The sequence below is a fragment of the Bubalus bubalis genome, chromosome 7 (genome assembly GCF_019923935.1).
Source record: "Bubalus bubalis isolate 160015118507 breed Murrah chromosome 7, NDDB_SH_1, whole genome shotgun sequence".
Taxonomy (NCBI): Eukaryota; Metazoa; Chordata; class Mammalia; order Artiodactyla; family Bovidae; genus Bubalus; species Bubalus bubalis.
The window spans coordinates 84,114,260-84,258,438 of record NC_059163.1 but is presented as its reverse complement, the minus strand read 5'-3'; the positions used below and the strand labels follow the sequence as shown (position 1 = coordinate 84,258,438).

At 38.3% G+C, this 144,179-nt stretch overlaps 1 protein-coding gene and 1 long non-coding RNA gene across 2 annotated transcripts; both read left to right on the top strand.

Annotated features, from left to right (window-relative positions):
• The first annotated feature begins 61,950 nt into the window (after positions 1-61,950).
• LOC112586228 (elongin BC and Polycomb repressive complex 2-associated protein-like) lies at positions 61,951-97,301 on the top strand. Its single transcript, XM_045166238.1, has 5 exons — positions 61,951-62,106; positions 66,967-67,632; positions 70,430-70,531; positions 95,079-95,221; positions 96,128-97,301. Exons 1-3 carry the CDS (start codon positions 61,951-61,953, stop codon positions 70,460-70,462), a joined length of 855 nt encoding a protein of 284 aa, XP_045022173.1. The 3' UTR covers positions 70,463-70,531; positions 95,079-95,221; positions 96,128-97,301.
• A 4,234-nt stretch (positions 97,302-101,535) lies between these two features.
• Positions 101,536-133,426, top strand: LOC123465998. The gene is made up of 4 exons (XR_006641284.1): positions 101,536-101,592; positions 109,053-109,294; positions 110,511-110,559; positions 133,305-133,426. It is a non-coding gene; the product is annotated as an uncharacterized LOC123465998 (long non-coding RNA).
• Positions 133,427-144,179: the final 10,753 nt, after the last annotated feature.

The following is a 144,179-nucleotide window of genomic DNA, read 5'->3' as shown; positions in this document are numbered from 1 at the left end:
CAGGCTCCTCCAGTCCCTGGGATTCTCCAGGCAAGAACACTGGAGTGGGTTGCCATTTCCTTCTCCAGTGCATGAAAGTGAAAAATGAAAGTGAAGTCGCTCAGTCGTGTCCGACTTTTAACAACCCCATGGACTGCAGCCTACCAGGCTCCTTCATCCATTGGATTTTCCAATGGCAAGAGTACTGGAGTGGGTTGCCTTTGGGTCTAGTGGAGACCTAATAACAATAACCTCAATGTATAGAGGTCACCTGGAAAATGTATAGAGGTCACACTGAATAAATTTCTCAGGGCCAATTTTTTTTTAAGGCTATATGTCACAATGGAGATCTATAGAAAAATATACACATTTTAATTGTACACAAATCCTTTTAAGAAAATACTTCATGTAAAGCAAAAACAAGATGTATTTTACACAACACTGCATTGTAAGGTAGTAAATCTAAACTGAAATCATATTATCTGTACCTGAGAAGATTCAGTCTGTGGTAACCCCAAAAGGATTCATACATATAACCACTTTAGAAAGTTTTCAACACCTTGTAGAAGGGCTTTTGCTCCTGCTATCTGCTTTGTTTTTAAACTAGACAGAATTAAACTACATTTTTAGTTTCTAAAAGTAGTTTTCTCTGCTTTGAATTCAAATGTTTAAATTTATATAGGGTTAGTTTGAAAAAAAATCTGGTCCCTTTCAAGCAGAAAAAGGAAAAAAAATAAGTTACACTTTTATAGTAAGTTGACAGTGTCTTTGCATCATCATAAGTGAACAGAAAGGATTATATCAGGAACTGTTATTCTAAAATTTCAGAAAAAAAGAGCTTAAAAAAAAATCCTAAAAGTAGCAAAAGGGAAAGAAACTAGATTTCACATAATGGAATATAAATGAAATTGCTATTAGCTACTCAAGAGTATTACTGAGATACAGAATACAGTAGCTGTCAGAGGCTAGGAATTGATTACCAAACTATAACTCTCTATATAAAGTGTCCACAAACGTCAAGAAAACAATTAAGATGTTCTTCTCACATGTAAGTTCTTATAAAACTCTTACTTCCCAGGCAGACTTCCTCAAACGACTGTGGAGTTAAGTAGCCCACTAAAGGAAAAATAAGTCTTGGATGATAAAAACATAAGATTCAGGAAAGTGGGAACCGACCCTAGAGAGAAGTGCAGAGGGCTCTGAAAGGGAGGTTGTTGGTCTGTGGCTTGTGGCGCTAGTGGTAAGGAGCCCTTCTGCAAATGCAGGAGACATAAGAGACATGGGTTCGATCCCTGGGTCAGGAAGCTGCCCTGGAGAAGAAAATGGCAACCCACTCCAGTATTCTTGCCTGGGGAATTCCATGGACAGAGCAGCCTGGTGGGCTACAGTCCATGGGGTTGCGACGAGTCGGACACGACTGAAGCGACTGAGCACAGCAGAGAGGTCAAACAGGACAAACTGAAGCTGCTTCAAACTAAGGAGAGAAAACAAATTATTTGATTTCTTCAACTGTAATGAGAAAAGCTTTTGCAGTTTTTTTTCAATATATTGGGATAATGAAACAAGGTAGGGGAAGAATTGCACAACTGTATTTTCATAAGACAGTAGGAAATATACAGACATTTCATGAGACATAATAATAAAAATGTTGTTGTTCAGTTGCTAAGTCATGTCCAGTCCTTTGGAACCCCATGGACTGTAGCACACCAGGCTTCTCGTCCTTCACTGTCTCCCAAAGTTTGCCCAAAATCATGTCCATTGTATCAATGATGCCATTTAACCATTTCCTCCTCTGTCGCCCCCTTCTCCTCCTGCCCTCAATCTTTCCCAGCACCAGGGTCTTTTCAAATGAGTCGGCTCTTTGCATCAAGTAGCCAAAGTACTGGAGCTTCAGCTTCATCATCAGCCCTTCCAGTGAATATTGGAGATCACCTTTAGGACTGAATGGTTTGAACTCTTTGCAGTTCAAGGGACTCTCAAGAGTCTTCTCCAGCATCACATTTCGAAAGCATCAGTTCTTCAGTGCTCAGCCTTCTTTATGCTCCAACTCTTGCATTTGCACATGACTACTGGAAAAACCATAATTTTGACTACTTGCATCTTTGTTGGCAAGTGATGTCTCTGCTTTTTAATACACTGTCTAGGTTTGTTATAACTTTCTTTCCAGGGAGTAAATGTACTTTAATTTCATGGCTTTAGTTAGTATTTGCAGTGATTTGGGAGCCCAAGAAAATAAAGTCAGTCACTGTTTCCACTTTTTCCTCATTTGCCTCTTCAAGGAATGAGACCAGATGCTATTATCTTAGTTTTTTTGAATGTTGAGTTTTAAGCCAGCTTTGTCATTCTCCTCTTTCACCCTCATCAAGACGCTGTTTAGCTCCTCTCTCTTTGTGCCATTAGAGTGGTATCATCTGCATATCTGAGGTTGTTGATATTTCTTCCAGCAATCGTTATTTCAGCTTGTGCTTTATACAGCCTGACATTTTGGTGATGTATTCTGCATATAAGTTAAATAAGCAGGGTGACAATATACAGCCTCAAAGAATTCCTTTCCCAATTTGGAATCAGTCAGTCATTCCATATCAGGTTCTAATTGTTGCTTCTTGATCTGCATATAGGTTTCTCAGGAGACAGGTAAGGTGTCTTCCCATCTCTGAGAATTTTCTACAGTTTGTTGTGATCCACACAAAGGCTTTAGTGTAGTCAATGAAGCAAAAGGAAATGTCTTTCTGGAATTCTCTTGCTTTCTCTATGATCCAATGGATGTTGGCAATTTGGTCTCTGATTTCTCTGACTTTTCTAAATCCAGCATGTATATCTGGAAGTTCTGAAATACAGATTCTTTGATTTTTTGGTGGAGTAGGTAAAAATGCATTTGTATCTTGAAATTTAAACTTTCAGTGGATGAATAAGAATTACAGTCAATGATTTGAATAAAAGAAGACATAAATGATAGAACTAGTTTCTAAGGCAGAGGGAAGAAAATGGGCTCACATGTCATGTGTACAGGAGCTATACACTATAGTACCCAGCCTCCTGAAACTCCAGTACTTTGGCCACCTCATGCAAAGAGTTGACTCATTGGAAAAGACTCTGATGCTGGGAGGGATTGGGGGCAGGAGGAGAAGGGGTCGACAGAGGATGAGATGGCTGGATGGCATCACTGACTCGATGGACGTGAGTCTGAGTGAACTCCGGGAGTTGGTGATGGACAGGGAGGCCCGGCATGCTGCGATTCATGGGGTCGCAAAGAGTCAGACATGACTGAGCGACTGATCTGATCTGACCCAGCCTCCCTTAATGTTCTTTTTGTGTTAGTCATAAAAAATCTTATTTTATCAAGACAATGAACTTATGATGCAGGCATTTATGATTCTGGTTTTATAACATGGAACCTGAGTCTCAGAGGTTAAGTATTAGAACTAGGAACAGTCTCAATCCTAAACCTATGAGGCTGAGCTTTCTAAGCCTCAGTTTTGTAGGTTATCCATAGGAATAGTAGTACTTCCTTTCCTAAGGGCTTCCCAGGTGGCTCAGGGGCAAAGAATTCACCTACCAATGCAGGAGACACAGCCAGGAGACCAGTTCTATCCCTGAGCCAGGAAGATCCTTTGGAATAGGAAATGGCAACCCACTCCAGTATTCTTGCCTGGAGAATCCTCTGGACAGAGGAACCTGGTGGGCTACTGTTCATGGGGTCACAAAGAGTTGGACACTACCAAGCACATACAAAACAAATATCATTTTCAGGACAGGAAACTAGTTTAAAATCATATCAGAGATAAATTTAGTAAACTTTTATTCAGTAAAGACACAAAATGAAAAAAAGTACATGAAAACATTTCCAAGTAAGAAATTTTAAAAGATTTAAGCAATCGCAACTGATGTGAACACAAAATAGTGTATATAAAACCCATTAATAAGTGAGAAAATCAATTTCCAAAATATTGGCCAAAGTTATATTTAAAAATTAATATATGCATTTAGCATTAATACTTAAAATGTTGTGAGTATATGTGTGTGCATTTGAGTATAGAAAACCTATGTACAAAGGAGCCTGGCAGGCTACACACACTCCATGGGGTTGCAAAAGGGTCGGACATGACTTAGCTACTAAACAACAACAATATACAAATGTACAAAACCAGTGCAGTGATTTAGCATATCAGTATTACTGTGCTAATTGACCTTGAGTGGGTGACGCTCAAGCAAGGAGACAACACCAGGCTGCCATTTAGTGCGGAAACCAAACTTTTCATTTTTCATTATCAAGTTATTGACTTGTTTTTCAGTTTCCCATTCCTGAAAATTAGTTTCCAGAGAAAAAATAAACCTTAAATATTTGAGGCTTCTTTCATCTGAATCTCAAGTTATAGAAATGAAGGGCAACAGTAAAACTCACTTAAATGGAGAAATAAAAATGCAATGAAAACCCAGAAAAGCACATGACAGTTTAACTCTGCATCTGTGAGAGCAACTAGCTAATACACACATGCATTTGCATATATTTCAACCTCCTGGCATGGAGCTGGCACATCTACCTCAGTACCTCTGAAATCATGGCTCCTCTTTGTAATTCCATCATATGTGTTTAACTGCCCTTCACTTCTTAAATTTTTTCTTTTGTGTCAAAGTAATAAAAAACGAACCTACATGAAATACCAAGCAATAAAGCTCTGTAAAACATTGATACGTTACTAATAAGTCACATGACATGTACAGTGAGCACCTGCTTTGTCTCCAACTCATTTGTTATTTAAATTGCATTCATCTTCTACTGATGAATCAACAGTCTTTCAAAGAGTACAGGTAGAACATGCATTTGTGCACTGTCACTTCAGTTGTGTCCAACTCTGTGACCCCATGGACTGTAGCCCACCAGGCTCCTCTGTCTGTGGAACTTTGCAGGCAAGAATACTGGAGTGGGTTGCCATGCCCCTCTCCAGAGGATCTTCCTGACCTAGGAATCAAACCCTGGTCTCTTTTATCTCCTCCATTGGCAGGCAAGTTCTTTACCACTAGCACCACCTGGGAAGTCAGACATGCTAAATCACAACTACTTGGAAATAAATAAAGCTGGCAAGGGCAAAATTATTTTGTGAAGTAAAGTAAGTGTTCTTTAATTGCAAATAAAAATTATATTAATGTAACAGAGTATTTGTTGTTGACTTGTCAATCCATTTAAGTATTTAAAAGGATTCTTTACAAATTCTTTCTCTCTCGAAGACAATATGCAGCATTAGCTACTATATAAAAGAACATGCTATCAGCTTCACTTTTAATAGATAGTTTTAGTGTTTTGATATACATTACCTTGTATCAGTGTTACAAAATTTAATACCAGAGTCACATTTGGAATCCAAACCCTGGCATTTATCAGTCGATAACCCTTGGTTTAATATTTATAGCCTCAAAAGAAAATTGAAAACATATATAAATCATGTGGTCCAACAGTAGACATGCCTGGAAATATAGGAGTTGTTATGTTACCTGTGCAGGAAGAACCTGCTGTATTGAGTGAGGTCACCAGTCTATCTGGCAACATAAAATCAATAACCTCAGGGGAAATTAAAACCAACTCAGCCTCATGTTTCCTGTGGATAGGAAGCTGAACTGGAAGATCTGATGGTTCTGTGTCAGCTTCTCACTTTACTAAATTACACTTTATTTCTCTCCTCTCACACACTGAAGGAAGTAAGCACCACATGGAGTTGTCAGACATCTGGAACTTGGCCATTCATGAGGCAAGAAGTGCTATAGTACCCCAGTGATTTTGCTCACCTAAAAATGACCTGCAGCTTGTGGTCACCAAGGAGGGTGCCACCCATCCCTGTCCTAGACTGTTTAACATAAGGCCAGGTTTCATCACTATGACTATTGATTCCCGCTCTCAGGACTTTTCTCTCTGAATGTGGACCTCTGTTTGTATGTGTCTGTGTGTGTGTGTGTATATGTGTGTTAAGTTTTAGAAATGCTAAATTTTAGTTCAGATGTTCCAGCTTGAACTAAAAAAAAAAAAATTGGTTTTAGAGTACAGATAAGTGATCAGTTCTAAAAATGTAGACTTTGTATTTTATTTACCCTTCTGTTGACCCTACATGGGCTTCCCTGATAGCTCAGTTGGCAAAGAATCCACCTGCAATGCAGGAGACCCTGGTTCAATTCCTGGGTTGGGAAGATCCCCTGGAAAAGGGATAGGCTACCCACTCCAGTATTCTTGGACTTCTCTTGTGTCTCAGCTGGTAAAGAATCAGCCTACAATGCAGGAGACCTGGGTTGGGAAGATCCCCCAGAGAAGGGAAAGGCTACCCACTCCAGTATTCTGGCCTACAGAATTCCAGTATAGTCCCTGGGGTGGCAAAGAGTCAGACATGACTGAACAACTTTCACTTCACTCACACTTGACCCTATATGCCCTGTTTACTCTTAAAATAACTGGAATCTGTCAAGGAAAGATGTATAAATGTTTGTATTGAGCAGCAAAGACATGACAGGACATAAGATTTACTTCAGTTTTTGAAAATCAGATTAAAGTATTTTGGAAAAACTGCAAAGGGAAAGAACGCATGTCATCTTCCCATTAGAAATAAAAGAAGTTGAAAGAGGATTAAAAAGGGAAACATGATGAAGGAGAACGGATGTACATGAAGTATATGTTCTCTGCTTATCCAGGATAGGATGGGTCTTTTAATTTGAATCGTATGAATTCTCTTAGCATTAGAAATACATATATTTCATATGAACACATAGATATAAACTACTTTTAATTACTATGGGGGGGTTGATCACTCTTGCTATCTATTGCTATATATATAAACAGAAATTGATTATATTTTAAAGAAGAAAAATCAATCTTCATCATTTATATGTATATTAATATTTTAATAATTACGAAAGAATTATAAAAAATTATATATTTGTAATATATAATTTTATATATTATTCTAGACAGGACCCCAGAATTGAATCATAGGAAGAAGAAACTCATTACTTTTAGGTAAACTGTTGCTTGAGGAGATAGTACTGGAGTATTCATGAAGAGGTGAGGTCTGAAGATAAGATGTCTGTGTCCCAAAGGAAAGCTTTAAGGAAACTATAAGAAAAATGTGAAATATCAGAATGTTACACACATTATGTCAAGAAAATGAATACATTATCCAGGAAGTCAACTGTGACAAAGTTATAAGATCTATAAATAGATATTTAACCCTAAAAATCAGATGTGGTTGTATGGAAAAATGGTCAGAATTCAACCAGAATACCTTGGGATAATCAAGAAATAAGTCATAGTAATCAGGCTTGCCCTCATGGTTTATTAAGATCTCTGTAGTATAACAAGGACTATTTAAGTGTTTTTAAACCAAGAGTCAGACACGACTGAAGCGACTTAGCAGCAGCAGCAGCAGCAGTATATTTAAAGAGAGTATTATGTATGTTGCTTGCTATAATAATTAGTACTTCAAAGAAAGGAAAAGATACACTTTGGCTAGCTGGTTTAACAATCTAAGTTTAACAGAAAAAATGTAACTATGCTTTAAAAGACGTTTATGAATGAATATGAATAAGCAAATACGTTTTCAGTTTAATTGGTACATGCATGCTCAGTCACTCAATCATATCTGACTCTTTGTGACCCCCATGGACTGTGGCCCGCCAGAGTCTTTTGTCCATGGGATTCTCCAGACAAGAATAGTGGAGTGGATTGTCTTTTCCTTCTCCAGGGAAACTTCCCAACCCAGGGATTGAAGCTGAGTCTCCTGCATTGGCAGGTGGATTCTTTACTAATTCTTTTCTAATTTAACTGGGGACTACATTCTTTACTAATGTAGACCCCAATTAAATTAGAAATATAAGATAACTCAGGAAAGGAAATAATAGAAAAAATTTAAAATTTTGCTCCAATAAAACCCAAATAAGGGAAAATCAAATAATTTTTCATCTTATGACAGTTTTAAAATTAAAGTACCAGCAAAATCCATGTTTTTAATCAATTTATTTATTTTTAAATGAAGGATAATTGCTTTAGATAAGTTTGTTGTTCTCTGTCAAAGCTAAACATGAATCAGCCATAGCTATACATATATCTGGAGAGGGCAATGGCACCCCACTCCAGGGCTCTTGCCTGGAGGGTCCCATGGACGGAGGAGCCTGGTAGGCTGCAGTCCATGGGGTCGCTAGCGGTCGGATGCGACTGAGCGACTTCACTTTCACTTTTCACTTTCATGCATTGGAGAGGGAAATGGCAACCCACTCCAGTGTTCTTGCCTGGAGAATCCCAGGGACTGGGGGAGCCTGGTGGGCTGCCATCTGTGGGGTCGCGCAGAGTCGGACACGACTGGAGCGACTTAGCAGCATACATATATCCCCTGCCTTTTGAAGCTCCCTCCCATCTCCCTCCCCATCCCACCCCGCTAGGTTGATACAGAGCCCCTGTTTGAGTTTCCTGAGACATACAGCAGATTTCCTTTGATTATCTATTTTACATACAGCAATGTATGTTTCCATGTTACTCTCTCCATATATCTTACCTTCTCCTCCCCTCTCCCCATGTCCAAAAGTCTATTCTCTATGTCTGTTTCTCCATTGCTGCCCTGAAAATAAATTCTTCAGTACCATTTTGCTAGATTTCGTATACATGCATTGTGTGTGTGTGTGTATGTGTTAGTCACTCAATTGTGTCCGACTCTTTGCAACACTGTGGGGTGTGTAGCCTGCCAGGCTCCTGCATCCATGTAATTTTCCAGGCAAGAATATTGGAATGGGTTGCCATTTCCGTCTCTATATATGCATTAGTATATGATATTTATAATTCTCTTTCTGACTTACTTCACTCTGTATAATAGGCTCTAGGTTCATCCACTTTATTAGAACTGACTCAAATGCATTCCTTTTTATGGATGAGTAATGAGACAGATTCTTGCCTGGAGAATCCCAGGGACAGGGAAGCCTCGTGGGCTGCTGTCTATGGAGTCGCACAGACTGAAGTGACTTAGCAGCAGCGCAGTAATGAGATAGAGATCAAGATCATCTCCAAGAAAAAGAAATGCAAAAAAGCAAAATGGCTGTCTGAGGAGGCCTTACAAATAGCTGTGAAAAGAAGAGAAGTGAAAAAAAAAGGGGAAAAAGAAATATACCCATTTGAATGCAGAGTTCCAAAATATAGCAAGGAAAGAAAGAAAGCCTTCCTCAGTGCTCAGTGCAAAGAAATAGGGGGAAATAATAGAATGGGAAAGACTAGAGATCTCTTCAAGAAAATTAGAGATAGCAAGGGAACATTTCATACAAATATGGGCTAAATAAATGAAGGAATGATGCTAAAGCTGAAACTCCAGCACTTTGGCCACCTCATGTGAAGAGTTGACTCATTAGAAAAGACTCTGATGCTGGGAGGGATTGGGGGCAGGAGGAGAAGAGGACGACAGAGGATGAGATGGCTGGATGGCATCACTGACTCGATGGACGTGAGTTTGAGTGAACTCTGGGGGTTGGTGATGTACAGGGAGGCCTGGCGTGCTGTGATTCATGGGATCACAAACAGTCGGACAAGACTGAGAGACTGAACTGAACTGAACTGAAATGACAGAAATGGTATGGACCTAACAGAAGCAGAAGATATTAAGAAGAAGTGGCAAGAATACACAAAAGAACTGTACAAAAAAGATCTTCAGGACCCAGATAATCATGATGGTGTGATCACTCACTTAGAACCAGACATCCTAGAATGTGAAGTCAAGTGGGCCTTAGGAAGCATCACTATGAAGAAAGCTAGTGGAGGTGACAGAATTCCAGTTGAGCTATTTCAAATCCTCAAAGATTATGCTGTGAAAGTGCTGCACTTAATATACCACCATATTTGGAAAACTCATCAGTGGCCACAGCACTGCAAAAGGTCAGTTTTCATTCCAATCTCAAAGCAATGCGATGCCAAAGAATGTTCAAACTACTGCACAATTGCACTCATCTCATAAGCTAGTAAAGTAATGCTCAAAATTCTCCAAGCCAGGCTTCAGCAATACATGAACTATAAACTTCCAGATGTTCAATCTCGTTTTAGAAAAAGCAAAGGAACCAGAGATCAAATTACCGACAGCCACTGGATCATCAAGAAACCAAGAGAGTTCCAGAAGAACATCTATTTTTGCTTTATTGACTATGCCAAAGCCTTTGACTGTGTGGATCACAAGAAACAGTGGAAAATTCTGAAAGAGATGGGAATACCAGACCACCTGACCTGCCTCTGGAGAAACCTACATGCAGGTCAGGAAGCAACAGTTAGAACTGGACATGGAACGACAGACTGGTTCCAAATAGAGAAAAGAGTACATCAAGGCTGTATATTGTCACCCTGCTTATTTAACTTCTATGCAGAGTACATCATGAGAAATGCTGGGCTGGATGAAGCACAAGCTGGAATCAAGATTGCTGAGAGAAATAACAATAAATTCACATAGGCAGATAATATCACTCTTATGGCAGGAAGTGAAAAAGAACGAAAGAGCCTCTTGAGGAAAGTGAAAGAGGAGAGTGAAAAAGTTGGCTTAAAGCTCAACATTCAGAAAATGAAGATCATGGCATCTGGTCCCATCACTTCATGGCAAGTAGAAACAGTGTCAGACTTTATTTTGGGGGGCTCCAAAATCACTGCAGATAGTGATTGCAGCCATGAAATTAAAAGATGTTTATTTCTTGGAAGGAAAGTTATGACCAACCTAGACAGCATATTCAAAAGCAGAGACATTACTTCGCCAACAAGGTCCATCTAGTCAAGGCTATGGTTTTTCCAGTAGTCATGTATGGATGTGAGAGTTGGGCTATAAAGAAAGCTTAGTACCAAAGAATTGATGATTTTGAACTGTGGTGTTGGAGAAGACTTTTGAGAGTCCCTTCGACTGCAAGGAGATCCAACCAGTCCATCCTATAGGAGATCAGTCTTGAGTGTTCCTTGGAAGGTGTCATGTTGAATTTGAAACTCCAATACTTTGGCCACCTGATGCAAAGAACTGACTCATTTGAAAAGGCCCTGATGTCGAGAAAGATTGAAGGTGGGAGGAGAATTGGACAACAGAGGATGAGATGGTTGGATGGCATCACCGTATTAATGGACATGAATTTGGGGAAACTCTGGGAGTTGGTGATGGACAGGGAGGCCTGATGTTCTGCAGTCCGTGGGGTTGCAAAGAGTCAGACATGAACGAGTGATTGAACTTAACTGAATATTCCACTGTGTATACGTACCATAAGTTCTTTGTCCATTCATCTATAGATAGACATCTAGGTTGATTCCATGTTTTGCTGCTGCTGCTGCTAAGTCGCTTCAGTCGTGTCCGACTCTGTGGGATCCCATAGACGGCAGCCCACCAGGCTCCCCCGTTCCTGGGATTCTCCAGGCAAGAACACTGGAGTGGGTTGCCATTTCCTTCTCCAATGCATGAAAGTGAAAAGTGAAAGTGAAGTCGCTCAGTCGTGTCCAACTCTTGGCAACCCCATGAACTGCAGCCCACCAGGCTCCTCTGTCCATGGGATTTTTCCGGGCAAGAGTTCTGGTTCCATCTTCTAGCTATTGTAAATAGTGCTGCAATGAACAATGGGATACATGTGCCTCTTTTAATTTTGGTTTCCTCAGGGTATATGCCTAGGAGTGGGATTGCTGGGTCATATGGCGGTTTTGTTCCTAGTTTTTTAAGGAATCTCCATACCATCTTTCATAGTGGCTGTATTAATTTACTTTCCCACCAACAGTGCAAGAGCATTCCGTTTTCTCCACACCCTCTCCAGCATTTATTGTTTGTAGACTTTTTCATGATAGCCATTCTGACCAGTACCAGGTGATATCTCTTTGTGGTTTTGATTTGCATTTTTCTAATAATGAGCATTGTTGAGCATCTTTTCATGTGTTTGTTAGCCATCTGTGTCTTCTTTGGAGAAATGTCTGTTTAAATCTTTCCCCCACTTTTTGATTGGGTTGTTTGTTTTTCTGCTATTGAGTTGTATGAGCTGCTTGTATATTTTGGAATTTAATCCTTTGCCAGTTGTTTCATTTGCTATTATTTTCTCCCATCCTGAGGGTTGTTTTTCACCTTGCTTATAGTTTCCTTTGCTGTGCAAAAGCTTTTAAGTTTAACCAGATCCCACTTGTTTACTTTTCTTTTTATTTGTGTTACTCTAGGAGGTGGGTCATAGAGGATTTTGCTTTATGTCATCGAGTCTTCTGCCTGTCTTTTCCTCTAAGAGTTTTATAGTTTCTGGTCTTACATTTAGGTCTTTAATCCATTTTGAGTATATCTTTATGTATGTTGTTAGGAAGTGTTCTAATTTCATTCTCTTACATGTAGCTGTCCAGTTTTCCCAGCACCATTTATTGAATAGGCTGTCTTTGCCCCATAGTATATTTTTGACTCCTTTGTCAAAAATATGGTACCCATAGGTGCATGGATTTATTTCTGGGCTTTCTATCTTGTTCCATTGGTCTATATTAAGGTTTTTGTGCCAGTACCATACTGTCTTGATGATTGTAGCTTTGTAGCATCATCGGAAGTCAGGAAGGTTGATTCCTATAGATCCATTCTTCTTTCTCAAGACTTCTTTGGTTATTTGGGGTCTTTTCTGTTTCCATGTGAATTGTGAAAAGGTTTGTTCTAATTCTGTGAAAAATGCCATTGGTAATTTGATAGGGATTGCATTAAATCTGTAGATCACATTTGGTAGTATAGTCATTTTCACAATATTGATTATTCTTATCCAGGAACATGGAATATCTCTTCATCTGTTTATGTCTTTGATTTATGCCTTTGGTTTCTTTCATCAGTGTCTTATAACTTTCTGTGTACAGTTCTTTTGTCTCCTTAGGTACATTTATTCCTAGATTTTTTTTTTTTTTTTTGCAATGGTGAATAGGATTGACTCCTTAATTTCTCTTTCTGATTTTTCATTGTTAGTATATAGAAATGCAGGTGATTTTTGTGTATTGATTTTGTGTCCTTCAACTTTTCTAAATTCACTTATTAGCTCTTATAATTTTCTGATACTATCTTCAGGGTTTTATATGTACAGTGTCATGTCATCTGCAAACAGTAAGAGCTTTATTTCATATTTTCCAACCTGGATTCCTTTTATTTATTTATTTTTTCTTCTCTGATTGCTGTAGCTAGGTCTTCCGAAACTATGTTGGATAATAGTGGTGAAAGTGGACACCCTTACCTTGTTCCTGATCTTAGGGGGAGTGCTTTGAGTTTTTAACCATTGAGAATAATATTTTCTGTGGGTTTATCATATATGTCCTTTACTATGTTGAGGTAGGTTCTTTCTATGCATATTTTCTGAAGAGTTTTAATCAGAAATGGGTGCTGAATTTTGTCAAAGGCTTTTTCTGCATCTATTGAGGTTATTATATGGTTTTTATCTTTCAATTTGTTAATATGGTGTATCACATTGATTGATTTGCATATATTGAAGAATCCTTGCATCCCTGGGATAAACCCAACTTAATTATGATGTATGAGCTTTTTAATGTGTTGTTGAATTCTGTTTGCTATAACTTGGTTGACAAATTTTGCATTTATGTTCATCAGTGATATTGGTCTGTAGTTTTCTTTTTTGTGTGTTTTCTTTGGATTTGGTATCAGGGTGATGGTGGCCTCATAGAATGAGTGAGGAAGTGTTCCTTCGTCTGAAATTTTTTGAAAAGTTTTAGAAGGATAAGCATTAACTCTTCTCTAAATGTTTGATAAAATTCTCCTGTAAAGCCATCTGGTCCTGGGCTTTTGTTTTTGGGGGGAGATTTTGGATCAGGGCTTCAATTTCAGTGCTTGTAATTGGGTAGTTAATAATTTTATTTCTTCCTGATTCAGTCTTGGAAGGTTGAACTTTTCTAAGAATTTGTCCATTTCTTTCAGGTTATCCATTTTATTGCCATATAGTTGTTGATAAGTCTCTTATAATCCTTTTTATTTCTGCTTTGTCTGTTGTAACCTCTTCTTTTTCATTTCTAATTGTGTTGATTTGATGCTTCCCTCTCTTTTTCTTGATGAGTGTGACTAAATGTTTGTCAATTTTGTTAATCTTCTCAAAGAACCAGCTTTTAGTTTTATTAATCTTTTCAATTGCTTCTTTCATTTCTTTTTCATTTATTTCTGCTCTAATCTTGATGATTTCTTTCCTTCTGATAATTTTGGGGTATTTTGTTCTTCTTCTTTTTCCAATTGCTTTAGGTGTAAAGTTAGGTTGTCTATTCAATGTTTTTCTTGTTTCTTGAGGTAGGATTGTACTGCTGTAAACTTCCCTCTTAGAACTGCTTTTGCTGCATCCCATAGGTTTTGAGCTGTTGTGTTTTGTTGTTATTTGTTTCTAGAAATTTTTTGATTTCCCTTTTGATTTCTTCAGTAACCTGTTGGTTATGTAGAAATGGATTGTTTAGTCTCCATGTGTTTGTGTTTTTTACAGTTTTGTTTTGTATTTTTTGTCTTGTAATTGATATCCAGTCTTACAGCATTGTGGTCAGAAAAGATGGTTTATACAATTTCAGTTTTCTTAAATTTACTGAACTTTGATTTGTGACCCAAGATATGGTCTATCTTGGAGAATGTTCCATGTTAACTTGAGAAGAAGGTGTATTCTGCTTTCAGATGGAATGTTCTGAAGATATCAATGTACCATTTAAGACTTGTGTTTCTTTATTAAATTTCTGTTTTGATGATCTGTCCATTGGTGTACAGAGAATGCGATGGCACCCTACTCCAGTACTCTTGCCTGGAAAATCCCATGGACGGATGAGCTTGGTAGGCTTCAGTCCATGAGGTCGCGAAGAGTCAGACATGACTGAGCAACTTCAATTTCGCTTTTCACTTTCATGCATTGGAGAAGGAAATGGCGCCCCACTCCAGTGTTCTTGCCTGGAGAATCCCAGGGATGGCAGAGCCTGGTGGGCTGCCATCTATGGGGTCGCACAGAGTTGGACACAACTAAGCGACTTAGCAGCAGCAGCAGCCATTGGTGTAAGTCAGGTATTAATGTCTCCTACTATTATTGTGTTACTGTCAATTTCTCCTTTTATGTCTGTTGGTGTTCATCTTATGTATTGAGGTGCTCCTATGTTGGGTGCATAGATATTTACAATTGTTATGTCTTCCTCTTGCACTGATCCCTTGATCATTACATAGTGTCCTTTCTTATCTCTTGCAATCTTCTTTATTTTAAGGTCTATTTTGTCTGATATGAGGATTGCTATTCCAGCTTTCTTTTGCGTTCCATTTGCAGGAAATATATTTTTCCATCTTCTCACTCTCAGTCTATATGTGTCTTGAGGTCTGAAGTGGGTTTCTTTTAGACAGCATATATATGGGTGTTGTTTTTGTATCCATTCAGCCAGTCTGTGTCTTTCAGTTGGAGCATTTAATCTATTTACATTTAAAGTAGTTATTGATATGCATTCCTATTGCTATTTTCTTAATTGTTTGTAGTTTGGTTTTGTAGATATTTTTCTTCTCTTGTAATTCTTGACTATATAAGTCCTTTTAGCATTTGTTGTAAAATTGGTTTGGTGGCACTGAATTCTCTTAACTTTTGCTTGTCTGAAAAGCTTTTGATTTCTCCATCAATTTTTAATGAGATCCTTGCTGGCTAAAGTAATATTGGTTATACATTTTTGCTTTTCAGTACTTTAAATATATCCTGCCATTCCCTTCTGACCTGCAGAGTTTCTGATGAAAGATCAGCTGTTAAGCATACGGGGTTTCCTTTGACTATTACTTGTTGCTTTTCCCTTGCTGCTTTTTTTTTTAATTTTTTAAAATATAAATTTATTTATTTTAATTGGAGGTTAATTACTTTACAATACTGTATTGGTTTTGCCAAACATCAACATGAATCTGCCACAGATATACACGTGTTATCCATCCTGAACCCTCCTCGTCTCTTCCCGTACCATCCCTCTGGGTCGTCCCAGTGCACCAGCCCCAAGCATCCAGTATCATGCATCGAACCTGGACTGGCGATTCATTTCATATATGATATTATACATGTTTCAATGCCATTATCCCTAACCATCCCACCCTCTCACTCTTCCACAGAGTCCAAAAGCCTGTTCTATACATCTGTGTCTCTTTTGCTGTCTTGCTTACAGGGTTATCATTACCATCTTTCTAAATTCCATATACATGTGTTAGTATACGGTATTGGTGTTTTTCTTTCTGGCTTACTTCACTCTGTATAATAGGCTCCAGTTTCATCCATCTCATTAGAACTGATTCAAATGTATTCTTGTTAATGCCTGAGTAATACTCCATTGTGTATATGTACCACAGCTTTCTTATCCCATCATCTGCTGATGGACATCTAGGTTGATTCCATGTCCTGGCTATTATAAACAGTGCTGCGATGAACACTGGGGGTACATGTGTCTCTTTCAATTCTGGTTTCCTCGGTGTGTATGCCCAGCAGTGGGATTACTGGGTCATAAGGCAGTTCTATTCCCAGTTTTTTAAGGAATCTCCACACTGTTCTCCATAGTGGCTGTACTAGTTTGCATACCCACCAACAGTGTAAGAGGGATCCCTTTTCTCCACACCCTCTCCAGCATTTATTGCTTGTAGACTTTTGGATTGCAGCCATTCTGATTGGTGTGAAATGGTAGCTTATTGTGGTTTTGATTTGCATTTCTCTGATAATGAGTGATATTGAGCATCTTTTCATGTGTTTGTTACCCATCTGTGTGTCTTCTTTGGAGAAATGTCTATTTAGTTATTTGGCCCATTCTTTGATTGGGTCGTTTATTTTTCTGGAATTGAGCTTCAGGAGTTGCTTGTATATTTTTGAGATTAGTTGTTTGTCAGTTGCTTCATTTGCTATTATATTCTCCCATTCTGAAGGCTGTCTTTTCACCTCGCTTATAGTTTCCTTTGATGTGCAGAAGCTTTTAATTTTAATTAGGTCCCATTTGTTTATTTTTGCTTTTATTTCCAATATTCTGGGAGGTGGTCATAGAGGATCCTGCTGTGATTTATGTCGGGAAGTGTTTTGCCTATGTTCTCCTCTAGGAGTTTTATAGTTTCTGGTCTTATGTTTAGATAGTTAATTCATTTTGAGTTTATTTTTGTGTATGGTGTTAGAAAGTGTTCTAGCTTCATTCTTTTACAAGTGTTTGACCAGTTTTCCCAGCACCACTTGTTAAAGAGATTGTCTTTTCTCCATTGTATATTCTTGTCTCCTTTGTCAAAGATAAGCTGTCCATAGGTGCATGGATTTGTCTCTTGGCTTTATATTTTGTTCCATTGATCTATATTTCTGCCTTTGTGCCAGTACCACACTGTCTTGATGACTGTGGCTTTGTAGTAGAGCCTGAAGTCAGGCAGGTTGATTCTTCCAGTTCCATTCTTCTTTCTCAAGATTTCTTTGGCTATTCAAGGTTTTTTGTATTTCCATACAAATTGTGAAATGATTTGTTCTAGCTCTGTGAAAAATACCGTTGGTAGCTTGATAGGGATTGCATTGAATCTATAGATTGCTTTCGGTAGTATACTCATTTTCACTATATTGATTCTTCTGATCCATGAACACGGTATATTTCTCCATCTATTAGTGTCCTCTTTGATTTCTTTCACCAGTGTTTTATAGTTTCCTATATATAGGTCTTTAGTTTCTTTAGGTAGATATATTCCTAAGTATTTTATTCTTTCCATTGCAATGGTGAATGGAATTGTTCCCTCAATTTCTCTTTGTTTTCTCATTATTAGTGTATAGGAATGCAAGGAATTTCTGTGTGTTGATTTTATATCCTGCAACTTTACTATATTCATTGATTAGCTCTAGTAATTTTCTGGTGGAGTCTTTTGGGTTTTCTATGTAGAGGATCATGTCATCTGCAAACAGTGAGAGTTTTACTTCTTCTTTTCCAATTTGGATTCGTTTTATTTCTTTTTCTGCTCTGATTGCTGTGGCCAAAACTTCCAAAACTATGTTGAATAGTAGTGGTGAAAGTGGGCACACTTGTCTTGTTCCTGACTTTAGGGGAAATGGTTTAATGCTTCCTTTGTGTTTAATCTTTGTTATTACTGGTATGCATCTTGCCATGTTTTTCCTTGGGTTTTCCTGTATTGGACTCTTTGTGCCTCTTGAACTCGATTGACTATTTGCTTTTCCATGGTGGGGAAATTTTCAGCTATAATCTCTTCAAAATTTTTCTTATACCCTTTCTTTTTCGCTGCTTCTTCTGGGACCCCTATAGTTCGAATGTTGCTGTGTTTGAGATTGTCTCAAAGATATCTGATAGTATCTTCAATTCTTTTCATTCTTTTTACTTTATTCTGCTCTTCAGAAGTTATTTCTACCATTGTATCTTCCAGTTCACTGATTCATTTTTCTGCTTCAGATATTCTGCTATTGACTCCTAGCAGAGTATTTTTTATTTCAGTAATTGTGTTGTTTGTCTCTGTATGTTTATTGTTTAATTCTTCTAGGTCTTTGTTAAGTGATTCTTGCATTTTCTCCTTTCTGTTTTCAAGGTTTTTGATAATTTTTACTATCATTATTCTGAATTCTTTTTCAGGTAGTTTGCCTATTTCCTCTTCATTTATTTGGACTTCTGTGTTTCTAGCTTGTTCTTTCATTTGTGCATCATTTCTCTGCCTTTCATTATTTTGTTTAAACTTATTCTGTTTGATGTCTCCTTTTCCCAGGATTTGAGGTTGAATTCTCTCTTCTTTTTTGTTTCTGCCCTCATAAGGTTGGTCCAGTGGTTTGCGTCAGCTTCATATAGGGTGATTTTTGTGCTGAGTTTTTTGTTTGTTTGTTTTTCCTCTGATGGGCAAGGCTGAGTGAGGTGGTAATCCTGTCTGCTGATGATTGGGTTTGTATTTTTGTTTTGTTTGTTGTTTGGTTGAGGTGTCCTGCACAGGGTGCTACTGGTGTTTGGGTGATGCCAGGTCTTGTATTCAAGTGGTTTCCTTTGTGTGAGTTCTCACTGTTTGATACTCCCTAGAGTTAGTTCTCTGGTAGTCTAGGGTCTTGGAGTCAGTGCTCCCACTACAACAGCTCAGGATTTTCATGGTTTTTCATGGTTCTATATATTATTTTCCACTGGTTAGGTACGCTTGTCCTCTCTCAGGTGGTGTTCTGCATGCACTTCTGCATCTGAAGGTGTATTTCTGATATATCTGTGGAGAGAGATGTACTCCACATCCACCTACTCCTCTGCCATCTTGTTCTCCCACAAGTCCATAAGTTATTATTGTTTCCAAGTCTACTCCAACTTTCCTTATGGTAAAGTATATGAGTAGAAGTCCTCTAGGAGTGTTGGTTGACATTTTCTATTATCATAAGCTATAAATTTTCTATATAAACACTTGAATAAACTTTAAAAATTTATATTCTGGAATACCATGGAAGCCATGGTCTTGAGATTGTTTTAGGAATAGTATTAAAATAGCATTTAAAATAGAAAAATTTGAGGATTTTCAATTTATGATTTAGAGCTGAAATTAAGATTTATTATTTCTTGATGAGTAATGTGGAAATAACTTAGCTCCAACCTGAAGAGCATATAGTGTTTAAAAAAAATAACAGAATGTAAATGGAATTTTTCATTCCAATGGATGACTCAGTGAAAGCTGTTCATAAAGTAAATTGGAATCTAAATATGTAGTCCTAGCATAGATCATTTTTTTATTGAGAAAATAACTGTCAATTACTATGCTCAGCGTACATAGGCTTCACCAATTTGTGGAGATACTGCAGTGAAAGCCAGAAAGCACATCACTTACTCCCTCAGTTTTAAAGTAACACAAAGAAAATTCCAGCAGAGAGGTAGGTTGGATGAATTAAAGAGATACTATTCACACACTTCACCATTCCTCAAAAATATTCTAGTGCCTTGCAAAAGGAACAACAGCATCTATACTTACTGGAAATTTTTTCAAATGCAACCCAATTATTGGTTTCCTTCCTTAAAGTTTCACGTGACTATACAAGAGAATACTGTTTTTTCTTCTTTTGATGCTACTATTTTTAAATGAGTTGGTCTCTTTCACTGTCAAGGATGCTTATTTAAAGAAAGGATAGAAGAAGAAAGAAAATGATATACTTTGGCACTTTTACCATCCTCCACAAGGTAATGTTCATTCTCAGTCAAGAGCCCTTGTCCTTTAAAATAAATACACAATAAAACACCACAAACATCAGGTGAAACATTTAATAGAGTTTAGAGGCTTTTAACTTCAGTGAAAACATATGATTTTTTTGGAAAGACCCTGTTGAATGTTATTCTCATAGCACTTCCTGCCATCTCACTGTGTATTTAAGGAATAGTCTTCCTAATCCCTCATTTCCACATAAGTAAAATATAAAGCTTTATTTAATGATGTGAAAAAATCCTTTGATACAAAATGGTGCTTGTTGAAGCAATAACTTGCTGAAGTCATGTAGAATTTTAAGAGATCTCTTAAAGTTGTAAAGAGTACTATAGTCTAATACCAAATTTTAGTATGTTCACATTTTTAATGTATGGTGGCTGTGTTTAAATAATCCTGGGTGTTTTGTTTTAATAGAAAAATATCAACTTGAATCCTCATACTGTAAAATTGAGTAAAAATCATACTAAGTTGTTAAAGATACATTCATTTTCTTGACTGTCATGTGATTGAGACAAACAGAAATACACTAAAAGCTTTAAGTACTTAATTTAGTGCTAAAATATAGACTATAATGATCATTGCTAGGCTATTTTCTCTCTCATCATCATCAACTTATTTTTTTTTCTCCATCTTCCTCTCTCCTGTATGTGTGTATCATTCTGTGGTGTGTGGCCTATGGAGCAGCCAAAAAAGTTGATGCAGCACAAATAAAGTTAATATGTTTTCCCTTTTTAACATTTAAATTTAACATTTAACATTTTATACAAGGACATTTGGTTGTCCAATATCAAAGAAGCACTCTATGATCAAGGAAAAACAGTTAAAAATTTACACTTTTTTTAGTTACCCATACTTTTTCTAAGTGTAATTATATCATTTTTTAAATTGAAGGATAATTGCTTTACAGAATTTTGTTGTTTTCTGTCCAGAGGGAGGGGACCTATGTATACCTATGGCTGATTCATGTTGAGGTTTGACAATACTTATACTTTTAAAGATTCTAGCCAATTCAACATTTCCACTCATTGTGAAGTGATCCCTTGATGACAACATGTAGATACCCAAATCCGTACAGGAAATGAATAAAGGAGGAAAGCTAATGTTGATGGTTTTATTTTCCCATCATTTCTTCCCTTATAAAGTTCTACTTTTCCTCATTGTTAAAATTAAGTTGCTTTTCTCATTTCAAGAGAGAAGCATTGACTTTGGCTGTGTAGAATAAAGGAATTATTTTGAAAGGATATAGTGGCAATTCACAGAAAACAAGAAACCATTGATCCAGAAAGACCTGAAAATGTCAGGAAACTTGGAATCTTCAGGGACTTTAATAACCAGAGTTCACTTCTCTTTCTTTAGGACATTGCAAGTAATGCATCTTGATGAAAAGCATTCCAGTTCAAATGACAAATTTCTGAGAGAGCAAAGCTGACTGGCTTTATGTGGATCAGGCAAATCACTTACATATGGACATTATGGCCTTGAATAAAGATAGCCTCTGAGTACTCATATCTATCTATTGATTGATTGGGATCATTGTAAGACAGGAGATAATTATGGTAAATCAAGTAAAGAGACTAATTTGTGCTGAAGTGGTGTGACAACTTTTTCACACTTCATTATAATTTACATGAACCTAGGTAGCTAAATAAATAGTAAGAAATAAAAGCAATAAGTAAAACTAACAGGGAATTTCAACCTTTTATTTCATCTAAAGCATTTACTTCTCTGAAGTAAGTATATTTAAAAATTAATTATATAAACATACTTAATACTATATTTGCAAAAGACAAAAACAGACAAAAAGTCAAAAATATTTTATGTAAAAATATGTATACATTATAGGCATTACTATTTGCCTAGTGAGCATCCATCTTTTCTCCTCCCTACTTGAGTATCTATTTTGTTCTGTGTTCACAGTCTCCTTTATTTAACCCATATTCACCATGAAAAGATGGCATGACCCCACTGGTACTGTAAGATTGAGTGACAAGCCTGAATATATCTACATTTTGTTTTGTTTTTAATAGTGATCTGTTTAAAATTGGCATATGTTAAAATACACTGAAAAGTCTTCAGGAGAATTTTCTCAGCGTTCTTGAGAAAACAGGACAATGTTAAAGCTGAAGTATCATTGCCACTTTACTACATGGGGGGAAAAAGCCAAGAAGACTATAGGGAAAGGCACAAAAGATTTCCCACTTTGGGGAGTCCACAATCCCTGAGATGACCACTTGTGCAAGCCAACGTTATTTCCTTTTTGCTTATTTCTGTTTGACTTGGGTATTCAGTAATTTGCTGACAGACATCTGATATACCTTTTCTCTTTATAGAATTTTAAAATAATATATCTGTGTAAAATCATGGAGGCAATGCAAACTTATTCTCTTGGTAACAAGTATAAATATTTCTTTTTAGGGAAAGAATAATTTTGTTGAAAATGGCTTTTGGCTTCATGTTGGCAAATGAAATGACTTTAATTACTGAGGAGTGAGAGGAGGGGGCACAAATGCAGGCTGCTCAGGATAACAGGAGAGGGTTTGGCCTGGCACTGGGGGCCTGAAGGTTCCAGTGAGTGGTTCCCTGGGTCACTATGTGCACTAAGTTATGTGATACCTTGTTAAGATCCCACAAGACCTGGGAAATTAAAAAAAGAAAAGATAAATATAATATGGGTTTGCTTGTGTTAAAATCCCATGGAAGTCAGTAGAGGCATGGGGATTCTCACTGAAGTTTGAAGATTGCAAAAATTGACCCATATGGACTGGGAACAGAAACAACATCTGTGCTGTTAGTAGACAGCACACTGCAAAATATCAGTGGTGGGCGTCTCTATGTTGAGTTTTCCTTGTGTTGTTGTTGTTGTTGTTTTTCTCTGTTTTTCAACATCATGTTGTTTTCACTCCAGAAGAAGTAAATTTTCATGATCAGATAATGTATTCAATGTTATAAATAACATCTGTTGAGAAAGCCAAGGACTAGAAGCAGGGTGACACTGGTAAATCTTAGAGAAAGTGAGGTATCTCAGTGATATTTATCACAAAACAGGTAATGGATTGAGACATCAGGGAGTGTGTGACAGAGTAATAGGTCAAACGTAGCCAGTCTGTCTAAACAATAAAAGGAAACCTCAGAGACACCAAGATGATGAGAGTAGTAAAAAGATCTGATAAGTTGAATAATATGATAAAATAGCACATAGTTCTATTTTTTGTTTGAAAAACCTTCATACTATGTTCCATGGTGGCTATATCAATTTGCATTCCCACCAGTATATGAGGGTTCTCTTTTCTCCACATCTGCACCAATATTTGGTATTTAGGTGCTATTTGCTTATTTCTGCTTTTATTTCCTTAACAAGACATTCAAAAATATTCCTGCAATTTATGTCAAAGAGTATTCTGCTTATGTTTGCTTCTAGGAGTTTTATGGTTTCCAGCACTACATTTAGGTCTTCAAATTTTTTGACTTTATTTTTGAATATGGTGTTAGAGAATATTTTAATTTAAGGCTTCAAGGTGTTAATATGAAAAACTTCTAGTTCTTTAAGAGTTTCTCATTAAATAATCAGTAGAGTTGGTAAGAGAGTTACAAAATTCATATAGGTTTTCTATTTACTATGTAAATTTCACAGAGCTTGAAGGGTTACCATGTGTTGACATATCCATAGGAGTGAAAGAACCGACCCATGAAATAGGAAAATGCTTAGTTTAAGTAGGCACTGACCAAGAGACTAATTTTTTTTTTAATCAATTTACACTCCTTCCTGTAAGACTTCCACATTCATGCTAATGCTTAAAGGTGTCAACTTTTACATTTTTATCCATTCTGGGATATATGATAATTTTATACCATGGTTTCCATTTAAGTTTATCCAATCACTAATGGTATCAAGACTAATTTTATAAGTTTATTCTGCATTTGGAGATTCTCTTTAGTTAAGGTATTTTCCAGAGTTGTATGTAATATGTAAATTATGTTTTCTTTCCTTCTTTGTTTGTGGTGGTTCATTACATGCTCTGGATATTAATCTTTTCTCATATATAAATTTGAAATATCTTCTCCCAGTCTGTGACTTGATGATTTGCTTCTGAGGACTGGATTTTGATGAATTCAAGTTCTTAATTTTAATGAAGCCCGATTTATTAATTTTTATTTGTAGTACTCTTTGTTACCTGTATAACATTATCTTGGACTATATGCTATCACAAATATATATTCTATGTAAACTTCTGTAATATCTATAGTGGTCAAATTTTACATCTATAGTCTATTGTTTTAGCTTTCATTTGTGTCTGTGATACATACATATAAAATTAATATTGGTATATTGGTATGGCACTGGTCAATTTTGCTTCTGCCAAATTTACTAAACTGATAATTCTTTCTTTAAATGAATTCCTTTGTCTCTTTTGCCATAAATTAAGTGAACCCTGTTGCTGGGAGGGATTGGAGGCAGGAGTAGAAGGGGATGACAGAGGATGAGATGGCTGAATGGCATCACCAACTCGATGCACATGACTTTGGGTGAACTCCAGGAGTTGGTGGCGGACAGGGAGGCCTGGCGTGCTGTGATTCATGGGGTCGCAAAAAGTCGGACACGACTGAGTGACTGAACTGACTGATTGACTGAAGTGAACATAGTTGACTGTGACTTTATTTTTTACATTTGTTGATTCACTTAAGCTTTCCCTAATTATACACTGCTACCAAAGCTTAAAAGTAAACCTTGAATTGCGGTAATGCCTCAGTACAGTTCGTGTTCTCCAGATTTACATTATGTATCATAACTATGTTGCCTTTCTATTTAGATTTTAGGCTTTTGCTGCCCTTAAATTTTATACTAGGACATCTGGCCTTAAAATATTTCACTTTTGGGAGAGGGGAGTAATTACACAATATCCTTAATATGTAGAAGATTGTCCAGTTTTCTATATTTTTCAGATTACAGTAGTAATTTTGAATTTCAGTTTATTTTCTAAATAGTCTTTGAAATATTACTTAGACTATATTCAGTCTATATATTAATTTCAGGATAATATTAATAATATAAAACATGGATCTCAATATATAATTATTAAATCATTTAGCAAGATATCTATTTCCAAATTTAGGTTCAAACTTTATCAGAAATATTTTGTAGTTTTAAGTTTACAGATCTTCTATGACTCCTTTTTTGAAATTTTTGTCATAATAAATAATTTTGCTGCTACTATAAATGGTATTTTCATACACAATTTCTATTTTCACTAAAGTATAGTAAGATAATTGGCTTTGTATGTTGCTGTTAGGGGACTGGAATGCGAAAGTAAGAAGTCAAGAGATATCTGGAGTAAAAGGCAAATTTGGCCTTGAAGTACAAAATGAAGCAGGGCAAAGGCTAATAGAGATTTGCAAAGAGAATGCACTGGTCATAGAAAGCACCCTCTTCCAACAACACAAGAGAAGACTGTACACATGGACATCACCGGATGGTAAGTAATATTCATTACATTCTTTGCAGCCAAAGATGAACAAGCTCTATACAGTCACCAAAAACAAGACCAGGAGTTGACTATAGCAGAGACCATGAGCTCCTTATTGCCAAATTCAGACTTAAATGGAAAAGTAGGGAAAAGCACTAGACCTAAATCAAATCCCTTACAATTATACAGTGGAAGTGAGAAATAGATTCAAAGAATTAGATATGACAGACAGAGTACCTGAAGAACTATGGAAGGATGTTTGTGACATTGTATAGAAGGAAGGAATCAAGACCATCCCCAAGGAAAAGAAATGCAGAAAGGCAAAATGGTTGTCTGAGGAGGCCTTACAAATAGCTGTGAGTAGAAGAGAAGTGAAAGGAAAAGGAGAAAATGAAAGATATACTCATTTGAATGCAGAGTTCCAAAGAACAGCAAGGAGAGATAAGAAAGCCTTCCTCAGCAATCAATGCAAAGAAATAGAGGAACACAATAGAATGGGAAAGGCTAGAGATCTTTTCAAGAAAATTAGAAATATCAAGGGAACATTTCATACAAAGATGGGCACAATAAAGGACAGAAATGGTATGGACCTAAGAGAAGCAGAAGACATTAAGAGGTGGAAAGAATGCACAGAATAACTGTACAAAAAAGTTCTTTACAACCCAGATAATCACGAAGGTATGATCACTCACCTAGAGCCAGACATCCTGGAATGTGAAGTCAAATAGGCCTTAGGATGCATGACTATGAACAAAGCTAGTTATGTGATGGAATTCCAGTTGAGCTATTTCAAATCCTGAAAGATGATGCTGTGAAAGTGCTAAACTCAATATGCTAGCAAATTTGGAAAACTCAGCAGTGGCCGCAGGACTGGAAAAGGTCAGTTTTCATTCCAATACCTAAGAAAGGCAATGCCAAAGAATGCTCAAACTACTGCACAATTGCACTCATCTCACACGCTAATAAAGTAATGCTCAAAATTCTCCAAGCCAGGCTTCAACAGTATGTGAACCATGAACTTCCAAATGTTCAAGCTGGAATTAGAAAAGGCAGAGGAACCAGAGATCAAATTAGCAACCTCAGCTGGATCATCAAAAAAGCAAGAGTTCCAGAAAAACATATATTTCTGCTTTATTGATTATACCAAAGCATTTGACTGTGTGGATCACAACAAACTGTGGAAAATTCTGAAAAAGATGAGAATACCAGACCACCTCACCTGCCTCTTGAGAAATCTGTATGCATGTCAGGAAGCAACAGTTAGAACTGGACATGGAACAACAGACTGGTTCCAAATAGGGAAAGGAGTATGTCAAGGCTGTATATTGTCTCCCTGCTTCTTTAATTTATATGCAGAGTACATCATAAGAAATGCTGGGCTAGATGAAACACAAGCTGGAATCAAGACCATCAGGAGAAATATCAATAACTTCAGATATGCAGATGACACCACCTTTATAGCAGAAAGCAAAGAAGAGCTAAAGAGCCTCTTGATGAAACTGAAAAAGGAGATTGAAAAAGTTGGCTTAAAACTCAATATTTAGAAAACTAAGACCATGGCATTTGTTCCCATCAGTTCAGTTCAGTTCAGTTCAGTCACTCAGTCATGTCCAACTCTTTGGGACCCCGTGAATCGCAGCTCACTTCATGGTAAATAGATGGGGAAACAGTGGAAACAGTGACAGACTTTATTTTTGGGGCTCCAAAATCAATGCAGATGGTGACTACAGCCTTGAAATTGGCAAAACTAATACAATTATGTAAAGTTTAAAAATAAAATAAAATTAAAAAAATAAAAAACAAACAAACAAAAAAAAAACACAAACAAACAAAAAAAAAGACATTTGTTTCTTGGAAGAAAAATTATGACCAACATAGACAGCAAATTAAAAAGCAAAGACATTCCTTTACCAACAAATGTCTGCCTAGTCAAAGCTATGGTTTTTCCAGTAGTTATGTATGGATGTGAGAGTTTGACAATAAAGCAAGCTGAGTGCTGAAGAATTGATACCTTTATAGAATTTTTAAAAACTAAACCATTTGTAAATGAAGACAGGTTTTACCAATTGGTGTTTATGCCATTTGTCCTCTTGTGCTATTGACTGACAGTGATTTTCAAATACAGTATTTTATTCTAACCTCAGAAGACATGAATTAATATTTTGCTATTGACAAATATCTGTAATTAAAAAAATTTTAAATATTAATTTAAAAAAATATTTAACATAATATAATAGTACCTGTGATTTTAACAGATGGATGTAGCAATAGGTATGGTAGGTAAATGTAGGTATAGCTACTCTTCATCTGATTAAAGTAGTTTCTCCCTATTACAAGTTAATTGAGATTAGTTATCATATATGTATGATGAATTTAATAAAGTATTTTTCCATCATCTACATGAAATAATATACCTCTCTCCTTTATCTTATAAATGTCATACATTATACTGATTGATTTTCTAATGGTAAATCCCATTCACCCCCCTGGGATTATCTGCTCTTGGACATAATTAATCATATATTTTATATATTGTTAGATCCCATTTGTTAATATTTAGGGTTTTTACATCTATGTCTATGAGACTCAGTGTGTACTTAATTATAATTTCTATAATGTATTTTTTAATTTTTAGTATAAAAATTTTGTTGGTCTCATGAACTAAATTTGTAATTTAACTTTTACTCTTAAGAAGAATGTGTTGTAAGATTAGTATTATTTCCTCCTTGACTATTTGGAAAGATCTATCCGTGAAACTGGCTATCTTGCCTAAACTTGAAGAGTTTGTTTTGTTTGGATGGGAATGATTTTTCAATTATAGATTCAATATCCTTAACAGGTATAGGGATATTCAACATTTTCACTTCTAATGGAAGTTTTGGTAAATTGTATAGAAAATTATCCATTTTCCCTATTTATGTATTTATTTTCATAGGCTCCTCTGTCCATGGGATTTCCCAGGCAAGAATACTGGAGTGGGTAGTCATTCTTTTCTCCAGGGGATCTTTCTCACCCAGGGATTGAACCCAGGTCTCCTGCATTGCAGGCAGATTATTTACCATCTGATCCACCAAGGAAGCCCCCATCATAAACATGTTTTTTACAATATTTTATTATTAATTTTAATATTGTTATAATTCCATATTCCTGCACAGTCCTTCCTGTTCTTCAGGAGGGACTAATAGAGATATAATTATCTCTTCAGGATCTAATAGAGATATAATTAGAGCATGACTTGAAATATTCATATACTTCATCATTCAAATTTCTCTAAATAATCAGAATGTCTGTTTGACCTTACAGTACACTCAAATGAGAAGTGTTACTGATTTGTTCAAAGAAATTGCATGTGTTTATGTGCTTGATGCTGGAAAGATGCCAGATACCATTTCACTGTCAACCCTGCTTTGTACAGAGCTAGTTCTAGTGCATTTTAGGGAAAAAAAAAAAAAAACAACCCTATCATCTTTTATGTAAATGAGCTTGTAGCTGACTGTATCATAGTGTATTCAAATATCTCCTCTAAATATATGAAACATATTTCAATACCTAGAATTTTTGTATATTTTTAAACTACTAGTAAACCTCTACACCATAGCAAAAAGTCAGGACTTTAGGAAATGTTAAAGCCCAGAAAATTGTTACATTATAGTGTTTTTACTTAATATCTTAAATTACAGAAGATTTTTCATAAATTCAGATCATGTCCTAAAATATTCTTTGGATGTGGGTAACTTGGGAACTTGAGATAATAGTAATAAAATAATAATTAATAATAAAACAATATTATTATCTAACATTTATTAAACACTTTCAATATGCCAAATATTTGCTAAACATTTTATGTAAAGCATCATATTTAATAAATTCTGAGTAGTTAGAGGTAAATGCTGTTAATATTCATTTTCTGTATGTGAGGCAATAGATTTAAGCAAGTTCATTGGCTCATCTAAAGTCTCAATGAGGGCTTCCCTGGTGGCTCAGATGGTAAAGAGTCTGCCTACATTGCAGAAGACCTGGGTTTGATCCCTGGGTTAGGAAGATCCCCTGGAGAAGGAAATGGCAACCCACTCCAGTACTCTTGCTTGGAAAATCCTGTGGATGTAGGATCCTGACGGGCTACAGTCCGTGGGATTGCAAAGAGTCGGACATGACTGAACGACTTCACTTTCACTTTTCACATTCAGTGTCTCAAAGCTAGTAAGTGCTGGTGTTTTATGACAACAGAAATACCAAGCACCACTGCCTGTCTGTAGTGGTCATAACTCTTGTAGACAAACTGTAGCAGAACTGGACAGGTGTGCTTTCTAGACTGATGTATTGTTTAGCCAATTAATTCCTCGTAGTGGAAGAATTTATGATCTTTCTTTATCAGTTCCTTGGGAAAAGGAAAGACTCGGGGAAGGTTCAGTTAGCTATAAAAGAATAGTGACATCCTGTAACCGATGAGAGTGAAAGACTCCCATTAGATTTAATCGGTTAAACAGAATTTAGCAGAAGCACCTAGAGAAGAAAATGGCAACCCACTCCAATATTCTTGCATGGAAAAGTCCATGGACAGAGGAGTCCGGCAGGCTATAGTCCATGGGGTCACAAAGAGTCGGACACGACTGAGAAACAGCACAGCAAAAGCACCACTCTAGGTATAGAGAGTGTTAGATTTCTCAACTGAGTTTGCTAGATCTATTTCCCAGTAGAAAAATGCACACATATTTAGTTTGGAAGAAAAAGAAATAAACTCAAAGCCTTAGATGATTTTTTAAAAATATGCCTAGATTGTTCAAGTTAATTTTAGAGCCAGAGATTCCTTGCAATTTGATTTCAAAACAATTCTCCCACATTAAGATAATTGAGATCAGTCAGGTTGTTTCCTAGACAATAAACTTTTCCAGAGATGTTTTCTAAAATATGAAAAAAACAGTCTTCATTCTTATTTTAGGTTACTTTTGAGCATGCAAACATCTAAATGGAAAAAAATAAATAAATTGGTGCTCCTGAAATTAAAATGTATTAAAAAAAAAAAACCTTAAAAATGACAAAACCAAAATCTCCCACTATAAGGAATTCTTCCTGCATCCATACATTAAAAAAACAAGGACATTTTGAGAGTAGTAGAAGGTGGACAATGACAAACATCCCACTGCTGCAAGTATTGGTTGATATTCTACATAGCATGGAGTCACAGCATTCTGCTATGAAATTAGAAACAAATCTCTTGCGAAATACTTGAGTAATGACTTTTGATTTCAAAATCACATTTGAATGAGAAGGTGAACTTTTAATGGAACTTTGATAATGTACATGCATGTATTGTGTTTATCTGTATTTTGTGTAAAGATTTAATCAGAGATGCTTGAATCAAGGAACAGATGGAAACTTTATTTAAATTTAGAGAAAATGAATATGACATGCTGGGCTCAATAAAGCAATTTAAATGTTTTCCATCCTACATGCATTTTATTTAATGATGTATTCAACTTAGGAATTCTAAAATAGTGACAACACTAACTATAAAACTACTGACTCTATCTGGGTCTTGTGTATGCATAAGCTTAAAATTGTGTGCCAAGAAGATGGAAAATTTCGTGATGTTGTCCAAAGGATTTTAAGTTTCATTATTGATTGATTAGGTTACTTTTTTTTTTTTTTAAGTCTAACCTGTCCCACAAAAGATGAATAAATCACTAATGAGTTCAGATAGAGGAAAGTGAGGGTCCAGGTTCAGTGCAAAGATGAGAATGCATTTTCCACAGGTCCCCAGTGGAGTTGTCATGGGTTCTAGCAGCCTCAAGATGCCAAATTTCTCTTCAATTATTCACATTCTTTGCATTCTTTGTTATTGTTATGTATTCCACTCCCTGGTTTAGTATTCAAAGTTAAACAAAAATTATTTTTGCTTTGCCTCACCTTTTAATACCATAAAGATATAAAATATAAAAACATTTTTTCTCTTTCAGCTGTTCTCTTTATTTATTAAAATGCATAGCCCCATATGACATAAGATGTGAAAGAATCCAAAATACTTGTAGAACTATATAAAAATTAAATATAAAGCAGTATTAGTAATTATTATTATTAATGGGCTTCCCAAATGGCCCTAATGGTGAAGAATCTGCCTACCAATACAGAAGACTCAAAAGATGTAGGTTCTATCCCTGGGTTGGGAAGATCCCCTGGAGTAGGAAATGGCAACCCACTCCAGTATTCTTGCTTAGGAAATTCCATGGACAGAGGAGTCCATAGGGTCACAGAGTTGGACATGACCAAGCATACATACATAATGTTTATCCAAGTTAAAAACAGTATATAAGGATCTTTGATAATAGCAGAGGGAGAAGGCAATGGCACCTCACTCCACTACTTTTGCCTGGAAAATCCCATGGATGGAGGAGCTTGGTAGGCTGCAGTCCATGGGGTCGCTGAGAGTCAGACATGACTGAGCAATTTCACTTTCACTTTTCACTTTCCTGCATTGGAGAAGGAAACGGCAACCCACTCCAGTGTTCTTGCCTGGAGAATCCCAGGGATTGGGGATCCTGGTGGGCTGCCGTCTCTGGGGTCGCACAGAGTTGGACACGACTGAAGCGACTTAGCAGCAGCAGTATTAGACCAGCCTTTGAGAGGAAACAATTATATACTCTGAACAATACATGAAAAGCAATATTTGAAGGTACTAGAAAGTGACAAACAGGCAGAAATTTGAAGGTGTTTGACCCTTGACCAAAGATAACTACATTGAGTGAGGTCTACTACTATATGAAATCTTCTGAGGGCACTCTCACAGTCCATGTTGCTCAGTGCACACAGAACTGAAGCAGAAAACCTCAAACTTTGGTTTGGGGTATCAGAAGATGATAGACTTAGAAGGCAACCAGAGTGGCAGGAAGCTGAGAAGAGAAATCCCATAAAGGAAGGAGCTGTAGCAGAAGGAGTCCCTAAACATACATTCAAGCCCTGTCCAAATCCTTAGACTACACCTAAACTGTGCATACATAAGGGAAGTTTCAAGATTCTCAATAAAAAGTCACAGCAGAAGGCTAAAAGAAGTGAGAGATACAATACAATGACAGTTTTGATTTTTGAGTTCAAGTAAATATTTAAATTACTGAACAAAGATCAATACAATTAAGAGGAACATAGAGTATAATGTATAGTGCTTAGTCGCTTAGTCCTGCCCGACTCTTTGTGACCCTGGACTGTAGCCCACAGGCCCCTCTATCCGTGGGATTCTCTAGGCAAGAATACTGGAGTAAGTTGCCATGCCCTCTTCCAGGGGATCTTCTTAACACAGAGATCGAACCCAGGTCTCCCACATTGCAGGCAATTCTTTACCATCTGAGCCACCAGGGAAGCCCTACAAGGAGGATCAGAGAAGCTAAAAAAGTAGACACTTCCAAATGTGCAAAGGAACAGGGAAAGTCACCAATATTTAAAAGTAGTTGAGAGACTACAAACATATATATTTATATACATATACATATATAGTGATAAAGGAAAATATGATAATAAAATTGATTTAATAGGGAATCTACAAAACATAGAAATCATATATATGGAACTCTAAAACCAAAATTTACAATAATTAAAGTCAGAGTTCACCAGATAGGCTTATCACAGATCACAGAAAGAAGAAAAAAGCTAAAATTCAATGCAAACCAATTGAAATGATCCAGTCTGAAGAATATAAAGGGAAGAACCTGTGTGGTGACATGGCTTGAGATGTGGGAGCATGGGCCAGCTGAGGAGGGATCAAAACTGGAGAAAGGACCAGTTAAAGTAGCCAAGCCTGAGCAGGGTAACGAGGGTACAGATGTATTTAGTAAGGAGTAACAGAAGCAGTCAATCATGTGTGTATTGTAGAAAGTGTTTGTATGGGAAAGCTGTCCAACAGGAGATATTAAGGCCCAAGTGAAGCATGATGGGCCTCATCTTTATGAAAGATGGCTGAAACAAGGTGCTGGAGCCTGAGTGGGTGCTTCCTCCTGGGAAGCAATCCGACATGAGGTGTTTGAGCCCTTGCAGATGTGGGAAACACCCTTCCTCTGTTGAATGCACTTACCTAGGACAGTGAAAAACAATTTTCAAATTTTGTTTTGGCCATTCTCTGTGAATCATCTGCATAACTGATTGCATATCCTGAAGGAAATCAGTCCTGAATGTTCATTGGAAGGACTGATGCTGAAGCTCCAACACTTGAACCACCTGCTGCGAAGGATGGACTCATTGGAAAAGACCTTGATGCTGGGAAAGATTGAAGACAGGAGGAGAAGGGGACAATAGAGGATGAGATGGTTCAGTGGCATCACCAGCTAGATGGACATGAGTTTGAGCAAGCTCCAGGAGTTGGTGATGAACAGGGAAGCCTGGCGTGCTGCAGTCCATGGGGGTCCCAAAAAGCCGGACATAACTGAGCGACTGAACTGAACTGAATGGTGAATCATGCTTGTTTAGTGTCTTGGTTACATATATGCAGTTTACCAAATCTTTACATCACTATTTAAAGAAGTTAGAAAGATATGTTTCAGAAAATAACTTTCCCTTGGTAACACAGGAAGAAAGACAGGCCTAGAACTTACTTCTCTTGAATTGTAGTGTAATGCCCTTCTCACTACCTTCAAACTGTGCTTTAATATTTTGTTTTTATTTTTCAATTCTATTTTATTTTCTAAGGTTTCCAATCTGTGCTTTAATATTAGCCCTCTCAGTTCAGTTCAGTTCAGTTCAGTCGCTCAGTCATGTCCTACTCTTTGCTACCCCATGAATCGTAGCACGCCAGGCCTCCCTGTCCATCACCAACTCCCAGAGTTCACTCATACTCACATCCATTGAATCAGTGATGCCATCCAGCCATCTCATCCTCTGTCATCCCCTTCTCCTCCTGCCCCCAATCCCTCCCAGCATCAGAGTCTTTTCCAGTGAGTCAACTCTTTGCATGAGGTGGCCAAGTACTGGAGTTTCAGCTGTAGCATCATTTCTTCCAAAGAAATCCCAGGGCTGATCTCCTTCAGAATGGACTGCTTGGATCTCCTTGCAGTCCAAGGGACTCACAACAGTCTTCTCAAGCACCACAGTTCAAAAGCATCAATTCTTTGGTGCTCAGCTTTCTTTACAGTCCAACTCTCACATCCATACATGACCACTGGAAAAACCATAGCCTTGACTAGATGGGCCTTTGTTGGCAAAGAATTGTCTCTGCTTTTCAATACGCTATCTAGGTTGGTCATAACTTTTCTTCCAAGGAGTAAGCGTCTTTTAATTCCATGGCTGCAGTCACCATCTGCAGTGATTTTGGAGCCCCCCAAAATAAAGTCTGACATTGTTTCCACTGTTTCCCCATCTATTTCCCATGAAGTGATGGGACCAGATGCCATGAACTTCATTTTCTGAATGTTGAGCTTTAAGCCAACTTTTTCACTCTCCTCTTTCACTTTCATCAAGAGGCTTTTTAGTTCCTCTTCACTTTCTGCCATAAGGGTGGTGTCATCTGCATATCTGAGGTTATTGATATTTCTCCTGGTAATCTTGATTCCAGCCTGTGCTTCTTCCAGCCCAGAGTTTCTCATGATGTACTCTGCATATAAGTTAAATAAGCAGGGTGACAATATACAGCCTTGACGTACTCCTTTTCCTATTTGGAACCAGTCTTTGTTCCATGTCCAGTTCTAACTGTTACTTCCTGACCTGCATATAGTTTCTCAAGAGGCAGGTCAGGTGGTCTGGTATTCCCATCTCTTTCAGAATTTTCCACAGTTTATTGTGATCCACACAGTCAAAGGCTTTGGCATAGTCAATAAAGCAGAAATAGATGCTTTTCTGGAACTCTCTTGCTTTTTCCATGATCCAGCGGATGTTGACAGTTTGATGTCTGGTTCCTCTGCCTTTTCTAAAACCAGCTTGAACATCTGGAAGTTCACGGTTCACATATTGCTGAAGCCTGGCTTGGAGAATTTTGAGCATTATTTTACTAGCATGTGAGATGAGTGCAACTGTGTGGTAGTTTGAGCATTCTTTGGCGTTGCCTTTCTTTGGGATTGGAATGAAAACTGACCTTTTCCAGTCCTGTGGCCACTGCTGAGTTTTCCAAATTTGCTGACATATTGAGTGCAGCACTTTCACAGCATCATCTTTCAGGATTTGAAATAGCTCCACTGGAATTCCATCACCTCCTCTAGCTTTGTTCATAGTGATGCTTTCTAAGGCCCACTTGACTTCACATGCCAGGATGTCTGGCTCTACGTGAGTGATCACACCATCGTAATTATATGGGTCATGAAGATCTTTTTTTGTACAGTTTTCTGTGTATTCTTGCCACTTCTGAATATCTTCTGCTTCTGTTAGGTCCATACCATTTCTGTCCTTTATCGAGCCCATCTTTGCATGACATGTTCCCTTGGTATCTCTAATTTTCTTGAAGAGATCTCTAGTCTTTCCCATTCTGTTGTTTTCCTCTATTTCTTTGCATTGATTGCTGAGGAAGGCTTTCTTATCTCTTCTTGCTATTCTTTGGAACTCTGCATTCAGATGATTATATCTTTCCTTTTCTCCTTTGCTTTTTGCTCCTCTTCTTTTCAGCTATTTGTAAGGCCTCCTCAGACAGCCATTTTGCCTTTTTGCATTTCTTTTCCATGGGGATGGTCTTGATCCCTGTCTCCTGTACAATGTCACGAACTTCCGTCCATAGTTCATCATGCACTCTATCAGATCTAGTCCCTTAAGTCTATTTCTCACTTCTACTGTATAATCATAAGGGATTTGATTTAGGTCATACCTGAATGGTCCAGTGGTTTTCCCTACTTTCTTCAATTTAAGTCTGAATTTGGCAATAAGGAGTTCATGATCTGAGCCACAGTCAGCGCCTGGTCTTATTTTTGCTGACTGTATAGAGATTCTCCATCTTTGGCTGCAAAGAATATAATCAATCTGATTTCAGTGTTCACCATCTGGTGATGTCCATTTGTAGAGTCTTCTCTTGTGTTGTTGGAAGAGGGTGTTTGCTATGACCAGTACATTTTCTTGGTTACTAATTATAAAATAACTGTGTTAATAAATAATAAAATATGATTTTCTAAATTTATCTTGATTTTGTCAATTCATATTTTCAGCTCAAGGACCTTCAGTTGCCCACTGAAGATCAGAACAAAAATGTTCTTTTCTATTATGCTGTACAAATTCAAAAGACTTTTCATGCATTGCCAAATTTAATGAAAATTAACATAGACTAATTACATCTGTATTGAATTTTTATAAGAGAAATGGGTTTTAAATTTAAGTAGAAAAGAATTTATAAGATGCATATTTCATGACATGTATACAAGACTATTCAGCTAGTTGAGAGGAACTTTTCAACAATTTAATAGATTAGGCTGCTCAAAATACGAGTAATACAGAGTGAAAAATATGGACCTATGTTACCAAAGCTTTTGGACAATTTGGGAATACTAATTTACTAGCAATTAAAAGATGCTAACTCCTTGGAAGGAAAGTTATGACCAACCAAGACAGCATATTAAAAAGCAGAGACATTACTTTGCCAACAAAGGTCCGTCTAGTCAAGGCTATGGTTTTTCCAGTGGTCATGTATGGATGTGAGAGTGGACTATAAAGAAAGCTGAGCACCGAAGAATTGATGCTTTTGAACTGTGGTGTTGGAGAAGACTCTTGAGAGTCCCTTGGACTACAAGGAGATCCAACCAGTCCATCCTAAAGGAGATCAGTCTTGGGTGTTCATTGGAAGGACTGATGCTGAAGTGGAAATTCCAATACTTTAGCCACCTAATGCGAAGAGCTGACTCATTGGAAGAGACCTTGATGCTGGGAAAGATTGAGGGCAGGAGGAGAAGGGGATGACAGAGGATAAGATGGTTGGATGGCATCACTGACTCAATGGACATGGGTTTGTGTGGACTCCGGGAGTTGGTGATGGATAGGGAGGCCTGGCATGCTGCAGTTCATGAGTCGGACATGTCACGAGTTGGACATGACTGAATGACTAAACTGAACTGACTGAATTTACTAGCTTAAATGAAATTTGGGTTGTAACTTGAAATACTGACTACTCCTTTAGTCAGTTCCTCAAAAGAATTAAAAACAGGATTCTAAATATTTTGACAGTGTTTTGAGAGGGACATTTAGGGGTAGGAACTTCTGTAACTAAAAAGTGTCTGCAATTTTAAACATCTTCTCCCTAGAGATTCACTTTAATAGTGCTCCCTATCCACTTTTATAATATCCTTCTGTCTTAATTTTTATACACATTTCACAAATTTCCTGTTTTACTGTCTTATTCCCTCCAAGTTTTTTCCTCAAGGTTATTTTATGGCTTTTTGATAAATTTTCAGGTATGTTTATATATCCATGTACTGGCCAACTGACTCAGACCAATAAAAGTGGACTATTTTACTGTTCACCTTTTATCATACATCTGCCATGTCCTGAGGACTCTTCCTGCTTTTGGACTATTCTGTGATTCTCAAATGGTAAATTTCATATATACTGTCCATATATACCAAGCTCAACTAAAACATTTTAAATTTATAACTAGAGCACATTTCTCTCAATTGAATTTATCTAACTCTTTAAGGAAATAACCATCTGTTTTGGTGTTCAGTCACTCAGTTATGTCCAACTCTTTGCAACTGCATGAACTGCAGCACGCCAGGTTTCCCTGTCCTTCACTATTTTCCCAGAGTTTGCTCAGACTCATGTCTGTTGAGCCGATGATGCCATCCAACTATCTCATCCTCTGTGGCCTCCTTTTCCTCTTGCCCTCTGTCTTGCCCAGCATCAGACCTTCCAGTGAAGGGCTTCCAAAGCCCTTCAGGGTTGATTTCCTTTAGGATTGACTGGTTTGATCTCCTTGCTGTCCAAGGGACTCTCAAGAGTCTTCTCCAGCACCACAGTTTGAAAGCATCAATTCTCCAATGCCTCCTTTATGGTCCAGCTCTCACATCTGTACATGACTACTGGAAAAATCATAGCTTTGACTATACAGACTTGGTTGGCAAAGTGATATCTCTGCTTTTAAAATCACGGTCTAGGTTTGTCATAACTTTTCTTCCAAGGAGCAAACATCTTTTAATTTCATGGCAGCAGTCACCATCTGCAGTGATTTGGGAGCCCAAGAAAATAAAATCTGTCACTGTTTCCACTTTTGTCCCCATCTACTTACTATGAAGTGATGGGACCAAATGCCGTTATCTTCATTTTTTGAATGTTGGGTTTTAAGCCAGCTTTTTCACTCTCCTCTTTCACCTTCATCAAGAGGCTCTTTACTTCCTCTTTGCTCTCTGCCATTAGGGTGGTATCATCTGCATATCTGAAGTTATTGATATTTCTCCCACAGTCTTGATTCCAGCTTGTGATTCATCCAAACTGGAATTCATCAGTAGTTCATATGATGTATTCTACATATAAGTTAAATAAGCAGGGTGACAATACACAGCCTTGATGTACTCTGTTCCCAATTTTCAAGCACTTTGTGTTCCTTGTCCAGTTCTAACTGTTGCTTCTTGACCTGTATACAAATTTCTCAGAAAGCAGATAAGGTGGTCTGGTATTCCCATTTCTTGAAGAATTTTCCACATTTTGTTTTGATCCACACAGTCAAAAGCTTTAGTGTAGTCAATTAAGCAGAAGTAGATTTTTTTCCTAGAATTCTCTTGGCTTTTCTGTGATTCAATGTGCATTGGCAATTTGATATCTTGTTCCTCTGTCTTTTCTAAATCCAGCTTATGCATCTGCAAATTCTTGGTTCACGTACTATTGAAACCCATGTTGAAGGATTTTGAACATCACCTTTCTAGTACGCGAAATGAGTTCAATTTTGTGGTAATTTGAACATTGTTTGGCATTGCCCGTCTTTGGGATTGGAATGAAAACTCACCTTTACCAATCCTGTGGTCACCACTGAGTTTTCCAAATTTGCCAACATATTGAGTGCAGCACTTTAACAGCATCATCTTTTAGGATTTGAAATATGATCAGTGCTAAATTGTGAGAAAATGAATTGTAACCTATCCCCAGTATATCATCATTATAAATGATGAGTTTATTTGCTCACAATAAATAGTCTGAAATGCCAAAATTTCATATAAGATATTTGAAAAGGTATCATCCTTCCTGGTTAAATTTTCAGTTAGTAGCCACAATTATTCTAGGATTGGTTCTGATGGGGACGAGTATAGGTATGAGCACATGTTAATTTTTTTTTTTTTTTAACAGACTCTAGTTAGAAGGACTAGCTTCTTTTTCCAGAGTAACTCAACATTGTTTCCATCAAATAAGTACTTCATTTGAGAAAAAGCATACATCCATTTCAGTGGAAATAAGGCCCATGAGGGAACAGAGTGAAAACAAACAAGGGTGGAAGAAGCATGTATATGACCTAGTGCTTCTCTTCATTTTTATATTAATGTACCCAGTTCTGATTATTTGCAGATATAATCATGATGCCTCAGGCATGGAATACCTTCCTCCTTGAATTAACATACCCGAGTATTACGGAGTCTTTACTTCTTTCCTGCCAAACCATATTCATCCAAAAAACCTATGCTAATTACCCATCTTATCCATCTGAATGCACCCCTTTATTTTTTCATGCCCATGCTGCATAAATGAGACTGTAAACTTAAGAAATTCCACACCCTTTTATTTAGACTGCACAATCCATAGTGAACAGATGCTAAGATGCTATTAGAAATAAATTAATTGTTAGAAAATAGTGAAAACAGAGTAGTGCAATTTCATGGTTTTTAAAAATACACAGGAGTGTATGTTTAGATTACAAGACATGTGCAATAGTTAATGTTTTCAGAAATACATTTTCTGCTTTTTTGGTCGTGAATACGTATATCAGCATTTTTAATCCATAAAGGAAAGGAATCTGAAAGCAAGCATGTGAACCCTTCCTTGCGATACCAGAGCTGAATCTGCAGAGAAGAAAGGAGGCTTGTAATGAGACATTAGTTGTGAGAAAAAAAACACAACGGGCAGTTTCCTGACAGAAGCCTGAGATTTAATCACCCGAAGCAGCTTCTGCAGTGGCTGCCGAGGCGCGCTGGCTTCCTCGTCAGGGAGCAGGATGTCTGTCAAGCCCGCAGTGAAGCAAACGAATTGGTGCCAACGCGCTGACTGCAGACAACGGATGATGCTCACGCACCATTTATATCCCTTCTGCACATTTTGATCGTGTGTTGTGTTATCTACAGAAAATACTGAACCTGTATATCACTACAAAGGGACATCTAGTGAAGGGAAAGTTACTATTAAATCTATAGAAATGAGGAAAATGCTTATTCAGGGTTTAAGTTGCAGGTCAGACTCTTGCCCCTAAGTAAAGCAAAGATCTATGTTGAGCATACATCAAGAACTTCTAAGCTTTACAAGAATACAATTAAAACATATTTATTTGATAATGGAACAGCAATAGTAAGAATTATATCATCTGTGTAATACTGTAATGCCTCCAAATATTAGCAAGCCCTTAAGTCACACTGCTTGTGTGACCTTGAACAAGTAACTTAACCTCTTAGCTGGTTTCCTAGTTGGGAAAGTGGATAAAACAACTCCTCTCACTGCCTATTAGAGAAGTAAATTAGATCATCTATGTAAAGGCCCAGCATATGAAAGATGCTTAAGACAATGAGCTCTCCTTTCATTTCATAGAATTAGAGTAAAATCCCAGATTATCCATTCCTATTCAGGGTCTCAACATCTATTTATTGTAATCTTCAGAGCTATTCAATAAATACTTGCAAGATTAATGTTATATATGAACAAGTGTGTGTTCCAGTGCTCACTTCTGCTGGGAAAATGTGTTATTAGAATGGATGACAGAAGAGGGCAGAAGCAGGAGAGCATTTACAGCATTGGAAAGAAAACTGATTAAACTTAGGGTTTTCACGAATATTTCAATTGATCTTGATAAATACAGAATTACATGAGCTTCTGAGTATCTAGAATTACCAGAATGTTATATTTTTTACTTTATAAGTTTATAAAATAAAATAATATTCAAAATATTAGCTATCAAACATGAGAATTACAATGTGCTCTGTGTAATAGATACTTTAATATGCTTTAATATATCTGACCTAATTTTCATAACCAAATTATATAGCTTTCTCTATATGACATGTATGTGTGTGTATATGTATATGTGCATACAATCTTATCACTTAAGAGATGTTTTACTAAGCCAGAGATTAAACTAGGGTATGTTTATCTTAAGAGCTGATGCCATTTCTTTATAATGTTTCTGTACTGCAGACACATTAAAGTTGGAATGGGGCTGGTGATTGAAAGCAGAATAGTGCATTAAGTGACTGCACTGAATTTGATATACTTACAGAAATTAATTGAGCCCCTCTCTTAGTTTAGTGTGAAAAATTGTCACTATATACTCATTTATCTTATTTTATACATAAGCACAAAAAAATTCATATATGTATTACTAACCATGTATTAGGGATTTCCCAGGTGTCTCTAGTTATAAAGAACCCACCTGCAAATGCAGGAGACACAAGAGATGTGAGCTCAATCCCTGGGTCAGGAAGATCCCCTGGAGGAGGAAATGACAACCCACTCCAGTATTCTTGCCTGGAGAATCCCATGGACAGAGGATCCAAGCGGGCTATGCCCATAAGGTTGCAAAGAGTCAGACATGACTAAAGTGACTTAGCATGGACAACTATGTACTGCCCTAAGAATGACTTTTATTTACATTTAAATTTGATAGACAGAGTGCCTGAAGAACCATGGATGGAGGTTCATGACATTGTACAGGAGGCAATGATCGAGGCCATCCCCAAGAAAAAGAAATGCAAAAAGGCAAAATGGTTGTCTGAAGAGGCCTTACAAATATCTGAGAAAAGAGAAGCAAATGGCAAAGGAGAAAAGGAAAGATATACCCATTTGAATGCAGAGTTCCTAAGAATAGCTAGGAGAGATAAGAAAGCCTTCCTCAGTGATCAATGAAAAGAAATAGAGGAAAACAATAGAATGGGAAAGACTAGAGATCTCTTCAAGAAAATTAGAGATACCAAAGGAACATTTCATGCAAAGATGGGCTCAATAAAGGACAGAAATGGTATGGACCTAACAGAAGCAGAAGATATTAAGAAGAGGTGGCAAAAATACACAGAAGAACTACACAAAAAAGATCTTCACGACCCAGATAATCACAATGGTGTGATAACTCACCTAGAGCCAGACATCCTAGAATGTGAAGTCAAGGGGACCTTAGGAAGCATCACTATGAACAAAGCTAGTGGAGGTGATGGCATTCCAGTTGAGCTATTTCAAATCCTGAAAGATGATGCTGTGAAAGTGCTGCACTCAATATGCCAGCAAATTTGGAAAACTCAGCAGTGGCCACAGGACTGGAAAAGATCAATTTTCATTCCAATCCCAAAGAAAGGCAACGCCAAAGAATGCTCAAACTACCACACAATTGCACTCGTTTCACTCGCTAACAAAGTAATGCTCAAAATTCTCCAAGCCAGGCTCCAACAGTATGTGTACTGTGGACTTCCAGATGTTCAAGCTGGTTTTAGAAAAGGCAGAGGAACCAGAGATCAAATTGCCAACATCTGTTGGATCATGAAAAAGCAAGAGAGTTCCAGAAAAATGTCTATTTCTGCTTTATTGACTACGCCAAAGCCTTTGACTGTGTGGATCACAAGAAACTGTGGAAATTCTGAAAGAGATGGGCATACCAGACCACATGACCTGCCTCTTGAGAAATCTGTATGCAGGTCAAGAAGCAACAGTTAAAACTTGGCATGGAACAACAGACTGGTTCCAAATTGGGAAAGGGGTACATCAAGGCTGTATATTGTCACCCTGCTTATTTAACTTATATGCAGAGTACATCATGAGAAATGCTGGACAGGATTAACCACAGGCTGGAATCAAGATTGCCAGGAGAAATATCAATAACCTCAGATATGCAGATGACACTACCCTTATGGTAGAAAGCAAGGAAGAACTAAAGAGCCTCTTGATGAAAGTGAAAGAGCATGAAAAAGTTGGTTTAAAACTCAACATTCAGAAAACTAAGATCATGGCATCTGGTCCTATCATTTCATGGCAAATATATGGGGAAACAATGGAAACAGTGACAAACTTTATTTTTTGTATGTGTTCCAAAATCACTGCAGGTGGTGACTGCTGCCATGAAATTAAAAGATGGTTACTTCTTGGAAGAGAAGTTTTGACTAACCTAGACAGCATATTAAAAAGCAGAGACATTTCAATATTTGGCAAAACTAATACAATATTGTAAAGTTTAAAAAAAAAAAAAAAAGCAGAGACATTACTTTGCCAAAAAAGGTCCATCTAGTCAAAGCTACGGTTTTTCCAGTAGTCATGCATGGATGTGAGAGATGGACTGTAAAGAAAGCTGAGTGCCAAAGTATTGATGCTTTTGAGCTGTGGTGTTGGAGAAGACTCTTGAGGGTCCCTTGGACTGCAAGGAGATCCCACCAGTCCATCCTAAAGGAAATCAGTCCTGAATATTCATTGGAAGGACTGATGCTGAAGCTGAAACTCCAGTATTTTGGCCACCTGATGTGAAGAACGGACTCATTGGAAAAGACCTTGATGCTGGGAAAGATTGAAGGCAGGAAGAGAAGGGATGACAGAGGATGAAATGGTTGGATGGCATCACGACTCAATGGACACGAGTTTTAGTAACCTCCGGGTGTTGGTGGTGGACTGGGAAGCCTAGAGTGCTGCAGTCCCTGGGGTCGCAGAAAGTCAGACATAACTGAGTAACTGACTGACTGAAACATATCAAATAGGGCTATGAGAAACAGCATGTTAAGATAGGTATAAGTGGTGACTATGGCACTAGTCTGCAACTTTCCCAGGAAAGTAAAACAATAATGATAATGCAGAAAGAAAACTTTTTGTACGCATAGCTGACTGATTTAGTTACATTTTATGTGGCCTGGGATTAAAGAAACTAGAGTGAAATAAAGGAATTTACTGTAGAAATAAATTGTTTTTCTGCTAAACACATCATGAACAGGAACTGTAAAAGTTTGTTATCTGCCAAAATTATCCCTTTGACTCAAGTATAATCCCAGATTTACAAGTCATTGTGTAGTAACCTGGTTGCTCAAAACTATCATAAATCTACAAAAGTGTATTCAAAGCACAATGGTATATATGATAAAACTTAAGTTTTGCAGTAGCTCTGTGGTTGTCAAAAGCCACCCACAGGCAATAGCAGTGCTTATTTAAGTACAGACTGAAAACGTCTGCAACTCCCCTTGTACTACTTCCTATGACAGAATCAAAACCCCATCTTCAACTAGAGGGTCTGTGAAAATGAAAGCTGGTATTTATTTATAAGTCTTGCATGCATGCTCAGCCATGTTCGATTCTTTGTGATACCCCCTGAACTATAGCCACCAGGCTCTTTTGTCCATGGGATTTTACAGGCAAGAATACTGGAGTGGGTTACTACCCCCTTCTCCAGGGGATCTTCCTGACCCAGGGATCAAACCCACATCTCCTGTGTCTTCTGAAATGGCAGGCAGATTCTTTACCACTGAGCCATCAGGAAAGCCCAGGCAAATGGGTCAAGGGTATTAACTATAGGGTGATGGACAGAAACAAAGTTTTTGGTGGTGAGCACACTGTAGGATATTCAGAAGTAGACATCTAATGTACACATGAAATTAATATAGTGTTATAAATCAACATTATCAATAAAACTGGATAAAATTGGTAAAGTAAATGAAGAATACCTCCTTGCTCATCAAGGGGAGACAAGGAAGTCCTGGTTCAGAGTATCCTAACCTAGAACCTTGTTGGACAGGACTTGAGTCAATGAACCTAAGAGAGGCCTTTAGACCTTAAAGTTCATCATTTCCATTTACAACAAACATGCTTTCCAACACAACAAAAGTAAGTAGAGTCCTTTTTTCTCTACTCCCAGATTTTTGCAATAATACCATCCACACTGCAAACATCCATTTTCCATATTCAATAGTGATTCATCCCACACTTCATTTTATTTAACTCAAAACCAAGATGTTCAATCAATGATATGTAAAGTGTGTTCAATCCTATGACCCAGCTAGGTAGGTAACAGAGCAGTTCACCACCTGGGAGAAGACCAGGCCTGAGGACACTGGGGCCTCCCCCATCCTGAGGAAGCAGCAATGCTTAGGATGCTGATTCAGCCTCTTAGGGATAGCACATTATCCAAAGATGATTGCCTTTGGTGGGGGCCTAAATAAATCTTTAGGGCACACTGCACATGATAATTCTTGAGCTATTATATTGGGCTTCTGAACTGATTCCATTTCAGGCCAACTGCCTCTTGCATGCTTCAACCTTAAACTGTTTGCTTTGAAATATCTTCTAATACATTTCCAAAGGGGCTTCCCTTGTGGCTTAACTGGTAAAGAATCTGCCTGCAGTGTGTGAGACCTGGGTTCAATCCCTGGATTGGGAAGATCCCCTGGAGAAGGGAAAGGCCACCCACTCCAGTCGTCTGGCCTGGAGAATTCATGGACTATACAGTCCATGGGGTCACAAAGAGTCACAACCGAGTGACTTTCACTTTCTTAGTTCCAAAGACGTTTCCTCAGTAGCACTAGTGGTAAAGAATCCAACTGCCAATGCAGGAGACATAAGAGACACAAGTTCTATCCCTGGATTGGGAAGATCCCCTGGAGGAGGGCATGGCAACCCACTCCAGTATTCTTGCCTAGAGAATCTCATGGACAGAGCAGCCTGGCAGACTACAGTTCATAAGGTTGCAAACAGCCAGACACGAGTGAAGTGGCTTAGCACACACACACATATTTCCAAAGATACCATAAATATTTGACTGGGTTCTAAATACCAGAAAGTAGTATAATATGATGAGTCTTAAATTTGCAGAAATATTCCTGTGTTTTCATGCCAGGGTGGTGATTTCACATGCCATAATGACAGTAGTGGAGACCCATCTGCCAGGGAAAAAAAAAAAAAAAATCCAGAGGAGAACTTCATGGAGAATCACACTGGTCATGTTATCTTGTCTCTGACAGATGTTGGGCCCTTTCATATGATCTAGTCTTTTCACCTGTTGTGCTAAAGATGGCTGTACAGGGCTCATGCAGTCTCTGGTCAAATGACAGAAGCTTTATGTGGAAGCCAGGAGAGCACTGGTGCCCAGAATGCCAGCACCCCCAGAAGATTACCATTGCTTCAACTCTACTGTGCCCACCCATGACATCTGTATCTGGGAATAGCTCTTGCTGCCTTTGTTCTGCTCTCATCCCCAGTCACCTTCACTTTTACTTGTTACCTTTCTTTAGTTTTCCTTTCTCTTGTCTCCTCTCTAAGTTTAGCTGGACCATAAGCTTAACTTTATGACTGAAAATAAGAGGCATGAGTTTAAAAACATTTGTTGTGAAGGAAATGTGCAAGAGGCAGTGGGCAGTAGGTAGGTGGCCTGAGAGCCATGTGTCCAGAAGGCAGAGGTCTGGGGAGAAGGGAAGTCCAGTGAGCATAACTGGAGCTCAATGGTCAATGTTTGGCATTACAGAAAATAAAAAAAAAAAACTAAAGGGATAGGCAAATTATGAAGGCAGAAAGCACTCATTGTAATCATGGCATTCAAAGACAGCTATTCTTAGAAACAAGGCAAAAGCTTTATTCCCTGTTGTGGGACACAGTAAGACTGGCAGAAAAAAAAACACTTGAGTACTGAAGCAAGCCCCTGATTTATTGCAGAGCCTGGGGAAATGACCACCCTAATCATAGAGATCTGAAGGACCCATCTATATAGGGTAAACATCCAGAAGGAGAGATTAAAGGAAGTCTGTAAATCACAAACATCAACTGAACGTGTAGCAATTGATTTGTGTTTGTAATTGGATTCTACATTAGTATCTGGAAAAAAACACTCACTTGTTTGTAAGAGTAAACATACAATATGACAAGGATATATAAGGGCCCTTATTTTTATTATTGGTTCATAAAGTTCTGTTTTCAAAGTTCTATTTTGTCAACATAGTTAGAAAAGGATTATTTAATTGTAGATCTTTACTTTCACTGATTTAAACAGGAAATATCCATCTCAAGTCAAAGACTATACAAGATCTGAAATATGATAGTTTTCCCAAAGAATAAGTCTTCAGAGAATTTGTGGGAGTTGTTCTATGCTCTTCTGATCAATGGATGCAGTAAACTGAAGAAAAGTTTCATTAACATCGGGAGTTTCACTTTTGCTTAAGTCGATCAATATTTCAACTCAGACAAGAAACAGCATGCTCCTTGGTCCCCAAATGGAAAACTAATTGAGTTATCTTTGAAAACTGACAGTAAAATTTATGTTATCTAATTTTTCCTAAGCCTGTACTTATTTTCAGTTCCAATAAAATAATAATTTTGAACACCAAGGAGACTGTATCATGTGGAACAGAACCTCCCTGTAAGAACATCCTCTGAGTCCCAGGGGGTTCGTGTGTGGGTCAGATGGTAAACATCCCACTCTGACTCAGAGTTCACTCCTGATAGAACAGACTAAATTGTAGAAGTCAGAAACTGCCAAGGTTAACTTAGCAGCACTGCTAAACACAAGGAAGCAATCTTGGTGCACCTGAGAACTGAGGAATTAGAAAACAAACCCTACACTTTTCATTTGTCATTTATCTCAGGAAGACACTGAAATATTATTTGGTTTGTTAAAGTCATAATTACTATTTGAAGGCTCAACACTCTCTTATAAAACATAAAACTCAAGTAATTTGATTGCATTGGAAAGGCATTAGACAAAATCTTTTCTGAAATATGCATATATGTTTTATTTTATTTTATTTTAATTTTATTTTATTTTTAAACTTTACATAATTGTATTAGTTTTGCCAAATATCAAAATGAATCCACCACAGGTATACATGTGTTCCCCATCCTGAACCCTCCTCCCTCCTCCCTCCCCATACCATCCCTCTGGGTCATCCCAGTGCACTAGCCCCAAGCATCCAGTTTCGTGCATCGAACCTGGACTGGCAACTCGTTTCATACATGATATTTTACATGTTTCAATGCCATTCTCCCAAATCTTCCCACCCTCTCCCTCTCCCACAGAGTCTATAAGACTGTTCTATACATCAGTGTCTCTTTTTCTGTCTCGTACACAGGGTTACTGTTACCATCTTTCTAAATTCCATATATATGCATTAGTATATGTTTTAAATGTTAAAGAAGAAATGGGGAGATGTACAGCCATCAAGGCCAAAGAGTTAAACAGGAATAACTAAAACTGAATCAATATTAATGGTATTCTCTAGATGCAAGGAACAGCAACAGGAATTTTGAAGGCTAGCAGGACTATAAATGGGGCTTCCTGGGTAGCTCAGCTGGTAAAGAAGCTGCTTGCAATGCAGGTGACCCTGGTTCGATTCCTGGGTCCGGAAGCTCCCCTAGAGAAGGGATAGGCTGCTCACTCTAGTATTCTTGGGTTACCCTGGTGGCTCAAGTGGTAAAGAATCTGCCTGCAATGCGGGAGACCTGGGTTTGATCCCTGGGTTGGGAAGATCCCCTGGAGGAGGGCATGGCAACCCACTCCAGTATTCTTGCCTGGAGAATCCCCATAGACAGAGGAGCTTGGTGAGGTACAGTCCACGGGGTCACAAAAAGTCAGACATGACTGAGCAACTAAGCACAGGACTAAAAATCATAGTACATGCTTTAGAAGCAGTTTATATTTTTTTCTAGTAGAGACAGGATATAAAAACATCAAACTAAAAATAACTACACATGATAGAAATTATAAATAATTTGTGTATAAAATAAAAGAGATAAAATGGTCAGACAATGATAAATTATGAACAAAAGGAATAGTCAATTCAGAAGTAAAGAAATTATTTGAATTGTGGGTATTTCAGGAAAAAGAAATTATGACAATGTATAATTTGAATTAAATCTCAGAAGATGGATGGTTGTAGATGGTATCTTACTTTACATGTGCAAAAAAAATGTATAATTATTTTATTCAAATCAAATGTAGCCCATTAATTGCAGCCCATTATTGCTTCTACATCAACTTTGCACCCAAAGATCTTTGCTTCTGGTAGAATTGGTACCTAAGTTATCTCCTGTTTGAGGTTTCCAGAAATCAATTCATTACTGTCTGCTGTGTGACCACCTGTCCTGGGCACCGCTAGGCCATAGTGGGTGTGCACTAAGTCACTTTAGTCATGTCCGACTCTTTGTGACCCCATGAACTGTAGCCCTCCAGGTTCCTCTGTCCATGGGATTCTCCAGGCACATATATTTGAATGGGTTACCATTTCCTCCTCCAGGGGATCTTCCTGACGCAGGGATTGAAGCTTTGTCTCTTATGTCTCCTGCATTGGCAGGTGGGGGTTCTTTATCTCTAGCGCCATCAGATTCTTTACCATCTGTGCCACGTCTAGAAGGCTAGGCAGTGAGTAGTGCTCACCTATATTCTTGTTACCTGCTAATCTCCTTTCCCTCCCAGACATGGACTTCCTTTCTCTTTTTCTCTTTCTACCCACTTTATTTTCCCTTCACTTCCTTTAGTAAGTAGAAAATCTTCAAGGTGTTTGGACTTCTGGAAAAACAAAGCTAGCAAAACCTGTTCTATGACAAGTTTCTCCTTTACCTATGGAAAAATAAATTTTCCCTTAATCAAGGTTCTATATTTTTAAGAACCAACTTGGAATATTGAGGGGAAAATAGCAAAATGTAAACAATGTCTCAACAAATTATCCTGCCACTTGTGAGAAAAGGATGTGCTGGGAAGTCTATGTTGGGGAAACTAATACCCAGACCAGTGGCTTGGACAATAAGGTTTGAGAGACAGTGAACAAACTAGCCTAAAGACCACAAGGGTAAAGGATTTATGTATAGCACTTTAGCTAATTAAGATCATCGGAATTTTTTTTTAGTAGAAGAATGAATTGATCAAAGCAATGCTTTGATTATTGAAAATAAGAAAGCAGACTAGATTGAGGAAGGGAAAGGCTGAAAGAAGGATGAGTGAATAGACAGCCTACACAGAAGTGATAGATTTACTTTTTTAGCATACTTCATTTATGATAGTTGTGTGTCAAATATGAAATCTTAATTTAAATTAAAGTGCCATTGAGTTGATTGGCAAAGTTAGTGGCAGTGGCTTAATGAGAAAAGGGAGTGAGAAATTAAAAGAGAAAACAACACTGTGAAGGAATTTAGAATGCAAGTGGTGTCTTGGGATTAGTATGAGGAAGTGACCAATTATTCATAAGAAAATTTAAAATATAAATAATACTGCAAATCATTTATTATTCTGAGAACTTCAAGAGACACGGAGGTCAACATATTGAAATCCCACTGCTTCGAGTAGACATTTGAAAAATGAGCAAGTCAGCACAAAAAGCTCTCTTTAAATAAATTATGCCTCAAATGCCAATGCTATTGGAGTACTGAATGATGACAAGGTTTCCACATTTTCATGCAAAATACAAATCAATTGAGCAAAATTAATTTCCATTTTGATTATAATATTAATTTTAAAAAATCCATTTGCTTTTATATTGGCAGAATGAATCACACTTTTTTGTTGTTGGATCTTTCAGAAGAAAGTGGGGGCTTTAGAAGATTGCATTTAAAAGGTAGTTTTAGAAGCCCAGTAGTAGAATTAGCATTTATTCAAAGAAAAAACAGTAATCTTTTTTTCTGTATACCTAAATGTTAAGGGATATTAAAAGGTTTCTTATTAAAATACTCATATAAAAATTATAACTTCACTTGCTCTTTAAACTTGGCTTAATAAATAATTCTTAATTAATAGACAAATATATGTATAGAAATGAAATCCAGAAGCTTTGAGTACCATTGCATTTCTGTGGCTACTCTGCTCTGTGATCTTAGCTTCTTAGAACTTACCCTCACTTCACAAACCTTATTTCTTAATTTCTAATATTTCAAATAAAAACATTTAATCTAGAATCTAAGATCAAAAGCCAGATATGATGGCTCTTAGAGTATGTTTGGTCTTTTACAACAGAATACCCAGACTGGTATGTAGCTTATAAACAACAGAAATTTATTTCTCAGTTTTATGGAAGCTGAAAGTCCTAGATCAGGGTTCATTCCAGCATGGTCGAGTGAGGGACCTCTTTCAGGTTATAGACTTTTTTTTTTTTTAATTTTTTTACTTTACAATATTGTATCGGTTTTGCCATACATCAACATGAATCTGCCACGGGTGTACACAAGTTCCCAATCCTGAAACCCCCTCCCATCTCCCTCCCCATACCATCCCTCTAGGTCATCCCAGTGCACCAGCCCCAAGCTTCCTGTATCCTGCATCAAACCTGGACTGGCGATTCGTTTCTTATATGATATTATACATGTTTTAATGCCATTCTCCCAAATCATCCCCCCACTCCCTCTCCCACAGAGTCCAAAAGACTGTTCTATACATCTGTGTCTCTTTTGCTGTCTTGCATACAGGGTTATTGTTACCACCTTTCTAAATTCCATATATATGCATTAGTATACTGTATTGGTGTTTTTCTTTCTGGCTTACTTCACTCTGTATAATAGGCTCCAGTTTCATCCACCTTATTAGAACTGATTCAAATGTATTTTTTTTAATGGCTGAGTAATACTCCATTGTGTATATGTACCACAGCTTTGACTTCTTGTATCCTTCCATGGTTGAAGGGATGAGGAATCTCATTGAGGTCTTTTTCATAAGAACACTAATCCCATTCATTGTCCTCATAATCTAATCACCTTCCAAGGCTCCCACCTCCTAATACTACTGTCCTTGGGGATTAGCGTGCAACATATGAATTAGGAGGGGTGATACATTCAGATTATAAAACATGAAAAAGTGATTTGGAGTAGTTTTAAAGAAATATTCCAATATCAAAGAAAAGTTTACATTAAAATCTAGAGGCATAGCTCCTTGTTTTTACTGAAGTATAGTTGATTTACAATATTGTGTTAGTTTTAGGTGTACAGCACATATAACTGTATATATTCAGTTATGTAACTAAATGTGTGCGTATGTGCGTTAGTTGCTCAGTTGTTTCTGACTCTTTGCGACCCCATACACTGTAGCCCACCAAGGCTCCTCTGTCCATGGAATTCTCCAGACAGGAATACTGGAGTGAGTAGCCATTCCTTTCTCCAGGGGATCTTCCCGACCAAGGGATTGAACCTGGGTCTCCCACATTGCAGGCAGATTCTTTATCATCTGAGCCACTAGGGAAACCCATATCATTGAATATATATATTAATATATTGTATATTAATATATTGTATATATAAATTATATATAAATAAATAAATATATATTTATGCTCTTCCAGATTCTTTTCTACTATAGATAATTATAAAATACTGAGTATAGTTCCTTGTGCTATATGGTAGGTCCTTGTTGCTAATCTATTTTATATATAGTAGTGTGTATATTCGGAGAAGGCAATGGCACCCCACTCCAGTACTCTTGCTTGGAAAATCCCATGGATGGAGGAGCCTGGTAGGCTGTAATCCATGGGATCGCTAAGAGTTGGACACGACTGAGCGACTTCACTTTCACTTTTCACTTTCATGCATTGGAGAAGGAAATGGCAACCCACTCCAGTGTTCTTGCCTGGAGAATCCCAGGGACGGGGGAGTCTGGTGGGCTGCCATCTATGGGGTCACACAGAGTCGGACACAACTGAAGCGACTTAGCATAACATACCATAGTGTGTATATTATGTCAATCCCAAACTCCTAGTTTATCCCTCCCCCCACCTTTCCCCTTTGGTAAAATGTTTGGTTCTGTGTCTGCCATTCTCTTTCTGTTTTGTACATAATTTGTATTTGTTTAGACTCCACTTATAGCTGATATCATGTTATTTGTCTTTGTGTGATTTACTTCACTTATTAAGATAAACTGTAAGTTCATCCATGTTTCTACAAAAGACATTATTTCATTTTTTTATGGCTGAGGAATATTCCATGGTATAAATATACCACATTTTCTTTCTTTATTCTTCAGTCAATGGACATTTAGGTTTCTTCTATGTCTTGGCTATTGTAGTTCTGCAATGAATATTGCAGTGCATGTATCTTTTCAAATTAGGTTTTCTCTGGATACATGCCCAAGAGTGGAATTTCAGGATCATATGTTAGCTCTATTGTTAGTTTTTTAAGCAAACTCCATACTGTTCCATAGTGGCTGTACCAATTTACATTTCCAACAACAGTGTAGGAGGGTTCCTTTTTCTCCACACCAACTCCAGCATTTATTATTTTTAGATTTTTTGATGACGGCCATTCTGACCTGAGTGAGGCATTTAGTTTTGTTTTGCATTTCTCTAACAATTAGTGATGTTGAGCATCTTTTCATGTGTCTTTGCCCATTTGTATGTATTCTTGGAGAAATGTCTATTTAAATCTTCTGCTACTTTTTGATTGGGTTGTTTTTTGTTTTTTTTTGTTTGTTTTCTTTTTGGTACTGAGCTATTTGAGTGGTTTGTATATTTTGGAAATAAATACCTTGTCAAAGTCACATCATTTGAAAATACTATTTCCCATTCTGTATATTGTCTTTTTGTTCTCTTTATGGTTTCCTTTGCTGTGCAAAAGCTTTTAAATTTAATTAAGTCCCATTTGTTTATTTTTGTTTTAGTTTCCATTACTCTAGAAGATAGATCCAAAAAGTTACTGCTGTGATTTATGTCAAAGTGTGTTCTGTATATGTTTTCCTCTAGGAGTTTTAGGTTGTCTGGTTTTATATTTAGGCCTTTAAATCACTTTGAGTTTATTTTTGTATATGGTATTAGAGAATGTTCTAATTTCATTCTTTTACATGGAGCTGTCCAGTTTTCCTGGTGCCAATTATTGACCAGACTGTCTTTTCTCCATTGTATGTTCTTGCCTCCTTTGTCATAGATTAACTGGCCATCAGTCCATGGGTTTATTTTTGGGCATTCTGTTCCATTGATCTATATGATTGCTTTTTGTGCCAGTACCATCCTGTTTTACCTTTACGGTATAATCTGAAGTCAGGGAGGCTCATGCCTCAAGTTTCATTTTTCTTTCTAAAAATTGCTTTGGATAGTAAGAGTTTTTGTGTTTCTATGGAAATTTTATTATTTTTTTGGTCTAGTTCTATGAAAAACTCCATTGGTAATTTGATAAATATTGCATTGAATTTGCAGATTGCTTGGGTAGTATAGTCATTTTTACATTATTGATTCACCCAGTCTAAGACATGGTATATCTCTCCATCTGCTAATGTCACCTTTAATTTCTTTCATCAGCATTTAAGAGCTTTCAGAGTACAGGTCTTTTGCCTCCTTGCATGTGTGCATGCTGAGTCGCTTCAGTCATGTCCAACTCTGCTACCCCATGGATTGTAGCCTTCCAGGCTCCTCTGTCCATGGGATTCTCCAGACAAGAATACTGGAGTGGGTTGTCATTCCCTCTTCCAGGGGATCTTCCCCACCCAGGGATTGAACCTGCATCTCGTGCAACTCCTGCATTGAAGGCGTATTCTTTACCACTGAGCCACATTCAATGCAGTCTAAGGAGAAATATACACTTAGCTAAGTTTAGCCACATAGAGCATAAACTTGAAAATGAGATATGCCATTGGAAGATGTATATAGATACAACATATAAATAAGTAATATAAACCAGAGATCAAATTGCCAACATGTGCTGGATCATCAGAAAAGCAAGGGAGTTCCAGAAAAACATCTATTTCTTTTTTATTGACTTTGCCAAAGCCCTTGACTGTGTGGATCACAATAAATTGTGGAAAATTCTGAAAGGGATGGGAATACCAGACCACCTAAACCTGCCTCTTGAGAAATCTGTATACAAAGCAGGAAGTTAAGTTAGAACTGGACATAGAACAACAGACTGGTTCCAAATAGGAAAAGGAGTATGTCAGGCTATATATTGTCACCCTGCTTATTTAACTTATCTGCAGAGTACATCATGAGAAACGCTGGGCTGGAAGAAGCACAAGCTGGAATCAAGATTGCTGGGAGAAATATCAATAACCTCAGATAGGCAGATGACACAACCCTTATGGCAGAAAGCAAAGAAGAACTAAAGAGCCTCTTGATGAAAGTGAAAGAGAAGAGTGAAAAAGTTGGCTTAAAGCTCAACATTCAGAAAACTAAGATCATGGCATCTGGTCCCATCACTTTATGGCAAATAGATGGGGAAATAGTGGAAACAGTGTCAGACTTTATTTTTTTGGGCTCCAAAATCACTGCAGATGGTGACTGCAGCCATGAAATTAAAGGATGCTTACTCCTTGGAAGGAAAGTTATGACCAAACAAGACAGCATATTAAAGAGCAGAGACATTACTTTGTCAACAAAGGTCCATCTAGTCAAGGCTGTGGTTTTTCCTGTGGTCATGTATGGATGTGAGAGTTGGACTGTAAAGAAAGCTGAGTGTGGAAGAATTGATGCTTTTGAACTGTGGGGTTGGAGAAGACTCTTGAGAGTCCCTTGGACTGCAAGGAGATCCAACCAGTCCATCCTAAAGGAAATCAGTCCTGAGTGTTCATTGGAAGGAGTGATGTTGAAGCTGAAACTCCAATACTTTGGCCACCTGGTGTGAAGAACTGACTCATTGGAAAAGACTCTGATGCTGGGAAAGATTGAAGGTGGGGGAAGAAGGGGACGACAGAGGATGAGGTGGTTGGATGGCATCACCGAATAAATGGACATGAGTTTGAGTAAACTCCGGGAGTTGGTGATGGACATGGAGGCCTGGCGTGCTGCAGTCCATGGGGTCACAAAGAGTTGGACACGACTGAGTGGCCGAACTGAACTGAACTGATGAATAAGTAATATAAACAGAAGGTTAAAACCTAGAGTTACTGAATTCTATTGACAATCAAATCCTCCTGAAGTTTCCCCAGGGCCCCTGAGATCATGAATTATATTTCAGATATTGGTCCATTGAAAAACAGTGACAACATGTTAAAACAGATTTTCAGTGGTGATCCCTAGGGATCAACAAAGACTGATTTTAGGGTGATGAATATGTCACTGACAGAACACCGTAATTCTTCTTCATCTAATAAGATAAGGGGCATACTCAAGAGTGCATAAATCTCTTTTTGGCTGTTTCATTTTTATTATATCTCCTAGGATAGAAGTAACTTGGACAGTGTTTATGTCAACCAAAGTAAGTATTACAGTAATTAAATTATGAAAGGGAATATTTATTTGACAAAAGGAAGGTATTAACTTATAATAAACTATTATCAAATGCAAACTCCAAATGGTTTTTGGAATTAGAAAAATCAGTAAGATAGAAAATAACATTAAAAATTTACTCATAATACATGCCTAATATTGCTTACAATGTGGCAGAGTAAATATAGTAAAAGAAAATTGTTTCATATTCTGCTGCTGCTGCTGCTGCTGCTAAGTCGTTTCAGTCGTGTCCGACTCTGTGCGACCCCACAGACAGCAGCCCACCAGGCTCCCCCGTCCCTGGGATTCTCCGGGCAAGAACACTAGAGTGGGTTGCCATTTCCTTCTCCAGTGCATGAAAGTGAAAAGCGAAAGTGAAGTTGCTCAGTCGTGTCCGATTGGCAGCGACCCCACGGACTGCAGCCTACCAGGCTCCTCTGTCCAGGGATTTGCCAGGCAAGAGTACTGGAGTGGGGTGCCATTGCCTTCTCCGTTTCATATTCTAGCTGTTCTAAATGTACCAAGAGTAATATTCTCATCAGATAATGTAATAGCATTGAGAAATTCATTTATTTTCTCTGGGTGGAAAGTTTAAATTATGTTCTCTGTATTACATATGCAATCAAAGATTAGAAATTAATGGATTCCATGACAATTTATTTGGAACTGTAAATTAAGTATGTTTTCTTTTCCTCTTTTCTTTTTCTTTAATTAGACTTCTTTCCTTTGGTTAACATACTCACTGGAGATTAGTTTTAAAGCTGTTATGGTAACTACTGAATAGAAAGAGATTCACTGTAAAAAGTATCTTATGTCTGATAAAGAAGTCATGTAGATTGATTAGCACTTTAAAAAGGGCATTTGGAAAATTTACCTTGTTGATTTACTATGTTGATTATTTAATCTGTCCTGCATATTTACAAATACTTGGCATTATTTGTATAAATAATTTCATGATTCTTCTAAAAAATAATTAATCCCCCTATCTGTTTACTTTTGACTATTCTATAGTCACTCTAGAATTATTTATATTCTTAAGTATGTTTGATAAGTGCTTAATAAGCCAATATTTAATTAGTGAAAATTATACTTGGAAATATTGTAAGGAATCTTCTGTATTCAGATTTTAAAACTTTCTTATTTTAATAAGAATTTTATCAGTTGATGGAAATAATTTTTACCTATATTCAAAGTCAGGAAATAAAGTGCTTTTCTTCTGTACCAAAATTTTGTTAAAGAAAACCTGATTCTATAATTATTATAGTAATTTTTGCAATCTGTAAGAAATCTGTAATTTGTGAGAATATATCCTTTATCTTCATTATACATCTTTTTCCAAGGGTGGATTGTAAGTACAACATAGTTTTATGGGAAACTATTGTTGACAGCAAGTTTAAAAGCCAGGAGTAAGAAAAATTACACAGCACTAAATTATTCTGAAATTTTGTGTCAACATGGTGCAATTAAATATACATAAATGTATGGTAGCTACATATCTTTGCCATAAACAGATTATTACTGTACATAACTCTGGTTTCAGTTTGGTTCAGTCACTCAGTGGTGTCTGACTCTGACTCCATGGACTGCAGCACGCCAGGCTTCCCTGCCCATCACCAACCCCTCAGAGATTGCTCAAACTCATGTCCATCAAGTCAGTGATGCCATCCAACCATCTCATCCTCTGTCATCCCCTTCTCCTCCTGCCCACAATCTTCCCCAGCATCAGGGTCTTTTTGAATGAGTCAACTCTTTGCATGAGGTGGCCAAAGTATTGGAGTTTCAGCTTCAACATCAGTCCTTCCAATGAACACCCAGGACTGATTTCCTTTAGGATGGACTGGTTGGATCTCCTTGCAGTCCAAGGGACTCTCAAGAGTCTTCTCCAACCCCACAGTTCAAAAGCATCAATTCTTTGGCACTCAGCATTCTTTATAGTCCTGGCCTCTTTTTCTTTGGAGACCAGTGGGATTTGATTACAGAACTTCCACAGGACTAGGGAAACAGACTCTTGCAGGGCACCAACAAAATCTTGTGTGCACCAGGAGCTGGGAGAAAGGAGCAGTGTCCCCACAAGAGACTGAGCCAGACTTGCCTGTGCATCCAGGAGTGTCAGGTGGTACACATACTAGTATATGTATGTATACTCATAAATGTATACACATATATTTAAATGTATCTATATCTCTGTATCTGTTAAACTAAACATACATTTGTATTGACATGTCTGATTCTAATGCAGAACTTTCATATATATTTTAGCATTTTATGGTACTTTATTGTAAAAAAGAAAACTGGCTTCCATCTGCAATATTTTTTTAAATACTATTTGAACCATATTATACATATAAAGTAGAATCAGAATTGCTAAATCGTAGCCCTGTGATGAATAACTTTTCCAATTAGAGTACAAATTTTGCTCATAGTATTTTATGTTTTTAACCTTATAATACCTGAGAAAACTTTTCCAGAGTTGTGTAGTTTAGCTTATTTACTCTCCATCCACTTCTGTGAGGTTATGTTGTATATTTGCAATAGGGCTAAATTTATTTGTCACAATCTGCATTCCATCCTGCCTTCCCTACATCCTGATTTTTTTTTTCATTTTATATACTGTAAACGTCACTCTTTGGGGCTTCCCTGATGGCTCAGCAGGTAAAGAATCTACCTGCAATGCAAGAGAAACACGAGAAACACAGGTTTGAGCTCTGGGTTGGGAAGATCCCCTGCAGAAGGAAATGGCAACCCACTCTAGCATTCTTGCCTGTAAAATCCCATGGACAGAGGAGCCTGGTGGGCTATGGTCAATGGGGTCACAAAGATTTGGACACGACTGAGCAACTAAGCATGCAGGGCTTCCCTGGTAGCTCAGTGGTAAAGAATTTGTCTGCCAATGCCAGAGACAGGATTTCGATCCCTGATCCAGGAAGATCCCACATGCCCTGGAACAAATAAGCCTGTGTACCATAATTACTAAGCCTGTGTTCCAGAACCCAGGAACAACAACTACTGAGCCCACATGCCCCAAGTGCCACACCTCCTGAAGCCCATGCCCTAGAGCCTGTGTTCTGTAACAAGAGAAGCCACCAAGATGAGAAGCCCACACATCAAAACTAGAGAGCAGCCCCTGCTCTCTTTAACTGGAGAAAAGCCTGCACAGCAAGGAAGACACAGTACAGCCAAAAAAAAAAAAAAACAAAAAACAAAAAACAGAGAGAGAGAGAGAGAAAAAGTCACTGTTTATAGTGTACAGCTCTATGGGTTTTGAATGACGAACCATCATACATCCATAGAGTAATATAATGGATAGTCCCCAAACCCTACAAATTTCATTTTGAGCCCACCTTGCATAGATATAATCACTTTCCCCCACCCCTTGGAAACCCCTTATATATTTCCTTTTCCTGCATTTCTGCCTTTTCTAAAAGGCCACATGAATGAAACAATATAATATGTAGTATTTGGGGTGTTTATAATTCTTGTCTAAACTTGCAAATTTTAGGGAAGTTAGACAAAAAGCGAACTGAACTTATAGGCTACTGTACATTCAGGACATCATCTTGCCTACATCATCTGTTTTTGATCAGAATTTTCTTTCTACTCTCATTCTACTATCTCTTCTTTTTTCAAAAAAGTTGTGATAGTCAGCATGTTGCAGGAAGTTAAGTTTCTGTTTGACATGTATGCTGTTGAGATGAGATTAGAGGTGATGAAAAATGGCACAAATTAATTTTTTCCAAGCAATTTTGTGCATCTTCTCAGAAATTTCAAAACCAGAATGAATTTTTTTCCTAAAACTTTGATAAAATTGGGATTTCTTTCCACTTTCAAAATTTTGATCATCATGGATGATCTTCTACTAGTAGCAGAGGTCACATTTTCTTATCTCATATTTTCAATCAACCAGAGTTTAAGAGTTTGTAAGATAAGTCCCACCAAGTGATGGTAATATTCTAATTAATGAGCTAACTGAACAAATGAGCCAAACAAGTGGGTGCTGCTCAATTAATGAGGCTTCTCTGTTTCTAATTGAACTAGAGGCTGTGCTGGCTACAGTGGTTTAGAAGAATGCCATGTTCCTATACACCCTTCTATTATGTACCCCTCCCACCAAGTTCAGGCCTCCTAGTCTGTGGGGAGTCTGGACACAAGGCTCTGAGTGTCAGAGGAAAACCTGTGATAGTATTCCTGAGCTGTTAGCTCCCAGGGGAAATAGATTGGGGATCATGCCCTTTTATCTAAGTGACTTCTTTCAATTTCCTGTTTTTTCATTATTATGTTTTCCTTTGGTTGTAGATGTTATGTAGTACCATATTGGCTGTTGACCTTTTCTGTTCTTAAGAACCATGTTCTGTTCACAGTTTTAACTCCCTGTGTGTCACCCTCTCTTGACTGCTCCTCAAACAGTAACTTTCTGTCTTCTGGTGATTAAGTAACACCTCCTGGCCTCCTGGCTAGGCTACCATCCTCAGATATCAATAAGCCCAGCTCTGTGTTCACCTCTGCTGCTACTAACACATGTCTATAGAGGATCCAATAAGCATCTCAGTGATGTTAGTGTTCCTCTCACTGTACATTCCTGATGGCCTTCATTGAGTAGCGCTTTGTCCAGCCCTCAGATGGAACACAATTCACTGGTGGGTGTTCTGGCCTCAGATTCACCCCAGCACAGCAATCCCATCTCCTTCAACCTCTTTAGTTCCTTCTCTGAATCTGCCAGAGCAACCTAGGTATTCCCACTTGACTGAACATTCAGTTCAGTTCAATTCAGTCGCTCAGTCGTGTCTGACTCTTTGTGACCCCATGGACAGCAGTACACCAGGCTTCCCTGTTCATCACCAACTCCCAGAGCTTGCTCAAACTCAGTCCATCAAGTCAGTGATGCCATCCAAGCATCTCATCTTCTGTCGTCCCCTTTTCCTCCTGTCTTCAAGCTTTTCCAGCATCAGGGTCTCTTCCAATGAGTCAGTTCTTTGCATCAGGTGGCCAAAGTATTGGAGTTTCAGCTTTAGCATCATTCCTTCCAATAAACATTCAGGACTGATGTCATTGAGGATTGACTGATTTGATCTCCTTGCAGTCCAAGGGACTCTCAAGAGTCTTCTCCAACATGATAGTTAAAAAGCATCAATTCTTCAATGCTCAGCTTTAGTCATCACTTTCTAAGAGACATGCTAGCAATGAGTTCACCTCTCCCCTTGGGTTCTTCCTAGGATGGTAAATCTTATGTCCCAAGAAACTGCCTCCACGTCAATGAATTCTTATTCGGTCTTAGATGTTTTGGCCGCCGTGATCAAGCACCTGGATGAACTCACTTGGCTTCTGCCTGTTGATGCTGATTCTTTCAATTCCTCTAGTCTTTCAAATCAGGTGCAACATGCCTCTTTCAGGTTATGGTGGGATTTATTCTGAGATAAGGGCCTTTACAGCCAAAACAGTAGGTGAGTGAAACTTCTAAAGGGGTACACGTTCACTGGTAGAGGAGAGACTCTGCAGTATTTTCCAGTAGAGGTGAAGCATACTATCTTTTCTTTCAAAAGGGAGGACTTCCCTCACAGCTCAGTTGGTAAAGAATCCACCTGCAATGCAGGAGACCATAGTTGGATTCCTGGGACAGGATGATCTGTCAGAAAACTGATAGGCTACCCACTCCAGTATTCTTGGGCTTCCCGTGTGGCTCAGCTGGTAAAGAATCTATCTGCAATGTGGGAGACCTGTGTTCGATCCCTGAGTTGGGAAGATCCCCTGGAGAAGGGAAAGACTACCCACTTCAGTATTCTGGCCTAGAGATTTCCATGGACTATATAGTCCATGGGGTCACAAAGAGTCAGACAGGATTGAGCAACTTTCACTTTTCACACATGGTGGTGGGCACCTTTGTAAGATCTGAGGGTCCAGGTGGTTTACAAAGCCAATATCCTCAGGAGCAACCATCTACATTTCAGGATCTATATTTGAGGATCCCCAATTTTTTCCCCTCCTGGTACCCTAATACAGACATGCAGTGGCTAAGATTTAAACATCTCTGTGTCATTTCAGTATTCTTGCCTTGAGAACCCCATGAAAAGTATGAAAAGGCAAAATGATAGGATAATGAAAGAGGAACTCTCCAGGTCGGTAAGTGCCCAATATGCTACTGGAGATCAGTGGGGAAATAACTCCAGAAAGAATGAAGGGATGGAGCCAAAGCAAAACAATACCCAGTTGTGGATGTGACTGGTCATAGAAGCAAGGTCCAATGCTGTAAAGAGCAATATTGCATAGGAACCTATGTCAGGTCCTTGAATCAAGGCAAATTGGAAGTGGTCAAACAAGAGATGGCAAGAGTGACATTGACATTCTAGGAATCAGCAAACTAAAATGGACTGGAATGGGTGAATTTAACTCAGATGACCATTATATCTACTACTGCGGGCAGGAATCACTCAGAAGAAATGGAGTAGCTATCATGGTCAACAAAAGAGTCCAAAATGCAGTACTTGGATGCAATCTCAACAATGACAGAATGGTCTCTGTTCGTTTCCAAAGCAAACCAATCAATATCATGTTAACCCAAACCTATGCCCCAACCAGTAACACTGAAGAAGCTGAAGTTGAACGGTTCTATGAAGACCTATAAGAACTTTTAGAACTAACACCCAAGAAAGATGTCCTTTTCATTATAGGGGACTGGAATGCAAAAGTAGGAAGTCAAGAAACACCTGGAGTAACAGGCAAATTTGGCCCTGGTGTATGGAATGAAGCAGGGCAAAGGCTAATAGATTTTTACCAAGAGAACACACTGGTCATAGCAAACACGCTTTTCCAACAACCCAAGAGAGGACTCTACACATGGACATCACCATATGGTCAACACCAAAATCAGATTGATTATATTCTTTACAGTCAAAGAAGGAGAAGCTCTATACAGTCAGCAAAAGCAAGACTGGGGGCTGACTGTGGCTCAGATCATGAACTCCTTATTGCCAAATTCAGACATAAATTGAAGAAAGTAGGGAAAACCACTAGACCATTCAGTTATGACTTAAATCAAATCCCTTATGATTATACAGTGGAAGTAAGAAGTAGATTTAAGGAAATAGATCTGATAGAGTGCGTGATGAATTATGGATGGAGGTTCTTGACATTGTACAGGAGACGGGGATCAAGACCATCCCCTTGAAAAAGAAATGCAAAAAAGCAAAATGGCTGTCTGAGGAGGCCTTACAAATAGCTGTGAAAAGAAGAGGAGCGAAAAACAAAGGAGAAAAGGAAAGATATAAGCATATGAATGCAGGGTTCCAAAGAATAGCAAGAAGAGATAAGAAAGCCTTCCTCAGTGATCAATGCAAAGGAATAGAGGAAAACAATAGAATGGGAAAGACTAGAGATCTCTTCAAGAAAATTAGAGAAAGCAAGGGAACATTTCATGCAAAGATAGGCTCAATAAAGTACAGAAATGGTATGGACCTAACAGAAGCAGAAGATATTAAGAAGAGGTGGCAAGAATACACAGAAGAACTGTATAAAAAAGATCTTCAAAACGCAGATAATCACAATGGTGTGATCACTCACCTAGAGCCAGATATCCTGGAATGTGAAGTCAAGTGGGCCTTAGAAAGCATCACTACGAGCAAAGCTAGTGGAGGTGATGGAATTCCAGTTGAGCTATTTCAAATCCTAAAAGATGCTGCTGTGAAAGTGTTGTACTCAATGGCCACAGGACTGGAAAAGATCAGTTTGCATTCCAATCCCAAAGAAAGGCAATGCCAAAGAATGCTCAAACTACCACACAATTGTACTCATCTCACATGCTAGTAAACTAATGCTCAAAATTCTCCAAGCCAGGCTTCAGCAATATGTGAACCGTGAACTTCCAGGTGTTCAACCTGGTTTTAGAAAAGGCAGAGGAACCAGAGATCAAAGTGCCAACATCCGCTGGATCATGGAAAAAGCAAGCAAGTTCCAGAAAAACATCTATTTCTGCTTTATTGACTATGCCAAAGCCTTTGACTGTGTGGATCACAAGAAACGGTGGAAATTCTGAAAGAGATGGGAATACCAGACCACATGACCTGCCTCTTGAGAAACCTGTATGCAGGTCAGGAAGCAACAGTTAGAACTGGACATGGAACAATAGACTGGTTCCAAATAGGAAAAGGAGTACATCAAGGCTGTATATTGTCACCCTGCTTATTTAACTTATATGCAGTGTACATCCGAGAAGGCAATGGCACCCCACTCTAATACTCTTGCCTGAAAAAGCCCATGGATGGAGGAACCTGGTAGGCTGCAGTCCATGGGGTCGCTAAGAGTCGGACACGACTGAGCAACTTCACTTTCACTTTCCACTTTCCACTTTCATGCATTGGAGAAGGAAATGGCAACCCACTCCAGTGTTCTTGCCTGGAAAATCCCATGGACGTTGGAGCCTGAAGGGCTGCCATCTATGGGGTCACACAGAGTCGGACACGACTGAAGCGACACAGCAGCAGCAGCAGTGTACATCATGGGAAATGCTAGGCTGGAAGAATCACAAGCTGGAATCAAGATTGCCGGGAGAAATATTAATAACCTCAGATATGCAGATGACACCATCTTTATTGCAGAAAGTGAAGAGGAAGTAAAAAGTCTCTTTGAAAGCGAAAGAGTAGAGTGAAAATGTTGGCTTAAAGCTCAACATTCAGAAAATGAAGATCATGGCATCTGGTCCCATCACTTCATGGGAAATAGATCGGGAAACAGTAGAAACAGTGTCAGACTTTATTTGTGGGGGCTCCAAAATCACTGCAGATGGTAACTGTAGCCATGAAATTAAAAGACGCTTACTCCTTCGAAGGGAAGTTATGACCAACCTAGGTAGCATATTAAAAAGCAGAGACATTACTTTGCCAACAAATGTCTGTCTAGTCAAGGCTATGGTTTTCCCAGTGGTCGTGTATGGATGTAAGAGTTGGACTGGGAAGAAAGCTGAGCGCCGAAGAATTGATGCTTTTGAACTGTGGTGTTGGAGAAGACTCTTGAGAGTCCCTTGAACTGCAAGGAGATCCAGCCAGTCCATTCTAAAGGAGACCAGTCCTGGGTATTCATTGGAAGGACTGATGCTAAAGCTGAAACTCCAGTACTTTGGCCACCTCATGCGAAGAGTTGACTCATTGGAAAAAACCCTGATGCTGGGAGGGATTGGGGGCAGGAGGAGAATGGGACGACAGAGGATGAGATGGCTGGATGGCATCACCGACTCGATGGGCATGAGTTTGGGTAAACTCCGAGTGTTAATGGACAGGGAGGCCTGGGGTGCTGCCATTCATCGGGTCGCAAAGAGTTGGACATGACTGAGCGACTGAACTGAACTGAACTGGTGTGACTTTAATTTGTAGGGCATACAGAGTTCCAGAACTAAATGTTTGTATTTAATATCCCAGACTTGGAACATATTAGTATCTCTGAAATAATCCCTATTACTAGGAAAACTAGGTACTTCCACTGAACAGGTCAGGGTCATGTGCACTGGCGTCAGAACAGTAGTTAGCATCACTTGAAGCATATATGCACAGAGTGGGGGATGAGTCCTTATTTCCAAGGAAAATCTAGGTATTGTTTCCATAAAAGGAGGTTAGTGCTAAGCAGCAAACCTACAAATGTCAAAAGAAAACCTTACCGCAGGTTGATTCCTATTTATTAAATATTTATACCTTCAGAGTTATTTGGAATCAAAATGAGAATTAAAAAAAGAAAGATGCCTAATGAAGCACAAATCTGGGGCAGCAAAACCTCATGTTTTAGATCCAAAAATGTTTTTTCAGTTGCAGTCCTTCCACTTATCTTCTAGAGCCTGGAACACCTGACTCTTCAGGAAACTGGAGAATAGAGGGAAGAGCCTCATTTATAGACAGACTCTCACCAGTGGTTCATCCATTAATTCACGGAGACCATCAGCTCTGAGCCTACAATGGGATGGCGGTGCAGAGCTCAATTGGTACATCTAAACTCACCTCAGTCCCAATCCTGGTGGAGCTCTCAGCCTGTCCAGAAGTTGTGCACGAGGAAAGAAAAGGTCCAGAAAGGAAGTGAAAGCAGACAGGAGGCAGTAATTACGGATAAATTATGCCGAGACCAAGTGACAGAATCTCTATACTGTGCTGCTAATTGTTACATTACATGAAGCATAGGAGTAATTGTGACTATCCCACCCACTGTGCTGAGGAGCTAGGTGGGAGTAGATATCCTTGTATGTGAACAACTTTGGAGCCCTCCGAAAAGCCGCCCTTCATCGTCTCAGAGACTCGCACCCACTTTCCAGGAGGCGAGACCTGGCTTTTACTTCGCGGCCACCACCAACATGCCTGCAATCTGGTCGGATCCCGCAGGCCAGAGTGGGACGCCCGCGACCCGACACCCAGGCTGGAGACAGGAGGATCGGCGGGGCTAACCCGGGTGGGAGGCTTGGGAGGATGGAGGCGCCCCCCGACTGCCGCCTCCTCCCCTTCCCCGGGTGGGCGGGCGCGCGCGGGCCTGGAGCGGGGAGGCGGCGTGAGGGCAGCAGCGTCGCGGGTGGGCGGGTTCCGGGGCCGCGGAGCGCGTCGGGCGCTCCCGCCGCGATCGCCCCGCGGCCGCTCCTGCCCGGCGCCACCCAGGCTCCCGGACCCGCGAGGCGCCCGTCAGTGGCGGCCGCGGGGACCCGGGCGCGCGAGGGGAAGGGCCGCCCTCGCGTCGCCCCGCCCGGATCATGGCCCTGCGTGGCCCCCGAGCGCCGCCCTGACGGGGCTACCGCGAGGAGCCGCGGAGGCCGAGGACCCGGGAAGCAGGATCCCGTGGACGCCCGCAGCCCGAGGGAATCGCCAGAGACCAGGCGGTCCTCGCCCAGACACCCTCCCCCTGAGACTTGGAACGCGGACACCAGAGGCCGCGCGCAAGTTCAGGACAAGTTTCTCGCGGTTTAAAGGGGTCCTGAGACTGACTCTCATTAAGCTTTTCCTTTCTTGTTTAAATAATTCTGTTTAGACCAAGAGGAAATGCTTCCTTGAAGTATTTTGGGTTGAAAACATTGTCCTGAAAGTTTTTGTTTGTTGAGGTTGTGTATGTATATTTGTTAACTTTCTATGTAATAAAAACCCTTAAAATATTAAAGGCACATTACAGCATCACTGTGGCGCTTGGGCATCTTCTTAGCAAGTTAGGCCTTCTCTTTCCAGGTGTGGGATCAAAGCCAGTCCCTCACGGAAAGGTTTTGCTTGTTAGCTTCTGGGCCCTGAGTCTCACCAGGTGCTTGAACCTCGTGTGGCTGATTTTAGTAACATATTACCTCGAGGTTCTGGGGTCCCGTGGAGCTGCTTGTGAACTTTGTTTCCAAAGGGCCTAGGCCGGTGGGGGCGGATAGTGCAGCTGTCTGCTCTGTTTTGCATGGCTTACAATTTACTAAAGTGCCAGTATCAGCTGCGTGAAGTTTAGCTTCAATTGCGTGCCAAGTCTCTACAGTCCTGTCCGACTCTTTGCGATCTCATGGACTGTAGCCTGCCAGACGCCTCTGTTCATAGGATTCTCCAGGCAAGAATTCTGGAGTGGGTTGCCATTCCTTTCTCTAGGGCATCGTACCGACCCAGGGATCACATCCGAGTCTCATAGGTCGTAAGTGTGCCCATTTATTTGGTCTTTCCAATAGTAATGACTAGTAAGCATGTTAACTTTTGAAAGAAGTGGAGTACCTGTGTTTTTCTTGTTTAGTTACTGAGACAATTTCCAAGTTGACCAAATAGCTAATCCTGTTCTCTTAGTTGAAATAGTTTAAATTACATCAAACAAAATAAAACAAACACCTCTTATCTTAGTGAATTATCTGTAAGTTTCCCTTTTTGCACCATTCCAGCCTTGTGAAGAGGGAGGACCCCCTTTTAATTAAGAGCTTTGTCAAAAACTTGTAATTATCCCTTAATAAGTTTGTTAAACTAAGTCCTCTGCCACTTGAGGGTCTCGAGCTGTGTAACAGATACCAAGGATTCCTGCTCGACACTGCATTTTAAAATCTTTTTCAATTAGTTCCTCTTACAGGGAACTCATTTGAATCTCAAATTTAGTTAGGACTGAACTTCTACTTCTCTTTTTATAAACAATTGTAATATAGTAACATATGCAGTCTGGAAGGATTTTGAGGAAAGTACTTTTAAAAATTGGAAATCAGATCAGATCAGTCGCAGAGTCGTGTCCGACTCTTTGCGACCCCATGAATCCCAGCACTCCAGGCCTCCCTGTCCATCACCAACTCCCGGAGTTCACTGAGACTCATGTCCATTAAGTCAGTGATGCCATCCAGCCATCTCATCCTCTGTCGTCCCCTTCTCCTCTTGCCCCCAATTCCTCCCAGCATCAGAGTCTTTTCCAATGAGTCAACTCTTCCATGAGGTGGCCAAAGTACTGGAGTTTCAGCTTTAGCATCATTCCTTCCAAAGAAATCCCAGGGCTAATCTTCAGAATGGACTGGTTGGATCTCCTTGTAGTCCAAGGGACTCTCAAGAGTCTTCTCCAACACCACAGTTCAAAAGCATCAATTCTTCAGTGCTCAGCCTTCTTTACAGTCCAACTCTCACATCCATACATGACCACAGGAAAAACCATAGCCTTGACCAGACGAACCTTTGTTGGCAAAGAAATGTCTCTGCTTTTGAATATGCTATCTAGGTTGGTCATAACTTTCCTTCCAAGGAGTAAGCGTCTTTTAATTTCATGGCTGCAGTCACCATCTGCAGTGATTTGACGAACTCCTTTTCCTGTTTGGAACCAGTCTGTTGTTCCATGTCCAGTTCTAACTGTTGCTTCCTGACCTGCATACAAATTTCTCAAGAGGCAGATCAGGTGGTCTGGTATTCCCATCTCTTTCAGAATTTTCCACAGTTTATTGTAATCCACACAGTCAAAGGCTTTGACATAGTCAATAAAGCAGAAATAGATGTTTTTCTTATGTTAAAATGCTAATACTTAAATATTGATTCAAATGAAACTGATCACAAACATTCTTTCTTTGCTCTAAGCAAGCCATACTATAATAGAATATTTTTTAAGAGGATTTCCCAAAAGTCTACATAAAACATGCATGTTCACCTTTCCTGGACTTCAAATATGAAATAGATATCCTTAAAAATAAGATTATGCCAAGAGGCTTCTCTACCAGAAATCTCTTTTATTCCCGTATTCTTAGAGTATCTACCTTCCCCATGATATGCTTATTATTTGTCTTAAAAACATTTAACAACAACAACAAAAAAGAATAGGCTCTCTTCTCAAGTATGTAAAATCTTGACTCAGAACTCAAAAAGTATTTAAAACTTTTATTTGGCTTGTTTAAAAAGAAGGAATCTTAAAATAATAAAATATCTTAGGAGAGCACTTGTGTTTTGTGAAGGGATTTGTTATTATTTAATTTTGTTGATTTACAATATTGCATTTTCTTTTAGCTATTTCCTGGGAGTGGGAAGTAGTATTTCTGAGAACTATAGCAAATACCTGAGTAATTTTGATAAAATTAATAGTGATTTTTAATGATAGTTGGGAAAGTATTTTAATTTTTTTCCTGGACCACATGTCATACAGATGAAGTTTATGATGAATTGGAATTGAAATATCCAATGGTTGATGTCATTTTGGGGAAATTGTAACTTTAGTTGTTTGTTTGTTTTTTTTTTTAATTAGGGGATTGTTTGACTTTATAACTTGCTTGCAGTTGCACTGTGCCTTAGCAGCCCTTTGGTGCTGAAGACCAATAACTTACAGCTGCAATTCTTCTGACACCCACTCCACAAACAAACTTCAGGTCTTTCTCAAGGTAAATTGCTGTTTTTGTTCCAGTATTTGTGTGTGCCAGTTAATTAATGTGTTTAATTATTTAATGTGATGCTATATTTGGTTCCTAGCTTTACTTTTTTTTGTTTATTTGTCACTAACAAAGTTTCTGAGTGATGTTTGCCAAACTCCATGTTTCCCATAGGCCTTGTAGTTTATATTGCAAGATTTTGTAGTTTGATGATTTTTTTTTTTTTTTTTTTTTTTTTAGCATTGCATGTGTCAGATTCTGGCAGAACTGACTGTATATGTTTACACAGGTACTTTATATGATCTGAAATATATAATTTGTGGAATAAATGATGTAATTATACCCATTGTAATGCTGAAATGTAATATCTGTTTTAGTTAGCATTGTATATCAAACAATCCTAGAACTTGGTAGCTAAAATTAAATTAAAAGTAAATGAAAAGCTTAGTAGCTTTCAGTATCTCCTGGTTCAGTGGCTTGGCTGGGCTCAGCTGGGCAGTTCTGCTGCTGCTCTCCCTTGGGGTCTCATATGGTTATAATCAGATGGCAGCTGGGGCTGGAGGCATCTGAGGGCAGCCGGCAGGTTATAATGACAGTGTGTTCCTCTTTCTCTCTAAGTAGCCCACGGGCCTTTTCTGTCCGTCCTGTGTTTCCCTGTGTTACCCTTGACAGAGTAGCCACATTTCTTACTCAGGGTAATCAAGAAGCTACAGAAATGGGAAATGGCAGGCATTCTTAAGCCTTAGACCTGGGATCAGCACAGCATAACTTTCCCCACCTCAATCGGCTAAGCAATTACAGGGCCTGCCCCAACACCAGAGAGGAGAAATCATCACTGTCTTTTGATGGGGAAAATAGCAAAGTATCTATGACTGTCTTTAATCCACCACAATATTCTTCACTAATAGTTTTTTAGAGGAATATTATAAGATTTTAGAACCAGAAAACTCTTAGGAATTATTTCATCTAACATCATCAATTTACATGAAAGGGTATAGGAGCAAAATAAAAGACCTGGAGATGTAACCCTTTCTTATTGTTTTAAATGTCTCAGAACCCATAGAAATCTGCTTGGATATGGTTTCTGACTAGCTTGTTAGAAACATGCCTGCATTTTCCAAAAGCCACTAAGACTTGAAAAATATTTTAAATCATGACAGAACAAGATATTTGTGGATATCAAGAAAGATTATTTTCGAATAATTATTTTGCCTTCTTTAAAAACACACACATCAACACAGAGAGATAGAATTTTATGAGAGTGAATCTAAAATAAATCTTTTATTCCTAAGGAATATGTGACACCTTCATGGTGTCACAATACCAAGTTCATTGTGCCTTAGGTAATGTTTGACCCTTCACTTCATCTCACCCCAAAAAATGTCTTTAAGAGACATTTTTGTAAATAATGTGTAAATATACACTGTGTACATATGTACTTAAACAATAAATTAGGATGAAGAACCTGTTTTTATTACCAAAAGTTACTTTTCTAATTAAAGCAATCAGGATGATACTTTTTTTTGTGCCTGAAATTAAAAATACATGTACTGAAATAGCTCACTGTATATACAAATTAACAGGAAAAAATTCTGTTGGTTTAAGTGAGGCACATAATGAAATGTTTTCAGACCTTCCTGATCTTCAGTATGTCTATCCATTTCAGTTTAGCTCTCTCTGCCCACCCCTCTTTCTTAAACTGGTGTAATCATCTTGTAACTTTTACATCAATTATGCCAATTTTAAAACACCAGTGGAATTCTCCCCTTTCTCTGTGTTTCTCTTTAGCTGCCTTCTTTCACTCCCAGGTGTTTTAATTCTGACAGCAGTTCTTCCCTTTCTGCTTAGACTCCTCTTCCTTATTTATGTTTATTTACTATATTCTATTTGTTTCTCAAAAAATCAAAATATATTTGTTACCTTTTTATTTTTGGAACTCTTAATTGTCCATTTTTCTGTTTGGGTTTTTCTTTTTCTTATTAGTTTGTTAATCTATTCATGAGGAAAAAAGTACATTAATTGAAATAATAGTAGTTGCTTACTTTTCCTAGTATTTTTCTTCATTCTTACAAGTAAATAATTCTTATGAATTCAGATCTCTGCTGTTAATAATTAGTGTTTCTTTTTTACGTGTTATACCATAAATAGAATGGTATGATTTTCAGCTAATAAATGAAGCTCTAATGCCTGTGCCTTCAGAGAACTCTGCAAATCTGCATATTTTGTAAAACAAAATAGATGTAAGGACATCTCACTGATGTTGTAGAGAAAGGCTTAGGGAACCTGACTCTGTGACCCCATGGACTGTAGCTCCTCTGTCCTAGTATTCTCCAGGCAAGAGTACTCGAGTGGGTTGCGATTTCCTTCTCCAGGGGATCTTCCAACCCAGGGATGGAACACAGATCTCCTGCATTGCAGGCAGATTCTTCACCATCTGAGCCAGCAGGGAAGCCCCCATGTAAAACTGTACATTATGCAAAACAAGCTAGATGTAAAGAAATCTCACTGATGTTACAGAGAAAAGCTTAGGCAACCTATTTTAGAAATGCTAGGTCTCAGATCTTATGTTCCTTTTCCACTTGTGTTCCTGTTTGTAGCACCTCTATGATGGCAGTTTAATGGTCCTGTGACTTTTCAGACAGTTATAGTGCTGGGTCTGATCCCTTTGTGAAAATGGAAATGTAAATAGTCTTACCTCCTCCAATCTGCCCTTTGTATCCCTGGTACCCCATCTGCAGCATATGGAAAATATTTGAAAAAAATTCCAAGAAAGTTCCAAAAGGCAAAACAAATTTATAACCAGGTAACTATTTATTTTGTATTTACAATTATTTACACAGCATGTATATTGTATTAGGTATTATAATCTAGAGAGATTTAAATATATGGGAGGATGTATGTAGGTTATATGCAAACATTGCACCATTTGAGACTTGAGCATGTGTGGATTTTAGTACCCTTAGAGGCTTTTGAAACCAATTCTTCATGATTACTTAGGAACTACTGTACTTCACCTAGTTCATAAAAGTGTAATGAGCCCATGGTTGGGAAAGCACTTTATAAATTAAAGGCCATCATTCATGTCATTTTCAATTCCTTTGCTTACAAGATGTGAACAATTCTATATAATAATTTCTAAAGTTTCTACCAGTTTACACTATGTGAAATTCTCTAAAATGTTACTAAGGGAACCCAGCACACATTCATTTGAACTTAGTAATTGGATGGTAAATTCGAGTGAGCAGAACACCTTCTCTGAGAGTTAGAATCCCCATTATCTACGTGATAATACAATTATCTACCCCAAAGTTCCATGGTAAGCTTTGCCTAAACAAAGGACATTTTGTGACAAGAATGGTTGGCCTTCTCAATTTCAGCCTCTTCATTATGCAATGGACATAATAGTAAGACTGTTTTCTCTGAATAACTTATCATCTGTCAGTATTAGGACCTTTGGGCTTACCAGGTGGCCCTGGTGGGAAAGAGCTGCCTGCCAGTGCAGGAGACATAAGTAGACAAGGGTTGGATCCCTGGATCTGGAAGATCCCCTGAAGGAGGCCGTGTCAAACCACTCCAGTATTCTTACCTGGAGAATCCAAACGACAGAGAAGGCTGCTAGGCGGTAGTCCATAGGAACACAAAGAGTCGGACACAGCTGGAACAACTTAGCACATAACACACAATCAGTTCAGTTCAGTTGCTCATTCATGTCCGACTGTTTGCCACCCCATGGACAGCAGCATGCCAGAATTCCCTGTCTGTCATCAACTCCTGGAGCTTGCTCAAACTCATGTCCATTGGGTCAGTGATGCCATCCAAGCATCTCATCCTCTGTCATCCCCTTCTCCTTCCTTCCTTCAGTCTTTCCCAGCATCAGGGTCCTTTCAAATGAGTCAGTTCTTTGCATCAGGTGGCCAAAGTATTGGAGTTTCAGCTTTAGCATTAGTCATTCCAATGAATATTCAGGACTGATTTCCTTGAGGATTGACTGGTTGGATCTCCTTGCAGCCCAAGGGACTTTCAAGCGTCTCCTCCAACACCACAGTTCAAAAGTATCAATTCTTTGGCACTCAGCTTTTTTATAGTCCAACACTCATATCCATACATGACTACTGGAAAAACCATAGCATTGACTAGGTGGACCTTTGTTTACAAAATAATGTCTCTGCTTTTTAATATGCTTTTTAGGTTGGTCATAACTTTTCTTCCAAGGAGCAAGCGTCTTTTAATTTCATGGCTGCAGTCATCATCTGCAGTGATTTTGGAGCCCAAGAAAATAAAGTCTCTCACTATTTCCATTGTTTCTCCATCTATTGGCCATGGAGTAATGGGACCAAATGCCATGACCTTAGTTTTCTGAATATTGAGTTTTAAGCCAGCTTTTTCACTCTCCTCTTTCACTTTCATCAAGAGGCTTTTTAGTTCCTCTTCACTTCCTGCTGTAAGGGTGGTGTCATCTGCCTATCTGAGGTTATTGATATTTTTCCCAGCAATCTTGATTCCAGCTTGTTTTTGCTTCATCCACCCTGGCATTTCTCATGATGTACTCTGCATATAAGTTAAATAAGCAGGGTGACAATATACATCCTTGATGTACTCCTTTTCCTATTTGGAACCAGTCTGTTGTTCCAGGTCTGGTACTAACTGTGGCTTCTTGACCTGCATACAGGTTTTTTAGGAGGCAGATAAGGTGGTCTGGTATTCCCATCTCTTCAAGAATTTTTCACGGTTTGTTGTGATCTCATAGTCAAAGGCTTTGGCATAATCAGTAAAGCAGAAGTAGATGTTTTTCTGGAACTCTCTTGTTTTTTTCTGTGATCCAGTGGATGTTGGCAATTTGATCTCTGGTTCCTCTCCCTTTTATAAATGCAGCTTGAACATATGGAAGTTTATTGTTCATGTACTGTTGAAGCCTGAGTTGGAGAATTTTGAACATTACTTTGCTAGCATGTGAGATGAGTGCAATTGTGCAGTAGTTTGAGCATTCTTTGGCATTGCCCCTCTTTGGGATTGGAATGAAAACTGACCTTTTCCAGTCCTGTGGCCACTGCTGAGTTTTCCAAATTTGCTGGCATAGTGAGTGCAGCACTTTCACAGCATCATCTTTCAGGATTTGAAATAGCTTAACTGGAATTCCATCACCTCCATTAGCTTTGTTTGCAATGATGCTTCCTAAGGCCCACTTGACTTCTCATCTCGGGATGTCTGGCTTGAGATAAGTGATCACACCATTATGGTTATCTGTGCCATGAAGATCTTTTTTGTTTAGTAGTTCCGTGTATTCTTGTCACCTCTGCTTAATATCTTCTGCTTCTGTTAGTTCCATACCATTTCTGTCCTTTATTGAATCCATCTTTGCATGAAATGTTCCCTTGGTATCTCTGATGTTCTTGAAGAGATCTCTAGTCTTTCCCATTCTACTTTTTCCTCTATTCCTTTGCACTGATCACTGACAAAGGCTTTCTTATCTCCCCTTGCTATTCTTTGGAACGCTGCCTTCAGATGGGTGTATCTTTCCTTTTCTCCTCTGCCTTTTGTATCTTTTCTTTTTTTAGCAATTTGTAAGACCTCCTCAGACAACCACTTTGCCCTTTTGCATTTCTTTTTCTTGTGAATGCTCTTGATCACTGCCTCCTGTACAATGTCATGAACCTCCATCCATAGTTCTTCAGACACTGTCTATCAGATCTAATCCCTTGAATCTATTTGTCACTTGCTCTGTATAATCGTAAGGGATTTGATTTAGGTCATACATGAATGGTTTAGTGGTTTTCCCTACTTTCTTCAATTTAAGTCTGAATTTTGCAATAAGGAGTTCATGATCTGAGCCACAGTCAGCTCTCAGTCTTTTTTTTGCTGACTGTAGAGAACTTCTCCATCTTTGGCTGCATAGAATACAATCAGTCTGGTTTGGGTTTGAATATTGACCATCTGGTGATGTCCATGTGTAGAATCTTCTCTTGTATTGGAAGAGGGTGTTTGCTATGACCAATGTGTTCTCTTGGCAGAACTCTATTAGCCTTTGCCCTGCTTCCTTCTGTACTCCAAGGCCAAATTTGCCTGTTACTCCAGGTATCTCTTGACTTCCTACTTTTGCATTCCAGTCCGCTATGATGAGAAGGACATAGTTTTTGGGTATCAGTTCTAGAAGGTCTTGCAGGTCTTCATAGAACCATTCAATTTCAGCTTCTTCAGCATTACTGGTTCGGACATAGACTTGGATTACTGAATTGTTTGCCTTGAAAATAAACAGAGATCATTCTGTCATTGTTGAGATTGCATCCAAATACATCATTGCGGACTCTCTTGTTGACTATGATGTCTACTCCATTAATTCTAAGGGATTCTTGCCCACAGTAGTAGATATATGGTCATCTGAGTTAAATTCACCCATTCCAGTCCATTTTAGTTCACTGATTCCTAAAATGTCGATGTTCACTCTTGCTACCTCCTGTGACCACTTATAATATACCTTGATTCATGGACCTAACATTCCAGGTTCCTATGCAATATTGCTTTTTACAGCATCAGACTTTGCTTCTATCACCAGTCACATCCACAACTGTGCATTGTTTTCACTGTGGCTCCGTCTCTGTATTCTTTATGGCACACTATATGACCTTTAAAATATTTGAAGATATTTATATAATTACTCTCTGTCATCTGTTGTAAGAAATTCCAAAAGCTTCTGGTAAACATAACCTTACCCACCTCTCACCCTTAACGAAATACGACACATTTCTGCTTGTATCCTTGTAGACTACAACTATTTTCTTCTTTCTTTTGTCATACTGAAAAACTCTTCTTAACCCTTTTAAAATATTTACCTTGTCAGATTCATAACTGGAAATGTTTGAAAGGACTTGAGATTTTGAGTGAGAGAAACTCTTACTGTTCTGAACTCAGATCCATTTACCCAACCCGCAGCAAAGCCTATCTACTGACATTGGGTTGTGGTAAAAGAAAGTACAGCACTTACTGTAGGACACGAAGCAAGAAGACTGAAAATGCTGAGAAGACTCGATCTCCCCGATGGCTTTTAAAGCCAACAGTGTATGTGATGGTTGTAGGGTTTCTGATTAGCTCATGGACATTCTTCTTATTTGTTAGTCATGAGATAACAGTCATGAGGTTTGGGGAATCTTAATCATCAATCTTCTTGTTCAAACCATTCTGAGATCTATGTGTTTGTGGTCATTGGATACTCAACATCCTCCAGCAGTGGGGGTCTTCATTTCTGCAGAACCACTCCAAGATACATATTAGATTGTTAGTTATATCCCTTTCAGGAGGAGGTAGGAGTCCTGTGACTGTTGTTCAAGCTGTTATTACCTACTTTTCTTTGTTCCTGAATTTTCTACTTCCCTAATCATTACCTGTTTGAGTCTGCTCTTTCAAACCCTGGGGGAGCCTCACTGTGTGTTTCTTTGCACAAACAAGAATTGGGGAGACAGTGGATTGTAGTCACTTGACTGCAAGAGATTAATAGCTGTGAAGATGGGGAGAAGTAACCAGATTTGAGATATATGGGAGAGACAGTGCTGAGGGGATCTGCTTAATGATTGTATGTTGGGAAGAATTAAGTAGTAAAATTGGGTAATCAGAGATAAATCCCAGAGATTTTTGCTGGGAGGGGCTAGAAATGCATTCCTTTGGCAGGAAAACCCAGAGAGGAGTTGTGTCATGCAATGGATGTGAAAGCATGAGACAGAAAGTGTTTGTTTCCATCTTTATGACTTCATCACATGGGCAAGTATCTTAAATTCTGTGCCTCAGTTTCCTCATATATGAAATGAGAATTATAATACCTAACTCATCACTTGCCCTAAGGATTGAAGGAGGTGCTTCATTAAAATTATTTAGAACAGTGTTTGACACATGGTGAGCTCTATCAGAGAAAAGAGAGAGAAAAAAAAAAGTTCTGACATGTATAGTTTGAGATACGTGTTGGACCTCTGAGCAGAGATGCTTGTGTATGTCACAGGATAGTTGCAGTGAAGATGCAAAGTGATTCAGTGTGAGATATATGCTGGAGGTAGGTCTGAACAGATGTGGCACTAGAGGGTCATGGTTGATTGTATGGACTCCAAAGACAGACTGGGTTTGTATCCACTTAGTAGCTATGAGCATGTACTATAACCTGAGTGCCTCAGTTTCCTCCTGTTTGAAAAGAGAACTTTAATGGAAACTATCTCCTAGTTTTGTTCTAAGGATTAAAAATCTAATATACCAAATATATATATATGTGCTAGGTATTAAGGGTGAAGGATTGAGTCACATTTCACATGTTGAAATGGGTTTTCAACATACAGGTGAAGATATGTTGAGTAAATGAGCTCAGAGATCAGGAAGACCCAGTGTTCATGATATCAATTGGTCATTTGTCAGCATACTCGAAGGAAAGTTACACGGCTCAAAATAGCCTGGAATTAAAACGCCCCTCCAGGTTCTCTCCACCATTCTATGCAAAACAAAGAACTCTCTCACTCGAAGAAAAAAATGGACATTAATGTTGATCACATCCAGCACTCAGCTGGTCCCTCTGGCCGAATTCCTTGCTCCTGCTGTTTAAGAGATAACTACTCCGAAAAACCTTGGAGAAGAGCAGGCCCCCTTAAGACAGTAGCTTTCCACATACATGCCTATATATACTTACTCTTTTCCTGGGTTAGTGCAGCAGCTCACTAATCTGACTGCTGCCCCTTCTCACCTCATTAAAGGTGATTTGTTCCTGTCAAGTGCTGGTCTCGTTCTTTTTCTGAACCTCACCTTCTCTGACTCCCTTACCCTACAGTACTGATGGTACTTAAAGCTCCAGGGTGGGATGAAATCTCACACATTTACTCTAAGGATTGAAGAACGAATGTGTGGTGTTTGTGTGTGTGTACTCAGTCGTGTCCAACTCTTTGCCATCCCATGGACTGTAGCCTGCCTGGCTCTTCTGTCCGTGGTATTTCCCAGGCAAGAATACTAGAGTGGGTTGCTGTCTTCCTCCTCCAGGGTATCTTCCCAGTCCAGGGATTGAACCTGTGTTTTCTGCATTGGCAGGCAGATTCTTTACCACAGAGCCATCTGGGAAGCAATGGTATGAACTGATTATTATTAAAGGGAAAATGATACAGCAAAGTAGAAGAAGAATGAGATCAGAAGCACTTCACAATTAAGGTCATTGCTCAGGTATTCTCAGATGACACAGAAGTGGCAGGGAGTCAGAAATAATTGTATACCTCACTAATTTTTAGGGATAACCTCTAATTCCTAAATTAACTCATGGAACAATCTCATTTGAAGTTCAGTACCACAAACTGTCCTTCTTTTAATATTTCATTTAATGCCTTCAAATGAGATTGTAGGTTTCTATGGCTCATATAAAGTGGTGTATTTTTTTTTTTTTTTTGATATGTCGCTGACCCTGGCATGGTATAATGCAATCAAAGGTGCTCATTTTAAATACCCTGTTGAATTAATCATTTAATGTGGTGACTAGCATATCATTTCCTTAGCACCACATGGTAGACTAGCCACTGGGGCCCTGAATCTTTTCGTTCTAAGGAAGACATTTAAGTGGAGAGCTAGTTTTGCTGCCTGCCCCACTTCCCACCTCCAGGTATTGACTTTGAAAAACTGTTCAAATGTCGATGGTCAGGGGTCAAGATATACCTCGATTATGCATGTAGAATTCAGAAATTGTCTGTTCCCTCCTACAAAAACCTAGATGGAAAGAATAGATTTGGGATTTGAGCAGATCAATGCTGAAATTTTGGATACTCTCTAGAGCAGAACCTTTGCCAGTTTCATAACCAGTTTCACAACCAGTTAGAAAAGCCATAGTCTTTTTTTTTTTTTTTTCATTTTATTTTATTTTTTATTTTTATTTTTTTTATTTTTTTTAAATTTTATTTTACTTTTAAACTTTACATAATTGTATTAGTTTTGCCAAATATCAAAATGAATCCACCACAGGTATACATGTGTTCCCCATCCTGAACCCTCCTCCCTCCTCCCTCCCCATTCCATCCCTCTGGGTCATCCCAGTGCACCAGCCCCAAGCATCCAGTATCGTGCATCGAACCTGGACTGGCAACTCGTTTGATGTATAGAACAGTCTTATGGACTCTGTGAGAGAGGGAGAGGGTGGGAAGATTTGGGAGAATGGCATTGAAACATGTAAAATATCATGTATGAAATGAGCCATAGTCTTGTCATACATAAAATGGACATGATGACATCTACTTCATAATACTCGAAGGTGCTGAATGAGGCATGTTGTCACATGATTGTTTAATTATCTTTCCTGCAACATGTGCTGCATCTCAGGTATTTGGGATGTTTACAAATTCCTGTTTAACTGTGTGCACCAACTACAGATACACTCTTCATCAATTCATTGTGTGCTCAAAAAATTCAACCAATTTTGAAAGGGAGGTTTATAGCTTAAGTAGTGAGTGTATCGGAGAAGGCAATGGCACCCCACTCCAGTACTCTTGCCTGGAAAATCCCATGGACGGAGGAGCCTGGTGGGCTACAGTCCATGGGGTCGCTAAGCGTCAGACACAACTGAGCGACTTCACTTTCACTTTTCACTTTCATGCATTGGAGAAGGAAATGGCAACCCACTCCAGTGTTCTTGCCTGGAGAATCCCAGGGATGGGGGAGCCTGGTGGGCTGCCATCTATGGGGTCGCACAGAGTCGGCTACGACTGAAGCGACTTAGCAGCAGCAGTGAGTGTATATATATTTTTGGCTGTGTGATCACAGAGTTATAGAAATGTACTGTTGACTTTTACTGACATAAATTACTTTCCTTATTATTTCTAAATGGTTCTGCAAGTGTAATAGCTGGGGATTTTTTTTTTTTTTTGAAAAACAAATAAACAAACAGGTTTAGCATGTTCTTAGGGCCTGTCACGGTCTCATTATTTCCTGGCCCGCAGAGGAGAGCTGTGCTAATTAAGTACATTTAATGAGGAAAATTAATGCTTCTTTGGCTATGTTCTCCTTAAGCTATAACTGTTTCTTTACTTATTAGTGCTTGTTGTAATTATTAACTGTGAACTATACATTCCAGGAAGGGAAATCTTTCTTCTCTGCCCCTGCCCCGCCCCAAGACTGAAATTACCAGGTAGAAATTTGCATAAAATTACAAGCCAGTCAATTAGCTCTGGAGGATAAAGTTACCACTGAGCAGTTTCCTGTAGTGCTGGAGGTCAGAAAAGTTCAGCAGCTTTTGTGGAGCCAATGCTGATTGTGTACCTGTCTTTAGAAAGCTGTTGACAGTCATGTATATTTATGAGTTTTCCTTGGTTGAGAGTTTCATGTTTTCTTTGTCCTTCTTCTCTGTATCTTTGTATCTACCAAACAATGTTTGTACATACACACATAGACACACACGCACACACACACACACACACACACATTCACTCACACTCCCTATTACAAATATGGTGCATTTTTATGACATTTTATGGCATGATTATTTTTCCACCTTTAGCTCCATACCATTGCTTCATTAGTATTTTAAATAAACTGGATTTTTTGCTGTATGTTGCTGTTTACAAGTTATCATTTTGTTTCTGGAGGGTTTTTTTTTTTTTTTTTCCCCCTCTCAATACATTGTATGACAGATTAATACTGCTGTCAATACATGTGAATTGACTTATCCTTTATTTGTGGATTTGTAGAGCATGTATTTCTCTTCTGAAAGTATACCCCTGATTCCCTGGTTTCTGTTTTTTCAGTGGAATATCCCAGATTGAAGTCTCACCCAATTTATTTGATCTCTGTGCCTTCATTTTTGGTGTATAAAATGGACTTTATGAATGAATTGAGGGCGGTGATTTGTGCATGGTACTTAGCCCAGAGCTTGGTTCGTCTCTTGGCACTGGCTATGGCAGGTACCTCATGAAGATGGGGTCCTGATATGTCTTCTTGAGCCTTGATGGGCTTTGTTATGGCTTTTGCTAACAGGAATGATTCTTTATCCAGCACGGGTAGTTTCCTCCAATCTCTCATTACGCTGTGACTCTGAACTCAGAGTTGACATGTAAATCTTCTGACTACCCTTGAATCTGTGATGCTGGAAAGGTTAAGTGTAATTTTCATGGTCCACTGTCTCAGCTGAGCCTGGGATTCTATTCATTTCCATCAAGACAATCTGTTAGCATCAGTCTTGGATCTTCCAGATTTTCCCTTCTAGCAGCAGAACACCACAGAAAACCCTGCTCATGTTTCACGCCACAGAGGAATTTCTTACCCAAGCTTTGCATGAGTTCCTAACCCACAAAACCTTGAAATTTAAGAAAATGGTTGTTGTTGTATAAGCCACTATGTTTTAGGACAGTAGTAGATAACTGGAAAACTTATATATATATATATATACACACACACACACACACACACACACACACACACACAAAAGCCACTTATTTATATATAAATATAAATATTTATAAATTTTATAATTTATAGATATAAATTTTATAATTTATAAATATAAAATTATAAATTTTATAAATAAAATATAATTTATAAATATAAAATTATAAAATTTTATATTTATAAATATAAACATTTAAAATTTATAAAATTATAAATTTATATATACATTATATAAATATAAATATATAAAATATTTATATATAAATAAGTGACTTTTGTATGTGTGACATTACTAAAATCAGCTCTTAATACCTGTGGCACTCATGTGAGTCTCTACTACCTGTGGCAAGTCCCCATAGATACTTCCCCTTTTGGAGTCAGTGTTGTGGCTGGACCAGGCCTTGTGGTTCTTACAATGATTGCAAGATGCACGTCAGCAGCAGCCTTCAGAGAGCTTTGAGAAAACATCTGTTACTTACCAGTCCCAGAGGGTATACCAGGCACATGAAGAGCTACATAGTTAAGGTTCGAGTAGATACACAGGGAACATGGACCTGGGGTTCTGCCTTGACTGGGGTCAAAGGTGGGGTGCCTAGGGTTTTGTGAATCTGCTCTTTATTGGCAAATTTTAAATAAATATAAAATATAAGAGCAGAAATTAGGGCACAGGAGTGGGAAAGTGCCAGAGTCCAGCTCCAGCAGCCAGGCATTCAACCTGAAGAGATGGATGGTGTCAGCGAATGAGACAGCCTCTCAAAAACTCTCACAGTTTTTTGGACTGCCTGCTTATTTCAAGCTTATGATTCTCTTTTATACTTTTACAAAAGCATTAGGTCAGAGGTTTGATATTTTCAGTTCCCACTGACCCAGATTTATTTTCTCCATAAATCGTTATTTCTCTTCAGAGTTCCTGCTTCAGAGATTCTCTTGGAATCAGCCTTATCATCTATTATCTACCTCCTCTAATGTGTCCTATAGTTAACTTGTGATTACAACTCATGCTACATTCTTCAGTTTACTACTTATCTTCCTAAATCCTGTTTGCCCTTAACATCCTGAGCTCACTATCTCTTAAAAAGGCTTCTGGCTCTAGTGTCTCTAAAAATTCCTAACTTCTATAAGCTATAGTAAAATATGCTAACTTTACAACATCCCTTAAATCTTTAACTTCTAACTATTTTAATTATTTCTAAGCCCTAAATTCAGTAAACTCCTTTGCCATAAACATTTTCCTCACAAATAGGCTTCAGATAGCAATCCCTCCCATGGCCTCAAGCTACGGCCTATGTGCTCATCCTGGAACACTCTTTTGTAAAAGTCCTTGAACAAATGTCAGTGATTATATGAATTATTTTCTGTGCACAGCTGCAGAAGGCTTTGTGCCTTCTCATGCTCCTCTCAAGAACAATAAGCACCTTAATATTCCTTTTTCAGTCAACTCAGCAGAGGAGAGGAAAAGACAAGTCAGAATTATAAGGCCTAACTCCTTCATCCTGAGACCGTGCCTGTGGAATGAGGAGAGGGGTCTGGGGCCGTGCCTCCATTTTGTCAGTAATGCCTAACGCGGCTCCCGACAGGAAAGGGGTTCTCAAGCAGGTGTCTAAGTTACTCAGGGCTTTCTAAAATTGGGCTCCATATCTAGTTGTTTATTAGTAGCCATTTCATACACTGGCAATATGCTCATTCAAGATGAAGGTGCTGGAGATGGACTCCTCAGGGTTATCAGACATGTTACAAAAACAAAAGCTTTCTGTCAGTCACTTTCACTGTCCTCTTATCTGTGGTTTACTTTTAGGTTTATGCTTTTTCCTAAGCCACTGAGAACCAATAGTACTTGTAAATTCTAAGTAGAGTTGTGAAGTAATTGAAATTTAAAAAAAATTATAATTAACTTAAAATGCAAAAATTTCTAAAATCTGAGTCATTAAATACACAAGTTTAAAGTTACGCTTCCCTCATAGCTCAGTTGGTAAAGAATCCACCTGCAATGCAGGAGACCCCGGGTCGATTCCTGGGTTGGGAAGATCCGCTGGAGAAGGGATAGGCTACCCACTCTAGTAGTCTTAGGCTTCCCTTGTGGCTCAGCTGGTAAAGAATCCGCCTGCAATGTGGGAGACCTGGGTTTGATCCCTGGGTTGGGAAGATCCCCTGGAGAAGGAAAGGGCTACCCACTCCTGTATTCTGGCCTGGAGAATTCCATAGATTTTATAGTCCATGGGGTTGCAAAGAATCTGACATGAGCGACTTTCACTCTCACTTTCACTTAGAGTTATGCAAACTAGATTTGAATTTGAGTTCTTCCCCATAAGCTCTGTTGACTTGTGGAACTTCTGCTCTCTTTGACTCATCTGCAAAATGGGGCTACTAGTGACTTACTATGTGGGGTTATATATAAGAATTAAATGAGATAATCTTACAGTGTTAGCATAATGCTTGACACAAATCAGTGGTAATTTTTATATCATGTCAAAGTAGGAAATACTGATGAGATATGTCATAAAAATGTAATATTAGTAAGTGATAATTTATAATTATATCAAAAACATAGTCTATTAATAACTCAGATGAGAGCACTTAAAATTGAGGAATTTGAGTTTTATCCCTTATCTCTTCCTCTGCTTCTGACAAGATTGGGGAAAATGGGGAAATGAAGGGACCAAAAGATAACTAGGATAATTCAGCCATGAATAGTCAAATTCCAACTTCATTTTATCATCCATGTATAAATTAATAAGCGATGGGCGCTTGTAAAGATTATAGTCAATTCTGATGAAATAAAAACAGTGACAAAATCAGATATAAGGAAGTCAAATAAGAAAGCTATGGAGAATTAAGGAGGGCAGACATAATTTAACTCCTTCATGATTCAAATGCACGGTTTTTTCACCTCAAATTTAACTGTGATATTCTGGAACGGGAAAGAGATGTCCCAATCACTTTCCCCCCCTAAAAACAGACAAACATACAAGATCTGTGTCTTGATAAACAAAGTTTAGGCTAGGCTAGGACAACTGGAAAAATGAATAAAGGAGAGTTTGGAGGAAAGATGCAGGAAAAGGTGAAAGTTCAGTTGACCAAGCATAGAATATCAGGGAGGGTGCCTGTTCATAAATCAGCCCAGATTAATCATACTCAATGCAGGGAAGGGCAAAAGCAGAAAAAGTGATTATGATACATGGTTACTAGGGACCTCCATGCTGAAATTTCTGCCTATTTACAGTTTCAGTTCAGTTCAGTCGCTCAGTCGTGTCTGACTCTTTGCGACCCCATGAGCTGCAGCATGCTAGGCCTCCCTGTCCATCACCAACTCCCGGAGCCTACCAAGACTCATGTTCATTGAGTCGGTGATGCCATCCAACTATCTCATTCTCTGTCATCCCCTTCTCCTCCTGTCCTCAATCTTTCCCAACATCAGGGTCTTTTCAAATGAGTCAACTCTTCTCATCAGGTGGCCAAAGTATTGGAGTTTCAGCCTCAGCATCAGACCTTCCAATGAACACCCAGGACTGATCTCCTTTAGGATGGACTGGTTGGATGTCCTTGCAGTTCAAGGGACTCTCAAGAGTCTTCTCCAACACCACAGTTCAAAAGCATCAATTCTTAGGCACTCAGCTTTCTTTATAGTCCAACTCTCACATTCATACACGACTACTGGAGAAACCATAGCCTTGACTAGATGGGCCTTTGTTGGCAAAGTAATGTCTCTGCTTTTGAATATGCTGTCTAGGTTGGTCATACTTTTCCTTCCAAGGAGTAAGTGTCTTTTAATTTCATGGCTGCAATCACCATCTGCAGTGATTTTGGAGCCCAGAAAAATAAAGTCAACCACTGTTTCTACTGTTTCCCCATCTACTTGCCATGAAGTGATGGGACCAGATGCCATGATCTTAGTTTTCTGAATGTTGAGCTTTAAACTAACTTTTTCACTCTCCGCTTTCACTTTCATCAAGAGGCTCTTTAGTTCTTCTTCCCTTTCTGCCATAAGGGTGGTGTCATCTGCATATCTGAGGTTATTGATATTTCTCCTGGCAATCTTGATTCCAGCTTGTGCTTCTTCCAGCCTAGTGTTTCTCATGATGTACTCTGCATATAAGTTAAATAAGTAGGGTGACAATATACAGCCTTGATGTACTCCTTTTCCTATTTGGAACCAGTCTGTTGTTCCATGTCCAGTTCTAACTGTTGCTTCCTGACCTGTATACAGGTTTCTCAGGAGGCAGGTCAGGTGGTCTGGTATTCCCATCTCTTTCAGAATTTTCCACCGTTTCTTGTGATCCACACAGTCAAAGGCTTTAGCATAGTCAATAAAGCAGAAATAGATATTTTTCTGGACTCTTGCTTTTTTGATGATCCAGTGGATGTTGCCAATTTGATCTCTGGTTCCTCTGCCTTTGCTAAAATCAGCTTGAACATCTGGAATTTCACGGTTCACCTATTGCTGAAGCCTGGCTTGGAGAATTTTGAGCATTACTTTACTAGCGTGTGAGATGAGTTCAGTTGTGCGGTAGTTTGAGCATTCTTTGGCATTGCCTTTCTTTGGGATTGGAATGAAAACTGACCTTTTCCAGTCCTGTGGCCACTGCTGAGTTTTCCAAATTTGCTGACATATTGAGTGAAGCTCTTTCACAGCATTATCTTTTAGGATTTGAAATAGCTCAACATCACCTCCACCAGCTTTGTTTGTAGTGATGCTTCCTAAGGCCCCCTTGACTTCACATTCCAGGGTGTCTGGCTCTAGGTGAGTGATCACACCATCATGATTATCTTGATCGTGAAGATCTTTTTTGTACAGTTCTTCTGTGTATTCTTGCCACCTCTTCTTAATATCTTCTGCTTCTGTTAGGTCCCTTCCATTTCTGTCCTTTATTGAGCCCATCTTTGCATGAAATGTTCCATTGGTATCTCTAATTTTCTTGAAGAGATCTATAGTCTTTCACATTCTATTGTTTTCTTTTATTTCTTTGCACTGATCACTGAGAAAGACTTTCTTATCTCTCCTTGCTATTCTTTGAACCCTGCAATCAAATTGGTATATCTTTCCTTTTCTCCTTTGCTTTTCACTTCTCTTCTTTTCACAGCTATTTGTAAGAAAAATAGGGAAGTAACTCATTTTCATGCTATCTGTTGGTGTTCTGAAGAAACTATAAAAAAAAAATTCTAGCAACAGGAAGATAGCATGGACCAATAAAGAGATATTCATTTAGGAGGAAACTAAACACTACTCTCCTGTTACCATGTCTTTAAACATGTTCACGCACATCTGTAAAACACATACTTACTAGACCCTTCTTCCTTTCCCCTCCAAAGGTAACAAAAACTTAAGCCCTTTCTGGATTGCACTTTGCAAAGATACTATAGACACTCTTTTGAATTTTCCTTGGACTTGCCATTTCATAATGGGTGGCTTTTCTGAGCTGTAAAATAAACACTGGTAAGTCCCAGGAATGTGAGAGTGGGTTTCATTGATTATAGCATTGGGGTCATCATGATGGTTTGGTCAATCAGTTAAATTCATTGTTCCCTCTACCAAATAATACCCTCTCTCCCTGAGGGGACAGAGGTAGTGACAAAAACACAAGGAGCTTTGAAAGAGACCTGAGGAAACAAGAGTGGTGGAACCTACAAATGAGCTACCATTTTTCAATGTCACTGGCTATATTTTTTCACTGCACTGTGGTACCTATAGCATCTGATGTAGAAGGGAAAGCAGAGTGAAAAACACATTATTTTGAAGGTTGTTGTTTAATTGCTAAGTTGTGTCCAATTCTTTTGTGATCCCATGGACTGTAGCCCTCCAGGCTTCTCTGTCCATGGGATTTCCCAGGCAAGAAGTGGATTGCCGTTTCCTTCTCCAGGGATCAAACTCACATCTCCTGCATCGGCAGGCAGATTCGTCACTGCTGAGCCACCAGAGAAGCCATGTTGAAGATACCCTTTATAATGTTCCTTTTAAAAATAATTTATCTTTGTTGGAATATAAGTGACACATAACATTATATTAGCTTCAGGTGTCCAAATGTAATGATTCCTTATTTAACATATTGTGAAATTATCACCAGAAAAAGTTTAGTTAACATCCATCACCACACATAGTTAGAATTTTATTTTTTTGCAGTGAGAATTTTTGTTTTAAGAGCTACTCGCTTAGTGATGTAAATATATAATTTAGTATTATTGACTACAGTTACTATGCTGTAGCATGGTCTATTTATTTTATATCGTGTTTTTTTGAGGAATTTTATTAAGTCCAAAATGGACAAGTTATATTTTCCAGGCAAATCCTGTAGATTTAGTCCGGGGCTAAATAAATTAAAATATCTTCTGCTGATTGATTTGGACCTGACTTAGGAAAACTAAATATGAAAGTTTCCTTGGTAGACAGAAAATGGTTTATTTTAGATTTATGTTCTCACAGTAACCCTGTTACTGTTTCTTATATAAATGACTGATTTGATGTCTGCTCAGCTCTGCTTGATTCTTTGTAAAGGATATTAATTGGAGATATCGCCATGATACGTATGCTCTTCCCTAAATTAATTACTCAAATTCCAAAATGTACTGTTTATTTACACACCTGCATTTAATACATTTTACTTAAAAAAAAAATACAGAGTTTTAGCCCTGTTCCATGGAAATAGCAGCAGTGCTTCATTTTCCTATGTCTGATTGCTGGTTGTACAGCTGATGGTCAGGGTTTTGTTGTTTGTTGATTCTGGCTGATAAGAATATTGTAAAGAGCACCGATGCCCATTTAACTGTCCTGGCGTTCTGTGTGAAATTAATAGAACTAGGGTGCTGAGGCTGTTGACATTCACTGTACCCTTTTCAATTTTCCTCTTCCAATTTTATGTTTTTGTTGTCTCCAATTTTTCTTTTTTATATTGTGAGTTTATTAACAAATTGAGGTGGGTATAGTTATTTTTCCGCTTTATTTGTCTCTTTAACCTTTATGGTATAATAACATGTTTGAAAAGCTCTTCTTATAAAGAGTTACAGTTTTTTGGTTCTGTTTATCACCTTACTCAAAGTTTTGTGTATTTTTTTTTTGTTTCTGGTAGAATTATTTTCAACATTTCTTGTAAGGCACATCTAGTATTGATATATCCCCTCAGCTTTTGTTTGTCTGGCAAAGTCTTTGTTTCTGCTTTGTATCTGAATGACAACTTTCCTGGATAGAGTATTCTCTGGTAACAGTTTTTATCTTTTATAATTTCAAGAATGTCGTTCCATTCTCTCCTGGTCTGTAAGCTTTCTGATAAGAAATCTGTTGAGAGCCTAATGGGGGTTCCTTTGTAGGTTACTATCCTTTTCTCTGGCGGGCTTTATATTTTTTTCTTTGTTATTGACTTTCAACAGTATTAATATAAAGTTTTTTTGGAGAAGGTATTTTCGCATTGAGGTAAGTAAAAGATGCTTATTCCTTGGAAGGAAAGTTATGACCAACCTAGATAGCATATTGAAAAGCAGAGACTTTACTTTGCCAACAAAGGTCCATCTGGTCAAGGCTATGGTTTTTCCAGTGGTCATGTATGGATGTGAGAGTTGGACTGTCAAGAAAGCTGAGTGCCGAAGAATTGATGCTTTTGAACTTGGTGTTGGAGAAGACTGTTGAGAATCCCCTGGACTGCAAGGAGATCCAACCAGTCTATTCTAAAGGAGATCAGTCCTGGGTGTTCTTTGGAAAGACTGATGCTGAAGCTGGAACTCCAGTACTTTGGCCACCTGATGTGAAGAGCTGACTCATTGGAAAAGACCCTGATGCTGGGAGGGATTGGGGGCAGGAGGAAAAGGGGATGACAGAGGATGATATGGCTGGATGGCATCACCGACTCGATGGACATGAGTTTGGGTGAACTCCGGGAGTTGGTGATGAACAGGGAGGTCTGGTGTGCTGCAATTCATGGGGTTGCAAAGAGTCGGACACGACTGACTGACTGAACTGATTCAGTTCAACTTTCACATCCAACTCTCACATCCATACATGACCACTGGAAAAACCATAGCCTTGACTAGACAGACCTTTGTTGGCAAAATAATGATTAGATGTTCACTCATCTTCATGGATTTGTATATCCAGTTCCTTCCCCATTTCTCAGCTTTCATTTCTTTAAACTCTCTGCTTCCTTCTTTTTCTCTTCTTTTGAAATATCCGTTACCCTAAGATAGCCCTTCCTGAGAGTCACATGGCTCTCATAGAATTTTGTTTTCTATGTCTTATTTCTTTTTCCTCTCATAACTTGTATCATTTCTATATTTCTGTCCTGTGAAAGTGTTAGTCACTCAGTCGTGTCCAATTCTTTGCAATCCCATGGACTGTAGCCTGCCAGGCTCATCTGTCCATGGGATTCTCCATGGAAGAATACTGGAGTGGGTTGTCATGCCCTCCTCCAGGGGTTCTTCCCAACCCAGGGATTGAACCCAGGTGTCCTACATTGCAAGCAAATTCAGATTTGCCATCTGAACAACCGGGGAGATTTTTTGTCTTAGAGCTTGATGATTCTCTCTTCAATGTGGTCTTCTTAATTTCCACTGCTTTCTAAAATATTTTTCATCTTATTTCTTGAGTTCTTCAGCTTCTGAAGAACTTTTTGGTTTTGAATTTCTGTTTGATTATTTTTTAGAGTTTCAGTCTCTTTGGTAAAGTATTCCTCTGTTTATTACTTTTATTCCCAACCTCTTTAAAATGCCTTTCTGAGTTTTTCTTGTTGCTCACTGAGTTTCTTCCTGACAGCTATTTTGAATTCTCTGTCAGCTTTGTTGGTTTCTGGAGAATTGTCATTTATTTTCTGTGGTGCAGTGTGACTGCTTCCTCATGATACTTAATGAATTGTCCTGTCTCTGCATTTGAAATGAAAGGTTAGATGTTACAGTTCTTTCTTTTGTTTTTTTTTTTTTTTTTTTTGGTAGGTGGCACTATAACACAGATTTTTGGTTTCTCTTACTGAGTGCCTCTGGTTATATTTGAGACCTGGCATGTTCCAGCCTCCACAGTCTGTCTAAGAACTGTGGCTCTGGGCCTTCCTTGCAGCTTCTTCTGCATCTGGGGTCATTGCTGCCTTGCTTCTGCTGTAGCTGCTGTTGTCACTGGGATGGTGGGCTCTTGCCTCATGTCCAGGATCCCCTGAGTCACAGGCTTGGCTGCTGTAACAGGAGGAGGGTGGCCAGGGGTATCCCGATTGTACAGCTGCCTCCTCTCTGTGTCTGGTGTGAGGGCACAGGATCTGCCATCGAAAGTGGAGGGGCAGGGGCTGGAGTCATGGGCATGTCGGCATGGGAGGGACTGGATCCAGGTCCCACTGCCCCGTTCCCTGTGGCCAGTGGCCAGGGTGTGGCTGTGGAATGGACGCTGGAGCTGTGTATGCCACCTGCCCTACTGCTCCTGGTTCTCTGAGGCTGTGGGCTCAGCTGCCATGGTCAGAGGGCTGGGACTCCAAGACACTGACTCTGCTGCTCCCTTGGTTCCAGCTCATCGGTGTGTTTCAGTCCTCCCACCTTTGGATGTGTAGGGGTCGATGCATTGGGAAGTTCTCTGGCCTCCTGTTGTGTTGGGTAGAGGCACCTTTTAGATTCGGGGATGTTTTTCTGGCTATATATTGAAGAGGATATTTAAAGGTAGTGTTTTACTCTGGCATGTTGCTCACCTCCCTGGATGGAGTATTCTTGGTTGTAAGGTTTTGTTTTTCCTTTCATTGCTTTAAATATATGAATGACCTGTGAAGCTCCTGTTGAAGAGTCAACTGACAGTCTTGTGGGAGTTCCCTTTTCCCTTGCTGCATTTAAGATTCTCTCTTTAATTTTTGTCATTTTAATTGTGGTGTGTCTTGGTGTAGATCTGTTTGGGTTGATCTTGTTGTGACTGTCTGTGCTCCCTGGTCCTGAACGTCTGTTTTTTTTCACCCCCAGGTTCGGGAAGTTTTCATCTCTATTGCTTCAAATAATTTCTCTGACCCTTCTCTCTCTCTCCTCCTTCTGGGACGTCTATGATATGAATGTTCATATGCTTGATGTTGTCCCAGATGTCTCTTAAACTTTCCTTTTTAAAATATTTTTTTTCTTTTTTAAAATTTTTTCTTTTTTTTTTTTTTTGTTCAGCTTGGGTGATTTCCACTATTTTATCTTCCAGTTTCCAGATCTATTTCTTGGTATCTTTTTCACCTGCTGTTGATGCCTTCTATTATTTCAGCGGTTATATTCGTCAGCTCTGTTTGGTTCTTTCTATTTTCTCTTTGTTAAACTTTTCACTGTGTTCGGCCATTCTTCTCCCATGTTCATTGAGCATCTTTATGATTATTACCTTAAACTCCATATTAAGTAAATCGTCTATCTCCACTTACCTTAGTTCTTCTAGAGTTTTATATTGTTCCTTCACATGGAACATATTCCTCTGTTGCCTTAGTTTGCCTGAGTCTCTGTTTTTATTTCTGTCTGTTAGGTATGTTGGTTACATTTCTTAACCTTGGATATACAGCCTTATGTAGCAGACGTCCTATGGTGTCCAGCGGCGCAGTCCCCTCCTGTCAGCAGAGCTATATGATCTAGGGATGCTCCTATGTGGGGTGCTGCTGCCTTCTGATGTGTGGGGCTGGGTCTTGGCACGACTGATTGCGGTGCCCCTGGTCTGATCTGATCCTGATACTCTGGTGGGCATGGCTGGGTCCTGGCAGCTGCTGTCATATCTGGGGGGTCTTGATTCTGGCCTGCTGGTGGGTGGGGCCAGGCCCTGGGCAGCTGCTGGCTCTGGGACCTGGGGCTGTGCCAGTCAACTGGTACATGGAGTCTTTCCAGCACAGTAGGCTATGAAGCCAGGGGTGTCTGAGCCTATCCTTGCCAGTTGGTGGGCAGTGCCAGGTCTCAAGGCTGCTTGCTGGGAGCCCAAGTGTAGAGTCGCCCTGGTGGTAGGTGGGACTGGGTTTCCACTTAGCTGGTTGCGGGGCTGAGGGTATCAAGGACTTGGACTGACTGGTGGGCAGTTAAGCTTCTTTTCCAATAGGCTAGAAGGAGCACTCCAAAATGGTACTTGCCAGCACCAGTGTCTTCCTGTAGAACGATCTCCCCCAGAAGGCTGCCACCAGCATCTGTGTCCCCCCAGGGACTCCCAGTTGCGTCTTGGTTCTCTGGAGGTTCCCCAAGATCAGCAAATGTGTTTAATGCAGGTTCCTTTCAAATTATTTCCTCTGCACCTGGTCTCGCGTGTATAAGAAACCGTGTGTGCCTTTTAAGAGCTGAGTGTGTGTTTCCTACAGCCCCCAGGCTCTGCTGTTTGTACACCCTGCTGGACTTCAAAGTCAGATATTCTCGGAGCTCATATTCCTGGTCTAGGTCCTCAGGCTGGAAAGCCTGATGTGGTCTTGGACCCCTCAGTCCTTGGGGAGAACCTCTGCAGTTATGACTGTACTCCCACTTATGGGTCACCTTTCCTGGAGGTGTGGCTCTTGACTATACTATACCTCTGCACTGCTACCTGTCTCACTGTGGCTCTCTTTTGATATCTGTTGGTGTGGGAAACGTTTTTGGTTGGTGTCACATTGTTCACCTTGATGGTTGCTCTGTAAATAGCTGTAATTTTGGTGTGAGAGTGGGAGGAGGGGAGCTCAAGTTCCTTCCACTCCACTCAGTTGGCCACTCCCCGTTAGTTCTCAGAAATCTGAAACCAAGTGTTGGTCAGGGCTGCGTGCCTCCTGGGAGCTCCTGGGAAATAGTCCTTGATTTCCAGTGTCTGGATGCTGCCTGCATTCCTTGGTTCATGGCCCTTTTTTCACATCACTTCACTGTCTTGCTCCCAGAATCCTATCTCCTACTGTCTTTTGTAACTTTAAATAAGAGGCAGTAACAATGGGGAAATAAAAGGACATTAGCTTTAAACAACAATTTATATCATCTGGAGAGTGTATTCTCAATTGAAAAACTGCCTAAACTTTGGCAAATAGTTTTTAAAAATCATAAAAACAACTTTGCAGGTCTCAACTGATAAACTTTAATAATAACACTATTATTAGTAGAAATAAAGCCATGTTTCTAAAAAAAAAAAAAAACTTACTAAATGTCCTGCTCTTTGATGACTTTATCACCATTCTTTCAAATAGTGTTCTTTCTTGCTTGTTTCCAAGTTCAGCAGAATGTGATAATATACAGTAGCTGGAATGTCTATTTTCAGTTTGCATTTTTTTTTTTTTTTTTTAAGATTACCGGGCACATTTACTCTTCTGACATAGAACGAAAAGTTCACAGCATCAATGTGCCATTTGAAATATGTTGAACGACTTGCTGACATAAGGAATGTACGATAATATTTTAATCAGTTTGCCTGCCAACTGGAGACTTTAGGTAAATGAATCCTATCAGTTTCAATTTAGTAGAGCTCTTTTATAAGGCATATTAAATTTACTTGAAAGTAATGACCAAATTTTTAAGGAGGATTCAGTGAAAGTTGCACACATTTCTCCCCCAAACAAGTTTTCCTTAGAAAGTTACAAATTAAAATAAAGGCTAAAGGATAGTAGTTCCTGAATATCTCTAATAGTTTATAGATGTTTTATAATATTTTCAAGTATGAGGTAAATGAATGTTCCAGAAAATATATTACTGTATATATAACATACAAATAATATACTATATTATATTATAATAGTCAAATGAATAGAAATATGGTTAGCATAGTGACTTTAAAATTTTACAGCTGTTTACTGTTTTAAATTTTATGTGCATTAGATTCAACTGTTTAATCAAAGAGAAAGAAGAAAATAATTCTGCTCTTGGTGGCCATACCAAGATCTCTAGTCACTCAGTTTTTTCTATCTCGCCCAGTCTTGTGTTTGCATTGAGCTCCTTCCAGTCAGCTGTTCAGTGCTTTATTTGTCCCTAGCCTAGATTCCCAAGCTCTTTGCTGTTCCAGTATATTCATGCCAGTCTCCAACTCTGCATCCTTTCCAAGAGTATGGCACCCTGCAATAACTGGAGGGGCAGGCAGAGATCCCGTCTCTTTCTAAGGCACTTGTTTGGGCAGCTGAGGCAACTGGGCTCCATCTGTAGTTTCTGCCTTGTCTCAGTCTCGTGAGGCAGGCTGCACTGAAGGAGCTTTAATTCTCTACAGTAACGTGGCATTCTTGGTTTGAGACCCAGTTAGACCTTATGCCCTGGGTCTAGTCTTTCAATTCTGATCTTACCCATTTTTCTCGAGTCGTTTTGGTACCCTGTTAGAAACCTCTGCTCTGTTCTTTATGTCTCACCTAGATTTGTGTCCTGTGCCAGATTCCAGTCTGAACTGATGTCCTGCTCTCTGCTGCGAGAATTATATGACATTTTCTCCATTTGTACATCCTCTCACATCTACTTCAATATCAGTGCTAGATTTTTAATGAACCTTGTACTCTTCTGGCGGGTTTCTGAAGAATTTGTCCAATAAGATTTCTATCATTTGAATAATTCACCTGTTATCTTCTAAACTAATAATTTTATGATTGCATTTACATGTTATAAGTCAACTATTTTGTTATCAAATTTATATTACATTTTTAGATTATAAACATTTTTGTTTTGTTCTGGATGAAGTTCAGCCTCTTCTGTGTGACAACCTGTGCATTCGGTCCCCTTGCTGGGCGGTCACTGCCAGACTTCACCTTCCCTGATCACGGCTGTTGCTTCAGGGAGCCTCCAGGTGTCTGAGTTATCACATTCTCTCGTAAGGTGACACAAGTATAACCGATCACTGTTTCAGCTTAAAGTAAAGTAAAGTAATGGCTTAGACGGTAAAGCGTCTGCCTACAATGAGGGAGACCCGGGTTCAATCCCTGGGTCAGGAAGATCTCCTGGAGAAGGAAATGGCAACCCACTCCAGTAGTCTTGCCTGGAAAATCCCATGGACGGAGAAGCCTGGTAGGTTACAGTCCATGGGGTTGCAAAGAGTTGGACACGATGGCATCTTAAAACATGCGCTCATAAATTAGTTATTTCTGTTATGTCCTATTTGTATTTACATACACACAAGTGCACGTATATAGATGCATATGTGTTGTTTATGTGTGTATTATGTTCTAAAGGCTCTGGTGTAATTTGTCAAACTTGCATTCTGCCCCTACCCCGACCCCATACAGCCAAACTCTGGAGAAATGTATTTTCTAATATATGTAGTTCTTAAATATGAAGTACTGATTCAAATGCCATCACTTTTAGAGAAGTCCCATTGAAAATCAAAGCAAAATTTCTTGTATCTAGATTTAACTCCAGATTGTATCACACTGTGCAGACATTTAGAAAATCTATTTTGTGTTCATGTACTTGTAAAAGTAAATTGTCATTATTGTAAAATTGTTAACCAAGGCATAAATTTCAGTTTCCTTTACTTTTAGGAAATGGCTCAGTCTTCTAATACTTTTCATTTATATACTTCAATAAATCTGCTAAACTTTCTATCTTTGTGGACATTTTTAAATTAAATTTGTTTGCACACTTTCCGATATATAAAATACAGATATATTCAGTAGGTGTTATATTCATTAGTAAAAGTTTTAAGTTTTCTTGTTCAAAAAGTATGAAATGAAAAAAAAATTGTTAAAGTAAAATACTACTCTTCTTAATTACTAAAATGAATTCAAGCAAGTGTCCCCCCAAATTATTGATGTTAGTGACAAAAATGACTTATTCAATAATGAGGCTTAATGTGTTACTCATAACAGATTAACATTGATTCTTTTTTCTTTTGTGGAATATTAATAAACATATTATCAGAAAATAGCATCTTTTACTTTATAAAATTGTATTAGTCACAGTCCTCTATTTAGAAACTAGTTTACACATAAGGTAGTAAAATTGTGCAGTGTTTAATTTTGTATATTAGCTTAAATTATAAATGGATAAAAATTATAATTTGTGGTAAAAGGAACATTTTCAAGTACAGGGTTAAAGATGTTCTCCACATATTCGTTATACAAATATTAAAATTGCTCTGTGAGTTATCCAGTATACATTCAGAAGATTAATTGACAGTTTAAGAGAAAATTTAATAAAAGAAGAATAGAACAGTGGTATTAGTTTATTCAAAAATGGTATTCGTTTATTCAAAAATATTTACTTATTGGTTGCTGTTGACCATGAACTGAGGTCATAACCACAAACAAAGCAAATGCATTATAAGCTTATGGTTTAGTGGGAACATCAAATAAGTATAAAAATAAATATCCATTTACAGACTGTACTACATACTTGAAAGATAAGTTACAAATGTCATGAAAGTTGTAAGGCATTCAGTTAATTTAGAATGGGGTTGGTTTTAGAGATATAGGAAGATTAGAAGACTCTTATTACCACAGCTGCTTTCATAAAAATCTTTCAGGATTAACTCAGTAATACATTTATATTTTATAATATCATAATTTTATATTTGTATTTTGCATATAATAATATTTTTATTTTTCCATTACAAAATAAACATTCTCAAATTGGAATCAGAAATATATGTGTGTGCATGTATATATACATGCACTGCTGCTGCTGCTGCTAAGTCGCTTCAGTCGTGTCCGACTCTGTGCGACCCCATAGACAGCAGCCTACCAGGCTCGCCCCTCCCTGGGATTCTCCAGGCAAGAACATTGGAGTGGGTTGCCATTTCCTTCTCCAATATACATGCACACACACACGCATATATATATATATATATATATGCCTCATAAAACATGATAATCAGTGTTGTAGAATGGTCATCCTTCAACCTAGTTCAGGTTTTTCTAATGAGATGCTATTTAAGGTAATTCTGTCTGGTGCTATGTGCAAATTTGAACTAATTTGTGAAATTATTAACTGAAATTCATGTAAAAGTGACTTCCTCTTAACATTGTATTTTGACATACTGGGTCCTCATGATACTAGTGGAGGATTTGGAATCAGAGCAAGGAGGTAGCAAACGTAGGAAATGGCCACAGAAGTAGGAAAAGCCATGCAACTTGTAAGGAGAGTGGATCAATAATGTTTAAATACTCTCCTCATAGTGAAGTGCTAACACTTTTATAGGATATTAGTGAAGCAGTGGCAGTGAAAAAAAAGGAATGGAGCAAAGATGAAAATGACAATAGGCAATATTTATTGATATTTAACATGTGTAAAGAATTGTGTTTAATGCTTTATATTCTTTATTTATATCCTCACAAGGTTATTACTCTTATTTTTAGTCCATCAAGGAGAAAAGCACTAAGATTTAGAAAGTTTGAGTAACTTTCCAAAGTTGATTTAGATAGTTAGTGGATCTGGAGGGTAAAAAACATGTCCTTCCAAATGATACTCATCTCCTACTCTCAATCCCTGGAATTTTTGAATGCTACTTTAAATGGCAAAAGGGAGGGTCTTTGCAGATATTTGAAGTAAAGGACATTGACGTGGGAAGATATCCTCGGTTGTCCACATGCATCCTTATAAGAGGAAGGCAGAGTGGCATTTTACACAGTGGCTCATGGAAGAGAGTGTCATGGGACCACAGAAGCAGAGACTGAAAGAGGTATGGTCACAGAGAATGCTGGCAGCCCCTGGAAGCTGGAAGGTGCAAAGAGCAGGTTCTCCTCTGGAACTTTCCCAGGGAGCACAGCCTTGCTGACACCTTGGTTTTGGTTCAGTGACACTAATGGTGGATTTCTAGTCTTCAGAGCTGAAAGATGAAAACATTCTATTGTTTTTAGCTTCCAGGGTTGTGGTAATTAATTTGTTATGCCAGATATGGAAAACTAATAGAGTTATGAATCAACCAGGTATGTCTATCTCCAGAAATAAGCTTTAAGCCATATGCCAGATCATACATGTAAAGTATAACCATAAAAATTATCGTTTTTTTTTTAGCACCGCAAACTGGAAGAAAAAAGAAAAAAACTTCAGTAAAAGGGATGTGTGTATACATGTATGTCATATATGTATATGATCATTTATGAAGTTTAAAAGTCTTAAAAATAATATCTTAATTTTACAGTTTATACACACACACACACACACACCTGTTCACAAGTATTGTTTGGCTAATTCAAAGTACAGGAAATGTTTGTACAGTGCTGTACCATACTTTTATTATACTATATTCTTAGAGATAGTTAACTTTTATTGATAATTAAAACTAGTTTTGAGTGTTCATCATTCCCTAAAGATACACTGCTGCTGCTAAGTCACTTCAGTCGTGTCCGACTCTGTGTGACCCCATAGACGGCAGCCCACCAGGCTCCCCCGTCCCTGGGATTCTCCAGGCAAGAACACTGGAATGGGTTGCCATTTCCTTCTCCAATGCATGAAAGTGAAAAGTGAAAGTGAAGCTGCTGAGTCGTGTCCGACTCTTAGCAACCCCATGGACTGCTGCCCACCAGGCTCCTCTGTCCATGGATTTTCCAGGCAAGAGTACTGGATTGGGTTGCCATTCCTTCTCCAATGCGTGAAAGTGAAAGTGAAAGGGAAGTCGTTCAGTTATGTTCAACTCTTTGTGGCCCCATGGACTGCAGCCCACCAGGCTCCTCCGTCCATGGGATTTTCCAGGCAAGAATACTGGAGTGGGGTGCCATAGCCTTCTCCAATGAATGAGTCTACCTATTTGTAAAAACATAACTGATGAAAACAGTGCAATCACCAGGTTATCACACTGTGAGAGTTCACTTGTCAAGAGGGAGCAACTCAAAGGACATCACACAATCTATAAACCAGCTAGAAGGGGCCATCCAGACTTTTCCCTGCTGAACTCTTTCTAAAGATACACACTTTCCTCCAAATTTGCATTTGTATTGCTGAAATTTTGAAATTATTTTACTCTTCTCATTTTCATTCTTTCACAGTCTTTTAAAAGATTAGTTAACATGATAACTGGGTTATACTTTCATTCATTTTCTATGGCTTATGTCCATTTTCTGTCATTCACTTCATTATCATTGAATGCCCTGCCCCAAACTATAACCATTTTAGGTGAATCCTGCACTCATCTTTTCTGAAACATATTATGTGTTTGTGCAGTTCTGAGCTCAATTTATCCTTTGTGTCTTTTAACAATTTTTGTGTGTGCTTAAGTAGCTTCAGTTGTATCCAACTCTTTGCAACCCTATGGACCATAGCTGGCCAGGCTCTACTGTCCATGGGATTCTCCAGGCAATAATACAGAGTGGATTGCCATTTCCTTTTTCAGGGGATCTTCCTGACCCAGGGATTGAACCCATGCCTTTTTCTCATGTGGCCTGCATTGGCAGGCAGATTCTTTACCACGAGCACCACCTTAGCCTAACCTAATGAATTCTCTCCTATGGTTTTACCTTCCAAACTTATATATATATATATATATATATATATATATATATATATATATATGAATAAAAGTACTGAAGAGGAAGGGCAAAGCAGTCCACTCCAATATTCTTGCCTGGAGAATCCCTTGGACAGAGGAGCCTGGTGAGCTAAAGTCCATAGGGTGGCCGAGTCGGACACAACTGAAATTACTGAGCATGCATGCAAAGGTACTGAAAGCTTAACAAACAAACAAAAAAAACTAGGACAAAATGAAACCTCCTTTTTATATTGGGCTTTTTCTATTTTAGAAATTTTTCAGTTCAGTTCAGTCACTCAGTTGTGTCCGACTCTTTGCGACCCCATAGACTGCAGCACACCAGGCTTCCCTGTCCATCACCAACTCCCAGAGCTTGCTTTAACTCATGTCCATCGAGTCAATGATGCCATCGGAACACCTCATTTAGGTATGTCCAAAACACTTTAAGTAAAATTACTTTAGGTAAAGGCAGTGTATTGAATTAAATGTATTGCCAGGAGGCTTAGAAGGAAAAGAATCTGCCTGTAATGCAGGAGACTCTGGTTTGATCTCTGGGTTGGGAAGTTCCCTTGGAGAAGGGAATGGCAACCCACTCCAGTAGTCTTGCCTGGAGAATCCTATGAACAGAGGAGCCCTGGCTGGCTACAGTCCATGGGGTTACAAAGAGTAAGACATGACTGAATGACTAACACTTTTTTCACTTTTCATCTTAGGAAAAAGCAGTATATTGAATTAAACATATCACCAATAATTTTAAGCAAATGTGGCAATTTTGCATGTTATTTTTCTTAAAGTAAGTTTTGACCATTCATGGTCTCATAATTGTGAGAAATGTATGCTCCAGTATAATTCTCTTTGGGAATTGTGTTAGCCAAGTAAAATAATGAGAACTGTAATAATGTAGAGAGGTTGGTAATGTCATAAAATTAGTTAGAATTAATTTTCATGGAAAAATAGCATTGCTTAAACTGTTGAGATTGGTGAGCACTATCTAGTTTATCTATAATTTCTTTCTTCAGGGACTTTCTATAGTGCTGTCATATTTTCTTAAAGGTGTCTTCGTAGATAAGCTCTGATTTACAGATAGTGTACATACCATTATGTCACATACATTATGTGATGTTATATTAGACATTGGTCACTGGGAATTTATTTGGTGGTTTCTTTTGTCTACATTTATTATGATCCAGATCTTTTTAAAATGCTACCTTAATTTTTTTTCCAAATGTATTTGTGATCCCTAAATAGATATGACAGTACGTCTCACAATAATATTACTTACAAGTTTGTTCAGTACTGTCATTTTCATATCAAACACTGAAATTTTCATATAAAGCTGAAATTTCTTGAAAGTAAATGTTTATTCCTAAAGTATGGACATTTTTTCCTTATCTAGTCTTAGAAATACCTACATATTTCTAGTAGAGACTTGGTTTAGTATATGTGTGTGTGCATGCTCAGTTGCTTAGTCTTGTCTGATTCTTTGTGACCACATGGACTGTATGTAGCTCCTCAGGCTCCTCTGTCCATGGAATTCTCCAGGCAAGAATCCTGGAGTTGGTAGCCATTCCCTTCTCCGAGGGATCTTCCAACCCAGGGATCAAACCCATGTCTCCTGTGTCTCCTTCACTGGCAGGCAGATTCTTTGCCCCAAACCACCTGGGGAGCTCAGTTTAATATATACGAAGGTTTTTAAATTAATTTTCAACTGTGGGTGTTGGAGAAGACTCTTGAGCGTCCCTTGGGCTGCAAGGAGATCCAACCAGTCAATCCTAAAGGAAATCAATCCTGAATATTCATTAGAAGGACTGATGCTGAAGCTTCAATATTTTGGTCATCTGATGCGAAGAACTGACTCATTGGAAAGGACCCTGATGCTGGGAAAGATTGAAGGCAGGTGGAGCCGGGGATGGCAGAGGATAAGATGGTTGGATGGCATCACCAACTCAATGGACATGAGTTTGAGCAAGCTCCAGGAGTTGGTAATGGACAGGGAGGCCTGGCGTGCCCCAGTCCGTGGGGTCGTGAAGAGTAGAACATGACTGAACTGAACTGAACATCAAAGGATGAAGAAACAAGAACAAGTACATGAAGAATTTCCTCCTTCTCACTGGTGAATGGTAAACTCTTACCTGTATTTGTAGCAGATTGCAGTTTTCAGAGATGACCACATATCACTTCTCTCATGCTATTCTTACAAAGCGATTGACACTCTTCCACCCAGGATGGGATCTGTGTTCCCTCCTCTGGAATCTGGTTATTGGGATGGGGTCTGTGTGAATCTATAGAAAATGGTGAAAGCAAATTCTGTGTGATTTTAATGCTAGGTCTTAAAAACATTAAGGCTTTTGTCTGGCTTTCTCTCTGTCACATTACCATGGTGTCACATTAGCCATGGCACCCCGTCACTGTGCTGGGGGAAGCCTGGACCAGGCTGTCAGGAGACCACATGGATCGGCACTGTGAATAAAAACTGAGGCTCTTATATGACAGGCAGTATCTATCACCACATTTGTCAGTAAACTATTCTTTCAAAGATTCTAGGCCCCAGTCTCTGGTGTTTCACACCTGAGGCCAGTAAGTGTGGAACAGAGGCAAGCTGTTACTTCTGTTCCCTGCCTGAAATACTGACCTCAGGATCAATGGCTGTTTTGTGCCAGTGATTTATATAGTAATATACTATAGAGCATTGGATGACTGGAGTAATATTTAATATTTTTTAAAGAAGTGGGTGTATCTTAGAATAAGATACACAATAGATTAGAAGTTTTTTTTTTTTTTTTTTGGCTGTTCATGAGATTTGGCCATAAAATTAACTTATATCTATATAGTTGACTTTGCTTCCCTGGTGACTCAGTGGTAAAGAAGCTGCCTGCCAGTCAGGAGATGTATATTTGATCCCTGGATTCTGATGATCCCCTGGAGAAGGAAATGATAACCCATTCCAGTATTCTTGCCTGGAGAATCCCATGGACAGAGGAGCCTTGCATGCTACAGTGCATGGGGTCGCAGAGTCAGACATGACTTAGTGACTAAACAACAATAATTAGGCTTTATCTCAATAAATAGAATAAACCATTTAATTCAGTTTTATTGTTAGCATTTCTAAATTGCTCTTAGTGGTTGAGTTACCAGTGAGAAACCAGGTAGTAGAGTTTGCCCATCCCTGATCACATGAGCTGATAAGAGGGACCACAGTTAAGGGTCTTAGCCCTTGTTTGGTTATCTTTGCTTGGGTTGGCAGTTTCTTCCTTTTTCAGTGTTTTACCAAGATCACCAGTCCCCTCTGATTATGATTAGCTGGAGTCATGGTAGTAAAGTCACAGTTCAGGACCCTGAAATCCTGACTTTCCGGGAAGAGGGTGGCTGGTTTGTGAAAGCAAATTCCCTGTAATCGGAAAGAGGGAAGATAGAAATGGGAAGTTGAGCCTGCTTTGTTCTTTAGACTTATTTTGGTTTTAATGTTCCTCCAGTGGGAAAGTGAAAATATGCACAAACTAGTTCAAATACTTGAAGCCTCAGAGAAACCATCTTTCTTTTCCTGTTAATAGTTTTGTGATTCAAGGCCATTTATTTCACATATCTGAACATACATATTTATTTCATGTGGTTAGTAAACCAATCGTACAGAGATGTTATTGATTAATAAATGAGATTGTAAATGTAAAGTATCTAAGACAGTACAAAACTAGAATATATACACATGTGTGTACACACACACGTCTATGTGTGTGTGTATATGTATATATACGTGTGTGTGATTGAATGAGCTAGCTGCAAATAATAACACAAGGTGCACTCATTCCCTCTTCTCTGCATCTTTGCCTTTCTTTGGGAGATCTCATCTAGTCCTTCAGGTCTCATCTATATGGTAAATTTATACTTGTATCCCAGAATTATTAGACAAAAGCAAGAGAGTGTGCTAGAAACAGTGATGATATATCTTAGCTGAATACAAAAAAAGGGTGAAGAGAAAGAAGCTTGGACATAAAAATGATAGAGGATTCCATTGTCTTGCAAATAGGGCTTTGGAAAAACAAAATTCTGCGCATGAAAAGTATTGTAAGTTACTTAGGAACAGCAGTTTTAAAGGGCAAGTCAGTGGATTTGTACTGGAAAAGAGAAGCATTATGGTAGGGTAGGAAGGGAAAACAAAGCACCATAAACAGAAGACTGCAATGGGGAAAATTCTTGGCAAGGGAAAATGGTGCTGAAGTAAGTAGAGATGTGAAGCCTGGTGAATTTGGTGCTGTCATCACCTGGAGCCTGGTGAGTGTTCATGACTCAACAGTGTGCAGACAAGGCCTGTGGTCTGGGGACAGTTCTCTAGTATGGGTTGGTGTTCCTCATCACTCTGGTTACAGTGGTGGGTACTCATAGCCTCAGTCGGCAGCCAGCATCAGGCCACAAGAATTTTGTGGCTTGGCACAGGGAGTTCAGGCTCTAGGAGGCAGCAGCTGTGTTGTGTGCCACGTGCAGATGAGTGACAGAGTACCATGGTTGTGCTTGAAAAGATTCATTGTTAGAACCATTTAGGAAGATAGCTTGCATGTATAGTTTGTTTTGCAGATGGAATAACACCTACCCTTTAAGGTTTGATTTCTGGTAGAACTGCAGCATAGTCGTGGAAGATGGCAGAGTTTAACCTCACACTCATGAACGTAAGTGGCTCCATCTTCCTATTATAGAGAGTGTGGAAAAAGGGAACAAATGACATTGTAGTCTGAAAATTGGGTAGCTTACATCTGGTCATACCTAGAAACAGTGGGTGGTGAGATGGGAGAAAAAGAGGTGGAGAAACTCAGAGGATGACATTGAAGTGGAGCTTCAGATCTAACAGGAGAGGGTGAGTCAAGACCTTTAAAATATTGTCACTTTAAAAAAAAATCTTAGGCTAGTTTGGAGCAGAAGTATGGGTAACATCAACAAATATTTGTTTCCAGTTTATTCTTAAGATTTACAACCCATCCTGCAGTTTCTGTTTATGTGTTTTTTTATGCTTGTTTCTTCCTTTTCTGTAATCATTTTTTTCTCATTAATCTGTGTCTACAGTAGAAGATAAAACATTTTCCTTTTGCAATGAATGTTAGTTTTCTATTTATTAAAAGCTTTCTTGAGATTCTCCCATTCTAATTATGTAGCCAATTTGCATGTTAATCTTCCTTTTAATTATTCACAGCTAATATTTGAGGTTGTTTTAAATTATTCTCAAACAATTCTACGTTGTTCGTGTGTGTATGTTTCCGATAGAGTGGTAATTTCTCAACTCTGGCTATAGGTTGTGGGAATATCTGTGAGTAGTATTTAACCTCATCCTCAGAAATATGATTTATTTAGGAGATCTAATTTCTGACAGTCTTGAAATCTCCACTAAGTGGTTTTAATATCATTTTAATGTACAGTGATGAGAATCATGAAATTAAATTCTTCTTATTTCTCAGTTTTACAGGCCCCCTAAGTGATTTAAATACAGCTTTAATGTTCAGATAGGGATAAGAATCGTTCAATTAGAATATTTGATTGGAAAATATACATTATCTTAGACACTACACTTTTTATACAGATGAAAATTTCTGCAGTGGAATTTAGCCAGCACTCTTGCAAGTTTCACTGAAGGAGGTGTCGTGAGGATACCAATATCTGACCATGCTTGTCACATGGTCATAGCATTTCATGTATAAGCCACTTAGCAACAGCGTGTCAGAGCTTCATATGGCCTCTAACATCCCAAAAATTCTTTTCTGCATTAGGCAATCCATCTATGTATTTTGAGTGATGAGTCATAGGCAGCTTCTTCTTGAGCTCTTTCATCACTAAATAGAGGTTCTTGTCTCAGTAAGAATTCCTGGGATTTAAATGAATCTCTTGCATTCAGACACATGGTAGGGCTGATGAAAATCTTGGCTGTTTTGTTTATATGTAGTTATCGAAATGATCTTTGTATATAAATAGTCACAGGTGGCCACATTTATTGTGCATAAACATCTGGAGCAGTTGCAAGGAAAATTTCACTTATAACTTGACTTATTTCTGCATTTATTTAATACACCATCTGCTGATGGATAACATTAATAGATTTTCCCTTATAATGTGATTTGAGAATAACTAAATCTGTTTACTATTCCCAGCAAAGGCCATCATGAACATTTGAATATTGTTGCTTTTGATTGATATCTTTTAGAAAGTTACAATATCTTTTCATTCATTCAGGGTTATAATTCCTGTTTGTTTTGTTACTGTTTCATTTCTCCCTTTAGTGATTGCTTGCTTAAATTACTTATTCTCTCAATACTCACTATACAGATAGAGCCATGCGAGGTGCTATGAAGCATTTCTCTGATAGCTCAAAGACGTCAGGTCTATTCTGCCAGTACAATGTTTGCAAACTCCAGGCTGACTCTCCCAGACTGGCAAAGTACCAGATGCAGATTTATTCACTGTGGAAAGGAGGGATTTGTGTTCATGACAGGCTGTGTGCCTTGAGTTGATGTCCAGATACGAAAGTTGTGGCTAGTTAACTGAGATATAGTTGATACACAAGGGAAGTTGTATAAAGGAAAGAGTACCTATTTTCACTGTTTTGTAGTCAGATAAACATAAAGATGAATTCTGTTGCTAGCTTTAATATGCTGAATGGCAGTAGACTTGGCATTAATTCTTCCTAAACCTAAGTGGTAGAGTTGTTTTGAGGATTAAATCTAGCAGTTTATTGAAAATTTCCAGTAGAATGCTCAGTAATAACAACTGATGTTAGAAATATCTCTTGGTGGTGTTATTGGTATTAAAGGATAATCTAGGTGTGTTTTTCCATTGGATGTTTCTGCTCAAGTAAATATCCTGTCCTCAGACTTGGTGAACTGAGCTGAATTTTTATTAATATTTTGTTTTTTCTTTCACCATAGACAAAGGAGTATAAGCTCACACTCCAATCCCTTTCTTCCTCTCTGCAGGCTCAACATTGATCAGATTTCTTTGATTTTCAGATTTTGACTCTAGATTTGAGAGAGAAGGACAAGTCACTTCCATTGTCACCCTTAAGGCAGAAAGTAAAGAGGAACTAAAAAGCCTCTTGATGTAAGTGAAAGTGGAAAGTGAAAAAGTTGGCTTAAAGCTCAACATTCAGAAAACGAAGATCATGGCATCCGGTCCCATCACTTCATGGGAAGTAGATGGGGAAACAGTGTCAGACTTTATTTTTGGGGGCTCCAAAATCACTGCAGATGGTGACTGCAGCCATGAAATTAAAAGACGCTTACTCCGTGGAAGGAAAGTTACGGCCAACCTAGATAGCATATTCAAAAGCAGAGACATTACTTTGCCAACAAAGGTTCATCTAGTCAAGGCTATGGTTTTTCCTATGGTCATGTATGGATGTGAGAGTTGGACTGTGAAGAAGGCTGAGCGCCAAAGAATTGATGCTTTTGAACTGTGGTGTTGGAGGAGACTCTTGAGAGTCCCTTGGACTGCAAGGAGATCCAACCAGTCCATTCTGAAGATCAGCCTTGGGATTTCTTTGGAGGGAATGATGCTAAAGCTGAAACTCCAGTACTTTGGCCACCTCATGCGAAGAGTTAACTCATTGGAAAAGACTCTGATGCTGGGAGGGATTGGGGGCAGGAGGAGAAGGGGACGACAGAGGATGAGATGGCTGGATGGCATCACTGACTCGATGGACGTGAGTCTGAGTGAACTCTGGGAGTTGGTGATGGACAGGGAGGCATGGCATGTTGCAATTCATGGGGTTGCAAAGAGTCGGACATGACTGAGCGACTGAACTGAAAGTCACTTCATATCTATTATTAATTGCACATTTTTTTTTCATTTCAACTATATTTAGACCTTCCATTTAAATTGTGTTTCTCTGTGGTTCCAAAATCTATATTTCAGTTTGCTCTTGATTCACAAAAGAAGAAGATGACTTATGCTCCACCTCCCCTGAGTCAAGAAGTGCCAAGGAGTTCTTCACTTCTGTAGTTGGTAGGACTTCTGCAAACCACAAGCTCTGGAAAAAAGCATAGGAACCATAAAGAGGACTGGTCCTGAAAAGCACTGTGAAATAAGCAGGATAATTAAGTAAAAGGAAGACCAGTTCTCAGTTTAAGGCTTTGGTCTCATCTCCAATCACAGAGGTGAGAAGTGTTGTTTGACAGAAAAAAAATGTAAGTTAAATCCTCTTTGGTGAAATAAAACTCTTTGGGGAGAAAAAATAGAACAGCTTATATGAGGTTAACTCATAATTTACTTAATACCAGACTATTTTTATAGTTTTCTGTGATGACTCCTCCATAGTCAGGATTTAGAAGCTGTAGGACCCTTACTGACACCTGTCTTAAAGCATTCTACCTTCAATGTAGTAGTCTGGAAGAAGGTTCCCCAATATAAGGTCTTACTTTTAACGTGAAAAGCCTCTGCAATAAATAGACAATATGGAAAGAGAAACCAGGACATCTTTTCTTTAGGTTTGAGGGGTTTTTTAATTAATTTTTTTTAATTTATTTTTTTACAAAACCTTTTTTGTTTTGTATTGAGATGTAGCTGATTAACAATGTTGTGATAGTTGCAGGTGAACAGCAAAGGAACTCAGCCATTCATGTGCATGTGTCCATTCTCCCCAACTCCCCTCTCATGCAGGCTGCCACATAACATTGAGCAGAGTTCCCTGTGCTGTACAGTAGGTCCTTGCTGTTTAGTCATTTTAAATATAGCAGTGTGTACATGTCCATCCCAAACTCCCTAACTATCACCCCCCATCCTTACCCCCAGCAAGCATAAGTTCATTCTCTAAGTCTATAATCTTTCTGTTTTGTAAGTTCATTTGTATCATTTCTTTTTAGATTCCACATATAAGGGATGTTGAGGTTTCCCAGGTGGCATAATGGTAAAGAATCCACCCTCCAGTGTAGGAGATACAAGAGACGTGGGTTTGATCCCTGGTTGGGAAGATCTCCTTGAGTAGGAAATGGCAACCCACTCCAGTGTTCTTGCCTGGAAAATTCCATGGATAGAGAAGCCTGGCGGGCTACAGTTCAGAGGGTTGCAAAGAGTTGCATATGACTGAGCACACACGTACCCTTCTTGGGAGGAATAGCAAGGGATGTGCACACATCTTGATTTCTCACAACCCTTAGTGGTTTTTTCTGACCATGTTTTAAGTACTGATTCTGCTAAGTTTATCTTTTGAGAGATCAATAGAAGCACTTGAAAGGAAGACTTTACAATTCTTGTTTATGTTATATATTATTAATAATTCATTTACATCAGATAAACATAAGTAGACTATTTTCATTATAGTCACCATGGAATGTTCTTCTATGCAGAAGTAATATGTGTTCTATTTTGTTCCAGAATTCAGAGGAACTAACACATGAATTCCAAAGAAGCAGACTTCATTTAGGTAAGTAAGAAATTGAAATAATTAGAGTTTTCCAAAGATGAACAAACTGTTGCAGAAATTGTTCTTTTATTTATTCTTGTAGGTATCCAAATAAAATTTGGGTTACCCTCTATTAATGAGATAATGGAAGTTTGGCTTAGATAACTTTATAAATTCATTTTATCTGTATGGACTCATGACAGTAGGTGATAATTTACAGAAATATCATATATGGCATGTGTTTTTATTTAAACTTGTTTTATGGAAAGTTAGGCATTTTAAAGTCATTAAAAATGTTTTTTCAATTTTCTTTGATATATTTTGAAACACAGAAGCTGTAGTAATCTCTATAGATTTAGATTTAGTTGATAGCAGATAATCTAATTTGGAATTAATATGAAAAATCAGATATGTAACAGAAGAGCATCAATATTTATAATTAATTACTTAGAAGTATAGGATTTTGCCTTGGGAATTTTATAAACTCATGTTGTTATTAAAAGGATTCTTTAGAATGTGAATTTGATAGCTAATATAACAGAAACTAGGTTCTTAAAAAGTAACAGATAAAATTTATCACTGGTGTAGTTTCATTTATACTTTTTAAAATTAATAGTTGGAAATATAAAGCTGTAATCAGGTTAGTCATTATGATAGTTCTAATATGTCGGTCAAAAATGGCCCAAATGGATGGCAGAATAAGGACCTTCAGAAACCCTGAATTCCATCAAAAGAATGAGAACAATGGCCAAAAAATCAAAATCAAACTTTTCAGAACTCTAAATTAGTCAAAAGCTTGCAGCAATATAGTGAATATTTATTTGAGGGAAAAAAAATGTTAATGGTACACTAGTAAATAACTATTTAAAACAAAGGAAGGCCATAATTGAAAGTAAAGGAACTAAAAGAATAAGAGAAATATTAAATAAATCATAAAATGGCAGATAGAAATCAGCCATGTGAGCAATAACCCTCAATATAAATGGATTAGACATTCCATTCAAAAGGGAGAGATTGATAGAATGGATTAAAAAATCCAGTCCTACTATGTACTGTCTGTAGGGACACTTGAGGTTCAAACACAAATTGGTTGATGGAAATGGAAAATGAATGGGCAAAATGAACTGATTCTGTTGGAATGGAATGGAAAGATGTGGATGAGAACATTAATCAGAAGAGAGCTGGATTGGGTATACTAATATCAGGCAAAACAAACTTTAGTACAAAAATAACTAGAAACAAATAGAATATTTCATGATGAAAGTGTTAATGTATCAAGAAAACAAAAAATTAGAAATATATATGCACTTAACAACATATATATAAAGAAAAATTGACAGAATGGAAAATAGGCAATGCAATAATAGTTGAAGGATTCAATGCCTCACTTTCTATATTGATTAAGACAGCTAATTAGGAGATGAATGAGGAAACAGAGGATTTGAACAATAAACCAATTGAGAGTACTGCTATAGAACCCTCCACCAATAGCCCAACTAACTTACAACTATAGAACATTCTACCCATAACAACATACACATTCATTTCAAGTTAATGTGAAATATTTCCAGGCCAGACTATAAAACAAGCCTCAATATATTTAAAGCATTAAAATCTTACAAAATATATTTTCCAACCTTTATAGAATAAAATCAGTACCCAATAGCAAAGAAATTTGGGAAACTATATGTAGGAGGAAATAAAAATATCCACTCCTAAATTACAAATGCATCAAAGAATAAATCTCAAGATAACTTAATACTTAATCTCAAGATATGTAAACTAAAATGAAATACAATGTACCAAAACTTATGTGGTGCAGCTTTAAACACATTGTTTGTAAAAGTCTATTTAAAAAAGGAAATAATCAAAGATATTACAAGAAAAAAATACATGTTTGTGAATAGAATGAAAGCACATCCATCAATAAGGTAATGAATACTTTGTAAATGTTTTGTTCCTGTAAGAATCTCACCTACCTTATAACTCTTTGATAATGCTTTATATATTTATTTTATGCAGTTTTCACAGCCTTTCCTAAATGTTGGGTACAGTAGAAGCTTTAAAGAAATACAACATATTTAAATTCAGATGCTACTAATTTTCTCTTAATGGTTCCTTCTATGCTCAGTGTCTGTTCATCATATAATTTAAAAAGATATTTCTGAATATCTCTACACAGTGACTGCATTTATAGTAGCTTTCATTTACTGCATTTGATTACTGTAGTCAGCTTAAGACCTGAAGAATCAAAGTAAAGTGTTATAGTATTTAGATGAAAAATTGTTATCATCTTTGAAGTCCGATAGACCTGAGTTACATCCTGGCTTTATTCCTTAATATTTATGTGACTTTGGCTACAATCTTTTTTCACCATAGTTTCTACACCTGCAGCATAAGTATAATAATCTCTACATCATATGCTTATTTTGAGTAGTGAAATAAGTGAGATTGAGAGACATTTGCACAGAATGTATGTCAAAGGTAGCAGTAGATATAAAATAAGATATAAAAATAAGCACTTGATAGTATATCAACATAAAAACATTCATTTATAAGTGTTCTATTTTACAAAATTATTTGAGTATTTAGTCAATCAAATTCTGGACTTACTTCCTAGAAATGTACATCATTACCCCTACTTTCTAAAATCCTGATTCACTGGGGGAAGGAGGAATAGAATAGAAAGTTGTATTTTGCATAAATATCTCTGAGACTAGTTAATGTTTATGGAAGCCCACTTCTTATCATTCCTTTAAGACTAAAAAAGATAACCAACCATATAAAAAATGTTGTTTCAAAATATTTCATTTTTTCATTATTTGGAAAAGGATCACTGGTGTGTTTGTTTGATAGTATCTAAGGTATTTACTTGGGACTTCCCTGGTAGCACAGTGGTGGGGTCACAAAAGAGTCAGACAAGACTTAGCAACTAAACAACAGTGAATTCATTTAGATGACTTTATCGTTAATAAATTCCTTTAGAATGATAGTTACAAAACCTAGAACTCCTAGCTTTTAATTAGCAATACATTGTTACCAACATGTTGCTTTGGCCATCTGAATTTTTAGTAAATTGGCCACTTATTTTTTTAAACTCATCAGTATTTACAAACAACATGTGCATGTGTGCATGTTACATGTTAAGTCACTTAAGTCGTGTCCAATTCTTTGCGACCCTATAGTTTGTGGCCTGCCAGGCTCCTCTAACCATGGAATTTTCCAGGCAAGAATACTGGACTGGGTTGCTGTGCTTTCCTTCAGGAGATCTTCCTGATTTAGGGATTGAACCAGTATCTCTTAAGTCTCCTGTATTGGCAGGCAAGTTCTTTTTTTTTTTTTTTTTATTTTATTTAATTTTATTATTATTTTTTAATTTAAATTTATTTATTTTAATTGGAGGTTAATTACAATATTGTATTGGTTTTGCCATACATCAACATGAATCTGCCACGGGTATACACGTGTTCCCATCCTGAACCCCCCTCCCACCTCCCTCCCCGTATCATCCCTCTGGGTCATCCCAGTGCACCAACCCCAAGCATCCTGTATCATGCATCGAACCTGGACTGGTGATTCGTTTCTTATATGATATTATACATGTTTCAATGCCATACTCCCAAATCATCCCACCGTCGCCCTCTCCCACAGAGTCCAAAAGACTGTTCTATACAGTCTGTGACTCTTGCTGTTTCACATACAGGGTTATCATTACCATCTTTCTAAATTCCATATATATGCGTTAGTATACTGTATCAGTGTTTTTCTTTCTGGCTTACTTCACTCTGTATAATAGGCTCCAGTTTCATCCACCTCATTAGAACTGATTCAAATGTATTCTTTTTAATGCCTGAGTAATACTCCATTGTGTATATATATACCACTGCTTTCTTATCCATTCGTCTACTGATGGGCATCTAGGTTGCTTCCATGTCCTGGCTATTATAAACAGTGCTGCAATGAACATCGGGGTATATGTGTCTCTTTCAATTCTGGTTTCCTTGGTGTGTATGCCCAGCAGTGGAATTTCTGGGTCATAAGGCAGTTCTATTTCCAGTTTGTTAAGGAATCTCCACGCTGTTCTCCATAGTGGCTGTATTAGTTTGCATTCCCACCAACAGTTTAAGAGGGATCCCTTTTCTCCACACCCTCTCCAGCATTTATTGCTTGTAGACTTTTGGATCGCAGCCATTCTGACTGGTGTGAAATGGTACCTCATTGTGGTTGTGATTTGCATTTCTCTGATAATGAGTGATGTTGCACATCTTCTCATGTGTTTGTTAGCCATCTGTATGTCTTCTTTGGAGAAATGTCTATTTAGTTCTTTGGCCCATTTTTTGATTGGGTCTTTTATTTTTCTGGAATTGAGCTGCAGGAGTTGCTTGTATATTTTTGAGATTAGTTGTTTTCAGTTACTTCATTTGCTATTATTTTCTCCCATTCTGAAGGCTGTCTTTTCACCTTGCTAATAGTTTCCTTTGATGTGCAGAAGCTTTTAATTTTAATTAGGTCCCATTTGTTTATTTTTGCTTTTATTTCCAATATTCTGGGAGGTGGGTCATAGAGAATCCTGCTGTGATGTATGTCAGAGAGTGTTTTGCCTATGTTCTCCTCTAGGAGTTTTATAGTTTCTGGTCTTATGTTTAGATCTTTAATCCATTTTGAGTTTATTTTTGTGTATGGTGTTAGAAAGTTCTAGTTTCATTCTTTTTTTTTTTTTTTTTAATTTTATTTTATTTTTAAACTTTACATAACTGTATTAGATTTGCCAAATATCAAAATGAATCCGCTACAGGTTTACATGTGTTCCCCATCCTGAACCCTCCTCCCTCCTCCCTCCCCATTCCATCCCTCTGGGTCGTCCCAGTGCACCAGCCCCAAGCATCCAGTATCGTGCATCGAACCTGGACTGGCAACTCCTTTCATACATGATATTTTACATGTTTCAATGCCATTCTCCCAAATCTTCCCACCCTCTCCCTCTCCCACAGAGTCCATAAGACTGTTCTATACATCAGTGTCTCTTTTGCTGTCTCATACACAGGGTTTAGTTTCATTCTTTTACAAGTCGTTGACCAGTTTTCCCAGCACCACTTGTTAAAGAAATTGTCTTTTCTCCATTGTATATTCTTGTCTCCTTTGTCAAAGATAAGGTGTCCATAGGTGCATGGATTTATCTCTGGGTTTTCTGTTTTGTTCCATTGATCTATATTTCTGTCTTTCTGCCAGTACCATACTCTCTTGATGAATGTGGCTTTGTAGGAGACCCTAAAGTCAGGCAGGTTGATTCCTCCAGTTCCATTCTTCTTTCTCAAGATTGCTTTGGCTATTCGAGGTTTTTTTTTTTTTTTTCCATACAAATTGTGAAATTATTGGTTCTAGCTCTGTGAAAAATGCCGTTGGTAGCTTGATAGGGATTGCATTGAATCTATAGATTGCTTTGGGTAGTATACTCATTTTCACTATATTGATTCTTCCGATCCATGAACATGGTATATTCCTCCATCTATTAGTGTCCTCTTTGATTTGTTTCACCATTGTTTTATAGTTTTCTATATATAGGTCTTTAGTTTCTTTAGGTAGATATATTCCTAAGTGTTTTATTCTTTCCGTTGCAATGGTGAATGGAATTGTTTCCTCAATTTCTCTTTGTTTTCTCATTATTAGTGTATAGGAATGCAAGGGATTTCTGTGTGTTGATTTTATATCCTTCAAATTTACTATATTCATTGATAAGTTCTAGTAATTTTCTGATGGAGTCTTTAGGGTTTTCTATGTAGAGGATCATGTCATCTGAAAACAGTGAGTGTTTTACTTCTTCTTTTCCAATTTGGATTCGTTTTATTTCTTTTTCTGCTCTGATTGCTGTGGCCAAAACTTCCAAAACTATATTGAATAGTAGTGGTGAGAGTTGGCACCCTTGTCTTGTTCCTGACTTTAGAGGAAATGCTTTCAATTTTTAACCATTGAGGATAATGTTTGCTGTGGGTTTGTCATATATAGCTTTTATTATGTTTAGGTATGTTCCTTCTATTTCTGCTTTCTGGAGAGTTTTTATCATAAATGGATGTTGAATTTTGTCAGAGGCTTTCTTCCGGCAAACAGAAACCCAGGTCCAGATGGCTTCACAGCTCAATTCTACCAAAAATTTAGAGAAGAGCTCATCTATCCTACTCAAACTCTTCCAAAAAATTGCAGAGGAAGGTAAAGTTCCAAACTCATTCTATGAGGCCACCATCACCCTAATACCAAAACCTGACAAAGATGCCATGAAAAAAGAAAACTACAGGCCAATATCACTGATGAACATAGATGCAAAAATCCTTAACAAAATTCTAGCAATCAGAATCCGACAACACATTAAAAAGATCCTACACCATGACCAAGGGGGCTTTATCCCAGGGATGCAAGGATTCTTCAATATCCCCAAATCATTCAGTGTAATACACCACATTAACAAATTGAAAAATAAAAGCCATATGATTATCTCAATAGATGCAGAGAAAGCCTTTTTTTTTTTTTTTTTTTTTTTTGTATTTTAATTGGAGGCTAATTACTTTACAATACTGTGGTGGTTTTTGCCATACATTAACATGAATCAGCCATGGGTGTACATGTGTTCCCCATCCTGAAACCCCCTCCCACCTCCTTCCTCATCCCATCCCTCTGGGTCATCCCAGTTCACCAGCCCTGGGCACCCTGTCTCATGCATCAAACCGGACTGGTGGTCTGTTTCACATATGATAATATACATGTTTCAATGCTATTCTCTCAAATCATTCCACCCTCGCCTTCTTCCACAGAGTCCAAAAGTCTGTTCTTTACATCTGTGTCTCTTTTCCTGTCTCACATATAGGGTCATGGTTACCATCTTTCTAAATTTCATATATATGCGTTAGTATACTGTATTGGTGTTTTTCTTTCTGGCTTACTTTGCTCTGTATAATAGGCTCCAGTTTCATCCACCTCATTCATTAGAACTGATTCAAATGCATTCTTTTTAATAGCTGAGTAATATTCCCTTGTGTAGTTCTTTAACCACTAACACCTTAGGTATGATACCACCTAGGCAATATCTATAAAATGTGATCCCATTTACCTCCTAATATTATAGAATGAGCTTCCCTGATGGTTCAGACAGAAAAGAATCTGCCTGCAATGCAGGAGACCCAGGTTCAGTCTCTGGATTGGAAAGATCCCCCAGTGAGGGGAAGGACTACCCATTCCAGTATTCATGCCTGGAGAATCCCATGGACAGAGGAGCCTGGCAGGCTAAAGTCCATAGGGTCACAATGAGTTGGACACGACTGAGTGACTAACACACACACACTCACACACTATAGAATATTTATACTTGAGTAGATATCTGTATTTTAATACAATCTAAACGTTCTATCAAACTTATTCTTCATAAATTAAACAAAAGAATTAGCAAATGTTTAAATCAAGAATAATCAGATTAAAAGTTATTTTATTGCCAAGAAATTAACTAACACACACACACACACACACACACACACACACACACACAAAAGAAATTAACTAACAGAACCCTGCATTGATATTTTAAGGTCCTATGGTTAAAATGACATTATCTGGTTAGCATAAGAAACAGCTATATACTAATGTTCTTTATAAGCAATTTCAAGGGGAATACTATCAAAATTCAATTTTGAAATGATTCTGTTAACTTATTAATGAAAGGATTTCAATTTATTTCCCCTGAGGAGGTCAGAAACACTGGTAGGATGTTAGATCCAAGAGTTGTAATGTTTTACGATGGTTTTATTTTCAAAGCACTGTGTGCCAAATTAAACCTTGGAAGGAAGTTGATGTACCATTTGATTCTATAATTACTGACTTGGCCATGGACAAGCTGCTTACTCTAGATAGTAACAACTGAAAGTAGATTGCCCAGCTGTTACTGATGCTTTAAGGGACTGTATAACAGAACAGTGGTTTCAACCCGCATTTCAGGTTCTCTATTCTAAACAAATATGATAGCTTGATGACTTTTACTTTTTTTCAACAGTCCATGAGGAAATCCTTAAATATATGTTTAATAATGCGTTTATATTCAAAATTAGGCACTGCTAATCGAAAGTAATAAAATAGAGTATACTACTTCAAAATAAGAAATTCAAGGTTATTTCAGACTTCTTATTGTAATAACATATATTTAAAGTATCAAGTTATCAAAAATGATTGATTTATATGTGCAGGAACTAAAAAGCAATCATGTTAAAATTAATTGAAGTAAATAAATATTCCTTAAGTTTAATTTTTATGATTCATTTACGTGAGTGTGATAAATTTCTCATGCTGATCTTCTCAAGTGGAAGCTTAACTGTGATGAAGTAGTTAAAAGGAATTAAATTTGAAGTAGTATTGTATCTAATGTACATAGCAGCTTGAGGATTGTGTCACACTGAAGAATTTAAAAGTCTATCATATGTTATTGTGTGGCTTAATATCAATTATTCATTTAGAGTACCCTTTACATTTGGTTGCTTCAGTTAGCTCTTGCTGTGTAATAAACTACCTAATAGTTTTAAACAATGTATTTGGCTTCAAATTTTGTGACTGTAATTTGGGTTGACATAGTTGGGTACTTCTATTCGCCTCCGTTGATTCACCTGTGTATGTATTTGCTGTCAACTACCAGTCAGCTGGGGAAGTCAACACTGTTTAAGGAATTTTGAAATCTGGCTAGGCACATGTTACAAGGTCTGCTTCTCTGGTGACAAAGAATTATCTTCATTAGGCCTAGATTTTGCTCCTTGGAAGTGTCAGCAGTTACTTGTAACACTGCTTTGGTGAAGCAAGAGAATAATATGATACTTTCTCACAGGCTTTACAGAGCTCAAAAGAATATGCCTCATTAACATATGATTTAGATATTCAAATATTTTGGATTAGAGATTATAATTTTTTACGATGTTAAGACCATTTGGAGTTGAATATAACTTAAATGTCATTTTCTTAGTAAGGATTGACATTTTCAATTTTGCTTTTATTTAATTTTGTCTTTACAACAAGAGAGCTCCTAAATTCTTGACAGAAGTCTCTGAAGACAGAGGCAGCTTAGATTCTCGTCTGTTTATGGAACTTTTTGAGAAATGTATTCATGAGTTGGCAGAGAGAGAGCCTTTAAAGCTTGGCATATCTGATTATCATGTCATAGCACAGGAAGAGAACCCTAAGGCATTAAGAATTCTCAAACATTAGTAGTGGTTTTCCCTAAAGGTAGTTAAGTACACGGACAATTTAGTAAAGTAGCACATCTTCGTGATTATCCTTTCACTGACTGACTCTGAAATCTCATCACAAATGCAAAGTATTCTCACTTCCTCACCTTAGATTTAAAGTTCCAGGTTTCCATTTTATATAGAAAAATGTACAGAGTGTGGGCTGATAATAACATGTTTTTCATTGTACCTCAAATAATAAAATTATGTTCTTTAATTTATAGTTGTGGAATATTGTGAAATGGGTGGTTTTATTTCTTGAAACTGTCAGCTATTCAAATACCTATAATCTTGCTTGTAAGCATATAACTTTATTAGTCTTGAAAGTGTGTAAGTGAAAGTGAAGCTTGCTCAGTTGTGCCCGACTCTTGGTGACCCCATGGACTATACAGTCCATGGAATTCTCCAGGCCAGAATACTGGAGTGGGGAGCCCTTCCCTTCTCCAGGGCATCTTCCCAACCCAGGGATCGAACCCAGGTCTCCCACATTGCAGGAAGATTCTTTACTAGCTGAGCCACAAGGGAAGCCCAAGAATACTGTAGTGGGTAGCCTATCTATCCCTTCTCCAGTGGATATTCCCGACCCAGGGATTGAACTAGGGTCTCCTGCATTGCAGGTGGATTCTTTACCAACTGAGCTATGAGGGAAGCCCAAAGTTATTAGTTATTAGTTATTAGTTAAAGTTACTAGTCTTATAACTTATAAAAAGGAAATTTTAATACTCATAAGTATTATAAGACTGTTACTCCAAATTGCCTATAACCTCATAGTGTGGTGCTTGCAAATATTTTAAGTGATTTTGTAGGTGAATTTTACAGAAAATGAAACTATTTCATGAAAATCACTGTGATTCTTATAGAGGAACTGGAATTTGAGCAGTAGCCAGTATAGGGAGACTCTGTTACAGGGTTTTAGTGACATAGCCTCTTTCAATCAGAGAAGGCAATGGCACCCCACTCCAGTACTCTCGCCTGGAAAATCCCATGGATGGAGGAGCCTGATGGGCTGTAGTCCATTGGGTCACTAAGGGTCAGACACGACTGAGTGACTTCACTTTCATGCATTGGAGAAGGAAATGGCAGCCCACTCCAGTGTTCTTGCCTGGAGAATCTCAGGGACAGGGGAGCCTGGTGGGCTGCTGTCTGTGGGGTTGCACAGAGTCGGACAGGACTGAAGTGACTTAGCAGCAGACTTAGCAGCATCCTCTTTCAATAATTTGACTCAGAAGCATTTTAGACAGACTGAATTGATGCTTTTGAACTGTGGTGTTGGAGAAGACTCTTCAGAGTCTCTTGGACTGCAAGGAGATCCAACCAGTCCATTCTGAAGGAGATCAGCCCTGGGATTTCTTTGGAAGGAATGATGCTAAAGCTGAAACTCCAGTACTTTGGCCACCTCATGCGAAGAGTTGACTCATTGGAAAAGACTCTGATGCTGGGAGGGATTGGGGGCAGGAGGAGAAGGGGACTACAGAGGATGAGATGGCTGGATGGCATCACTGGATGGACGTGAGTCTGGGTGAACTCCAGGAGTTGGTGATGGACAGGGAGGCCTGGCGTGCTGCAATTCACGGGGTCGCAAAGAGTCGGACATGACTGAACTGAACTGAACTGAATATTCTTACGAGTTGTATCAGACATGAACATATTCCAACACATTGATCCATAATGTTTTTATAAGTTCAAACTTTTTTTTTTTTTTTTTACAATGGCTTTGGCATACAAACCACAGGCATACTGATCAAATTATTCCCAGAGTATGTTGGGTAGGTTGGATAACAGAGTCAAGTTTCAGATCAGTGTCTCTTGCTTAGCATAAGTACTTGCATTAAAAGTAACATACCTGTGTACAAGACAGGAAGAGTATCACGTATGATAGCATGTGTAAAATAGGTACATGTTGGTATACTGAAATACTCTTATTAACTTAAATGTAGATTAAGAAACAATGAGGTAGAAACAGGAAAACAATCTTTGCTTCTACTTTCCATTTAAATTATTTCTTTAAACCCTTTATTTTCTTAATCCTAGATGAAAACATAAGAAATTTCCTTAGGATTCTGTTCAGGTAATATGGTGTCCACATATGCCCCCCTGACTTTCCATGGAATACAATGATAAGATCTAGTCAGAATGCATGGGGAATGTATTTGAGGATTGAAAGTAAATAGGAACTGCTTGACCAGATTCTAAGTAACCTATGTGATCTGAATTTTTTATTTTCCTCCCTGTTTGCTCTAGCCCCAACACATGAACTTAGCTTAGTGGTAAACCTGGATAGAGCATGATAGTGCAGACAGAGGGCTCCAGGAGAAGCTTTCTGCTTCTGACTTAAAGAGCAGGAACCTCAACTTCTAAAGCTAAGCGTAAGTTTAAAAAAAAAAAACCCTATAACTTGTTTTTTCTTTTGTCTTTTTCTGTTCTCTCTGTGCCCTGGACCATAGATAGTTCACTGACATTGGTAACTACAGTGGCAGCAGAGAGAGAAACAATGCATTACCTTTAGGGTAACAATAATTCAGATGTTAGAGATTAATAATTAATCTTTAATAAATAATTAGAAAATTTTCACCAGAAGCCATGGAAGAAGGAACTTGAGCAACATTTAAAGTATTGAGAAAAAAGAACTGTCAAATGCTAAATTATATAGCCAGTGAAAATATCTTTCTGAAATGATGATGAAATAAAGATATTTTCAGATGAAGAAAAACCAAGAAAATTCATCACCAACAAATAAGCTCTAAAATTGTTGCTAAAATTTCTTCAGGCATAAAGGAAATGATACTAGAAGGAAACCTAGAACACTGAAATATCAGGAAGAAAGGATGAACAACAGAAATGATATATATATTTAAGTCAATATTTGCAATTGTTTGGCAATTGCCTTATATATATACACACACATATATTGTATACATACATGCACATACTTGCTAAACATGCTCTAAGAACTCTAGAGGATAGTTTATAGTATATGTGTATAGTTTACCTATATGTGTGTGTGTGTGTGTGTGTGTGTGTATATATATATATATATATATGTATATAATTTTACTTGAAGTAGAAAGATGTTGATTTTAAGTAGCCTGTGAAAAGTATGCATTTTAAATCCTAGGGTTTTTTTTTTTCTTTGCAAAATAAATTTTTCAAAGATATATATTTAAAATTACAATTGATACATTAAGCTGGAACATAATATTCAAATAACCCAACATAAAAGAGAAAAAGGGAAATAAAAAGCAGGAAAGAAAACAACAAAAAAGAGTAATCCAAATCAGTCAATAACTACATTTCTGGAAGTTTATTTTAAGGCACCTATTAAAAAATATAGCTTGTCAAAAGGTATTAAGAAAACAACACAACTATATATTGTCCAGAAGAAACTCACTTCAAAATTAATGATATATATATATTGGTTAAGGTCAAAAGGATAGAAAAAGTAATGCTCTGCAAAAGCTAATCAAAGAAGGTTTGAGTGGCTACGTTACTCTCTGAAGTAGATCTCAAAGCAAATTACCAGGGATGAAAGAAGATATTATATATCGATAAAAGTATCAGTTCACCAAGGGGAAATAACAATCTTAAATGTTTGTATACTTAAAAATAGAACCTTAAAGTACACAAACCAAAAACTCAAAGAAATGAAAGTACCCTGGAAGCTCATCCATCCTTAATTGCATCTGCCACCCCTGTCTCTTGCAGTCACATCGTTTGTTTTTGTTTTTATTTTTTTAATTTCACTTTTGCTTTCCCATTGTCACCACATATGCTGTCTTAGCCTCACTTCAATTAAAACAATATTTTCTTGACCTTACATCGCTATAGAAACTATCATGTTTTTTTTTTTCCTGTTACAGTAAAAACTTAGGAGTTGTCTGTGTTCTCCCTGTCTTCACCTGCACTCCTCTGACTGCATATTGTACACATTTTATATGCCCAGAATTCCATAAAAATTGAAGTTCTCAAGGTCATGAATGCCTCGACATTGCCTAATCTGATAATCATTCTTCCTTTCTCACCTTCCTGAGCTTTTGGCAGCATTTGACAGTGCTGATCATTCCCTCTGTGGAGTATTTTCGAACTCCATCCTTTGACCTCACTGGCTGTTTCTTTCTCCCCGTTTTTGGATCCACTTCAGGTAACTGACCTACGAAAAGGAAAGACTCTACCCACCTCCCTAGTAGCAGCTTTTTCTAAAATTGATCAATTTGCTGTATCCTAGTTGCTCAAGCCAAAACGAACAAACAGAAAAGCACAATTTTGTCCTGAATGTCTGTTCATCTTTCACATGAAATTCATTAGCAGATCTAGTTTGAAATTTTTGCATTGGCCTCCAAGAAATCGCCCTCTTTTTTTTTTTTTCCTTGTTTCCATATGCACCCACTGTATTTTCCACACTACTCTGAGAGTGATCTTTCTGAATGTGAAGTTAGATCATGTCTTATCTCTGGTGTTCCACTCTCACAAGGAAAGCCAAAGAATTTTTATGTCCAACAGGGCTCTACATAGTCTTCCCCTCCTGATAAGCCATCCTCAATTCCTTCTCCTAGCTCATTCACTCAGCACCATCCAGGCACTTTGATCTCATTCTTTTTTCAGTGCACGGAAAATGTTCTGTAGGTCATCTGTAACTGCTCCTCTACAATCTTACTGAGCTGTTCCTCTGTTATATCTATGGCTTTTACTAGCAATTCTATTATAAATATCGTATCTCCCATCACTTTATGACCCTTAACCTGTTTTTTCCCCTCATTCTTAGTTCTTTCTACCACTTGCCATAATGTGTATTTATTTGTATCTGTTGTATTTCCTGTTTTCCACTTAAAACTGAGTGATACAAAAACAGGCCTTTTCCCTTTTAAAATTTTTAATTGATCTATAATTGATATCATATTTATTTCAGGTATAACATGATTCATTATTTGTACATGTTATGAAATAATCACCACAGTGTCTAGCTACATTCTTTACTATACCTAGTTAATTTTTTTTTTTATTGTCATAATAAGAACATTTAAGATCTGCACTGGAAGCAAGGTTCAAATACACAGCACACTATTGTTAGCTATAATCCTCATGCTGTATTTTACATCCTATAATGTATTTATTTTATAACTAGCAGTTTGTACCTTTTGACCACCTCACATTTTTTATTGGCAGTGTTTCTATCAGTGAAAGTAAAGACTGACACGTAATAGCTGCTCAGTAAACATTTGACAGATGACTAGTGGAATGTAAAGGTGACCGTTGTGCCTGAGAGACAGTGATTATCAGGAGGAAGACTGGATAATGTATAAAAGGAAAGCAAGGACACTGAGGAGCCACTCTGTGGCTTGAAAAAGAAAAGTGATAGTACCTGCATTGGAATGGTGAGTGATCACTGTGTCTGCTGTGGCAAGAATGGATTTTAGGGAAACAGGACTCAGGAAGTTAGGTGCCTAGTGAACAGTCTCAGAGAGAATTGTGGCCTAGACATGTACAGTAGGGTATTCCAGCATTAGCCACAGAGTGGGTGGTGGGGATGTGACCACTGAAAATGGGTTGTTTTCAAGCATCCAGAAGGCCGTTTAACATGGGCATCTAAAGATGGTGCTGACAGTATGTAAGTGGGAGGCCACACCACAGTAGGTGAAAAGAGGGACTGGATGAGATTATTTAGATAAGAATAGATGAATGCACAATGTAGTCCAACAAATACATTTAGGTATTTGAACAGGGCCCAGAGAACAACAACAAAGAATGGAAAAGAGAAGCCAATATCATGAGGTTAAGCCCATAGTATAATGGTATAAACTAGGAGAGAGTGGTAAGCCTAAAGAAGCCAATAGTATAAAATGTTTCAAAATGAAAATGATAGTTAATGATACCAAGTGTTCCAGACAGAGAGCATGTAGGTTGAAAATATATAGGCCTAATAACCTATAAGCAATGTGAAATTCCATAAGGTTCATAGAATTCATTCATTCAACAGCAACATACATGTAGCAGAACAGTGTTTTTGTAATGGCACTAAATTTTATCAAAGAAGACAGAATTACAGTGTTAATATTCTAGTGGTTGACACAGGTGTTAAGTAATTGATAGCAAATAAATCACTTTAAAATTTTATTTTTTAAACATGCCATTATATAATCATTTTCCCTGGTAATTTTCATTCATGGAGTTGATTGTACAGGTATATTTGTATGTACAAAAAGTAATATATGTAGGGCTATTTATTGCACTATTGCTGATTGTACTGCTACTTCTCATAGCAAAATAATGTTGAACTAAGGTACTTATTCATTTATTGATAGATAAATAAGAAATTATATAGCACTAAGGCTTCTGTGTAGCTGAACTGTGAATGAAGAATGGGTTTATGCACTGATATGAATTGACCACTGAGATACAGACATAAATATATGACATATATAAACAGAAGAAATTGCTGAATATTGTTAATACTATAATGTTATTAGTGTAAAAAATCAGAAAAACTAATACTGTGTTATCTTGAATATGCATGCAGTATTTTCAGAATTTTCTTCAAGATGCTGTTTTTTAATCCTCATTTAGGTACAAAACTACTTATTTGAGGTACAGCGATGGGAACTAGATTTGTACAGTGTACTGTTTTGTGAATTTTAGGTTTCAAAACAAATGTTATGCTATACAAAATAAACATTTAAAAAGATTTCTGAAAAGGGGTTTGCTCCTATTTAAAAAGTGATTAGTGTTCATTTCTTTTTGTTGTTGATTTTATTTTTATTTGCTTTATCAGTGATCTAAAACATATACATGGAAGGACACCCCAGTGGGAAATGGAACAGGATGCTTTGTCATGAATCTTTCTAATTACATCCTATTCTGCTGCCTCATATCCCAGATGATTTATAGTTAATCTCTGGTCAGTGATGTTGATGCAGGAGAAAAAACAGTTGCAATAGTTAGGCTCAGAAACATCTTTGAAATAAAATACACAAATCACTTCCTGAAGAAAAGTCACCATCAGTAATTGTTACATCATTTCAGTTAAGTCTCTCAGTCCTGTCTGACTCTTTGCAACCACATGGACTGCAGAACGACAGACCTCCCTGTCCATCACCAACTCCTGGAGTTTACCCAAACTCATGTCAGTTGAGTCAGTGATGCCATCCAACTATCTCATCCTCTGTTGTACCCTTCTCCTCCTGCCTTCAATCTTTCCTAGCACCAGGGTCTTTTCAAATGAGTCAGCTCTTCACATTAGGTGGCCAAACTACTGGAGTTTCAGCATCAGTCCTTGCAATGCATATTCAGGACTGATCTCCTTTAGGATGGACTGGTTGGATCTCCTTGCAGTTCAAAGGACTTTCAAGAGTCTTTTCCAACACCACAGTTCAAAAGCATGAATTCTTCGGCGCTCAGCTTTCTTCAGAGTCCAACACTCACATCCGTACATGACTACTAGAAAAACCATAGCCTTGACTAGACAGACCATTGTTGGCAAAGGAATATCTCTGATTTTTAATATGCTGTCTAAGTTGGTCATAACTTTCCTTCCAAGGAGTAAGCATCTTTAATTTCCTGGTGGCAGTCTCAATCTGCAGTGATTTTGGAGCACCAAAAAATAAAGCCTGCCACTGTTTCCTCATCTATTTGCCATGAAGTGATGGGAACAGTTGCCATGATCTTCATTTTCTGAATATTGAGCTTTAAGTCAACATTTTGACTCTCCTCTTTCACTTTCATCAAGAGGCTCTTTAGTTCTTCTTCCCTTTCTGTCATAAGGATTGTGTCATCTGCATATCTGAGGTTATTGATATTTTTCCTGGCAATACTGATTCCACCTTGTACTTCATCCAGCCCAGTGTGTTCTCATGGTGTACTCTGCATATAAGATAAATAAGCAGGGTGACAACATACAGCCTTGATGTACTCATTTTCCTAGTTGGAACCAATCTGCTGTTCCATGTCCGATTCTAAGTGTTGCTTCCTGACCTGCATACAGATTTCTCAAGAGGCAGGTCAGGTGGCCTGGTATTCCCATCTCTTTCAGAATTTTTCACAGTAGATCTACACAGTCAAAGGATTTGGCATAGTCAATAAAGCAGAAATAGATGTCTTTTGGAACTCTTTTTTTCCATCATCCAGCAGATGTTGGCAATTTGATCTCTGGTTCCTCTGGCTTTTCAAAACCAGCTCGAACATCTGGAAGTTCAGGTTCATGTATTGTTGAGGCCTGCTTGGAGAATTTTGAGCATTACTTTACTAGCGTGTGAGATGAGTGCAATTGTGTGATAGTTTGAACATTCTTTGGCATTGCCTTTCTTTGGGATTGGAATGAAAACTGACCTTTTCCAGTCCTGTGGCCACTGCTGAGTTTTCCAAATTTGCTGGTATATTGAGTGCAGCACTTTGACAGCATCATGTTTCAGGATTTGAAATAGCTCAACTGGAATTCCATCACATCCATTAGTTTTGTTCATAGTGATGCTTCCTAAGGCCCACTTGACTTCACATTCCAGGACGTCTGGCTCTAGGTGAGTGATCACACCATCATGATTATCTGGGTCATGAATACCTTTTTTATACAGTTCTTCTGTGTATTCTTGCCACCTCTTCTTATATCTTCTGATTCTGTTAGATCCATACCATTTCTGTCCTTTATCGAGCCTATCTTTGCATGAAATATTCCCTTGGTATTTCTAATTTTCTTGAAAAGATCTCTAATCTTTCCTGTTATATTGTTTTCCTCTATTTCTTTGCACCAGTCAATGAGGAAGGCTTTCTTAACTCTCCTTGCTATTCTTTGGAACTCTGCATTCAAATGAGTATATCTTTCCTTTTCTCCTTTTCTTTTTGCTTCTCTTCTATTCACAGCTATTTGTAAGGCCTCCTTAGTCATTTTGCATTTTTGCATTTCTTTTTGTTGGGGATGGTCTTGATGCCTGTCTCCTATACAGTGTCACGAACCTACATCCATAGTTCATCAGGCACTCTGTCTATCAGATCTAGTCCCTTAAATCTATTTCTCACTTCCACTGTATGATCATAAGAGATTTGATTTAGGTCATACCTGAATGGTCTAGTGGTTTTCCCTACTTTCTTCAATTTAAGTCTGGATTTGGCAATAAGGAGTCCATGATATGAGCCATAGTCAGCTCCCGGTCTTGTTTCTGCTGACTGTATAGAGCTTCTCCATTTTTGGCTGCAAAGAATATAATCAATCTGATTTCGGTGTTGACCATCTGGTGATGTCCATGTGTGGAGTCTTGTGTTGTTGGAAGAGGTTGTTTGCTATGACCAGTGCGTTCCTTTGGCAAGCCTTTGCCCCGCTTCTTTCTGTATTCCAAGTCCACATTTGCCTGTTACTCCAGGTGTTATTTGACTTCCTACTTTTGCATTCCAGCCTCTGTAATGAAAAGGACATCATTTTTGGTGTTAGTTCTAAAAGGTCTTGCACGTCTTCATAGAACCGTTCAACTTCAGCTTCTTCAGCATTACTGGTCGGAGCATAGACTTGGATTACCGTGATATTGAATGGTTTGCCTTGGAAACGAACAGAGATCATTCTATGGTTTTTGAGATTGCATCCAAGTGCTGCATTTTGGATTCTTTTGTTGACTCTGATGGCTACTCCATTTCTTCTAAGGGATTCTTGCCATAGTAGTAGATATCAGGGTCCTCTGAGTTAAATTCACCAATTCTAGTCCATTTTAGTTTGCTGATTCTTACAATGTCAATGTTCACTCTTTCCATCTCCTGTTGACCACTTCCACATTACTCTGATTCATGGACCTAACATTCCAGGTTCCTACGTGATATTGCTCTTTATAGCATCAGACCTTGCTTTCATCACTAGTCACATCCACCACTCGGTATTGTTTTTGCTTAGGCCCTGTCTCTTCATTCTTTCTTGAGTTATTTCTCCACTGATCTCCAGTAGCATATTGGGCACCTACTGACCTGGGGAGTTCATCTTTCAGTGTCCTAACTTTTTGCCTTTTCATACTGTTCATGGGGTTCTCAAGGAAAGAATACTGAAGTGCTTTGACATTTCCTTCTCCAGTGGACCACATTTTGTCAGAACTCTCCACTATGACCCGTCCTACATGGCATGGCTCCAGTTTCATTGAGTTAAACAAGGCTGTGGTCTATTTGATTAGATTGGTTAGTTTTCTGTGACTGTGGTTTTCAGTCTGTCTGCCCTCTGAGGGAAAAGGATAAGAGTCTTATGGAAGCTTCCTGGTAGGAGAGACTGTCTGAAGGGGAAACTGGGTCTTATTCTGATGGGCAGGGACATGCTCAGTAAATCTTCAATCCAATTTTCTGTTAATGGGTGGGGCTGTGTTCCCTTCCTGCTATTTACCTGGGGCCAAACTATGGTGGAGGTAATGAAGATAATAGTGACCGCGTTCAAAATTTTACGTAAATTGTGTATATATCCTGGAGGTCATTTCTTTTGTATTGAATTCTCTCCATGGTCAATGTAAGTATTAGATTTTGTTTCTCTTGTAAATAATGAAATACCTAATGCCATTCAGTTTTTATTTAAAGATACCTAAATTTAAAAGTATTTAGTGTAGCACAAAGCTACTAGTGATACATTTAGCAAAATTTAAGGTCATTGGCAGAATTCAGAAAAACATATTTAAAGCACATAATTTTCTATGTATCAGATTTCTCTCTGATGTGCTGGTGTTGTTGTTGTTCAGTTGTTCAGTCTTTTCCGACTATTTGCAACCCCATTAACAGCAGCATGCCAGGCTTCCTTCACTATCTCCCAGATTGCTCAAACTCATGGCTATTGACTTGGTGATGCCATCCAACCACCTCATACTCTGTTGCCCACTTTTTCTCTTGCCCTCAATCTTTCCCAGCATCAGGGTCTTTTCCAGTGAGTCAGGACTTCACATCAGGTGGCGAAAATATTGGAGCTGAGCTTCAGCATCAGTCCTTTCAATGAATATTTAGGATTGATTTCCTTCAGGATTTACTAGTCTGATCTCCTTACAGTCCAAGGGACTCTCAAGAGTCTTCTCTAACACTGTAGTTCAAAAGCATCAATTCTTCCACATCAGCCATCTTCATGGCCCAACACTCACATCCATACATGACTGCTGGAAAAACCATAGCTTTGACTATGCAGACCTTTGTTGACCAAGTAATGTCTCTGCTTTTTAATACACTGTCTAGGTTTGTCATAGCTTTTCTTCCTAGGAGCAAGCATCTTTTAATCTCATGGCTACAGTCATCATCTGCAGTGATTTTGGAGCCCAAGAAAATAGTCTGTTGCTAGTTTCCATTTTTTTCCCATTTATTTGCCATGAAGTGATGGGACTGGGTGCCTTAGTCTTAGATTTTTTAATAATGAGTTTTAAGCAAGCTTTTTCACTCTGCTCTTTAACCTTCATCAAGAGGCTCTTTTAGTTCCTCTTTACTTTCTGCCATTAGAGTGTTGTCATCTGCATATCTGATGATTCCAACCTGTGCTTCATATAACCTGGCATTTTGAATGATGTATTCTGCATTTCATTTAAATAAGAGGATGACAGTTTATAGCCTGGACACACTCCTTTCCCAGTTTAGAACCAGTCTGTTGTGTTGTTCCATGTCTGGTTCCATCTGTTGTTCCATGTTGCTTCTTGACCTGCATACAGATTTCTCAGAAGGCAGGTAAGTTGGTCTTTTAGCCCCATCTCTTGAAGAATTTTCCATAGTTTGTTGTTATCCATGCAGTCAAAGGCTTTAGTGTAGTTGATGATTCAGAAGTAGATGTTTCTCTGGAACTCTCTTGCTTTTTATAGGAGCCAACATATGTTGGCAGTTTGATCTCTGGTTCTTGTGCCTTTCTAAATATAGCTTGTATATCTGGAAGTTCTTGGTTCACATGCTGTTGAAGCCTAGATTGAAGGATTTTGAGCTACCATGTGAAGTGAGCACAACTGTACATTAGTTTGAACATTCTTTGGCATTTCCTTTCTTTGGGATTGGAATGAAAACTGACATTTTCCAGTCCTGTGGCCACTGCTGAGTTTTCCAAGTTTGCTGGTATATTGAGTGAAGCACTTTGACAGCACCATCCTTTAGGATATGAAATAGCTCAACTGGAATTCCATCACCTCCACTAGCCTTGTTTATAATAATGCTTCATAAGGTCCACTTGATTTCACACTCCAGGATATCTGGCTCTAGGTGAGTGATCATACCATCATGATTATCAGGGTCACTAAGACCTATTTTGTACAGTTTCCCTGTGTATTCTTGTCAGATCTTCTTAATATCTTCTGTTTACATTAGGTCGATATTGTTTCTATCTTTTTTGTGCCCTTCTTTGCATGAAATGTTCCCTTGGTGTCTGTCATTTTCTTGGAGGTCTCTAGTCTTTCTCATTCTATTGTTTTCCTCTATTTCTTTGCATTGTTCACCGTGATATATGGGAATTAACAGTTGGTCAACTCTTCACAGAGTGGTTGCAAGAAAACATAAGTTTTGGTTTTGAGCTGCTAGGTGCAGAGGTGATCAATTAGGAGAAGGAACCAAAGTGAAAATAAGAACCAAGACTTTATTCATTTACTACAAACTTGTAGTAAAGTCGCTCAGTCGTGTCCGACTCTTTGTGATCCCATGGACTGTAGCCCACCAGGTTCCTCCATCCATGGGATTTTCTAGGTGAGAGTACTGGAGTGGGTTGTCATTTCCTTCTCCAGGGGGCCTTCCCCACCCAGGAATCGAACCTGGGTCTCCTGCATTGCAGACAGACTCTTTACCGTCTGAGCCACCAGGGAAGTCACAGACTTGTAGGCAGGAAGGCAAAACAGGAGGCAGGAATGTTGCATTTTCCCCTGTATTGGTATCAGGAAGTGTCAGTCTGATGACACAGCACAAGCGGTGTAATCCTCTCACTGCCAAGGAGCCTTGAATGAAAGTTTTCTGATGTTTTAGGGACCCAGGGAGCTTGGTGGTTGGAGTGAGGGACGGGCTAGGAGTAGAAAAGTACTGAGTGGAGAATTATCTTAGTCAAGCTCTGTGCCCCCAAAACGAGTTGTCAGAAGGAGCTCCTGAAAAGTGCTCCAGCCTAAACTTGCATCCCCTTTACTGAGAGGCCTCTGACTGAAGGCACTTGGGCCGGGAATAGAAGCAGGCCTGGAGCATGGCTGGTGGGGAGGGAGGAACTCAGAAGGGACCAGTAGGCCTGTGTTTACATCTCTCTCCGGAAAACGGTAATGCACTGGCTGTGCACTCACTGTGGCACGCAGAGGGCTACTGTCTCCTGTGAGACTTGACAGGTAAAGCCGTGTGCTCACCTGTGGTCAGGATCAAAAGATCACACACAAAACTTGGGCCTGGCGCCAGACTTTTTAATAAGCTATGTGAACGTGTTTCTAAAGCTGTAAAGTATTATTTATATTTAAGATATACATATTATTAATGCAATTAAAAGTATGAGTGTACAAGCAGTATTTCCTTATATAGAGAAAATAATTCCATAGAACGTTTAAATTTAAGACAAATGTCACGTTACTCTCCCCTTGCTCTAACCTCCTGTTGTAGGTGACTACTGGGAAGAAATTGTTAATGCTACTGCTAAGCTGCTTCAGTCGTGTCTGACTCTGTGTGACCCCATAGATGGCAGCCCACCAGGCTCCCCTGTCCCTGGGATTCTTCAGGCAAGAACACTGGATTGGGTTGCCATTTCCTTCTCCAATGCATGAAAATGAAAAATGAAAGTGAAGTCGCTCAGTTGTGTCTGACCCTCAGCAACCCCATGGACTGCAGCCTTCCAGGCTCCTCCATCCATGGGACTTTCCAGGCAAGAGTACTGGAATGGGGTGCCATTGCCTTCTCTGTAATTGTTAATATGATAACTTAAAATATTTTGAGAAAGAATAATTATACTGATTAAAATGCAAAGAAAACTTTTCCTTGTTGAGGACAATGGATATTGGATTGTGAAAATATGATTTAAGATCCAAGTATACTGAAAAATTTGAAGTGACTCCATGAGCAGGTTGTACATAATGATATTGTATGAATATATTAACATTTTAGATACTTCTGATAGAATTTGGTTTGGATTGATTTTATCTTTACTGTATTATGGATGTCTGAGTCTAGTTGGAAATAGTTTTTGGCTTCCTTATACTGCAACAGATGCATTATTTGCATAAGTAAGATGTTATACGTGGGCTTGTTTTTTTGGCTGCCTCTAGATTTATGACACCAAATTATGTTTTATGCATACAGAAGAAAATCTGATAAGGTAATGGATGTCAGTGGAAAGAAGAGTTAATTTAGTTCCTCTTACAAATAATAAGGACTTCCATGGTGACCCAGATGGTAAAGCGTCTGCCTGCAATTTGGGAGACCTGGGTTCCATCCCTGCATCAGGAAGATCCCCTGGAGAAGGAAATGGCAACCCATTCCAGTACTCTTGCCTGAAAATCACATGGATGGAGGAGCCTGGTAGGCTACAGTCCATGAGATCGCAAACAGTTGGACGCAACTGAGCAACTGTACTTAACAAATAGTAAATGTTTTTACAGTCACTCTGATATAATTTTGGGTATGTGAATTAATTGCTTCATTCATGGATGTATATATCTTACATAGAAGGTTTTTAAAGTTAAAAAATGGCTATAATCTTTAGAAATCATCTGTAACTTTATTTCTAATTGTATTGTTTGAATACTATGTTTGAACTTTTTAGTAACTATGTATTATTTTTCACTAAGATTTCAGATTTTATCTGCCAACTCTACAATTATATATCAGTTTAAATAATTTAAGCATAATGACATTTAAATCATTTTAGAATGTGTAATAATCATATATTTAGATATGAAAATGCTTTAGGGGAAAAAAGTTAAAAAATAACTTCTTGTTTAACATATGATAGGGATCCATTTTTCTTATGACTGCATCTTATTTAATTCTGATACATCAGTTAGAAACATGTAACATTGTGAAATAAGCATTAGCTTATTTAGCTCAAGTATGCTTAGGCTTAAATCTGCTCTCTATTATATAGCTAAACAGAGACAAATTAATGAGCTCAGTTTCCTCAGTGGCATTTATATGGGTAATAAAACTATCACACACTAATGTTGAAACATATTAAATTATATATTCATGTAGGTATTCATAGGTATTTATGTGCAATTCTATATACACACACATGCAAAACATTTTTAATATTGTATGTGACTATCTAGGTTGTTCTTAACTTTCCTTCCAAGGAGTAAGCGTCTTTTAATTTCATGGCTGCAGTCATCATCTGCAGTGATTTTGGAGCCCCCCAAAATAAAGTCTGACACTGTTTCCACTGTTTCCCCATCTATTTTCATGAAGTGATGGGACCGGATGCCATGATCTTCGTTTTCTGAATGTTGAGCTTTAAGGCAACTTTTTCACATTCCACTTTCACTTTCATCAAGAGGTTTTTTTAGTTCCTCTTCACTTTCTGCCATAAGGGTGGTGTCATCTGCATATCTGAGGTTATTGATATTTCTCCCAGCAGTCTTGATTCCAGCTTGTGTTTCTCCCAGTGCAGCATTTCTCATGATGTACTCTGCATAGAAGTTAAATAAGCAGGGTGACAATAAACAGCCTTGACGTACTCCTTTTCCTATTTGGAACCAGTCTGTTATTCCATGTCCAGTTCTAACTGTTGCTTCCTGACCTGCATACAGATTTCTCAAGAGGCAGGTCAGGTGATCTGGTATGCCCATCTCTTTCAAAATTTTCCGCAGTTTCTTGTGATCCACACAGTCAAAGGCTTTGGCATAGTCAATAAAGCAGAAATAGATGCTTTTCTGAAACTCTCTTGCTTTTTTCATGATCCAGCAGATGTTGGCAATTTGATCTTTGGTTCCTCTGCCTTTTCTAAAACCAGCTTGAACATCAGGAAGTTCATGGTTCATGTATTGCTGAAGCCTGGCTTGTAGAATTTTGAGCATTACTTTACTAGCATGTGAGATGAGTACAATTGTGTGGTAGTTTGAACATTCTTTGGCATTGCCTTTCTTTGGGATTGGAATGAAAACTGACCTTTTCCAGTCCTGTGGCCACTGCTGAGTATTCCAAATTTGCTGACATATTCAGAGCAGCACTTTCACAGCATCATCTTTTAGGATTTGAAATAGCTCAACTGGAATTCCATCACCTCCACTAGCTTTGTTCATAGTGATGCTTTCTAAGGCTGACTTGACTTCACATTCCAGAATGTATGGCTCTACGTGAGTGATCACACCATCGTGATTATCTGGGTCGTGAAGATCTTTTTTGTACAGTTCTTCTGTGTATTCTTGCCACCTCTTCTTAATATCTTCTGCTTCTGTTAGGTCCATACCATTTCTGTCCTTTATCGAGCCCGTCTTTGCATGAAATGTTCCCTTGGTATCTCTAATTTTCTTGAAGAGATCTCTAGTCTTTCCCATTCTGTTGTTTTCCTCTATTTCTTTGCATTGATTGTTGAGGAAGGCTTTCTTATCTCTTCTTGCTATTCTTTGGAACTCTGCATTCAGATGCTTATATCTTTCCTTTTCTCCTTTGCTTGTCGCTTCTCTTCTTTTCACAGCTATTTGTAAGGCCTCCCCAGACAGCCATTTTGCTTTTTTGCATTTCTTTTCCATGGGGATGGTCTTGATCGCTGTCTCTTGTACAATTTCACGAACCATGGTGACTGCAGCCATGAAATTAAAAGACACTTACTCCTTGGAAGGAAAGTTATGACCAACCTAGATAGCATATTCAAAAGCAGAGATATTATTTTGCCAACAAAGGTCCGTCTAGTCAAGGCTATGGTTTTTCCTGTAGTCGTGTATGGATGTGAGAGTTGGACTGTGAAGAAGGCTGAGCACCAAAGAATTGATACTTTTGAACTGTGGCGTTGGAGAAGACTCTTGAGAGTCCCTTGGACTGCAAAGAGATCCAACCAGTCCATTCTGAAGGAGATCAGCCCTGGGAATTCTTTGGAAGGAATGATGCTAAAGCTGAAACTCCAGTACTTTGGCCTCCTCATGTGAAGAGTTGACTTATTGGAAAAGACTCTGATGCTGGGAGGGATTGGGGGCAGGAGGAGAAGGGGACGACAGAAGATGCGATGGCTGGATGGCATCAATGACTCGATGGACGTGAGTCTGGGTGAACTCCGGTAGTTGGTGATGGACAGGGAGGCCTGGCGTGCTGCGATTCATGGGGTCGCAAAGAGTCGGACACGACTGAGCGACTGAACTGAACTCATAGACATATATTTGTGTATTCTTATATTTATATTCAATAGCTGGGATATATAAATTATCTACCCTTCATATAGTTTATAATCTGATGATGCAGATAGAGAAAAATAAATATATAGAAATATAGGGTACCGTGGAGCACAGAGTAGAGGCAGTCTGAGCTGAGTGAAGGATATATTTGGGGAAAAAAACCAGATTGAATACGGTTAGGCTTTCTAGAAACAAGTGATAAATTAAGAATAGAATGAAAAATAAAATTTAAGGAAAAAAGGAAAAGGGTCATTCATGTAGGAAGCATAAAGAGAGACACAGAAGAATAAAATAAAGTTGTTTAATTAGAAAGCACTTTTTATTGTTGATGATGTTTAAGCAAGAAGGGAATAGGTAAATGAGTGGCAGATTTTGTGTGTTATGGAAGAAACTTTGGACTTTATTTGGTGACACTGTATTAATCTAATAATTAAATTCCTTAAAAGATCCATCTGACAGACTGGTGGATAATGGATTGATTGGATTAAGTTTGAAATAGGAAGAAAAGTTAGGTGATTATTGGCTTTTTTTTTTTTTTTTTTTTACCATGAACAAGGTGGAATTCTGAACAAAGTATAAAATATAGATAGAAAAAAATAGAAAGCATCAGTAAGTCAGTTCAGTCACTCAGTCATGTCTGACTCTTTGCGACCCCATGGACTGCAGAATACCAGGCCTCCCTGTCCATCACCAAATCCCAGAGCTTGCTCAAACTCATGTCCATTGAGTTGGTGATGCTATCAAACCATCTCATTCTCTGTCAACCCCTTCTCCATCTGCCTTCAGTCTTTCCCAGCATCAGGGTCTTTTCTAATGAATCAGTTCTTTGCATCAGGTGCCCAAAGTATTGGAGTTTCAGCTTTAGCATCAGTCCTTCCAATGAATATTCAGGACTGACTTCCTTTAGGAGGGACTGGTTGGATCTCCTTGCAGTCCAAGGGACTCTCAAGAGTCTTCTCCAACACCATGGTTCAAAAGCATCAATTCTTTGGCACTCAACTTTCTTTATAGTCCAACTCTCACATCCACATGTGACTATTGAAAAAAAACCATAGTTTGGACTAGCTGGATATTTGTTGGCAAAGTAATGTCTCTGCTTTTTAATATGCTGTCTATGTTTGTTATAGCTTTTCTTCCAAGGAGCAAGCATATTTTAATTTCATGGCTGCAGTCACCATCTGCAGTGATTTTGAAGCCCAAGTAAATAAAATCTGCCACTATTTCCATTGTTTCCCCATCTGTTTGCCATGATGTGATGGGACCAGATGCCATGATCTTAGTTTTCTGAATGTTGAGTTTTAAGCCAGCTTTTTCACTCTCCTCTTTCACTTTCATCAAAAGATTCTTTAGTTCTTCGCTTTCTGCCATAAGGCTGGCGTCATCTGCATATCTGAGGTCATTGATATTTCTCCTGGCAATCTTGATTCCAGCTTGTGCTTCATCCAGCCTGGTATTTTGCATGATCTACTTTGCATATAAGTTAAATAACCAGGGTGACAAAATACAACCTTGATGTACTCCTTTCCCGATTTGGAACCTGTCTGTTGTTCCATATCAGTTTCTAACTATTGCTTCTTGAACGGCATACAGATTTCTCAGAAGGCAGGTCAGGTGGTCTGGTATTCCCATCTCTTGAAGAATTTTCCACAGTTTGTTGTGATCTACACAGTCAGTAAATTCTTAAACTATTATAAAATGCATATTTTAATATATTTTAAAATCTCACATTCTTTTAATTTTGTTAGACATTTCAAAGTAGATATGACCAAATAAACTGAAGGAATGCTAATTTTAGAAGTTTATCATGCAGATTGATAGCTAGATGGATCTGGGTGCACATGCGCATGTGCAGTATTCATTTGTATATGTCTGTACCAATTTCAATCTGGAGTGGACTGAACATGCATGCTAGAACACAAGCTCACTTTCTCAGTTGAGCCTGCAGTACAGAAAAATAGTGGAAATAGGGAAATTTACATCAGATTTATTCAGTCATTTCAGGTTAAAGACACATTTTATTCAAAGTTATTGTTGGAGCATAAATATAGCTTCAAATTTTATGTTTTGAAAAGTTCCAAGGCACTTTTAATTCCAAGTTGCATAAGCTGCTTTCAGGAAAAAATAGAACTTAGTTACATAAGACAGAAAGCACATTAAGGTTTTGATCTTGGTGTAGGGAGCAAAGGTTTAGCTCTAGGTAAAAAACACTCAGTTAACGGTAGCTTCAGAGATATTTAAAAAATAAGTACAGTTTATGAGCCATCACTGTCCCCAAAGTAACCATGTTTCCCTGACTCCTGTGATCGTTTAAAAATATTTGTCATTCTGTGATGTCTCTATATATTTAATGCTGTGTGATTCTAAGGGGTAAAAACTTTCTTTATTAAAATATTTTGTGGAGAAAAAAGTCTTTGTTGTTTGATTAAATGGCAGAAAAATGCAGCAGAGATGTTTGTGATTTATGGTAGAGTACTAAGCCAGATTTACATTTTTATTCATCCAAAAACTTATTAAAACATTTCAAAGACACACAAAAAATACTAAGAGAATACCATGGAGGTCTAGTAGTTAGGACTCAGTGTTTCCACTGCAGGGGACACAGTTTGATCCCTGGTCAGGAAACTAAGATCCCATATGCCTTACTGTGGGGCCAAAAAGAAAAAAGGTAATAAAAAATTAAAAAATAAGAGTGAATAAAGAACATTAAAAAATATATTTAAAAAGGTATCCATAAATTCATTCCTTAGATACAGCCAGTTTCAAACTATGTCATATTTGTTTTATATGTTTTAATTATTAAAGGCAAAAATAGAGAACTAGATGAAGGAGATTAAGAGGTACAAACTTCCAGTTATAAGATATGTGTCCTGGATATTAAGTGTACAATATGTAATACAAATGTACAGTGTGGAATATAATCAACAGTACTGTAATAACTTTGTATAATAAAAGATGGTAACTAGACTTACCTTGTTGATCATTTGATAATATACAGAAATATATCATTTTGTTGTATACCAGGAAATAACAGAATGTTGTAGGTCAATTATATATCAGAAACAAACAAACCATTCATAAAGATCAGATTTGTGGTTACCAGAGGAAGATAGAGGAAAGAGAGGATAGAATGAAGGCAGTGAAAAGGTACAAACTTACAGTTATAAGATAAATTAGTACTAGGGGTGTAACAAACAACCTGATAAAGATAATCAACAATGCTCTATGTTATATATTGGAGAAGGAACTGGCAACCCACTCTAGTAGTCTTGCCTGGAGAATCCCAGGGATGGAGGAGCCTGGTGGGCTGCTGTCTATGGGGTTGCACAGAGTCAGACATAACTGAAGCAGCTTAGCAGCGGCATGTTATATATAGACATAGATGGTGTTATATATATATCAGTTCGGTTCAGTCGCTCAGTCGTGTCCGACTCTTTGTGACCCCATGGACTGCAGCACGCCAGGCCTCCCTGTCCATCAGCAACTCCCCGAGTTTACTCAAATTCATGTCCATTGAGTCGGTGATGCCATCCAACCATCTAATCCTCTGTCGTCCCCTTCTCCTGCCTTCAATCTTTCCCAGCATCAGGGTCTTTTCCAGTGAGTCAGCTCTATGCATCAGGTGGCCAAAGTACTGGAGTTTCAGCTTCAACATCGGTCCTTCCAATGAACACCCAGGACTGATTTCCTTTAGGATGGACTGGTTGGATCTCCTTGCAGTCCAAGGGACTCTCAAGAGTCTTTTCCAACGCCACAGTTCAAAAGCATCAATTCTTTGGTGCTCAGCTTTCTTTATACTCCAACTCAGATCCATACATGATTACTGGAAAAAACATAGCCTTGACTAGATGGACCTTTGTTGACAAAGTAATGTCTGCTTTTTAATATGCTAAGTTGGTCATAGCTTTTTTTCCCAAGAAGCAAGCGTCTTTTAATTTCATGGCTGCAGTCACCATCTGGAGTGATTTGGAGCCCCAAAATATAAAGTCTGCCACTGTTTCCATTGTTTCCCCATCTATTTGCCATGAAGTGATGAGGCTGGATGCCATGATCTTAGTTTTCTGAATGTTGAGTTTTAAGCCAACTTTTTGACTTTTCTCTTTCAAATTCATCAAGAGGCTCTTTAGTTCTTCTTCACTTTCTGCTGTAAGGGTGGTGTCATCTGCATATATATGTGTATATACATAGATGGTGATTGCAGCCATGAAATTGAAAGATGCTAACTCCTTGGAAGAAAAATTATGACCAACCTACTGCTGCTAAGTCACTTCAGTCATGTCTGACTCTGTGCGACCCCATAGACGGCAGCCCACCAGGCTCCCCCATCCCTGGGATTGTCCAGGCATGAACACTGGAGTGGGTTGCCATTGCCTTCTCCAATGCATGAAAGTGAAAAGTGAAAGTGAAATTGCTCAGTCGTATCCGACTCTTCGCGACCCCATGGACTGCAGCCTACCAGGCTCCTCAGTCCATGGGATTTTCTAGGCAAGAGTACTGGAGTAGGTTGCCATTGCCTTCTCCTGACCAACCTAGACAGCATATGCAAAAGCAGAGACATTACTTTGCCAACAAAGGTCCATCTTGTCAAGGCTATGATTTTTCTAGTAGTCATAAATGTATGTGAGAGTTGGACTATAAAGGAATCTGAGTCCTGAAGAATTAATGCTTTTGAACTGTGGTGTTGGAGAAGACTCTTGAGAGTCCCTTGGACTGCAAGGAGATCCAAAGAGTCCATTCCAAAGGAAATCAGTCCTGAGTGTTCATCAGAAGGACTGATGTTGAAGATGAAACTCCAATACTTTGGCCACCTGATGCAAAGAGCTGACTCTTTTGAAAGGACCCTGATGCTGGGAAAGATTGAAGGCAGGAGGAGAAGGTGACAACAGAGGATGAGATGGTTGGATGGCATCACCAACTCAATGGACATGAATTTGAGTAAACTCAGGAAGTGGGTGATGGACAGGGAGGCCTGGTGTGTTGCAGTCCATGGGGTCGCAAAGAGTCAGACACAACTGAATGACTGAACTTAACTGATGTTATATGTGAATATTGTTAGCAGAGTAAATCCTAAGAGGTCTCATCACAAGGGAGATTTTTTTTTTTTTTTTAATTTTCAGTCTATGTGTGAATGTTCACTGTTGTGGTAATCATTCCATGATTCATGTGAATCAAAGCATAATCATGTACACCTTAAACTTATACAGTTGTTTGTGAATCATATCTCAATAAAACGGGAGGAAAAACAAAGTTAAAAAAAAAAAAAGCAAAACACATACACAGAGAAAGTGGAAGCACTCTGTCCTGTTTACTCTTTCCTTGCTGTTTCGTATTTTCTTCAGACTTATTTTATAACTTTTTCTTCATTTCTTGATTTGAAAATAGTATGTTTTGCAATATTTTAAAATGTCTTTATTAAAACTTCAAGATTTCATATCAGCACTCAGAAGACTTGAGACAGCTTTTTTATGATCATTAATATTTTGCATGTTTCACTTAAAGCCCTTTACAGACTATGAAGATAGTCATATATTTATAACAGCTAGTAGACATTTGTATTATCTTTCAGTCATAATTTTATTGTATGTAGAAGAATAACAGGAGAAAATTAAAAAAAAAATTCTGCATCTCTATTTCTACATGTCGAATAAACCCGTAAAATCAGCACCACAGATAAAGAGAACATTAGCACACCCTTGAAGGTCCCTTGTGTTTCTCCTTCCAGCCATTGTTCCCTCTGGTATAAGTACTATCCTAATTCCTAATAATTTTTCTCATTGTTTAATTTTTGATAAAAAGGAATTACATAATCTGTATCCCTTTATGACTGGCTTTCTACTTGTAATGCTGTGTATTTGATACCTATCCACTTTGTTGTGTTGGATAGATTTTACTCAGTTGCTGTATACTAAGTTGTATGAATATACTTCAGTTATACTTATCTAAATAATTGCCAGTGGACACATGATTTTACTTCTACATAAAGTAGGATTATGCCTTAAGACACACTAGAAATACAAATGAGTGTCTTTAAGGATTAGTGCTACTATGAATATCTTCAACATGTGTATTGATGCACATGTGAATGTATTTCCACCTTGAAGTGAAAATACTATACAGTTTTGTTTGCAGGTGTTTTGTTGTAGTTCAGTTGCTCATGATGTCCAACTCTTTGCAACCCCATGGACTGCAGCACTCTGGCTTCCCTGTCCTTCAGTATCTCCCGTAGTTTGTTCAAGCTCATGTCCATCGAGTTGATGACGCCATCCAGCCATCTTATCCTGTGTCATCCACTTCTCCTCCTGTCCTCATTCTTTCCCAGCATCAGGGTCTTTTCCAATGAGTCAGATCTTTGCGTCAGATGGCCAAGGTATTGAAGCTTCAGCATCAATCCTCTGAATGAGTATTCAGGGTTGATTTCCTTTAGGATTGACTGGTTTGACCTCCTTGCTGTCCAAGGGACTGTCAAGAGTTTTCTCCAAAACAAGTTTGAAAGCATCAGTTCTTCAGTGCTTACCCTTTTTTATGGTCCAAATCTCACATCTGTACATGACTACTGGAAAAACCATAGCTTTGAATATAAGGAACTTTGTTGGCAAGGTGATGTCTCTGCTTTTTAATATGCTGTCTAGGTTTGTCATAGCTTTTCTTCCAAGGAGCAAGTGTTTTTTAATCTCATGGCTGCAGACACTGTCCATAGTGATTTTGGAGCTCAAGAAAATAAAATCTGTCACTCTTTCCATTTTTTCCCCATCTGTTTGCCATGAAGTGATGGGACCAGATGGCATGATCTTAGATTTCTGAATGTTGAGTTTTAAACCAGCTTTTTCACTCTCCTCTTTCACTTGCATAGAAGTTAAACAAGCAGGGTGGCAATATAAAGCCTTGATGTACTCCTTTCCCAATTTGAAACCAGTCCATTGTTCCACATCCAGTTCTAACTATTGCTTCTTTACCTGCATGCAGGTTTCCTGGGAGGCAGGAAAGGTGGTCTGGTATTCCCATCTCTTTAAAAAATTTTGACTGTTTGTTGTGAACCCCACAGTCAAAGGCTTTAGTGGAGTCAATGAAGCAATTGAAGGAGTTTGAGAATTCCTTTGCTAGCATGTGAAAAGAGTGCAATTGTGTGGTAGTCTGAGCATTCTTTGGCATTGCCTTTCTTTGG

What these genes read in the sequence shown, in the direction of transcription:
- LOC112586228 (XM_045166238.1), top strand. Translation starts at nt 61,951, where the DNA reads ATGGTAAATCTTATGTCCCAAGAAACTGCCTCCACGTCAATGAATTCT. An exon ending in CCTCTAGTCTTTCAAATCAG is followed by an intron (nt 62,107 to 66,966) that starts GTGCAACATGCC and finishes ACAACTTTGGAG; the next exon opens with CCCTCCGAAAAGCCGCCCTT. An exon ending in CACCAGAGGCCGCGCGCAAG is followed by an intron (nt 67,633 to 70,429) that starts TTCAGGACAAGT and finishes ACTTGCTTGCAG; the next exon opens with TTGCACTGTGCCTTAGCAGC.